The 144,179-nt window shown below is 37.9% G+C and overlaps 5 protein-coding genes across 14 annotated transcripts in view; 3 read left to right on the forward strand and 2 right to left on the reverse strand.

Moving 5' to 3' along the window:
- The first annotated feature begins 16,089 nt into the window (after window positions 1-16,089).
- Window positions 16,090-18,055, forward strand: LOC306886625 (DNA-binding protein inhibitor ID-3-like). The gene is made up of 3 exons (XM_079443901.1): window positions 16,090-16,529; window positions 16,642-16,720; window positions 17,376-18,055. Exons 1-2 carry the CDS (start codon window positions 16,239-16,241, stop codon window positions 16,693-16,695), a joined length of 345 nt encoding a protein of 114 aa, XP_079300027.1. The 5' UTR covers window positions 16,090-16,238; the 3' UTR covers window positions 16,696-16,720; window positions 17,376-18,055.
- A 5,525-nt stretch (window positions 18,056-23,580) lies between these two features.
- Window positions 23,581-44,657, forward strand: LOC306886620 (transcription factor E2F2-like). Its single transcript, XM_079443896.1, has 7 exons — window positions 23,581-24,433; window positions 37,142-37,244; window positions 37,496-37,715; window positions 38,727-38,888; window positions 39,303-39,417; window positions 41,981-42,161; window positions 42,425-44,657. The coding sequence occupies exons 1-7, from the start codon at window positions 24,167-24,169 to the stop codon at window positions 42,694-42,696; spliced, it is 1,320 nt and encodes a 439-aa protein (XP_079300022.1). The 5' UTR covers window positions 23,581-24,166; the 3' UTR covers window positions 42,697-44,657.
- Window positions 44,658-48,398: 3,741 nt separating this feature from the next.
- Window positions 48,399-78,773, forward strand: LOC306886615 (arf-GAP with SH3 domain, ANK repeat and PH domain-containing protein 2-like). The gene is made up of 26 exons (XM_079443877.1): window positions 48,399-48,783; window positions 53,531-53,603; window positions 60,242-60,387; window positions 62,309-62,383; window positions 62,882-62,931; window positions 63,065-63,188; window positions 64,223-64,308; window positions 64,618-64,693; window positions 66,365-66,451; window positions 66,632-66,741; window positions 67,557-67,626; window positions 68,254-68,341; window positions 68,866-68,914; window positions 69,166-69,332; window positions 69,780-69,913; window positions 70,209-70,300; window positions 70,382-70,559; window positions 71,242-71,327; window positions 71,457-71,572; window positions 71,839-71,906; window positions 72,509-72,613; window positions 72,965-73,169; window positions 73,392-73,647; window positions 73,953-74,163; window positions 76,959-77,087; window positions 77,236-78,773. Exons 1-26 carry the CDS (start codon window positions 48,658-48,660, stop codon window positions 77,308-77,310), a joined length of 2,982 nt encoding a protein of 993 aa, XP_079300003.1. The 5' UTR covers window positions 48,399-48,657; the 3' UTR covers window positions 77,311-78,773.
- Window positions 78,774-86,571: 7,798 nt separating this feature from the next.
- LOC306886732 (TMF-regulated nuclear protein 1-like) lies at window positions 86,572-87,123 on the reverse strand (the record flags this gene model as incomplete). The annotated part of the gene is made up of 1 exon (XM_079444055.1): window positions 86,572-87,123. One exon carries the CDS (start codon window positions 87,121-87,123, stop codon window positions 86,572-86,574), a length of 552 nt encoding a protein of 183 aa, XP_079300181.1.
- Window positions 87,124-95,402: 8,279 nt separating this feature from the next.
- LOC306886616 (ribosomal protein S6 kinase 2 alpha-like) overlaps window positions 95,403-144,179 on the reverse strand; it is a 60,798-nt gene continuing 12,021 nt past the window's right edge. The window contains exons 1-22 of one of the 10 annotated variants that reach the window (XM_079443881.1): window positions 117,604-117,749; window positions 115,763-115,819; window positions 112,572-112,688; window positions 110,571-110,652; window positions 109,813-109,893; window positions 107,150-107,229; window positions 106,964-107,070; window positions 106,746-106,783; window positions 106,514-106,656; window positions 106,355-106,425; window positions 105,804-105,892; window positions 105,549-105,613; window positions 105,359-105,461; window positions 102,448-102,578; window positions 100,171-100,296; window positions 99,708-99,797; window positions 99,418-99,576; window positions 98,380-98,541; window positions 98,068-98,144; window positions 97,839-97,956; window positions 97,612-97,749; window positions 95,403-97,531 (exon numbers count right to left, since the gene is read on the reverse strand). In XM_079443881.1, coding sequence (XP_079300007.1) covers window positions 97,409-97,531; window positions 97,612-97,749; window positions 97,839-97,956; window positions 98,068-98,144; window positions 98,380-98,541; window positions 99,418-99,576; window positions 99,708-99,797; window positions 100,171-100,296; window positions 102,448-102,578; window positions 105,359-105,461; window positions 105,549-105,613; window positions 105,804-105,892; window positions 106,355-106,425; window positions 106,514-106,656; window positions 106,746-106,783; window positions 106,964-107,070; window positions 107,150-107,229; window positions 109,813-109,893; window positions 110,571-110,652; window positions 112,572-112,688; window positions 115,763-115,819; window positions 117,604-117,684 — 2,238 coding nt within the window. In that variant the 5' untranslated portion in view covers window positions 117,685-117,749 and the 3' untranslated portion in view covers window positions 95,403-97,408. Of the gene's footprint in view, window positions 97,532-97,611; window positions 97,750-97,838; window positions 97,957-98,067; window positions 98,145-98,379; window positions 98,542-99,417; window positions 99,577-99,707; window positions 99,798-100,170; window positions 100,297-102,447; window positions 102,579-105,358; window positions 105,462-105,548; window positions 105,614-105,803; window positions 105,893-106,354; window positions 106,426-106,513; window positions 106,657-106,745; window positions 106,784-106,963; window positions 107,071-107,149; window positions 107,230-109,812; window positions 109,894-110,570; window positions 110,653-112,571; window positions 112,689-114,923; window positions 115,271-115,762; window positions 115,820-117,603; window positions 117,750-144,179 lie in introns of those variants that run through there. The other 9 variants (XM_079443882.1, XM_079443883.1, XM_079443884.1 and 6 more) reach the window with 9 other exon arrangements.

Consider the following 144,179-nt stretch of genomic DNA (forward strand, 5'->3'; position numbering starts at 1 on the left):
GGCTACCTTCAGCTGTTTGGTTACCCACATTCTTCAAAATATCTTCTTTTGTGTCCAACAGAAGAAAGAAACGTAGTGTAGTCTGTGCGACATTATTGAGATGATTGGGAATTTTAACAGATAGTTTTCTCCAGCTGGTTGGTTGGTTCCTCTTTAGGACAGGAAAGCCGTTATTTCATCACCAGAGAATTTGTTGAGTTGTGCGCATCTCTAAGGCATTTCCCAAGCGTACTAGGTGGGGATTTAAACGGTTTCTGGTTTGTAGATGCATGTTAGAAGCTATAAACAGCACGGACAGGGAAAGTGATTTGTTGACTGTTTTGAGTTGAATGTTGGCATGAAGTCACATAAGAACATCTATTTGTTCCCCTAACTGTACGAGTCTGTAGGAGTGCAAGAACCTTGACTGGGAAACTCAGCATCTGTTCAGTGTCCTTCACTTAGAATGCCTCCCGTTAAGAGCCTTGAGCTTTTTACGATACTCTGATTGTCTTTCATAGCTGTTTATTTTTGCTTTATCTTCATTATTATTATTTATTAACTGATTTTAATCATTAAATCTTCAAACGTAACACATATGATGCACCTTTGAATGCAAGAAATAATGTTCTACTGACATGTTTGTTGATACATCTGTTTGTGTTGATTTGTAATCTGTGTGTTTGATAGTTTGACATCACTGCAAGTGTGGGACTGCAGATGAAATCCACTAGTATCCTGTAGGGGGCACTTTGGATCTTGGAAAATTTCTTTGGAATGCTGCGGAGAGCAGAGAACATGATTTCTTGTGTGGTACGTGTAAACCAATCAGGATTAAGATATTCTGAAGGATTTGCTGAGTTTATTTAAACTGTTTGTGGAAGGTGAGAAGCCCATTTTACTAATATGTCTTGCAAGCGGGCAATCAGTTAAGCAGGAAAACCCAAGTGATGAATTATTTGTCATAAATAATTTGGCAAACACAGAGATCTCAAGGAGTGTTTCCAAGTGGAAGTGACTTTTCAGAGTTATGGCATATCAAATAGCTCTCAGTGTCAGGATGGTGCTGTCCTGTTGACTCTCTTCTGTACAGTTTATGTTTCACAGCTCAGAGGAGCAGCTACAAAAATCCATCAGGGGCAGGTCACACGGCAGGTTAAAGGTGAGATGTTGGGTTTGACCGGTAGGGTAAAGAGGTCACACATACATCACGACTGTGTCCTCAGGATATTCTGAAACCCTTTAGCATGTAAAATGAGCTTACGCAAAAACAGAACAACCAGTTAAAGATTAAGACCACTGTGTAAACTATAGGGAATCAGCAAAGCTTTCCAGTCAAGACACATTTGTATTAGCTTTCACAATGTCTCTCAAGTGGTAAACAGTGATTTAGCAATCAGCTTTTGTATCACTTTATCACTCTTTGCAATTTTATTCATCAATTATTAATTTTATGAAAGCATTTTATAATTTATACATAATATATATATATATATATATGCAGAAATATACAGGAGTCTTTTTTTTTGTTTTGTTTTGTTTTTTGAAGTTTTTTTTTTTTTCATTATTGCCAAAGAAAAAAAATAGTTAATTGAACACATTTTCCAATATAGGGTCATGTTGTCATAATGGGAAGTTGCCATATAGCCTATATAGACTAACATACATATATGTTAGACTTTTTAGCTAAACTTAAAGAGTGAGAGAATTATATAACACCATTTATGTAACAGCAAAACAATTGCTTTTTTCTCATTTTGTGACCCTGCAGGTCACATTTTGTCATCTGCATATGTCATTGCAGCTCCCTCATTTTTTAAAAAAAGTAACAACTACATTCCAAAGTATCAGAGAAATTACATTAATTTACACCTCACAGGGGACAGCAGTCAGTTTTCAGTCAGTAGTTGTTCTGATTTTCTTGATGATGTTAGGCTAGTGTGGTTTTATTACGTCCAACTGATCACCTACGACCCAAATATAAAAACGTGCTGCTAATGTTCCCATTAAGATATGAAAATAGATATGAATGATTTTTTCTCAGTGTTTTTTGAACGTTTTTTAAATGTTTTACAAATGTTTTTATTGATGAGAAAACATTAAGGGAATTTTCCATTTTATAATTTTTCAGTTATTATGGGAACGTTACATGTTCTTGGAAAGTTCTGAAACAAGTAGTTAGTAGCAACATTTAAAAAATGTTATACAAACATCAAACTAAATGTTTCAGAAAAAAAGTCCATGAATGATGTATAAATAACATTTTTGTGCTAACATTTCAAGAACATTATTAAAGACCAGAAGAACATAACTTTGAACAATGTTCTATTAACGTTACTGGCAGGTTTGTTTATAACATTGAGAGAATCTTGTTAGAACTTTCTGAGTTGTTTTGAACTGTTTAAAATCAACATAGAAATCTACTACCACTGGCGAAAACAAGCATTTGTGTAATTAGGCTTTGGACACAATCCTTATAATTATTAGCCCCAGACTGCTCTATGCGTAATACAATCTTCCATTTATGTTGTCTGTCATGGCAGTGGAGAAAGAACTGTGGGTTTATGTGTGTGGGCTTATTGCTAGGCTGTGACTTTTCTAAGTTACTGAAAATTAGATTTGTGAGCTTTACTTGCTGTCAAGTCTCTTAGTAGATTTACCAATTTTGAACAGAAACACTGATTAATTTGTTGTCTAAAAAAAGTGGTGTAGCATGTCAGACAAACAAGATAAGGTCTCATCTGACCTAAAGAATGACCTGATGGGAGGAGAGAGGCAGGGAGAGTTCCCGAACACAAGGACTGTTAAAGATAAATTGACATTTTAAGAGTTCAAATTCTAGCTTAGCTCAGTGCAGGACAACCCATCTGTGTGTCTGATATAACTTTTGAACATAAAGGTTTTCTGCTTTCTGAAACATTTTTAAACGTTCGTGACTTTGAAGACTTCACGCCAGAACTTTCTTACTACAAAATTGTTTCTTCAGAGAGAAGGAAATGTTGAAATTGAGATGGACTGAATTCCATCCTGAGATTTCGGACAAACACAAGTCTGTTTGAGTTCTCATGGCAGGGTCCGGTATCCCCTCCCACTCCTTCCTTATCAGTAATAAATGCAGAAATCCAACACCTCACAGCTCACCAACCATCGTTTGTGACTTACGTCCGATCATCCGTGCCCAAGGGCCAATTTCACGGTGGGCGATCACAACGACCAAATGTCTCCAGTCATTCTCTCTGCTCTCTTTGATGGAGATGAAGTGAGAGATGGAGGAAGGAAGGATTGTGGGATTACGGTGATTGTTGTGGTATTTTGATTGAGAGAAAGTTAGCATATGCGTGAGTCAATGATTTCTGGCCATTTGTTGAGTCATTGTCAAAGGAACAAACTAAACATGTCAAGCACACGTCAATGTATATAGCTTAAAGCACATACACTCAAACTCTAATTTTTACCTTATTTGGCTTATATAAAAACACATATGTGCTCACAAATGTTTTGAAGACCAGAAAAGGGTGACTACGATAAAGAGAGCTGAGGGCATGAGACATCCTATGGCTACAGTCTGTCTGCTGTTACATCTGGATGTCCCATCAGAAACAGAGAGCGGGAAATGTTCAGTGAATCAAACACTACAAATCTCGTTTTTCTCTCTCACTCACATATCTTGTGAAATACTACAGCAAATTCAGTTCATTAACACGAACAAGCACACAGGGGCAGCAGTGTTAGTTTTGGGCCTGGCAGTTCACAATTATTTAGTCATCTTTAAAGTGTTCAACACATTAGTCTAATGGTACAGCACTCATTTAGCAGCATGTAAAGGGGACCAGGGTTCAAATCCAGACCTAATATAAACAAAAAATATAACTGAACTTGGCAGCAAGTGATCACAATGCATTTTCCTTGAATAGAAAAGGGCAACCTTGATTATTTGATATTTGAATTTATTTCGGGTTCCATTAATTGTCAGTTCAAATAACAAACAGTATATAGCTGATGCTTTGGATTTGATTGACCAAGTTTAGACTTTAAAGAATGTTTATAGCTTCTAACATGGACCTACAAACCAGAAACCATCAACATTAAATAAAAATTCAGCCTGAATCAGTTTTCTTGATGCATGTTGTAGATCTTATTGTGAGCAATTAATATGTGAATATGTTTCATTAAAAAAATTGTAGATAAGTTTAATTTTAACAAATCATGTTTAATCAAAATATCATAATTGGATCTTCCAGGTGAAAATGAGAACGTATAGGACTTCTCCAATCGTTTAGTCCGCCTTTCCTTACACTTTTGAGTGCAACACACTCAAAATTAAATCGACAACTGGTGCATAAAAACCAAATCCTATATTTTTTATTTTTCGATAATCTGTTGCACTCAGATGTTCATCACATTCTGGAAGAAGAAGAAATCTGTAGTGGCAATATAGGATATTGATAGTAAAAAAAAGTGAAAAAGTAAAACATAACAAATATATTTTCACACTGAGTGGGCTGCTTCTGTCTTTACAATCTTTTATATAGTAACATTTTAGAGTTATTTTTTCTCGTGTGCATGATCACTCAAAACCTGAAGACAAATGCAGGTAAGAGTCAAAGAACTGTATACTAAGCCTGTATATGAACATATATGCTTGCATGTGTGCAAGTGTGTGGTGTGACTTTTGGGTAATGCAGTCGCCTGTAAAGCAAAGATGGAAAATCTTAGAGAGACAGAACTTGCAGCTGAAGTTAAAAGAAGTGTGTGAGTGTGTGCAGATGAGTGTGTTATTAATGCCCTGGGTGCTGCAGTGAGAGCAGATACTGGTTAGCTGCTGTGGTTGCGCTCTTGCAGTGGCAGGAAACAACCCAACCTGTGATCTTTGCAGACTCTAATGGAAAATTCACTCAAACAGAAAAAAAAATGTGTGTGTACGTTTGTCTGCATCTGTGACGGAGAGTGAGAACATATGCTGCTGTCACCTAAAAATAAAGGTGTTATTTATTTATATATTTGATTATAAAGGATGTGCCACTCAACCCCATAAATAACACTACAGAACTTGCAGTTTTAATTTTTTTTAAAGGGTCTTGTGATGTTTATATCTGCTTTTAGGGTTCATAGAACTTTGCATTTCATAATCATAGCAATTAACTGGCTGAAAGAGATCATATATTCATGAAAGTGCATTTACACACAACTACGTGCGCACACCTGTCCTGTGCCTTTGTCTTTTTTACTTATTTTTGTGTCTTTTTTTGTACTGATTTAAGTGATAATATTTGATGTTTTTCGGGCGTTGTCTTGCCAGGGAAGGGCAGAAAGGTACTCACGCGTGTGTGTGTGTGTGTGTGAAGTGTGTCTTTAATATGACATCTCCAACAGCTGTGTATAATCTCCCAACACACTCGCTCACACTCTTTTCCCATTCCATCTTCTGCACAATGGAACAAAAGAGCAGGAACTGCCACTCTCTCCCCATCGTCCAATCAAAGCCGTCATTATTTCTCGGCGGAACACTCCTTCAGGAAGTGCCATCTCCAAAACACACCAGCTGTGCTGCTGTGCTTATTATGGGCCATTATGAGAGATAGAGACACAATAACGCCACAACATACAAAATACCGTATCTGGGCTATTGTGCGTATATGCCGCATTAAAGTCCCCTGCTGCGCACGAGCGCTGCTCTATGGTTCCATTGATATCAACGCACCCGACTCTGAGACAACATCTTGCACCGCTCATGACTTCAGATCAAATTACGGCACAAAGCCTGGGCCAGGTGACGGATAACATCTTCCAGATGTTAGTTGGATGTCATTTTGAGGTTACGGTAATACAGAAGCTGCAGCGAGGCATAAAAATCACAAATCATATGGTGGCGTTTTATGGGGTGAAAGTGGGGGTCTTATTCTCTGTCTTTAACCTTAAACAATTTCTCTTCTACCACCCACCTTCCCAGAGACCACAGCTGAGATTATGGCAACCCTTACATCTATAACCAACAACTCCTGAAGCTGGGCAGGTGCTGCTGGAGGATAGCGTATGCAGTCGATGACCATCCTCACACATGCTGGTGCCAAACTCCATAAAAGTCTGAAATAGATGACTGTTCTCATGTGTTGTATTGTGAATAGTCCTTGAATACTTTGGTGCTTAGTTGTGTTTAACTATTTCAGTAACGTCTCTACAATATCCACCATCTTGTGGTGACATTTCTGCAAAATGATATAACATTGTTTCTTGCACGTTTAGAGACACTTTGAGTGAGTGGCACTTAAAGTCTTTTCAGTTTTATCTAAAATAGATAAACGTCACAACAGTTCATAAATGAAATCTGCAGTTAGTGGTGCTAAAAGGTTAATGCTCTATTGTGGTTTAAAAGAACATTTTGTTAGCTCTAACAAAAGCAAGCACAAAATAAAGCCTCATTGGCTAAAGCAACAATGCTTAGCTTGCTTCTACAAGAAGCTTGCTTCACTTTTATCAGGTGAGCTACCAAGCAAATTTCAGAAAAGAAAAGCCTTACATATGAAATTGGTTATGTGATTCAAATGTCAAAATGTATTAGTTTACAAATCATGAACTTTGATAAAAGTGCGTGTAGTGATGCCGCCACTCAGGGTTGGCCGCTTGTTTGTTGTCTTGGGATACAAGGAAACACAAACATCTGATCATATCCTTCATAATACGGTCGCTATTTACATCTCATTCAGTATGTAAACACTTATGTTACCAAGGCAACGACTAACAAACTCTGTTATCAGCCCCACGGTGGAAAATGAAACCATACTGGCTGGGATGCATGGGCACAGAATACAATGGTTAAACAATGAGAATAATTTGACCCGACCGTGGAAAATTTACTCTTACATAGACTAAATTTTATTAAAATTATTACATTTGATGCCTTAGATAACATTGTAAGGCATAATATGCTACCAACATTAAGGCTTTTCCTTTATTATGCTGCCTAAAATACGTAGTTATGACCATAATGCAATTCCAAATGCAATGCATCAAACTCAGTGAAAAATAAAATAATACTAGAGATGTTTTTATTATTATGGGGAGATATCAACCTCCTCAGCACTCCCACTGGAGTAAGCATAGCAGCCAACTTTAAAAGGGATATTTCACCCAAAAATGAATTAATTACTCACCCTCATGTCGTTCAAAACCTTTAAGACCTTCGTTCATCTTTGGAACACAAATTAGGATATGTTTGATGAAATCTGAGAGCTTTCTGACCCTGCATAGACAGCAATGCAACTGACACCTTCAAGGCCCAGAAAGGTACAATAGTCCATGTGACATCAGTGGTTCAACCCTAATGTTATGAAGCTATGAGAATACAGGCAAAAGAAAGTGCATATTTTACATAAAACAGTCTTCATAAACATATCTGAACATTTTGACAGAGAGGTTGACATGCAAATTTTTGCCCAACCTTACTTATTTGAACCAGAATATAATGAACTATAAAAGATGTTCTACGTTAGAATGCCGGCTCCTACGTCAGCAGCACCACACGCATGCATCGTGAACGCACGGCAAAGACTGACATGGAAGAGAAGAAATTAATGAATAAAGTCATATTTCTGTTTTCTCTGCACAAAAAAAATTCTCATAGCTTTATAAAATTATGGCTGAACCACTGATGTCACATTTTTTTAACGATGTCTATTTTAACGATGTGCTTACTACCTTTCTGGGCCTTGAATGTGTTAGTTGCATTGCCGTCTATGCAGAGTCAGAAAGCTCTCAGATTTCATCAAAGATATCTTCATTCGTGTTCCAAAGATGAGCAAAGGTCTAACGAGTTTGGAACAACGTGAGTTATTAATGACAGAATTTTCATTTTTGGGAGAATTACCCCTTTAATCATGTGTGCCTTAGTCACATAATACTCTTGACATCATTGAGTTGCTGCCAAAGTTGTACAACAGTCAATCAATGTTTGCGGAAACCATAGAAATGAATAAGAAATGCCATAAACTCATGTCCTTATTTCTGTTTTAAAGCCATTTTTGGTTCTACCTATGTAGATCCTTCTAAATAGTTTGCATATGACAGCTGACAGTAAGCAGGAGATATACAACTGATTAGTTTTTGTTACAGAGCTTGACACGTTTTTCTAAACTAATGGACAGATATTTTAGTCTCACATTTTAGCAATGGAAAATCTGCACAATCACAGTGTTTCCCTGCTTATCATCTGTCTGCCTCTCCATCACTGCTGATGATCAGACCTTGGTAGACGTCTGAAAGCTGATAATTAACTCAATCTGTTGACACAGGTGAGCATCTCTGTGGTAATTTAACACCCATTACAAACAACACGCACACAATCCTACAATTAAACTATTTATCACACAAACCAAATCCACACACCCAGACATATGATCACATTTACACTTTCCCGCATCTCAAAACACTCATAATCGCCAATCTAAAACTCATAGTGTAAATGATTGTTTATGTTTATTTGAAGTGTTTCACACTCAGACATTGCGGGACAGTTTGTTTACCGGAATCGTTTCTCACTGTGAATCTTATCTTAATTACTCTGTGCTTCTCACTATATGGCCTCTTCGCAAGTCAAAGGTCATCAGCTCTCTATCTTAATCACCCCCCCCCCCCCCCTCCCAGACAGGGAATGCTAAACTGATGTAAGCTTAGCTTTACCACAACCCCCATAATCTTGTTCGGTCACCCTGACATTAGCTAGAACACGACCATATCAAGGGCTGATGACCTCTTGAGCTTTACTGTTGGTTCTGCACTAGCTGCTCCATTGTCTTGCAATTATTAACTAATTAATGCAATGACCTTGAATAATTATATCATTTATCTTCTGTTGTTTTATGTAAAGAGTTTACTCATCATTCAGTTGATTCTAAATCATTGGTTTGAAGGTTAAAACTGAGCAGCTTTGTGGATTTAGTGTAAAAGAATTTGAGAGGTTCTGTGTACAGAACTAATACATTTTTAATGTGTAGATCTAAATATATTTATTTTAGACATTTTATGTTCAATATATTTATTATTTATAATGAACATATTGTTTATAAAATGTTCATTATTTTATGTTCTTGCTATCTTTGTTTATTTTTTGAGGGGTTGTTCTAAATAAAAAATAAAATTCTATCATCCTTGCACATTATTGATATACACTACCATTTAAAGGTTTGGGGTGATTAAGATTTTTATTTATTTTTTTGAAAAAGAACGAAAGAAAGAATATGTTTTATTCAACAATAATGCATTACATTGACCAGAAGTGTCAGTAAAGACGTTTACAAAGTTACAAAAAATGTCTATTTCAAATAAATGTTTTCCATTCATCAACAAATCATTACAAAATGTATTAAAAATTTTAGGCAGTACAGCTGCTTTCAACATCGATAATAATAAGAAATGTTTCTTGAGCACCAACTCAACATATTGGAAAGATTTCTGAAGGATAATGTGACATAAATTACATTTTAAAATATAATCCAATATTTTATTTGTAATAACTTTTATAATAACACATTTACTGACTTCTTTCATTAATATATATATATATATATATATATATATATATATATTAAATCCCTTACGCTTCACATGATGAGTCAGTTTTTTTTTTTCTTTAAATCCTATTCCTTTAAATTTGTTTTATATGTATTACTGTAAATGCTAAATCATCTTTTTCACAAAGCAAAGCCCCCTAGCAATGGTCTTGGCTTTCTTATAGACCGTAATGTAAAGTCGCATAGGAACCTAAAGTGTGTCATTGTGTCTATTTGAATCACAGACAATGCGTGTGTAGTGGGACAGGAAGCAAATGGTGACATCTCAGAAGATAAGAGGTTAGTTATGTCTGATTAGTTGACTGTTTATCCACGTTGGATCTTAAAATCAGGTCAGTTATTGTGTGAGTGTGTGTATGTAGCATCTTGAGGAAGGAGAGGAAGGGGCAGTGACCTGGATAGGAACAGCAAAAGGAGGGAGACCATGTGTCAAGAAATCAGCTGTTTGTTTCTCAATGGCTCTTTCACATCATCTGTTCATGGAAAGATCTCAAATGAACATGAGAATGTGTACATATATGTGTGCATAGAAATACTTTGAAGTCGAAAGACCAAAGAACTTTCGGTGATGTCAAAGCATCGTTGAACCAGAAAGAAATGTGTGCACATTGGCTCTAATTTACATGCAGACACTCAGTAAAACTGTCTGTAAGGACAAGAGGGCTTTTGGCCTGGGTTTATCTCCCTGAGCTCTGTCTCACTGTCTCTTACAATGGCTTGCCCTCTTTCATCCTTCTTTCATCCCTTCTCTTTTTCCCTTGTTCCTGTCATCTAAATCCAACTCCTGTCTCAGTCTGTTTTTATAGTCGGTGCATATGCTGTATGATACTCATGCGTTTGACCCCAGGATAAGTGTCTACTGTGCAGCCCTACTTCACCTTGGATCAGTGCAACCAATGCAAACATAACCAGTTATGTAATTTAAGCACAAATCTCTGGCACCGGATTTATGGCTCAAAAACTGTCCATGATCTTTTGTTTCTCTTCAAGAGATCTCCATCAAAACTTTTAGATGCAAACTGATCTGGTCTGGCTGCCCTGCAAGGCATATTAAATATGTTATTTTATTTGTATTCTTTTACAACTAATTAGATTGCTAAACATTGATATACATTGACACACTATATTTAAATAACAATACTGTTTTAGGCCAACCTTTTCAAATTGTTGTATCTCATATGGTCCTATCCTGACAAACCATACATCAATGGAAAGCTTATTTATTCAGCTTTCAGGTGATGTACAGTGGGGCAAATTTGATACACTGCCGATTTTTCAAGTTTTCCCACTTACAAAGAATGGAGAGATCTGTCATTTTCATCGTAGGTACACGTCAACTGTGAGAGACGGAATATAAAAAGAAAATCCAGAAAATCACATTGTATGATTTTTGAATAATTAATTCCCATTTTATTGCTTGAAATAAGTATTTGATCATCTACCAACCAGCAAGAATTCTGGCTCTCACAGACCTGTTAGTTTGTCTTTAAGAAGCCCTCCTATCCTCCACTCATTACCTGTTTTAGTTGCACGTTTGAACTCGTTACCTGTATAAAAGACACCTGTTCACACACTCAATCAATCAGACTCCAACCTCTCCACTATGGGCAAGACCAAAGAGCTGTCTAAGGACACTAGGGACAAAACTGTAGACCTGCACAAGGCTGGGATGGGCTACAGGAAAATAGGCAAACAGCTTGGTGAGAAGGCAACAACTGTTGGCGCAATTATTAGAAAATGGAAGAAATTCAAGATGACTGTCAATCTCCCTCGGACTGGTGCTCCTTGTGAGATCTCGCCTCGTGGAGTATCAATGATCCTGAGAAAGGTGAGGGATCAGCCTAGAACTACACGGGAGGACATGGTCAATGACCTGAAGAGAGCTGGGACCACAGTCTCAACGGTTACCATTAGTAACACACAACACCGTCATGAATTAAAGTCCTGCAGCGCGCCCAAGGTCCCTCTGCTCAAGCCAGCACATGTCCAGGCCCATCTGAAGTTTGCCAAAGACCATCTGGATGATCCAGCGGAGGCATGGGAGAAGGTCATGTGGTCAGATGAGACCAAAATATAATTTTTGGTATAAACTTCACTCGCCGTGTTTGGAGGAAGAAGAAGGATGAGTATAATCCCAAGAACACCATCCCAACCGTGAGGCATGGGGGTGGAAACATCATGCTTTGGGGGTGCTTTTCTGCAAAGGGGACAGGACGACTGCATCGTATTGAGGGGAGGATGGATGGGGCCATGTATCACAAGATTTTGGGCAACAACCTCCTTCCCTCAGTAAGAGCATTGAAGATGGGTCGTGGCTGGGTCTTCCAGCATGACAATGACCCCAAACACACAGCAAGGGCAACTAGGAGTGGCTCCGTAAGAAGCATTTCAAGGTCCTGGAGTGGCCTAGCCAGTCTCCAGACCTGAATCCAATAGAAAATCTATGGAGGGAGCAGAAGGTCCGTGTTGCCCAGCGACAGCCCCAAAACCAGAAAGATCTGGAGAAGACCTGTATGGAGGAGTGGGCCAAAATACCTGCTGCAGTGTGTGCAAACCTGGTCAAGAACTACAGGAAACGTCTGACCTCTGTAACTGTAAACAAAGGTTTCTGTACCAAATATTAAGTTCTACTTTTCTATTGTATCAAATACTTATTTCATGCAATAAAATGGAAATTAATTTAAAAGTCATACAATGTGATTTTCTGGATTTTTTAATATGTCTCTCACAGTTGAGGTGTACCTACGATGAAAATGACAGATCTCTCCATTCTTTGTAAGTGGGAAAACTTGAAAAATCGGCAGTGTATCAAATACTTATTTGCCCCACTGTATAGCATACATCTCAATTTTGTTTTAAAAAAATTAACCCTTGTGACTGGTTTTGTGGTCCAGGTCGCATATACTTAAACCTTTTTGACCATTGCTTTGCAAGTTTTTGCTAATGTCATACAAAATCTGTTCATTATTGTTTCGTTTTGTCACCCCTCTTGCTGTTTGTGACACTCGCTTTCTATCACTCAAAAGAAGTCGCCACTCCTTTCTCTGTGGAGAATATTCTCGCGGTTTTCTCGGCGATCCCTTATTGGACAAATAGAGAGGCTTTGTCGACGAAGACGGAAAACACGCCTTGAAAGATTTTCTTTGGGAGTTATGAGGGGATGGAGGGCCGCGCTAATTATGCACGGCGATTGTTGATGGCTTGATTGTGTGCGTCCAGCTGCACAGAGGCGCGGGGACGAGCAGAGGGCGGGGACGCGGAGCAGGCCAGACTCACTGACGCCAGTCGCCACATTCTCCCATGCGTTGGAAAACAGGCTCGATTGTGCCGGACCTGGTCCACAGACACCGCGGTCATACTGAACTAAACAGAAAGTGAAGAAAATACGCCTCACGTGTCCCCTGTGTTAAATCCAGCAGTAACAGGCAGCACTTAAAGTAGTTTTCATATTGTGATCAAACGGCACGTCAGGTCAGTTCACGAGGTGTGTGGTGCGTCACGTGATTAGGGAATAATAAGGACATATTCATTCTAGCTTAATGTGCTTTATTGGCATGACATAACTGCATGTTTGTATTGCCAATAGCATTGTAAAATGCGTAAATTGAAGTAAAATAAGCAATGCAAATGGAGTGAACAATTAGTATGAACAAATAAAATTGTGGTGTGAAATGAAATAAAATATTTGCATGAATAAAATTAGAATGTAACAACCAGCTAATTGAGACAGCAGTATCACACTCCTTATCATGCAAATACTGAATATCAGTACATCCATGAAACCAAATGTTTTCAAAGGTGCTACTACTTTATACATTATACATTTTAGATTTAAAAAATTTGCCAGTTGGTTCATGTAATGAGAAGAAGCCTTTGCAAAACATTGGTGTGGAACAGTGTATGCGAGTGAAGCAGAGATATAAATTACTAAAGTAACAATTAAACTAATTAGTGTGTTTAATTAGACAAACATGTCAGTAGGCTAATAGTTATAATAAGCCAAATTGCAGGTAGACATTGAAAGGGACACATAGGCCTACTCAAGTAACTGTCCTATTGGGCAATGACATATTGTTCTTATTATCGCTTTAGTATAACATAGGCCTAATGCCTGAGACAAAACAGTGGCTTCTCCCAACCAAACATTTAGGGGGTTGCTTGGTATCAGCAGAGATGATGAAACATTCCATGATCTGTTTTCAAACATGTTTAATTTTGTTTTGTTTTTTGGGTGACCCTTCTTGCTCTCACACCCACATCTTCTTCTTTTTTTCATTCTTTATTGCTATTTTCGACCCCAACATGGATACTTGCAGAGGCCTTCTTCCCATGCTGTTGGTCTTTGCAAGAAATTAAAAGGCTGAATTTCTTGCAGTCGTGCAACAAGGCATCCAAGTGGATGCTGCACACTGGTGGTGGTTGAGGAGAGACCCCCCCCACATGATTGTAAAGCGCTTTGGGTGTACGGCAATACACAATAAATGCGCTATATAAATGCATCATTCATTCATTCATTCATTCATTCATTCAAGGCAACATCAAATATAAGGGCAGTTTCTCTGCATCCTAAGTAATTACCACGGCCTGCAAAGAAGTGCATTCATCCGGTTGCATGCACATAAAATAAAAGGTGTGAGCAAGCCAGTCTCTAAAATTTACAATAGGCAGGTTAGACGCGGGTTATAATTTTTAACTAATGTAATGATGCTTTGAGGAACAGAATGACAGTTGTTTTAAAGTGCTGTAATATTATTGGAGTCAGTCATTCAAGTAGTGCACTTCTAACATGTTAGGCTACAACCTATTCAACCTAGAAACCTGTTTCTCACAGCCTCTTTTTTATTCATGTAAAATTAAATAAATTTGACTAAAGTGTACTCAATTTAACACCGGTTTGAACATGACAAAATATAGGCTAACCTACCATTCAAGCAAAACAGGAATGTGTTTTATTTGGGAACTATTATACTATTGCAGTCTGAGAAAACAGAGCTGCTTTTGTATTAGTTTAACTAATCTAGCCAAACTGAAGAGCTTTACACGCGGAAAAACTCTTCACTGAATGTAAGTCCAGGTGTGCGCAAATAAATTGTGCGGGCAAGTCTACATATCTTGTGCGAGAGGTTGGGCGGGTTCTTCATAGCTTGATTGACAGCTGTGCTGACCAATCAGAGCGGCGTCACGGCCGACACTAGTCTTTTGCAGATGGGGTGCGCGCTGGAGCGCGTGAATGGATGACGTCGGGAGCCCGGCGCCAGGCTGTCTGGGACTCGCGCGTTAGATCAACACAGCTGGAGCGGGACAGGACACACAGCTGGCCCGCCAGCGCATTCCTTCACAAAAACAGCACTGTGAGAAAAGAGGGGACACATTTTGATGTAAACTAAAAATGCGCTGGGTTAAAACTGGAACGAGAGTCAGGCTATAGTTTGATTGTAACTTGCGAAGCTTCCTCTTCATATAAAAAAAGACTCATGGGAGACAGCTATAGTTATGATCTATTTATAGATAACGAGTAACACTTTTAGAATGCAAGAAAACCGCGCGCAGCGGTTTGCTCAGAGATTCCTGAGTTGGTTATTAATATTTCTATGATCGTGAGAATATTAGGAGATGTTTTATTGAAAAAGATCTATATTTATCCCTCTTGGCATGAGACTCTAGGGGGGTATCAAAGTTTCAAGCTTGATTCATAAAAAAAAAAAAGTAGGCTACATTGAACTCGTTAGTGCATGTTGTGACTTAGGCACTTTGATTTTACTAATATTTTAGGGTTTTAATTTTAACTAGCAATTAATTATCTACATTTTAGAGGGTTGTTTTTTTTCTGTGTGGGCCTTAAAATGTGTTGTGTATAGATATTTAACCTCATGTAGACTATGTGTGTAGAATAGTCTCCTAAAGGAATTAATTCCCGACGCCAGTTTGTCTGCAGGTCACGGGAGTAGCAGATTTATGAAATTTCTCCATATCATGTCTTAATTATAAGCGAATGATAGCATTTTCCTTCCGCTTTTTCCTCTTCAAATGTTACAGATCAAGATTGTTCACTTTTAAAATAGATAAGGTTAGCGCAGCCTAAATCACAAATTTATAATGTTAATTAAAATAGAATTGTGAAAATAATTTCAAATTACTTGTTTGCATAGCCTACAATATTGCCAAAGAATAATAAAAATAATACATAATAATAGGCTAATAATAAAACGTATATTGGGGGGACGTGTGAACTTTAAGCAAAGTTTATATTTAATCTACTGCACAAGCTGGCCCAGCTCCGTTTAGGTTCACTGACCCCAAATCTTCACTCAAATCCACTACTGAATATATATATATATGGTATTCTGACAGCTCTTCCTCATTCCACCATTCTGTCTGACTGACATCTCTACGATTCCAATGACGAGTTATCTATTTGCATAGGGCGGGGCCTGTACTCTTAAACGCCTCTTACTATTGGCTAAGCAGCACATGAGGGTTTGTTTATTTTTGGAGAGGGTGGAGCTACACGAAGCAACGCTTGAAAAGCGGTCGCTGCCTGCTCGTGCTTCCATCGTTCAGTGAGCACGAGACGTGGAGAGAGTGAAACGTTGGATATCTATCAGGCGGGGGAGCTAGTTCCTCTCACTTCCCAGACTTCTTCAGACATCTCTACAGCTGGATTCTTCTAGCAAGTCAGACGCCAGATCCAGAATGAAGGCGATTAGTCCGGTTCGCTCTGTCAGAAGCTGCTATGAAGCGGTGTGCTGCATCTCAGAGCAGAGTCTCGCGATCAGCCGCTGCAAGAGTCCCGTTGAGGAGCTGTCCGATATGAATGACTGTTACTCAAAACTCAAAGAGCTGGTCCCCAGCATCCCTCAGAACAAGTCCGTCAGCCAAGTGGAGATTCTTCAGCATGTAATAGATTACATCTTCGATTTACAGATTGCATTGGAAAACGAGACGGACACACAAAACACGCCTGACATGTTCATGTCAATGAAGGTGAGCGCGACATTATTTATTGTCTCTTACTGACTGTCATTTATGCGGTATATTAATCAATATAAATTTCAGTTGAAGAAATTCTAACTTTACATGTATTTTCCTCCTGTAGAAATCAGAGATGAGCCGTAATTTCTCCAAAGAGGATGAAGCTATGTGCCATTAGGACAGAGGAATGACATCGTTCAATGGTACGTTACTGATTAACCAAGATTAGTCAAATTTTGTTAGGCATTAATCTACACTCCTTTATTAACCTTGAAAAATAAAAGTTCTTCAGTCCTTATAGGTTCAGCAAAGAACGCTCTTCTAATCAAGAACCATTTCTGATCTGAAGAACCTAGAATGAAACATCAAGAACAATTATATGATACTTTTGAGATTAAACGTGGTCTTTGTTTCATTATAGGTTCTTTAGACCAGCATATTGGTTTTGAGTACTTTAAAGCAGATTGTTTTTCACAAAACAAGAATAAAACGTTCTTTGTGGTATCTTAAAAAGCGTATCCTATATGATATTAGGCTGGAAAATGTTTTAAGTGGAATCTAAAGAGCAAGTAAAGCAGTTAGAGTTACTAATTGATTAGCCTAGTCATTATGCATGGGTTAAATCTCATGTTTTTGGTAAATGTTATACAGGATAAGATTACGTATTAAAGTCTGTCCAGTGTCCTAATTTTTTGGTCATCGTGCCAATCAGCAAACAAGCTTGGATTCCCCTATCAGCTCTAGCAAATGAAAGTTTTCCATTTGGCGCCAGACTGTCTGCAGTCCGCCTGAATCCACAGTGTGTGTGTAAGTGTGTGTGCTCTGAGTTAACTTTTCTCCCTCTCATCTATGCTGCAGGTGCGGGATAGAAACTTTTCTCCTCCACTTATGGAAGAAAAGAGAGTGAAGGGGTGAGCCGGGTGAAGGAGTGAGGCTCTATTCAGAGTGTGGGAAAGCAATCTGCACCCCTCTCGAGCTGTCTATTCTTTGGTCACTGGACACTTGAACAAACCAAAGCCGAGGAGTTTTTAAGATCACAAAAAAGAAAAGCCCTCTGATTTTTTCCTTAATCATTCCTTTTTTGTGGCAACAATCAAGCATTGTATATTTTGTACTTGCTACATTCCTGACTATTTGGACTAACTAATATCTCTTCACACACCCTTCCTTCCCAGCCATTCTTGGAGAATACCCCCCCCCCCCCCCCCCCTCCTCCTTTTTTTTTCTTGAAAACATTTCAGCATGGCTGCAGTTTGGTCTCAGTGAGCTTCTTGATCACTGGGATGATGTACATATTGTGCTTGAGGGGAGTTTTTGTGTTATAGGGTGGGAAGGGCCTTGGGCAGTGGGAATACAGACGTGGATTAGAATTTGAACTCTATAATATAGAGTGGATTGTATATGTTTGTGGGGATTGTCTATTTCTACAGACTGTCAGATCAACGAGTTTCATAAACTCCTTTATGAGTTTTTTGTTTTGTTTTTTGCTTTGTACTTACTCTTTTTACACAAGAAAATAAATCATACATGAAAGTGAGAAATATGTGGTTCAGTATCATTTCTTAAAGAACTCAATGCAGACTTTTTGCCGCCTTTAAATCATCAAATGTGTCTTATAGATATATACTGAAAATATAGTGTGCTTTCGGTTTAAAAGTGATTCCCTTTACTCCATCTCCTCCTATAGCTGTTTGTGATTAATATATTAATGATATGAAACATCATTCCCAACACAGTCACTTTCAAGATATTGGATTTTTTTTTTAAACATCTAGAGAGAAACTGTTTATGAAAGGCTATGTGTAAGTAAAACAAGTAAATACTGGTTAAAAGTAAAAGTACAGTGCATCTGCCAAAAATCTTTCCAGAGTAATCTTGGACTTTTTTGTGTTTAGCATATGATCTGTTACAGGCCTACACAACAATGTCTTAAGTGTGAGTCACTTTATTTAAATAGCACATCTGTCTGTAGTTCTCAATCAAAAAAGACCTTTGCCCACAGAACTAGTTTACTGCAAAAGTGGCCTGTGGTCAAACTTTGATAGCATTCATCTCATCTGGACTCTAAACGAGGGATTATGGTCTTAAGAGGCTGACCGTCTGCACACTTAAGGTTTGAGATTTGGGTGTTGAGTTATGCGAAGTGTCCTGAAGGACGCCTTCAAACATAATAGTTAATATAGTAACACCCCGTGTTCAAAATAATGATCACATACACGTTTCCGTTTAAACCGCAGACAATGAACTAGCACCATCTTGTGGCTCGTATATGTAAATTAAATGTAGGACAGCTTGTGGGTGAAATGTAGTGGCTAGCTGTTACACTTTGTATTTCAAAATAAATATATGATCGAATATTTCTACCTATTTTTGTTAATTTCAGTACAGACACATACAATAAAGTTGTTGCTACAAAAACCTGTCACTCCCCTTTAAAACAGTTCATTGAACACATGTTGACCTTTTGTGACAATAGCCCCAATCACAGAGGATGTCACAGTATTTAGGTTAAACTGCCTTATTAAATCTAAATTTGATGTTTATTATAATTACACACAAATCTGAATGTTTTTGAACATTTGAAAACAAAATACAATACCCAGCTAGAGAAACATGTTTGTGTAATTCATCTTTTGACTCGTTCGGCTACTGAGCTATATCCTTTGTCACAACTTCTCAGCCTTATTTTTATGTTTAGTAAAATATTCAAAGATGTTTTCCAATAAATGGATAAATTAAACATTACAAAGTTAAACTCTGCTTACTGTATTTTGGTAATGCAGTATTCTCTCATTCAATATTTTACTTTGTTTAAATAGCCTAAGTAAAATCTGACGATAGACAATAGTGCGCTTTGTTTATCATGATATTCTTCACAAATGAGGAATACTTGACTTTTATTAGGCATTAACCAAAAACCCAGTCAAAAAAGAAATGGCAGGAATCCCGTGCATATCTATGTCTCCCCAGAAGAGGGCGGACAAGAGTACACGACACTAAACTTCTCGAAACGTATACGTTGCTGTTTGTTTTGCTGTGCCATGGGTTTAATGCGAACGAATGCACGAATATATAAACACTACTTTACTCAGAAAGAGCTCACATTATAGACTTACTTTATAGTTTGCTAGGCTGAAACTTTAGTGGTACTACAACCTTGGTACCCACGTAACGTTAGCTATGCCTAATTAAGGGGAAACTTCATTTGTCACTTTAAGAATATATGCAGATTTTTCTTCCATTTTAACTAAATTTGCTCTTTGGAACTGAATTTTAGATGCCATTTCCACCCTTTTTTCTTGTACATCATAAAACAGTATGTCTCTGTCATTTGTCAAATAATTCAAATGAATGAATAAACTGAAATAAATGTTCATTTTAAAATCAATTACAAATGTAACAAATAAAAATACCATAACAAATATAAAATTTACTCAGACTGACAAGAACTCACATAATAAACTTATCTTACAGTTTGTTAGTCTAAAACTTTTTTGTTTGTTTGTTAATTTTCTCAAATAAACCTGCTTTATGTGTTAGATTAAGCTAAATCCACAACGCCTGCCATGAGGTGGATTTTAATGTGTGTATTGGGGGCATTCTGTGCTTTAGGAAATACTTTTTCATTAAAAGCACATATTTGACATTTACAGTGTTTGCAGAGGCACTAAACCCATAGCTAGCCCTGGATGAACCAGTTTAGGACCAGCACATGACCAGCTCAAACCAGCATCCATGCTTCAAAACCTACCTAACCAGCATATGCTGTTTTTTTCAACAGGGAGATCTATTATACATCAAAAGTAATTCACTAAAAGGGCATTTTCTGCCTTCATATAGCATGTGGTGCATATATCCACAAGATCTGAATCACCATCTTACTCTTGTGTATGTTGTCATATTGTTTGTACTTTTTTTTTTTAATGCTCCACTGCCATTGTTTAGTAGAGACACACTTCCAAATAAACTCTGTAAAGCCATCACTGGGCAAATGGTTGGGTGGGAGAGTTAACAATCATCTGAAGCATTGGGGGTTTGCTCTTTGTGCCAGATGATAAGATCCTTTCAAGTGTAAAGATTATTATCTGTGGGGTTGTTTAGGGCTTTAACCTGTTACCCTGCGCCCCTATTTTTGAGCATTTTGTAAAAAACGATATAACCAAATAAAAATGTCTGTAGCTCTTGAACCCTAAGGTCTATATTTAAAAATCTGGTGTTGTTTGAAACTAGACACTTGATCCTTTGTTACTCTAGAGTCATAATAACTCAAAATTAGTATAGCAATAGAGTAAAACAAGGTAAAATATACATGAAATTGACTCGCGATATGTTTTAATGAAGCTCACTAAGGGAAAAATGGATGAGACTTTCATGCCAAAGGCCTGAAAACACCATAAAGATAAAGCTGAACATCTGACCATGTTTTGATTCAAATTTGAGGATGATACTCCCAAAAATGTAGTTTCTGTAAGCTTTTATTTAAAAAAAATCTAGGCGTCCTTTCAAAAAAGCCATTTGGAGACCCCAAATAGACACTTTGTAAACAAATGTCCAAATGAGTCAAAACTACATAATACATATATGTATATCAATTCAGAACTGCTCTGCTCACCAAAACACACAATAAAAAACTATTTCTGAACAGCATTTGTAGTGCTGACTCATTTAGTCATTTGGTTAGTCTACAAATGGCATTTTTGAAAAAAAACGCCTAAATATTTCCTGAAATAAAATATGAAATAATAAATTTTTTATAGGTAAAGACTTACAGAAAGTACATCTTTATGGTATTTCATTTCAAGAAAAGCTTTGGAAAAGTCATTTGGATATTTTATTTCAAGAAAAGTCTAGGAATCCTTTCAAAAATGCTATTTAGAGACTCCATAAGACACTGCATACTACATATGTATATCAATTCAGAACTGCTCTACCAATGAAACCACAAAAAAACACAAAACTATTTCAGAATTTGAACATAACTAAACAGTCTTTATTCTGAACAATTCCAATAATGAAAACAGTGAACCAAAACAGATTTGATCATTTTTGAACTAGTGAAAACACAAAACATGCAAAATACATTGTTTTTACAACATTTGTATTTTTTATTTATTTTATATGGTGAATATTATGAATATTACTATTTTACTAATATAGTAATAGATTACTATTACTAATATTACTAAATAATAAAAAAAAAAAAACTATTTACAGTATTTACAGTGGAGGAAGACGCTCTAGCAGCCACTAAAATGGTTTTTTTTCTGACCATCTGGATTCACCAGACCTCTGAAAAGACAGGGAAGAGTGAGAGAAAAAGAGTGAGAAAGTGTGTAAGCAAAACAAATCAAACTTGCAACACTGTTTACATTTTGTACACACACACACACACACACACGCGCACACACACACACACACGCGCGCACGCACACACACACAATAACCGGGACATACCCACAAACAAACACACCCACCCACCCACACGAACAAAACTCATGTAATCCCCTCATATTATCCCTCTCCGTTGTCATTTTTAGAATCTAAAACAGCTAACATGAAACAAAAGCTGCAAATACATGATAAAGACACATAAACATTCAAGAGGAGGGTGGAGACACTTACGTGCTAATGCTATCCACGCTTCCCAGCGATCTCAGCGCGTATTCGGTTACTAAATTAGCCATTTTTCTCCCCACGTCCTCCAAAACACCACCAAACGCCACAGAAACACTTCTCAAGTCGAAGATCCACGATGGAGAGATTCAGATGTGAGCTTTGGACAACATCTGTTCGCTGATAGCCAGTCTGTGTAGCGCTGCGACGCCATTATGTGTACGCTTCATGCGTAACCCGAGAGCGCACGAAAACACACGGACAATACGCCGAGCTATTCTCTAAACAATCTTACGTAAACTATTCAAACTGTCAATCACTTTAAACGTCCTTGTGGTTGGCTAACACTTCCATCCATCAAAACTGTGCTGGCGAGGCATTGGCTGGGTTCAAACACCCCTATTGTGATGTGTCCGGATTGACACCTCGCTGACCCATTCACGGACGCGCTTACTGTCCCGGGTTATAACAGCTCCTGCGATTGAAGGAGAGAGACGAGGGAGGGCTATTCTTACTCGGAAGAGACGATTCTGCTGGAAATAGATGGCGTTTCAAAGCTGGAATACGAATTATAATCGATATTTATTGGAAAATGGACGCTATCGATAACTATAACTCGAATCGCTTATGTAAACAAAGGAGGATCTATCGTGTTTTCCCCTATTTTTTCGTTGTTTTGGATTAAAAAGTGGATGCATTTTGAAGAGTGGACCCTTCTCTTGAAATGTATGCTGGTGTGTCTTGGAATAGTCTGAGCTGACCAGCGCTATTGGCGATCAAACGTGAGTACTGCGGTTCGCTTTGTTCATTTTAAATGGCCGGTCTTTCAGCATTTCTGTTAACCCTTTCCTCTCTGGTGTATTGATTTCAAAAACAAGCTCACATCGTTAATCTTGAGTGTTTTAGCTTTCAAATGATATATAGTTAATGATAATTGATTGAATATTGTTCTAAAACAAAGGTAATAAAAAGTCCGACCACGCCCGACCACGCCCTTCCGGCCCGCCCGCGGGCCGATGCGGGTTAACAGGTTAAAGCTCCTGTTTTCTCCTTAAGTCTCTTTTCACAGAGTCAGGCCACACCAGAGTCAACTATTTTTTCCATTTTGCTGTTGAAAAACATTGACATTTAAGATTAATCTATGACCATGATTCATTTGGAAACCATGGAAACACAATAGGCATGATGTTATCTGTGTAAACGCTCTGATGATTGTTTTATATGAATTAATTTGTGTGAAAAACGTCTGTTTTATGTATACTATGAAATATATATTTGTGAAATACATCTGTATGCTAAATCTACATTAGGTTTCTACACGTTTGATAACGCTGTTGTTGTAAAGTCTGAAGAATTTCGCCCTTGTTCACAAAAGAGATTAAAAGGCGCTGTGTCTTTAAGAGGAAGAACGCAAGGCACCAACTGTTACGTGTAAATATATTCAGAATCCGAACGAGCGCGGCGTGCCAGCAGCCAATCACGAAGCGTGTCTAACCGCGGGAGATCCAAATTTCGCGGGACGTAATTTGGCGCTAAAATAGCACTCCTCTGTTGAGCTGATGTCAAAGCAAAGCTTTTCGGCCGGAGAGGGTTTACAGACACACAGGAGCGTTTCTCACAATCGCCGGAGAACATAAGAACTACAGGAGAAACAATTCCAAGCCTTGCTTACTTTTGAAAGGTACATTTATTAAACTGAATGACCGAGGGACATTTAATACATTTAATTTATTTGCAGTAAGTTATATTAAGACGTAATAGCCTCTCTCGTGCCACTACAACAAAGGACCCTAGGAGATATTTTTGTGAATTTCGGATGTTTACATGTTTGTAGTTTTCACGCATAATTTATCCACAATTATAACAATATTTATTATACTATAGTGCACATTGTCTATATCATTTCCAGTCTTTTAAGATATACATATTCATTTTGACGGTTGAGTCGTTCTGCAGTAAATTATAGACGCGATTTGCGTAATAAAAGAGTTTATTTTGCCTCACTTTCGCGTGGTTTCGTGCTTTTCGTACGCAAAATGATGCGGATACCCAGAGGGATTTCTCCTGCTTCTGGAAGAGGAGCAGTATCTGGACTCTCGAGCCCACAGAAGAAAATGTTCTCCGCGGTGAGGACGGATTTTTTCAACACGGGACTCTCAAGCCCACCGATGAATTCGGTACCGGCTGGATACTTCACTCAGATCGGGAACACGACAGCTGCAGAGCAGAGACCCAACTGTTTGTACGCGACCCCCCACGGGCCGGAGCCTAAGCCAGTGCGGACTTCTTCCGGGCGGCTGCCGGTAAGCCTCTTTCCTTCTACCGCTACTACATTATGTATGCACATGCTTGCTGTTTCATGCCTTAGTACGTAATATATGGCATTTATTAAAACACTGCTACAATCACACTGTAGAATCCACGTTCTAAAGCTTGAAAGCTTCACGTTTCTGGCTTTGCTAGAGGGTTTTATCATCATAGAGGGTGCCATCATCTCTGATGTCCTGAAAATCTGTCAGTTCCTCATGAATGAATAAAACAGGCCGGTAATTGGAGAGCCTGCTCACAACACTGCATGTATATTTCAGTCATGACATTAGGAAAGACAGGACCTTTAGGTAAAAGAGTGTGGCAAGCCATTTGTTTATTAAACTAGTCATCCTTCTAGGCTCAAGTATTCAAACATTCAAAATATTACTCAATGTTTTGCTAGTGCCAGGAATATAGACCATATTCAGGGTAGTGTCATTTAATTTTGGAATGGAATGAAAAGGAGACTTTGAGGGAAAGAATTACAGTGTGTTCAAAGGCTTGTGCTGTTGTGTAATAACATGACACTTTTTTCTGATGAAACCTCTTTCCACAGTAAACTTCAGAACTCCAATAAACTGTTTAAAGTTGTTTAAAAATGACTTGATTTAGGACTTTATACAGCTATTGTGTAGACTGTAAGTCTAAAGGCCAAAGTATACTTCGCCTTTTAAGCGTACGCGAGGGACAGCGTACAGTCGAATGTGTAGCCTTTCAAAGTATACTCTATTTGAAGTTGTAAGCGAACGCAGGTCGCACATGTGCACTAGAAAGCTTCATTCATGTTCAGTGTCTGCTCAATTTTTCCCCGTTAAGTCATGACTTAAAACAAATATTTTTGAACTCTTTTAAACCAAAGCTGAGCTGTCTCAACTAGGGCTGGGCAATAAAACGATAACGATATGTATCACGATAGACACGTGAACGATATCAATAAAAAATGTGTTCGATAAAACGTTCAATATTTTTTATTCTTCGTCGGAAGAAAACAAAGGTTGCGAAGCAAGTTTGGTTGCATTAACAAAGGCACTCGCTCTCTGGTAACCTAGCAACGTAGGGAGTGACACGCTAACAGCCAATCATGTAACAGTATCAAGTTTGGTTGCGCCGTATCGTTGTCTCGTGTCTAAGTGCGCACGCACGGCTGAGAGTGCACGTCTGCCGCCAGACCCTATTGGCTGGTCTGCTGGATTCCTCTTCATAAGCAGAAAATGAGTGCTGCAGTGAGCGAGAAAATTGTAAATAAAAGAGAAAGTCAGCTCGCCAGTATGGCAGTTTTTTGGATATTATAAGTCTGACCGTAGTCAGACCAAATGTCGTCTGCAAATTATGCAAGACCGTCGTCCCCGCCAAGACTGGTAATACCACGAACTTGATGTACCATCTTAAAAGCAATATCAATAATTATCGATATCGACCGATATGAAACACTGATATCGTGATACAGTTTTCAGCCATATCGCCCAGCCCTAGTCTCAACCCTCTTGCTCACAAGCACTCGTCAATTTTTTGTTGAGCGTTTGTTGTTGCAGTCTGCTATTTTGTCGTCTTTGTCCGTCTCTTTAGTTTATTTTTCTGCTGTGAAACAACGGCCCGGAACAGTGTTGCCACCATGTGGGAAAACCTGATTACTGCAAAATAACTTAAGTGCGCATGTGTGACCTGACAAAGTACGCGCGGTTACAAAAATTGGATGTGCACTGTACGCTGCCCCTCATGTACACGTAAAAAGCGAAGTATACTTTGGCCATAACACTCTCAGCCTAATTTTCAAATATGGAAAATTCAATGTGGCGTCAACCCTAAGGTTTATGCCATGGTTACTGTTAAAGGGTTACTCCACCCCAAAATGAATATTTTGTCCTTAATCACTTGCCCCCATGTTGTTCCATAGCCGTAGAAGCTTCGTTCGTCTTCGGAACAAAATTTAAGATGTTTTGGATGAAAACCAGAAGGTTTGTGACTGTCCCATTGACTGCCAAACAATTAACACTGTCAAGGCTCAGAAAAGTATGAAAGACTTCGTCAAAATAGGTCATCTGCCATCAGTGGTTCAACCGTAATTTTACAAAGCTACAAGAATACATTTTGTACGCAAAGAAAACAAAAATAACGAATTTATTCAACAATTCGTCTCTTCCGCGTCAGCGTAGCGCCATTTTGGAGAGTATCCACTGGACGCAAACTGTGTACGCTGTTCTGTGGCAGCCACACCACACAGATACGTCTTCTACGTTTATTTACACTTTGATTTGAACAAAAACCGCTCATCTGTGTGGTGAGGCTGACACAGAACAGTGTACGCAGTTTGCGTCCAGTGGATACTCTCCAAATATCCCAAATTTCTGCCACAATACCATGGTACAGGGAGTGTTACTACAGTAAATCCATGGTAAATTATGGCAATGTGTAGACTGAAAAGCCTTCGGACCGTCTCATTGCACACAGTGTTTCTCCTGTTTGGCTTTAAACTAGTTTACATCACAGAGCCTTTTGTGTTCATCGCTGAATTCAAGCGCTTCACACTGGATCTCACAGCGCTGCTTAATGCTCGCATGACTGAGTAAACACATCTGCTCTAGTGAGCTTGTGCAACGTGGCAGTTTGAACTTTGAGCCGGTATACGGATAAACGGTTTGTATGGCGCGATTCAATTGTGTCACGCTGTTTCGTTCCACTTTTGGTGCATAAATATTATATCGAACATTTATCGAACTCTTCGTATCATTTTAACCAGGAAAATTATATTGCTATAATTATCGTTATCGAATTATCGCCCAGCCCTAACTAATACCTAATTAATAGTAAAACTGAATAGTGGTTTGTTACCAGTGGAAACCTTGACTTTACTGGGAAAAGGACTAGGAGAAAACTACTGGGACCAGTATCTAATGAATAATTACTAGTGAAATGGAAAAAAAAATTGGTGTTTCCTATTGCATTGCTTACTTACTTGCTAATTTATAAAAATAAGTACTAATGACATCAAAATAAATAGTTGTACCTAGTTAGTTTTGAATGTTGATATGGCTTGCCATAAGTTATCTCAGGGGGGAGGTTGTAGAAGCTGATAGATGGGGGAAGGGTGCTTTACAGCTTCTGAACCGGACATTATATTATACGGGTCGGACCTAGTAGTAAAGTGGGGGAAGGGTCTTCAAAGGTAAATTCATCAAAATACAGGACCTTTTTATTTTTAGCAATCTATAAGCCATGCTATGAATGAATGCTTTGCCTCCCTTAAAGCAGCATGATTAAATGACCCAGGTTCATTAAACTGATCCTCAAACTGGTTATTCTTGTATTTGTATGTTTAAACTCAGCTGCAGTTGTAATTATCACTCCCCTTTTTTTCCTGTGCCGTTGTACACCTGTCTCACCATTCGTCCATGCACAAGCTCAACCTGTTGAAAAGGTCAGAAGGTCAAAGTATCTGCTCCACGAACTGCCTCTGTTGAACTCCTCTGTGTGTTGTTTGCTGCTTCCAGCTGATAAACAAAAGGAATGATTACAGACTTATGCTGCAGAATATGGGGCAGGGCTGATAACAGACTGGGCGTCTGCATGAGAGTTTGATGGACATGCCTCCAACTAAGATCAGATAAGACCTTGTCATATTGCTTTCCCTGATTCCAAAGTTTTTTTTATCATATGACATTTAGTCTGTTGTTTTAAAAAGTTTCAAGTAACTTTAATATTTTTTCTGGAAACAAAAAGTGTCTAGTGAAGCTCCACATGGCATTGTGAACAACTTCCAGTTTCCCTTGTTCAGTTTTTCACACCAAATGTGCTAGTCATATCTCCTGCTGTGAAAAGTTTCTCTCCGGTTCTCTGCCCCTTTTTCAGTTTTACATGAATGACACTACGTTTTCCTTCATAGACCTTTGAACCATTACTCCTAAAAACTAAACTTGTGAATTACATTTAATTAATTCTGTTGAAACTCATAGTTCATGTTTCTTCAAAATGTCAGTCAATATGATATTATTATTTACCTACATTTCCTTTCCAAATGCACATTTCTGTTCTCACAGTGAATGAGTTATCAATGTTGCATGTTATTTCAAACAACCAAAAAGAAAGGTTTATCTTCATAACCATTCATGTAAATGACATTCCTTTTATGGTGACATCATTTAACTTTCTTTATCCACCTTATTTTTCAGTGCAGAAGTACAATGGTTTACATGTGAAACACTTCCGTTTCATTGGTCATTATAGGCCTAGATGAAAAAAATAGAAGTATGAAGTGCAGTAAATGGTAAAATTGTTTGCCACAAACCAGCGTTTTTGTGGTTACAATGATAAAATAATATGATAACAAATAGGGGTGGGACAATAAATCGATATGGCGATATATCACGATCCTTCTCCATGCGATACGAGAATCGATATCTGGCGCCAAATATCGATATTTTCATTAATACAATAAGGCGCTCTAAATAGATTTCCTGCTTCCAGCGTCTAAAAATGCATGGAAATCGCGGCTGCACCATTTCCAGCTTCTTTCCAAAGCACTTTGAGCAACCATGCACCACGTTCTCTATGAAGATGGTGAAGCACGAGGAACCGAAGGATAAACAGATTTCCAGCCACTTTATTAGCTCTACTGCTATATTATATATGTTTATGGAGATGAGAACTAAAAAAACTGCCCCGGAAGTGCCAGAACAGCTATCAGCGTGGACCATAGGCACCGATCATGTTATTATTGCAGAGCACATATTCAGTCCATGAGTAGCCTCTCCACTGGAATCGCAGGTGGATTTCCCTCACTATATGTGTTAGAGAAAGCACTGCCAGCGCGTCCAGTTTTCCCTTCTCTCTCAGATATTCAAGTGCGTGCTATGCAGTGTGAGGGCAGTGCACACTGACCGGTAGAAACATAAATCTGCACCTATGGCATGGACGGCAAAACAAAACCTTGTCAGAGCCGTCATGTGGTGCAGAAGTTATGTGTGCTTTTCATGCATCTACATTTTAAATAACGAACCTGAGCGCGCAAAAGACGTGATGCGAACGGCTATTTTTTCCCTCCATGCCATATGTGCAGGGCACCGTTTTTATGATGAGAGGAGAGGAAAAGCTGAGAAAGCATTAAGTAAATTTTGAAATGTACCAGGTTTTTATATATATATATATATATATATTATATATACAACGCGTCTCCGCTTCCTTCCATTATAGAAAAGTGAAGCCAAAAACTCTCAGTATGGCCGCTGCCATCGTGAGTAAATGACGTCATTTGGAGCCCGAGTCTGCGCAGTAGAGATTCGTTTGGAGCCCGAGTCTGCGCAGTAGAGATTCGTTTGGAGCCCGAGTCTGCGCAGTAGAGATTCGTTTGGAGCCCGAGTCTGCGCAGTAGAGATTCGTTTGGAGCCCGAGTCTGCGCAGTAGAGATTCGTTTGGAGCCAGAGTCTGCGCAGTAGAGTCGTGAGGTGGAGCCGCTGGATCAAACTCCCGCAGACCCAATCAACCCTAACGAGATGCCCCGTTTTTATAGCATCAAATTACTAGCTAAAATCAAACTTAACACAAAAACGAACAATTGAACATATATCAGCGTGATAACAACTACCTTAAATGACCAAAATCATGTTTTGGAAAATTGTATTGGAAGTATAATTTTTTTGTTATGGCTCAAGTCCCATTCGTTTACACGGAGAGGGCGGGGTTTATGACCTGTACTGCAGCCAGCCACCAGGGGGCAATCAAAGAGCCCGCAGCTTCACATTCCAGTACGAGTGAGACACACCCGGTTTACACACAGAGAAAAGTGTAAGCTTTTAAGAAGTCCAAGAATAAAATGATTAATTTACTTAACTTGTTAAAATTGATTTACAGAACGTTTTTTGCTGTTTTCTAACAGTTTGGACTTGAATAAAGAAAGAAAACTTGCACTTAACCTTTTCACAGGCATTTTGTTTTCATAGTTAGACAGATATCGTGATGTATCATTATATGATTGTCTAGCAATATATCAATTATCGCAGAATCGCTGTATCGTGATATTATCTTTATCGTGAGCCATGTAAAGATGGCTCACGTTGGCTCCTTATCGTGAGAAAGATGATGCCAACCCCTCAGAGGACTTCGGAGGATGCCAATGCTCAGACAACATACAGAATTACCAAATTTTGCCATAAGTCAAACATATTAAGGTTCTGCAATATATAAATATATTGTGGAAACTTAAATTCCTGTAGAGCTACTTTGCAACGATTTGTATCGTAAAAAGCACTATACAAATAAACTTGAATTGAATTGAATTGAATCGTGATTATATCGTATCGTGAGGTACCCTGCGATTCCCACCCCTAATAACAAATACTAGTGTCAAGCAGCAGCATTTTTGTACAGCTAAAATGTCTGGAATATGCTGACACTGGATGCCTTTCACATTCAAGTTAAAAATGGCTGCACCTGCTATAATGTTCAAAATAACATGGATACAGTTTTTCCAGTTGAACATCCAACCTGAATTAGTAAAATTCATTCCAAATTAAACGCATATGTATGATTTTTTTTTATTCAAATATCCAAAAACCACTAGAACAGTGTTATATTTTGCTGACTTGTGTACTTGCATTATCCCAAATGTTTCGAAGAATGTTTAAATCCAGAGAAATACGCAATTTTAACTAGTGAAACGGACCGTGTCCATAGTGTCCTTCGAGCCAATGATGTCATACGCCCTCAATTTCCGGTTTTGTTTTGTAGAAAACATTGAAACACCAAAGACGCTTTAATATGTTATGCGTTTTATTAGACAGGTGACGACCGCACAGAGTAGCAATATAACAGAACTTTCAAATGACAGTATGATAAAACAGCGCTGTTGACCTCGCGTAAGCACAACCGAAAGGAGCGGAAGTGATCGACTGTGGCATAATAAAAGCTCCGCTGCTTTTTGCGCTGTGTCACGCTCGTCAAAATATTTGCGCTCGTTCAGCGGCCTCGTTTTCGTCTTCGACGGCTTTCTGCCTCACTCTGCTTCATACTACAATGTTAATAAATCTTTAATACATTAGCTCATCCATGAACATGATTTCTGCCCGAGTCCCGTCGGATTGCATCGGCTGCGGGGATGAAGACGACAACTCCCATGATTCCACACTCAGTCACGGCGTCATCAAACTACGCCTTTGTGTCTTTGTTTATTTTGAATGCGCGCCCTCTAGCGGCGAAAATTACACTCTGCCTTTAAAAGCTTTTAGCTAATAATGATACTGTAGTCAGTAACTTAAGTTTCATCTCTGACTAGTCTGTTTTCTGATTGTGATTAATCATTTGCTGAAGGAAAACAGAACTTTTGATTTGTAGCTTCAAAGGTAAAGACTGACAGTTGAGGAAATTTAATTCAGCTTAAGTTTTCCCAGATCATAATTTCTTATTGTAGGTTTGGTTGGTATGTTATCAAGTCCACGTTTATTTATTAAATGCATGAGCATAACAATAGTTGCAGACTACGTGCATGTCAGCATTGTTCTGGTGATCTCCAGTGAAGAAAAATAAAGCCTAGAGAGCTGTACAACAGAGCCAAACTTTGAGGATTGAAAAGGTCATGGAGATCACTAGGTCTTTGGTTCACTCCAAATCTCACGAGATCAATTGATCAACCAGTGGTTTTTGATCACTATAGCTGCTTTACCACTGAAATTACCTGAAACAATTTGTCCCAGGAACTTTTTTCACCCAGACCTGTTGCTGTCTGCTTTTCCATTGCAGTCTAAAGTACCGAAAAGAATAGGCAAATAGTCGATACAAAGTACGCAAATTTCGGACTTGCATCCTCGGTAGTTCGGACTTCGCAAGCTCGACTCGGGACGGGATGACAAAAGTCCGGTAATTCTGCAAAGAGCAGCGTACTTGATAACGTTAGTCAGCTCGCCTTGTCTATAGGCTTGCTGCGATAGACGGTGTTGGCGGTGATACCGGTGTTAAGCCGCAACACCGGTTACTTCACTTGCCCACCGCGGCACCGTCCCTCACCGTAATTTAGATTTTTTTTTTTATAGTAATAAAAATCATTTAGTTCAGTTAGAGAACAGACACTACAATTAAAACTGAACACGGCTGCTCAATGCAACACATCGAGCGAACGACAGTTGCGCATCACAGATCAGATTTCATTGAACACGTGAGGAGAGTGAGCCGATGTGACTGACAGAAGAGTGAGGTGAGACAGACAAGACGATGGCAGAAGAATTTCAAAACGAAATGTAAAAGCACCCGCTTAAAAAATTATTTTAGATTTTTAAAAGCCTGTTGAGCTGCCATTTATCTAAAGTGATATTGGAAGGGTTTTTTTAACATTCGTTTCTCATTTATTTGGTTCCACAGTATTTGCTAGTATTTAAACTGTGCGATGTTTTTTTTTTTTTCTCCAAGTGAAAGTAAAATGCGCACGGTGCTTTTACAAGCAAAGGAAAGTGGGAAAACTCAAAATAAAAACAAACAACTGTTTGATGCCGAATTGCCGCAAATTCGAGGAAAAGAGGGAAAACTCAAACGACCCCACCACCACCACGGTAATACCGGTATTACCGGTGTTGTCACACGTCGATTAACCTGTGGGAAAATTTCCTCACCGTCACAAACCTACTTGTCTACTGCAATTTAGAAATATAATATCAAACACCACTGCCTCTTTTCGGTTTCATTTAAACACATTAATAGCCGCAGAAATGTAGTTCAGGGAACGTATTGTCAGGATTGAAACAGTATTGCCTCTTTTAATTTTCATTTTAACATATTAATAAATTTATAGAAAAAACACCAAGGATTACCTGTTAGATTTACCCAAAACGAATTACATCTTATGTTTAACCACTACAGAGACAGAGCCAGCGACAAATGTCAGAAGGACTAGCTGAGGTGAGGTTGCTCTGGTTGTAGATGTTGTATAACTCATGATTTGGCTTTGTTTCTAGAGACCCTGATGATGCACTCCCTCCCTCCCCCATCCCAGAGTCCCTCAGGTCATTTCACCTCATTTCATTCTCTTAATTTACCTATTTCCCCCTGTGGAGCCACTAGTAACCAGGTGTTGCATCAACAAGGTGGGTGATGGGCCTCAAGCTGTTTAACTCTGATCGCTCTGCATGGACCCGTCTGGCCAAGTTTTGCATTTCAAAGTAATGTCCCCCTTACGCCCTTTTCATGTGGACTTTCCCCTTTCTCCTTTACCTGTGGCTCCTTTCATTTTGACACCTCAGAATATGTCACTGACACAGAATGGCCTTTCTCGCTCTTACACGTTGTGAGTAGGATGTGTTTTTTCATATTTGGGAGTGGCACAGTTTGGTCATTCTCTCACATGTGTCTGTAGGCGTATAGAAACCTGTTCCTTGTTCTTTTTGTAATTTAAAAAAAAAAAACACCTCAGATGACGATTACTTGGAAAGTTACACAATAACATGTATTAAGACCCTCATTCCCCACCTCCAACCAGTGAAAAACTAACTCACAGTTAGGCCATTTAGTGCGGGAGAAAATGAGGGAGATGTGCACAATACACTTCAAAGAATGAGCCTGTAAATATCTAAAAAGAAATGAAGTGTAAATTGGAAATGCCATACCATTTGGAAAGTGTCTCATTTAATAAGCAAAGCTTAGTAATTTGTCATCAGTTTAATTTATTCAGGAGACTTTTATAGAACACACTGTGTGAAAACCATATGAAACCAATGAATGAAAACATTTCTGTTCAGCTTTCACAAGCAGTGTTTTTCATTGAAATTGACTCAGGAGGATTTTTTTTTGAATAGGTGCATCTTGTGTGAAGACCCAACATTTTACTTCCGTCAAAGCTTTGTTTTCATTTGCACCAATTTACACTGCCGTAATTAATACTTTTATTCAAAATTAGTTTCTTGGCATGTATTGAAATGTTATTTGAGCACCAAATCAGCATATTAGAATGATTTCTGAAAAATCACATGATGCTAAAGACTGGAGTAATGGCTGCTGAAAGTTTAGCTTTGCCATCACAGAAATAAGTGAAATTTTAATACATATTAAAATAGAAATGTTATTCTACATTGTAATATTTAACAAATTACTGTTTTGCTGTATTTTTCATCAAATAAATACAGCATTGATGAGTGTAAAAGACTAATCAAAAGATTATTACCAACCCTCAATGTTTGAACAGGACACTGTAAATATGCTGTCTTTGAATAAATGTTAAGTAGGGGTTTTATGATGAAACATCCTCTAGAAGTTATTGGAAATGATCAGGTGTTGTGTAACTCTTGTTGAAATGGCTATGAGTGAAATATTGCCTGCTATATGAGCATTGAGCCATAGCAGTGTTGAGTATTTCATAGTGTTTCATCATGATCTCTAAAGTCACTTGATCCCAGACTCTTGAGTCTCTTTTTATTCTTGAGTGAGAAGGGAAATGGTGCACGTCTTAAATGTCTTTTTTGGTTATTTAATTCATATTTTAGTAGTAATGAGTGGTCTGACAGCAAAAGCTGATATGAGGAACCAGTGTCTTAATGTTTTGATTTTTATTCAAACTAAAACTAAGCATTGTGAATTTTGCAATCATCATAAAGTTATGTATCTTAACCTGTTGCAACGATCGCGCACGATGTGTACGCATAATGCTGCACGCTGCTACCATTTAATTTATTTAATCTTGACAAAGATTGACCTTTATGCATTTGCCATTTTTATCCAAACTATTCAAAGTTGCCTACACATACAAGGTAAAGGAATATGTGATTTATTAAATTGTGTATATGCATATACATACACACACATACGTACCTTTTGCCTAAACATGGGCTTTTTTGCTAAACTGTAAAGCCACTGCTGTGTGTTGTTAGCTTACACAATGGATTTGCATATTTTTAGGAAACTCCTGGGACTGGAGTACCAGTTTCTGATATAAATCTGTTTATTAGCAAACTGGTATAGATATTAGTAGTTCAAATTTGGATTTTAGTCTGTGAAGCTGCTCCAAGAAGTGTTTCGGCTTCCACCCCATACGCTCTGAGCCAGCATTTCTCAGTTCTCATTTCCCAATGACACAGGAAATGGGCAGAACCAACCACAAACTCTTACAGACATGAGATGCTGCTGTTCAGAGAAACCGAATACAAAAGCCCCCTTCTCGCACCCAGGTGGGTGTGTGTGTTCATCTTGATGATCTGCTGTGCTAAAGCATGGTAACAGCTGACGCTAACACAGATTTGATGACGATTCAAAGAGGGAGCCCACAAGCCTCTACTTTAAACATCTAGTGGTAGCTCCAAAACAGCTCTTAGTTGAAACGAATTGGTTTTTAAACCTTGTTGCCAAGGAAGCTTAATTGTTTTCCTGTGAGGGGTAACCTTTTGTAAAATATCATATAAATGTAGCTACACATTTTCACATATAAAGATTGTTATACTATATAAAAATGAAAAAAAGAGAAAAGAATTGTGAACCTAATAAACTTTTACATTGTTGATGCAAACATGCAGAAATTATAAAATATTTAGGGGAAAAAAATAAATTAAATTAATAATTAGTTTAAAAAGCAGAATTAAACTGTCATTGCTACATTCAGTAAATGTTGCCATTTTTTTCTAAATTGTTTGGCAGACCCCATATACTTTCATCAAAGTGTTTGCTTCTCTAATAAAGGTCTTGTATAATATAAAACAAAAAACGGAAAGATTATGCTCCTCCTCTCCCCCAGCCACCTGCTCAGTAACTTCAGATGTCAGTGACAGGTGTAGATGTCGTTCAGGTCAGGACAATGCAGGCATTTTTGCAGACGCTTGCACACACAGGATAAGCGAACTGTTCTCAGCACATGCTCAGTGTTTGTTACAGAAGTATCCTGTCTTGAGTGAACTGCACTCCTGAATGTCACTGGAAATCAAACAGGCAATGTGTGGGTGCAGATTTCTCGTCAGTTGGCTTTTTAAACCAGTTTTTTGTGGAGTTGGGTTGTTGAAACCAGCCCATCTGCCTGGTGTGTAATGCTAAAGATTTCAGAAATGTATAAACGTTCAGGTCATGCCCTCCTTAAGGGTTTTAATGGTAAAAGGGTTTGAATTAATACAGATAGTCATGTCAGGCTCAAAGATACTTTAAACCCCATAGCACTAACCAGAAGTATTTTAGTGTTTGTTAGACTTCTTTTGAATGTGATTTGAGATCCATTTTGTGGTTATTTAATCATAAATGCGCAGTGCTAAATATAGCTATAAATGGTCCAAAATGCCTTGTGACCTGATCAATCAAGTGTGTCCTAAGGTGTTCAAGACAGTGGGCTGCCTACTCACCTGTCAATTAAATTTTCCTCCTCCAATCATTTAGGTTGTTTAAACCTCACACCTATCTTATAGTCGACTAGTATTAGTAGCTGTTGAGGTGACTCTCTCAAGGAAAAAAGGCCAGAACTTGTTTTTCTTTTTAGGACTGAGACGGATTTAAAGTGGCAGTGTATACGGGCACTTGAGGAAAGAGGAGTAATTGTTCTTAAACAGTGCAGTTCAGAATACACTTTCAATCGAGTGTGTTTCACTGTCTGAGCTTTCCAACACACTCTTTCCTATCTGAGCAAATCTGAAAAACCATGCAACATTCATAGAAACAAAAGACAAAATCCTAAATTGGATCTATATAAATAGTCCAAAAGTTTACAGGCAATTGAAGGATAACATGATTAACATTCTCTTGTTGGCTTTATGTTCCAGGCCAAAAGAAGACTAGATCTAGAAGAGCCAATTTATCTGCCAGAATTCCGCACACCAAAAGGGAAAGGAAACTCTGCATATGCAAGGGCACCAAGCCCCAAAAGTGAGTACAACCAAATAATCTGCGACAAATGTTAACACAATAACTGTTAGAGAAAAGTGGACCTTTTGTTTGTTGTTTCCACATGTTGAGTGAGGGGTGGAAGTTCATGCCTGTTTTAAGGCATCTCATAATTGTATAAAAAGCAAACACACCTGTCCAAGCCTCTCTTCTGGTAGGAACTGCAGCTGGTAATACTCAAACTATTATTAAAAGAATGCCTCTTTTGTATCTCTTTCTTTGTATCTCTCTAGCTCCCAAGTCTCCAGGGGAGCGCACCCGTTACGATACTTCCCTTGGCCTGCTGACTAAGAAATTTGTGGGCTTGCTGAGTGAATCGGCTGACGGGGTTCTAGATCTGAACTGGGCCACAGAAGTTCTGGAGGTTCAGAAGAGACGAATATATGACATCACAAATGTTTTAGAGGGTGTACAACTCATCTGCAAGAAATCCAAAAACAACATCCAGTGGCTGTGAGTGTGTTAGTTTGGTTTACAGAACATCCAAAATGCTCAATTTTGAGTCTACTCTGAAACGCGTGACCTGAAGATGCTGTTCATTGTAAATACTCCCCTTTTTGTGTTTGACAACTTCATGTGAGTATTTACTTGTGGTTTTTCCACTCATAAATCCGAATGAATAGAACTTCTGTTTTACTAAAAGAACATTCTTCACTATGCCTCATGATATCAAAACTGGCATATTTTGGTCCTTGTAATTGGGAGAGAAAAAAACTTAGCAGCTATAATTTTTATTTTGTGAAATCAACTTACTTTTATTCAGCAATGATGCGTAAAATTGAACTAAATTATGCTATTGATGCAATTAATGATGTTCTTTTGAACTCCTGAATCCTAGGGGGAAAAAATTATCACCATCTCTACAAAAATATTAAAATAGCACAATTGTTTTCAGAATCGGAATCAGAAAGAGCTTTATTGCCATGTGTGTTTGCACACACAAGGAATTTGTCTTGGTGTTATGAGCTTCCAGTACAGAAAGTACAAACATAGTGCAGACAACATATAATTAAGGTGATAAAGAACACTAATGAAGAGAATATACAATAATTAAGAATAACAATAGTAATAAAAATAAAAATATACAGAAAAGAGACATGACCATAGACAGAACTGTGAATGTGCATGTGTCCTATGTACAGATGAGGGTTTGATGGTTATTTACAGATCTACAGTACCGGGGTGTGTTATGTGTTGTTCAGGTGGGATACGGCCTGGGGGAAAAAACTGTTCTTGTGTCTGGCTGTTCTGGTGCTCAGTGATCTGTAGCGCCGGCCAGAGGGCAACAGTACAAAGAGAAAATGTTTATCAGTATGTTCAATACTGATAAATGTTTGTTGAGCTCCAAATCAGCATATTAGGGCCGTGTGATGCAGTATTTATATGTACACATACATACACTATGTAATTAATTATAATGGTTTCATCTTAGTTTTAAACCGTATGTCATCTTGTGTGCTTTAGGGTCAGTGGTGTGTTTGACGGCTCATCCTGCAATTCAGAGAAGACCAGCGCTCTCAAGAAAGAGCTTTCTGAGCTGGACAGGCAGGAAAAAGCTCTGGACGACCTCATTCAGTCCAGCTCAACACGATTGCGTGAACTGACAGAGCACAAGGACAACCAAAGATATCCTTTTATTGTGTGAATGTTTGAGCTCTGAAGAACTGAGGAGTGGTTTGTCTCCTGTACTTTTGTGAGCTTGCTCAGACATGCTGTTTTAAAACACTCACATGGCATAGATATCCGTTTAGCAATTATCTTAATTCGGAGTCTTTCGTTTTAAATGCAGTAAAGTTACCCTGTATGTGAACTGTCAGTAATTTGAACTTTAAGTTTTATACTAGCTTCATGCAATCTTTTTTTCGTTTGTTTGTTTGAATCTGGGTAATTTTCATGTAAATTGCAACATTTTGAACAAAAGGCTGAGAAAATAGTGTTCTGGAACAGACTCCTACTGTGCACTAGTAAAAACACTAAAAAGGGGAAAGAATTAAATACTGTATTAGATGCCAAAGGTGTTTGTCCTTAACTGAAGCTCACATTAGGATATGTGACCTATCAGGACATTCGTACCATAAGCAGCTTGACAGATCAGACTGTGATTGCTGTGAAAGCACCATCTGAAACCAAACTGGAAGTTCCAGAAGCATCTGAGGTCAGTATTTGTCGTAGTCCAAACCTAACGTTGCTGAAAAGACCCGCATGAATAATCCAAAGGCGCTTTTCCACTGCAGTTTAGTACTGCTTTCGAGTGTGTGGGATTATACACATGTCGTTGTAGTTATACCGCCTCAACTGCCGGTGGTAGCCATGTGCGGCCAAGAGCTGAGCGACCTCCTGAAAACCTTTTTCCACGTCTCCCCATCAAGCTCTCGCTAGATCTGGTCCTCAGTCAACGAGAGGAACGTCTGTACTTCCTCAACAGACCACAAAAAAAGGTGCGCTCATTCAAAACAGTTGCGTTCGATTCTTCTCTGGCTTTGCTGATTAAATCTAGTGGGTCTGGTGTCTCATGGCACAAGTTCAATGATGCAAGTAGTGACAATTCTCTCCATCATTCAGTGATCAGCAGGGTTTACACGTCACATTTTGGTAACGGTATGGCTCACTTGGAACCTCAGCCAAGGTGGTACTGAAAAAAGTACCAGGTACTGTACATGGTGGAAAAGCCCCCCAAAAGTGAGCCATACCATGCGGTGGAAAAGCGCCACAATCTGATCGACTAGCATTGGTTTTCTAGTGGAGTTAGTTGACCAAGGAAATCTTGCTGGTCAAGCTAGTTAAGAATCCTGGTGGGACACAAGCAAGCAATACAACATATGCTCTTTTCAGCTTTTTATTTATCTAATATTAGTTCTAACCCAAACTGAGAAATTTAATGTTCAATTTACACCTTTCACAGAGATTCCAGAAAATACACAGGTAATGTGTTCCGGCAATTGTTCCCGGATCGTTAGATTTTGGTTCATTCACACTGCCAGTGATTTTCCGGAATCTGTGCGTGCGTTCACAAAGATCCTGTAAAGACATGTGACATTTCATGTGACGTGTATAATGCGCCGCGCACTATTTCACTAAACTGGCGAACGAAAAAAAAATAAACTGGCGAACGATTTCAGCTTCAGCGCGGATAGTGAGGAGCTCCGAAATTTGGGAATTAGGTTAAACTGAAAGGAGGAATGTGGTGTATAATTGTGTGAAATGTATAATGAAAATTGGCCAGCAATTTCGCCAAGCAAATATCAAGAAATAGGTTGCAGTAGTTTGTCTTTTGACTACACTTGCAAAGTCCACTATGGGACTGAGCTCGAATCAGTGTTGCCAACTTCTTTCGATGGAAAGTAGCTGATGACATCATGCGCTAATTAGCATATTCATTACGTCATCGCGTCATATTGCCTTTTACATTTGTTTCTCTCTGTGCTCATACTGTATTTTAATGCAGCCAAATTCTCAATAAAACTGTTTTCCTTTATATATTTTACTGTTTATATTGTCAGTCAACGGGATAAATATGAAATAGTGACTGAAACGCAGCCCTTTAAGAATACATAACCAGCTCTCCCTCCCAAGAAGTTAGTCTGCACAAAAATCCTAATTTATAATTGAGCCGTCGTCTGATGAAATCAAATATTACACAGAAGATAAGACAATTCCTGTGCTGTGATTTCGGCTATATTTGCATGTAAAATTAGAGAAGCAACATAATATCTATTTGAACTGAACGCGCTGCTCCTCTCAGCCGCTCACTGAACAGAGAAAGAGCTGCAGGCGCGCTCACCTCGCGCCGTTGCGTCAGTACCAGCGATCACAGAGACTCGCTAAGGTTTGTCAAAGAAGTCGCTAGATTTGTTGCTAGTCACTTTTGGGGAAAAAGGTCGCTAGGGTGGTCTGAAAAGTCACTAGGGTGGTCTGAAAAGTCGCTAAATTGGCAACACTGGCTCGAATAGCTTCAGCATCAGCGACTTCTTATAGGACACAATCACTGTAAATCAAAAGGAGATGCAGTCTTTCGACAAACCCTCCAATCATCACGCAGAAGCCCGGAGTCCAGCCCCGCCCACTCCTCCATTCACCCCCAGAGACGCTGAGCGTCCGGGGGCGGGACATAATCGCAGCATTTATCCAATGAGCGTCTAGTTTCGAAGCACTGAAAAAAACTGTTCAAAGCAGCCCCATTGAAGTCAATGGACGCTGGGCTTCAACAGGGAAATACACTGATGCTACGGGAATATATGAGAAGCAAATCGAGTCACCTGCTATATGTAGCTGATTCTGAACGAACTCGTCTTCGAGATGAACGTGTTCTAACGCATTTTTAATCAATAAAATGTTAACACAATAGTACATGTTTGACCATTAATTTTTTGACATTATAGGGGAAGCCGAGCTTCCCTTGCAGTCTTAAAGATCCCGGCAATTTTCCGGGACCAACGTGCAGTGTGAATGGGGCTTAAGTCTTACAATACGATTTAAAATGTTTGTTAATTTTTAACTGTTAAATTCATAATATGTGATTTAGTATATATTTTAGTTTGTCTTGTCTTTCATCATTCTATGTTTCTCTTGCTATCATGTAGATATTTAAAGCCACTTTTAAATGTTGTGTCTTTTATATGCGTAATGTAATACATTCATTTATGAATCACTTGATATTAGACAAAATATGCTTACCACTGTCTGCAGGTAAATTTCACATCTTTCTTACTTTTCATTAGGGCTCACTGCAGATTTACTTGAAAAGCAAGAATGGCCCAATTGAGGTGTACTTGTGTCCTGAAGAATGTTTGGAGGATGCTAGTCCCGTCAAGAACGCCACACCCAGAAAAGATAACCCACAAACCCCAAACGCCACCACACCCTCGGTCTTCCCACCTGCCAAACCCCAGCCAGACGAAGGTGAGACAATTGCCACGAGCTTACTACTACTTACCAACTTCAAAGCAAGCTGTTTTTTGAAGTCGCTAACAAAAGTTTACATTTTAAATGCTTCAATTGAATAAGTGCTAGTGGTAACATTGTGTACAAGAGAACAGAGAGCTGTGTGTCCAAGCAATTCATCTACAAAACTCTAAAACTACAAGCTTTTTCTTAGTTATGATTATCAAAGCCATCGATTTATTATCGAATGACAGACTAACAGTGTCTATTTCTTTGTACAGGTTTGCCTATTAAACCTCAGCCATCTATGACTGGCACCAGCGGCGGCATCTCCTTACACGATGTGGAGGGGATTCTGGATCTTCCTCCCAGCCTTCTCCAGATCACTGAAGACCAGCTGCCTGGGATGGCATTCACATCCGACACTTCTGGGCCCTTTGTTAACTTTTCTCCTCAGCTCAGCCACGACGACTACCTCTGGGGTCTGGAGGACGGAGAAGGTGTATCTGACTTCTTTGACACATACGATCTGGGAGACCTGCTTAAAACATGAGGCATCCAGTGTGACGGAAGTGTGATTTTTAATGTTGTGAAAGTTCAATTGTAATTAGTTTAATTCAGACATAGATCCTCTGAATTTTTAAAACACTCCTTCACATAATGACAGATTGTAGTTTGTATAAAATGCACTACTGAATTGTCTTAATCGGTTCTGTTCCTGATAAAGATAGTACATTTGGGATGGGACCATGTCTTAATATTTCAACTACTATAGTGATTAGAATTTGACAATATTTTGTCAACAAGCGCCCTCTAGAGGATATATCCATGTGTTAGGTTTAGGACACTATGAAGCCATACTTTTTTTTGTCAGCCATGTTACCAAAAGTAAGGTATTTTTGCTTAGTTTTGACAAAACAAAAACTGAATTTTCATGTGATTAATTATTTCAATTTTAAGTTATATGTTTGCCCATTGGCAATGTTTTTGGTCATTATTACTTGAATATCGGTGATAAAATCAGGCCTATGTATTTGCCTTTTCTAGATATGAGGTAGAAGTTACTGTTTATTAGTAAATCTTCAGAGATATATGGAACTCAGGTCATTTTAAAGCTTTTCTAGAGCTTTAATTATTGTAGTACTGCCAAACATTGCCAGTAGAGGGCTGTGTGACCATTTTAGCAGTCGGCAAACAAAGGTTCTTTTAAAGATATGTAGAGAAGTGAATTGTTGTAGAGTAAAGATTTGAAAGCGTGTGTGGGAGGCATCTTTTAACCTTTTATAGCTCAACTGAACCAGAGATCTGAACAGCTCTTTCAGTCTAGAAGAAGAAATAGGTGCTTATCTGTTCATTCTACCTCCATCTTTTAGTTTTAGGCACTGCGAAGTAATACCTTGATCTTGTAAAAGTGGTCTTTCCCATGGCACTGAGTAATGATCATGTAGTAATACATGGTTCAAAAAACAAAGTTTTATCATTGACGTGTCTGTTTATGAGAAACCTCAGGGAATGTTAAGATTTGGCAGCTTTTTATTTTTTTTACATTTCCAAATGATTAAATCAAAGTGATAAATTAGTGGTGGTGGGGGGGTTCTAGTCTGTTTGATGTCTGTAAAATAAATTTTTCCTGAAATTACAGTAATGGAGTTCTCAGGGTTCACTACTCCACTCAGAGTAGTTTAGAGACTTTTAATGGCATCTGGCAGAAACCTTTGATACTGTTTGAACGCTGAACTGCTGGGAATACAAAGTGAACTTTGTTTCCTGGGTTTTTTTTTCTTTTTTCCTTTCCCTATTTGGAGTTGGGATTCTTGTCCCACCTGAATGGTAGGTTTATAGCTGCAGAGACGACACAGAATTTAACTGTTTTGATCTGGTGTGTGTCGAAATAATCTTAAAACACCCGTCTCAAATGCAGAGCACATATGGGATGAGATCCAGTATGGAAAAGGTTGATTTTTACAACTAGTTTCCCACACCCAGTTCTGCAGTGAAAATAATTATTTTGAAGCAAGCATTTCTCAGTTGGACTGAACATCGATTTGTATTTAGCAGCATTTTGGAAACCTGATCAGGTTGATTCAGCATTTGTTAAGGGGTTGGGTGGGTTTAAGAGCAGTTGTTAATCCTTTTGAAATATGTTCAAATGTTTTACCTGGGGTTTGCTTCATGCAACTGTCCCACACGCAGACAACTGTCCTGTCCTAACAAACTTGAAAAATGTGCATCTGTATATGCATGAGTGTGCTGAATTGTGTACTAATTTTTGGCAGTTTTGTGCATTTGATTGTAGTTTATAGTGTTTTGTTTCTTGTTTGGGATGTTTTTAAATAAGCATTATGTTTTTATTTTATTGTACAGAATAATAATCTTGTATTTATAAGTTTTGTATTTGAAGGAAATTGGTAATTGTCTCAGGATGCCATTTTTATAGACCGTCTGTTTAACAGGCAGCACTTAATATTTGATATTGTGGTGTTTAAAAGAATAAAGCTGTAATGCTCAGTCATATTTTTGTGTACAAAGCATTTTTTGTTAAGTTCCAGTTTGTGCTTGTATTGTGTAAACAGACTCCCACATAGATTTATGCAGGTGCAGTAACAATATTTTAGTTTAACTGTATTTTCATGCATGATGTGCGATGAGGAAATACCATAAAGATGAGTCCGTGAAAATGACAGAAACATTGAGACGGACACAAAATTAATACTTTAAGTCGGCAAAAAGGCTTTAAATTCATCAAGAAACAGTAAATCACATTTAAAAAAGATTTATATTTTAAATGCATGCTGTTCTTTTGAACTTTTTTTTCAAAGAATCCTGAAAAAAAAAATATATAAATTCACGCAGCACATTTTCAACACTGAAAAGAAATGTTTCTTAAGCACCAAGTCAGCATATTAGAATGATTTCTGAAGGATCGTGAGACACTGGAGACTGATATAATGACTGCTGTAAATTCAGATTTGCCATTACAAGAAAGTTTGAATTTTAAAATATATTTACATAAAAACAGTCCTTTTAAATTATAACATTTTAAAATATTACTGTTGTATTTTTGATCAAATAAACGCTGCCTTTATGAGCAAGGAGCATAGAAGACTTTTTTCATATTAAAACTTAGTGACTCCAAACTTTTAAAAGCTACTGATGTATTATTTTGAAGTTTTTCTTTTTCTTTTTTATGTACATGCATCATTGTCTGTCGCTTAAGTCACAGTTAGTTGAATTAATTGAGTTATGAAGCATTGCCACTAAAATCTCCGGCAGTTTCATTCAGGCACGTTCTGACCTGCTCTCTGCTTTTCTAATTCACTTTAGAGGCATCATGGGAGACCACACACACACAGAAAGATTTTGAATTGAGACTATATTAACACAATTGATTTTTGTGCTTAAATTTTGACCTAATTTTGTGAAGCTTAAAAAAAAATCCCTAATATTTTAGCTTATCTAAAATAAGTGACTTTAACCATCCATAGCCAAAGAACAGTGTGTTGACAAGACAGATTTTATCACTGAAATAAAATGTTTAAATCTAATTTACAGTAAGAACAGCTACAAATTTTTTAACATGTCTAATCTCGTATTTGGCTCCACTTCTCATAGACATTGTAATATTGTGGTTCAAGATACAAGGAAGGACATTTTTCCTTAATTATTTAGCGCACGGTGAATATTTGGTTTATAGGGCAGATCTAAGTATAATTTTAATAAACTGTGAAGTCATGCACTACCTAAGTTAAAATAGAAAACTAGGTTTGCACATAAGCATCACGCAGATGAGTTTCCAGAAGAGGATTTTGAATTTCCCCAGACAGACCGTCACACCTCACAGAAAACACATTAATAATCATGAAGTAACAATAACTGTTTATACCAGTCTGTCATTAAAAACAAGAATTGCTTCTAAACTGGTTTATAAACACTGTGATGACTTAAAGGGAGGACCTATGTCTAATTGTATGACTAGGTTGGGTGGTAAGTCTTTGTAGGGAGTGTTATAGTTGTTTTCATATCTTCATCACATTTGTGTTGCACTGTTTAGTCCTACTCTAGTTGTGTATAGAATCCCTCAATCGTCCCTGTGAGATATATTTGCTGTATTCTCTCTTTTGCTGTGTTTTACAGTAAACGTGGCCTCCCTGGGCTGATAAGACAGGATAAATGATCCTTCTCCTGTTCTAGGGCAGTGTGGATGGGAGGGGTTGTCTGCTGGGAATCCTTCTGGTCTGAGCTGTAACCTTTCCTGGAACACGCCTCAATTTTTGTTCAGCAGCCACAGACTCCATCCCCCATCCAAATCCAGCCCCCAAATGCATGCTATTGGCTAATGTCGAAGAAACATAACAATAGGGGAAGGACAAAAGCCAGTAAGTAGGAACATGCAGCACACTGTGGCCACAGCAATCTTAAAGTACAGTACTGAGGTGGAGAAGATGAGAAAGAGAGGGATAAATGAAAGGGCAGACTAGACCTCGCCTGAAAACAAGAACTTGCTGTTTAAGTTTTCACAAATGGCTTTTTTAAACTTTGCCTCACACTTCCTTTCACTCTTTTTCACCCACTTTCCTTCAGCGTGACGTCCACCCAGTTTCAACATTTCTGCTCAGACCCTTTCAACAAAGCTGCCACACAAAGAGGGGCCACAGCCAGGGGGAGAAAGAAAGTATTGTTTGGCCACAAAACCACCATTACATCAACAATAACTCATGAAGCCAATACAGAATATGAAGAGAATACTGTGTTGGGGATGGGGTGTACTTTGGAGAAATTAAGGTCACCAAACCAAGTTAACTTCATTTATTTGGGTTTAGTTATCTTATGAATAATGTCATTGCATGTTTGAACCAAGTTTGACCCAGAGGTAATTTTACAGTATCCTAGTTTATCGTATAAATCTCTCCATTTTACATATGGAGACATAGAAACATGTATTTAACTAATTTGATGATAGAGATTTTTGATAGAGAAGTTTGACTCAGTCCTTAAGGAAAAATAAGACAGAACGCAGGAAACAAATACATAGTGCAGGAATGCTGTTTTCATGCACACAGAGTCTGATGTAACAAGCCTTATCTCTCTTTAAACAGTCTGAAGGGTTTTTTTCATGCTTTTATTTCCAGCTATGAGGAACAAAATGCTGTCCAAAACGGTCTAATTTATTTATTCAAGCTAATCAAATTATACACTATGAAATACTTGTGCATACTACCTAGAGGGATAAAGTCGGATCTGATACCTGTCCAGCACATTGCATCAATGTAACATTATACTGTATTGTGAAAGGATAAGGTAAGGTGTGCAGCTTTTGAAAGGACACGGGAAGAACCGGCATACTTCTATGATATCTGACTGCAGGGGAGGTGGATGAGATAATTCACAATATTTGACTTATAAAAATTCTGTTAAAAATTCTATGGAATATTAGCACAAAGCCCTATGAGTTTCCGTTGCTCTGAAGCAACAAAGCAGCACTATTCAATCTGCCTTTTGAAATATAAAGGCTGCACATGAAAAGGCGCCAATTGTGTCAGTGAAGCAAACTTTTATATTTTTAATCAGGGGTGGGTTTCATTTAAACTTTAGACTGATAAGCATGTTCATTCATGCACATGTACAGCATTTAAGGAAATGGATTATTACACTTGAATAAAGAGGGAACGTGCATGCACAATCCTTTTCAATTGGCGCTATGCTCCAATGCTCCATTGAAGGCCCGTGCATGTGCACAATGCACTGATTATTATTCTGTCTATACAAATCAATTTACAAATAGAAACTAAACAAGTTCAAACAAGAAATCACATTTATGTTGCTTTATATTTGTTTTCAGTTAGCTATACTTGTTCCTTTGGATTAAAAGATTTAAAGCTAGCTAGGCTTTGAACTTGACATTGATTTTATGGATATGTTGTTATTTCTAAACCAATTTCATTAATGGCAAATATTAGGAGTATTGTAAGACACACTGACTTTTAAACAAAACAGTCTTCATACTGGCCTATATGAAAACGAAAGACAATATCGGCCTATTCAATTGGCTTCAATAGAAGTGTTACAATAATAAAACATACTAATTTCAAAAGGCATAATATTTCACACTCAAAAAACAAATGGAATCATGTTTCATTCTAAAAGCCAAAAAATGAATCTGAAGACTTGCATCCTTTGTCCGCGCGCTCTATTCATTTCGTCAGTGAATACAAACATTCACACGTGATGATGGAAAGACTCCCTCCCCTCGCGCTCAATCTGGACGCGGCACAGAGAAAGAAAGTAGGGCGCAGAGAAACTTTATCGTCTCTCTCACACGGCGGAATACGGAGAAGACAGACACTTTCGCCTTTTGTCGCAGATATGAAACAAGTTTTAATTCCCCTGCTTTGGCAATCACGCTCACTTGTGGATTTAGAGCACCTCATGGAGATGCACTTTGCTTAATCTTGAGGTGGTTGTTTTCACTACGTTTGCTGGGATTTTAAATTCCTCTGTTTGTACAACTGGAAACATGCCGGAGAAAATAAGTATTTCGGATTTCGTTTCTTTGGCGAAAGAGGACCTATCGTCCCCAGGAAGCTCTGGATTCCAGTCTAAAATGAGCGACTGTCGCAGCACCGTGGCCGCTCTTGAAGAGGTAAGGGCGCGTGCAAGCGCATTGTTTACCTGTGCGCAGGTGGACAACACCTGAGTGAATCTCTGTGAAAATCTCTGGCACAAGAAACCTTTTCCTTTGCACTCATGTCAAAACAATGTTATTTTGAATTCAGCCTAACTTAATGAAGATTTGGTGGCATATATTAACCTGTTCTGCGTGTGCACTTCGTAGGGTAATAAAATGGTCCATCCTTTTAATTATTAAATTCTTATCAGTCAGGGTCACCTTTTGAATTTAATTTATCTGAAAATAAACTAAAAAAAATATTAAAGTTGCCAAGGTTAGTTGAGCATGTCCATAATGTAAACTACACCTGTTGGTTACTCAAGGAGGACACCTGTGTGAACAACAGAACTGACCTTTTGCCATTTAGTAAACTGTTGCCAATTAATCTTTTTATAAGCAATAGTGGTTTGAATTGCCAGTTGTACACTTTATGGGTTCATCATGTTATGAGGATGGCACAAGAGTCACAATAAGGAAGAGACTGTTTTCAAGTGGCCAAGTAAACTTGCTCGGGGCGCTTGTATGTTGAGTAATTGTTGTCTTCAGTCTTGAACAGCAAGACTGGAATGACGGTGGCACAAACACATTATCTTTTCACAGCTGCATCATTTCATTGAGGAATAGTGTTAATATAGTTAATTACAGAAAAGCAGGACTGATAAACAGTCTTATAAACCTAATGTGGGTCTTTAGCCGCCAGTTCATCTATAGGCATTTGTGTGGAAATTAAAGGAGAATAGAGAAACTCTGCCAGCAAGTGATAACGCATGGGCATGTCAGGACAGTGGTAGCCTTTCATTTGTTTCCGCCTTTTCGTGGGAAATGGTTTATGGGTTTTTCAGGAATTTCAGTGTTCTAGATCAGTTATTCTCACCCAGAGGGACAGGGCCCACTAGGGGGCCTCAACAAACTTTCAAGGGGGCCGCAGGATGACACAAAAAGTATTTAAATTAATACATTTATATTAATATACTAAAAGAAGTAAACTCTAAATTAAAAAGCTAAAATCCCCCCCTCAATGATTGTTGTTTTTATTGAAGAACATGGTTCTCCAAATTTCTGGAATGACAGAATGAATCGTAGTTAATAACAATACTCACAGTTTATATTAATAAAAAGTTTTCAAACAAGCAGCAGAAAACAGAAAATATCATACTGTATAATGGGGTGCTTTTGAATATTGTTCTGCACAACAAGGGTTGTTTAATTCAAAAATGTTGAGTATATCTGCTAGATAGATGCGTTGAAAGCCTTGCAAGAATGGTCTTACTTTTTCAAGGGCTATAGATTAATAGGTTAGTTCACCTAAAAATGTAATTTCTGCCATCATTTACTCACCTACCCCTGTTCCAATCTTGCTTGACTTTCTTACGTGGAACACAAAAGCAGATATTTAGCAGAATGTCCAAGCTGCTTTTTTCAAAGTAGATAGGGAACAGGGACAATCATGATCACCATTCATTGTGTGGGAGAAAAAGCTGCTTGGGCGTCCAGTTAGATGACTCCCATTGTGTTTTACACAATAAAGAAAGTCAAACATTTTTGGAATGACATCAGAATGAGTAAACTGTTAATTGGGGTGTAAATGAAAAAATGATTAAAAAACGCCTTAATGCAGCATTTGAGCAACACAAGGAGTTATGAAACTAATACATAGGTGTTTGTGGAAATATTCTTTAGAATTATCACAGAATGAGAAGATGGAAGTAACTTTAGTTTCCTTGAATGAGTCAGAGATGATTTTGTCATAGTATACTATTTTGTTCAGGATTATAAATTTGCTGCTCAGTTCCTAATGTTGTGGATATCCCGTGCATGTCCAGATTACTTGTGTAAATCTATCAATTTGTAAGTGTTACAGTCTTTCAAAGCTTCAAAGTTGAGGGTTAAGTGTGTTTGATGTCCAGGGGCAACGTGTGCTTATTACTGAGTGTGTTTTCATCAAGGTTAGTGTTTGAAGACTTGTTTGGGTTTGAGAGGCAGTTTGTTTTATTTCCATTCGCTGAGACTCTGGCTGATAGCTGGCAGCATGTTGAATGTTCTGCAGGAGGAGGCCACGGACATACAGAAACCCCCAGGACAGATTAGTTTGCAATGCAAACTTTTGATGATTATTGAATTATGCTTTATATGTTATGTTTGTATTTGTATGTGTGTGTGTGTGTGTGTGTGCTTGTTTGTCATCATACAGCACTTCACATCTGATGTAAGCACTTACCCACTGCAGTCATACCTCGGGTCAGCAGATTTGTTGTGACTAATGCATTTATTTTGGCCGTCCTCACTCCCTTTGAGCATAGTATAGCTGACTCCCCCAGCCGCTAACAGGACCACGTATCCTAGTGTCGTCAGTTCACTGAGGTTTTAGTGACCAGTGTTTGAGAGGTTAGGGGGCAGTGAACTTTACTTTTTAAACTTGAAAAATTAACTTTTTCATTTGGTGCTACACATGCTAAAGATTATGTATTTATTGTTCCACTGATGCAGACAGATAGAATATTTGTACTAACATTCATAATGCCATTATTCACTATAATTAATGTTAGAGATGTGGAGAAAATATGATGAAGCTACTCTTTTAAAAACATCTTCACAATGCAAGCTATTAAAGTAGATATGCTGAAGTTAAGTTATCTTTTTACATAATGATCAGATGATATCATTTATTTTATTTAGTAGTATTTATTAGGCATAAAACAATAAAGATCATCATTAGAGTTACAGCTTTCAACTTGACACAAATTTACATTAAATAATGAAAAATATATGGCTGCAAAAATAGTGTTTCACAGGGCCTTGAAGATATCAATGAGCCATTTTTGTTCAGACAGAACATCAAAGCTAATTATTTTAGTTTTATATGCTGTTGAAATATAATATGTAAATGTAAGGCCTCTACTTCACTTTGACATCCATCATGTGGGGTTTAAATCCCCCCAAACCCACTCTTTTGAAGTCTTAGATATAATGGCGATGAACCTTTTTGAGAGAACTTTTATCCTGAGACAACCACAAACACACTCAAAAGGGCACTTTCAAGCGTATTTATTATGTACTTGAAATCCATACCTTCTTTTTTCTGGCACTAGATGTTTGTACGTGGGAAGTGCCCATTGATTAAGTGGTTTGTCCTCCATCTGTTTCAATGTTGTTGAAAGAACACTTGATAAGAGATTTGGCAAAAACCCTAAGGTCGAAGCACTGCTCAGGTTTTTCCTCATACCAGGAAAAGCTGGAAAATGAAACTAAATGCCTTGTAAACTGGGAAAAATAATTCTGAGTTATACTTCACTGGATCCCATAAGTCTATGTGTCTGGGATGTTGCCCAAAAAGCTACAGACAGAAACAAAACAGAACAGAACCAAAGAAAGTTAGTCTTGGCACTGATTTATTAACATCGATCAGACTAAACAATCTCTGGCAGATAGCAGCAGGCGTACGTCAGTGTGTTGTAAGGTTGCACACTCAAGGTGGTTTAAAACCCTTCATTGTCATTCATATTCACATTCAGGTTTCATGTTTTTATTCTTTTTTTTTTTATTAACAGAAAAAATACAATTAAACAAAGGGTTGAACCTTATTAAGGTACAATAATCAAAACAAAAATATACTAAAATATAAATAAAAAGGCACAAATAATAAGATAAATAATAGAACAATAATGGAAATAAAACAATGAAAATAAAATCTATATGATTCTCAGTCTATCCTGAACCTCTGGACCTAGCTATTTGCCCCTCAACCCATACTATCTTATACAGTGTAAGTACACCAGTTATTCAGTAAAAAGGAATGCTCATTCAAATACAAATTTTCCCTTAAAAATAATCTCTTGTAAACTGGTTGGAAGATGTTCCATAACAAGCCCCCACATCTCTTCAAACATGGCACTGTCTCCCCTAACCACAGCAGTTAGTCTCTCCATAGGCAATATTCTGAAGATCTCTCGATACCAAAGGGAAAGTGATGGGGGTCTAGAGTGAATCCACTCAATAAGGATGCATTTTCTAGCGAGTAACAGGAGCTTATTGCAGAGTAGAAACCGGTTAGCAGTTAAAACAATGTCTTTTGCTGGCAAGCCAAGTAAAAAAAAACCCAGGGTCCTTGGTAAAGTTTATTTTAAAAATGTCCCCCATCTTCCGTACCACCCCATCCCAAAACTTTGTGATGACTGGACATTGCCAAAAACAATGCATCAAAGTTCCAATTTCACACTGACATTTATTACATAATGGAGAGTGATTGCTAATCATCTTATTCAGAGTTTGTGGGATGTTTTCATTCTTAATAGACACTTTCTGACCAAAGAAGTTAAACGAACTGATGTGATTCAATCCTAATAAACCAAAACATTATTTAAACCACTGATATTTGAACTCAGGTTAGATTCCCACGGAGGTGTGTCTCTTTCTGTCTTCTGCACTAATTCTTTACTGTAAATAGTGTCTGTTCTGAGTCATTAAGAGTTGTCGTTGTCTATCGTAAGGCTTGATTCACCAGTGCTTCACAACTTACCTGTTCTGACATCACGGCGGCCTGACGTGATAGACTGCTTTTCTATTCTGATGTTTGTTCGGTAAAAAGTCAAGTGTTGCCCCGCAACCAGTTAAACATTTTTGTGCCAATGATTACATGAAGTTGAAGAGAGTAGTTGATGCTGATGCTAGTAATGAATTTCTATTCTAATGTTTTTCTCATTTCTCTGCTGTCTTCCACCAGTCTCTAGAGCAGGACCAGATGTCTCTACAGAGGATGAAGAAAATTGTGAAAGCCATTCACAACTCTGGACTCAGTGAGTGCAGTCTTATTTTTTGGAACTTTGTGTTCCTCTTGTTTGCTGAATTATTTCATTTAGTACAGTGCTTCTCAACCTTTTTAACTCCCAAGAGTTTTCATTGTCCACAGCAATATGTGAAGGCTCAACACTCCTAGTTTCTATAAGTTAAATAGCAGGATTTCAGACCTTTTAAGAGCTGAACTTTCTTCAGGGATCCTACCTGTTTGAATGAAGATTATGAAGGATTTTACACAGTTTCTACCAAATTAAATATGTTAGAGCTTGGCAAAACTACAAAAAGATGTATATTTGATGTTAAAATATTTTGTCACACCTTATTTAAGGTCAAATTCTCACTATTAACAAACCACTAACTATGACTTGACTATGACTAGAACATAAGCAAAAATATGCATAGAATGAGGTGGCTTTTTAGAGATCTTTGGGAAGCCTGGTTCACTTAGTATCACTTATTCAAACCTCAGACTGTTACATAAGAGTCATCTTTTGATGCCATAAAAATGCTTAGTTAAATTACAGTAGTCGTTAAAATGAAAGTAAGATTTGTGAAAAAAGTCTTCTAAAAACACATTTCCTAAAAGAATTGCATTGAGGTTGTTCTTACTTTTGCTGTCTTACTCTCTCTGTCACACAAATGAAAGATGACAGAAATTGGGGCCCTGACTTGTACAGACATCACAACCACTAATCTCTCAAATACAGAGCAGATTGTGTGTTTTCCTGTTTTTGACACTGAGTCAGAGTGTAGAAAATAACAACCACTGAAACTTGCTTCACTGTTTTATTGAACCTCAGAGTTCTCCTAATGACCTTATGCTGTGTGAAACACATACAGATTCAGTGCCTTATTTTGTCCACCCTGCACAACGCACGTGGCCACCGGTTACACCTCTGTAAGCAGTTTGGCTGCATGTACACTGAAACTTTATCACACGATCAAACTTGTACTTTTAATTTTTTTTACTATCAGCGTCTTTACCCTACTGAACTGTCAGGGGGATATCAGTGTGCTCCTCCTCCCTGAAATGAGAAATTGCCCCACAGACCTGGCCAATACACTATTTATAATGTTATGTTATGCTTACAAAAGTCCAGACTGGAATGATCATGGTTTCTGGGAAACGTGTCTCAGATCTTCCTGCTTCTCATTTCTGAGGGCGCATGCCCCATTTCTCAATTCTGTGAGTCACAGTTCAGTTAACCGCAAAGGAGACCCTATGTTTTATCATCTCCCCCCTCGTCGTCACTCGCTCTCTCTTTCTTTTAACTGAAATCAGATGTCTCATTCCGGTAACACTAATGAGGGGCCTCAATTTCCTGCCCCTGTGTGTTTGTGGTGGAGCTAAGCTTGGCTTAGGAGTGAGACCAAACCTGAACCTGATAAAATCACCGCTCTTTCTGATTCACCCCATCCTTCTCACTGTGGTGGGATATAGTTGTTTGTGTGTGAGAAGTTGTGGATGCTGTTTTGTAGCTCATATCAATGACTCAGAGCTAGTGCATTTATCAGTTCAGTGCAGCGTCAAGCAGGTTTATTAGTCTTTAGAGCTTTTACTCTTTTTCTGTTTAATCATCCTGGTTAGAAACTAGTGTTTGAGTCCAGAGTCCATGATGATTTTGGGGTCAATATATATAGATAGAAATGTCTTTTTGTTGTTTTGTTAGTGGTTAGCTTTACTATTAGTATTTTTCATACTTTCTGATACAGATGTGAACAAATCTGAGTCACTTTGGAGTGAAATTCATTGTACACTGTTGGTGCTGTCAAAATCAATGATGCACCAAATCCATGTTTTATCATGTAGATTTTTTTTAACGCATTTTATTTTTTAATTTTATTTCTAGAACCCTATTTACGACCTGCCAAAGTTAATGAGCGAATCGGTATCATTTAAAAATGGCCTAGTCTAGTGTTATTGCTATCAAGTTGCATTTTCTCTCTTTATTCAGGTGGGTTGTTAATATACCATATATTGAAAACTAAAATTTATTTATGGAAGTTTATTTGTGGACTTTGTTTAATTAATGTTGGAGTTATGAAAATGAATGTTAATTTTAGTTTGTTTTTGTAAGTTATGTATGTATTTTCGTCTGTTGAGCAATAAAAACTCATGTTCAGTGAGGGTTGGAATATTTTTATGAATGAGTGCACTTCAGGTATGATAGGGGACTCTATGAAGGTTATTTAGGGAGCTGTATATTTAGTCTAAATGTGTGTCTGTCTGTAATCTAAACAGACAGATAATTGTTGTAATCTAAACAAATATGTCACAGTTAAAATGAAACCAAAAGCTATTGACCGTGGACTAAATGTTGCTGAAGACATGCAAACACGAACACAGATGTGGCAGATGCTTTAAAGTGTTGATATAGAGGTCAGTTTTCTAAAAACCCAGGAACAGGATCTGCTTCAAGGTTCATTTTAGCTTCACCTATCGTCTCTGGAACAGATCAGGGTATCAAACATGCCAAAAAATGAATTAACAATACAAATTCAAATTGTGTGTCTGAAAGTGCTCACAGATGCCTGTTGAGAAAATAAAACTGTTTCCAGATCAGGGAAGGTAGGTCCTTAGAGTGCTTGGCGCCTGCGAGTGAAATGCAGTATTGTTTGAGCTGGACTGACTCACTGGAAAAACACTGTTGATTGAAGTCCACAGAAGAGGAAGTGTCTAGTTAACTAACTCCAGAAAAAAAATCCCCCATATTTTTTTTGTGATAGTGATGCTAAATTAATTTAGTTGTTTGTCCTGTCTTGAAAAACGGAGCTCAACCCAAAACCAGATAATGCAAGTTTATTTATTAAGGAAGTGGTCTTACATTTCCAGAATGTTTCCATTTCCATTAGAGTCTAGACCGATATCCTGATAGATAATAATATGCTAACATGAGGATTTCTCCTGTTTATTTTTAATGTCCTTTTGACACTGCAAAGTAATTTATTCAGGTGAAATGGGATCAGGGCACAATGCATATGATGCACCCAAGTAGGATGTATTCCTTGATCAACGTCCTTTGTTTTTCCTGGAACTGTTTCCTGATCAACCAATCAAAGCCTAACACAACCCCTAGAAATGAGAGGGCAATGATCACTTGATAGGAATGTTGTTTATGCAGAGACAGAGAATTTCAATCCAGGAAAATGTGTACATCATGTTTAGCTATAGCACTGAATGCTGATTCCATGGACGCTCTCTTGGAAAGTCCAGCATGTGCTCCCACAAATACTTGTGATCATCATAAGTGAGGATGGTTTGCCTTTGCTCTGGCTCTCATCTAAGTGTACCTGTTTATTTTATAGCTGTGGAGCTGAGAGCTCTTTGATCTGTACTAGTGCAGTCTGAGCCTGTGGTGTTTGTGTTTTCTTTCCAGGAGCTCACTGTGCTTCAGCTGGTATCTTTTTCACTGTATCTCAAAATCCTGTTTTCCTCTATTCATTTGATCATGTGGTGAGGTCTGTAGGGTCACACGGTTTCAGAAGATAGATAAAGGTTATCACGTTTAAAAATCTATTTTCTTAATTAATACTCAAATTTTTCCATTGCTGTTCAAGCGTTTGGTGTAAGATTTAGTTTTTTTAAATAAATTAATATTCATCAAGGATATGGGATTAACTTTGTGCCAATTAAAATGAATGTAATTTTCCAAGAAACTTATGAAAATATAAACTGGAACTGATGTCGTGGCCTAATGGATAGAGATTCAGACTTGTAACCTGAAGTTCGTGGGTTCGAGTCTCAGGTCCGGCAGGGATTGTAGGTGGGGGAGTGAATAACTGCTCCGGGTGTATGTACACTACTGTGTGTGGATGGGTTAAATGTAGAGCACAATTCCGAGTATGGGACACCATACTTGGCCACACACCACTTCCCTTTCCTTCAGACGTCAAGAAAGTCTCACTCCAGCCAGGCAATCAAGCTCATTTCATTACATATTCCACACAAAAGAACGTTCTTGCTACCAATTGTTTTTATCACGCTGATAATTTTGTTTAGTTATTTTATTAAGTTAACATTATCATCTAACATTTAAAATTGGAAATACATTAACAATGATTAACTCTTTCAAGTCTGACTTTTATAAACCTGTTGAATGAATGTAAATGAAATATGAAATAATTAAAATAAATTTATATTCTTTATTGTCATTATAGCATGTACACAAGTATCAAAGTGAATCGTTCCAGATGTTTATGACTTTCTTTCATGACACAAACACAAAGACTTTTAAGAAAATAATCCATCTCTGAGAATCCAAATGACACAAGTGGATGCACGAATGACAGCTGAACAGAAGCGATTGTTAATAGTCAGAAGTTTAAATTATTAGTGTTTTTCTTATCTGTTGTTTTACTTCAAAAAATATTGATTTAACCACTGGTCAGATGGATTAGTGTCACGGTCATTGTGTGTGATTTTTAAAGCATCTTTAGGACTCACAAAGATGGATTATTTGCCTAAAAATCTTAATTTGTGTTTACCTGTCCAGTAGAAAGAAAGTAATATGCATTTGGGACAGCATGAGGGTGAGTAAAAGATGAGAGAAGTTTTATTTCTGGGTGAACTATCCCCTTAACAATCGTATGCTGTTGGTTTGCTAATTCAAGATCAGCATAGACTAATAAGAATAAAGTACAACCTCTTGTGAATTGTTTTTGTTTTAATCTAGAGCTCCAGAGAAATTAAAATATTTGCATAATATCAGTTGTCTGAAGATCAAGATCCCAGTCATTCAAAGGTGATGTGTCTGAACAAAATAAGATTCTTATCTGATGAGGGCAATGGATCTCTGGTACGACCACTGCATCCTCTGGGTCAGCATCAGAAGTTTGTTTATGGAAAAGTTGCTCCGCTCCCTGGAAATTGAGAAAGATGTATTATAGTCTAACAATACCAGCTGCTTTGAACTCCCATGACACATTTCAAACTTAGAATATTTCAAACAAATAAATACACAATATAATTATTTAATTTGATATATATTAGTAATTTTAACTTAGTAATAAATACATCAAAATGATGCACCATTTGTCATCTGTAATACCGTTGTGTAACCGTTAGATGGCTGTATAGCCCTATATATCCATGACTGTGTATACCCTAGTTGCTAGAAACGGATTTCAGTCATAATTATTTGTATTAGGTTGTGCATTTGGATACATATTTAGGCATTATTAAAGACTACTTTTTTGTCAAAGTTTGTTTGTTTCCTGCCCCCCCAGAATGTTCATCTGAAGTGACCATTTTTGCATTTTTATTATTAGTCAAATCTGGACACAGAAAAAGCATGGTTAAAAAGGCTTTACATTGCCAAAGTTGACAGAGCAATGATTGACAGTGCACTTGTAAAATAGCATCGGTCATTGTCAGATACAGTACATTTAGTACTGTACATTATGCTATGTGCTGGGGGGAAATATGAACTAATCGAAGCAAATATGATCTAATTGAAGGCTATAACTGTATGTGGATTACCAGGTCCAGAAATGATTGGGCTGAATCAAGACAACTTACCGTGAGTATCCTGATAACGACGATGATTGATGATAATGATGATATCATTCGCAGTGCTATTCCTAAGAAATCATCTCAACAATGTAGTGTAGCAGCAGAACAATACTGATAAAATAATAATAATTATATATTATTTTATATCATTAAAATGTAATAGGAAGCTGCTAAGAGACGCTCACATCCACACTGGGGGCGCAACACTGACGTCTTTACTTCCAGGTCAAGAAGCTGTCAATCAAAAACTCAATAGCCAATGAGAACACACCGCTGCTAGCCCCGCCCCCACAAGAGATTTGTGCCAGAATGGCGAACAAAAACTTTAGAATCGTAATTGAAAACTCTGGAAGCGTATTTTTAAATACAGATCAACGAACGAAAGAGGAGAAAACAGTCAAAACATGCCGTGTATTAAAAACAAAGTCAAATATTTTGCATGCAATTATTAATTTTTTCAGTTTCAGAGACATTTTATTCCATTTCAATTTATATTTTCATACGTTTCTTGAAAAATTACATTCATTTTAATTGGCACAAAGTTAATCCCATACAAGGATACATTAAATTGATAGTCATAGTAAAGACATTTTATAATGTTAGAAAAGATTTCTATTTCAAAGAAATCCTTTTGAATTTTGAAGTATCTTGAAAATCTGTTCAGTTTCCACAAAAATATGAACCAGCACAGCTGTTTTCAACACTGATAATAAGAAATGTTCCTGTAGCACCTAATCAGCATATTAGAATGATTTCTGAAGGATCATGTGACACTAAAGACTCATCACTGATGAAAATTTAGCTTTGCCATTACAGGAATAAACTACATTTCAAAATATATTAAAAATGTTTCACAATATTACTGAGCAAATGCAGTACATACTCTGACAGTGTTTCAGACTGAACTATAGAGGCTTTACACAATCCTGTCAATTCCTGATGGATGAAATCAAGTCCCACTCTACGTTTGTTTTCATTGAATATCCTGTTTCTCATGGAATTGTGTAACATTACAGAAGAAAAGTGGCCTCCAAACACAGTTTTGTATTAATTTCTAGTTTCTCTGGTTTTCTGCAGAGAGGTCACAGGATTGTCTTGTTTATGATTGTGATGTTGTGTTTCCAGATCATGTGGAAAGTAAGGAACAGTACACAGAGGTTCTAGAGAATCTGGGCAACAGTCACCTGACGCAGGATAATAACGAGATCTCCACAGGCTTCCTGAACCTGGCTGTGTTCACTCGAGAGATCACTGCACTCTTCAAAAACCTGGTGAGCATGACACCATTCTGAAACTACAAACTACAAATACTGAACGCAATAAAAGGGACATAAGCTGAATATTGTTTTTTTTAAATTCCAATTAAAGCCCATTTCTTTCAGCAGAGAAAACGGATATATTGTAGTCAAGTATTCATGTCAAGTTAGTTTCTCATATCAGTCCTAAATCTACTGACAGCTTTTTGAGGGAGTTTTAAGTCAATAGTGGAAATAAGAATTTGTGCAGACTTCATTTTTGCTATCATTAAATTATATATCAACATAACATCTTATATATCAACATTGGCCATTAAAAAGCACATATCGGTTTACCCCCAAATTTAGCTTCCAGGTGCAGCATAAAGTTCAGTGAAGCGCAAATGTTGATTACCTGTATAATTCAAGGCCAACATGAATATTTTTCCACATTTGAGAGGAAACTATTCAAGTAATGTCTGTCCAGTATATTATTCAAAAAGCACCTTTGGGTGTGTGCCTTGTCTTCTGGATATATTTCTGAATAAGAAACAGCAGACTTCCAGCTGTACAAAGTACACGGGGCACTGGGAGAGGTAGTTTTGTGTGTGTGTGTGTGTGTGTGTGTATGTGTGTGTGTGTGTGTGCATCTTTATGTGGTTTATGAGGACACAAATTTGTATAATGACATGGGTATGACAGAGGTATTACAATATGAAGGTGGTTTATGAGGACACTGCCTATGTCCCTGTAATTCAAAAGGCTTAAAAAACATACTAAATGGTGTTTTTTTGAAAATCTAAAAATGCACAAAGTCTCCTGTGAGGGCTAAGTTTAGGTGTAGGGTTGGTGTAGGGCAATAGCACACACAGTTTGTTCAGTATAAAAACCATTACGCCTATGGAGAGTCCCCATAAACCACAAAAACCAACGTGTGTGTGTGTGTGTGTCAGTCAACAGGGGTTCAACAGCTGCAGGCGAGGGCCCCTCAAACCACAGAGCCCAGAACCCTCCCACTGATAGTTTCTATGGTGATGGTAATTTATACCAGACCCGAGAGCACGAGTGGATAGCGTCTGACCACTGAGCTGTCAATCAAACAATCACCAGGGACAGGAACCTCAACTTAAAAAATACAACAGAAACTCTGCTAAGAAAATAAACTCCATTAGATTTAGTGTCCTTGTGTGGGGGCTAAACTTTCCATATTTATAACATCCATTTTGCAAGGTTAGAAATCCTTATCCAGCACCATTATGAGGTGACTCACATGATTATTTTTAATTTACACTCTTGTGTAGCACATTATCTATTTAATTTTTTGTGTGTAAGTGTTTACTTGGGTTTAAGTATCTTTTTTTTTTTTAAGTGGTCAAGCAAGTTTTTTTTTTTAATCATTCAGTACCAATACCTGTCTCTATACAGCACAGTGGCTGATATAATATATATAATATATAATAAACACACTAATAAAAAAAAATAACAATGTTGTCAGTACATTTAAAACTGACATTTAAAGGGGAAATTTGTCCGAAAGGCTGTCCATTGTTTGAAATGATTCGGTCTGATTCTTCTTTCGTCCTGCAGTGGGTTTTTCCTCGCACATTCTTTCCTAAGGAAGATTTATACTTGCTCTGCACTTTTATGAACTTGGCCAAGGAGAAATCCCAAACAGAATTTTACCTTTTGCAATTTTATAATGCAGATTTATGGTTTGCGAGCATTTGTACATCCAGACTAGGCTTTATAGGGAGGGTTATGCCTTGCAGGGTAAAAATGTGAGCACTCACTTTGAAAAGTGAGTTAGAGTTTACATTAACATTTGCACTATGTTCTGGCTGACTTTCATGTTTTTAGTTTCTCTCTGGTTTCTGTCTCTGTTAAATTATTTCTACATACCTGTTTGTTCTCAAGTGTGTGTCTGCCTGAATTTGTGTTGTTTCTGATGGTTCTTTAGGTGCAAAATCTGAACAACATAATTTCTTTCCCTCTGGAGAACGTGCTAAAGACTGAGCTGAGAGACAGCAGGCTGGTTAGTGAGAAACCTGTGTCACACTGTCATCATACTAGACTAAAACATCACCTTAAACCCCAATTTAATTGATAATTGAACTCCAATTAAAGATCTGAGAAAGCTAAGGAAATAAAATTCATCCCTTTAAAGAGTCAAAAGTGCGTCATGTTGTTTTGTAACAAGGTTTGAGAGATGTAGCTTGTTTAGGGTTGTGTTTTTGAATGTCAGAAACGCAATAGCTGCACCACACCTTTCTTTATGAGTTTAACCGGTATGATGAGTGAAGACATATTGCAGGGCTCTGAGATCAAGTTTTGATACACGCCCTGATATTATTACTTACACAATATTAATTGTCTACAATGAGGTGGCCTTTGTTATTGCATCACACTTTTAAGACAACACAGTGTGAACTTTTTTATGTGTGTGTGTCTGTGTATATATATATATATATATATATATATATATATATATGCACAAAATTCTTTATTCTTATATTGTATTTTTTTCTCTCAGGAGCTGAAAAAACAGATGGAGAAAAGCTGGAAGGATTATGATGCTAAAATGTGAGTTTCAGAGTCCAACTGTTCGCCTGGTACACAACTTCCTATAACATTTAATACAAGACCACCAGTTAAACTAGTTTCTCATTATGTTCTTTTGTCTTTTTATTCATTCGTTTTCACTTTGGCTTTTCAGAGGCAAGCTGGAGAAAGAAAGGAGAGAGAAACAGAAACAGCATGGGATGATCCGGTTGGAATCAACAGACACAGTGGAGGACATGGAAAGAGAGAGAAGGAACTTCCAGCTGCAGATGTGTGAGGTATAAGAGGCGGCCGGTTAACAGACTATGAAACGTGTGCAAAATGAACCTGACCAAGACCACATTGTGTGATCGTCTCAATGAGAATAAGTGCGGTTATTGCAGCTGTATGTGTGTGTCTTAGCAAGTCATTCCTGGGTCACCTCAGATTGTTAACCTCTCTGTGGTATTAAACATACTCTTTGTAAATTCAATAAGTGTGTGGCAGTTTGTGCAGTCACCTAAAACCAAAAAGATTTGGGGTGTTTTTGAGAGAGGCACTCTTGTTTGAGGCCACATTGTGTTTGTGTGTGGTTATTGATGACCTCACTCCACATGTCTGTGGCGATATGTCCAATTTCCATATACTGTGTGCGTGGCAGGTAGCAGGACTGGGGAAATTTGGGCTACGCCAGCTGTGGTAATTGAAAGAATAAGGAAAGGAGGAGTAAAGTGGGAGGAATAATGAAAGAGAGGGGGATTTTCAGTGTCCTACAGTGCTCCCTTTCCCAGCCACAGAGCTCCAGATGTCTCTACTTTGCTCTCTTTTTATAGTGGAGACATGCGTTATTTCTTCCAAACCTGACCGACCATGTGACCATCGTTAACTTTGGAAAGTTCCTGTATCCATACATGCATAGAGTAAATTTTAATTTTGAACAGATTGCTTAGAAACAGAATGTTCAGAATCTTATGCAGAACTAGATCATTTAGTTTCACCAGATAATTTAGTCTTTTTTCCGTTCATAAAGCTAGAATACACTGGGAGAAAAGCTAAATCATCAGAGTCTGTTTGAATCATACACTACACGATTATCTGTGAAATCTGACAGCCCAAAGTCTGCAGACTGGTTTTGGCAACTAGCATTGACTCCTCCAGAATGCAAATCATTGCAAAAAAGTTGTGTGGTGCATTTTACCCTTTAATTCATGTTTGTTCTGAATTCATCTGCTTTAGCTTTGTGCTGAGTCACAATGTTGGGACACAACAGTGGGATTGACCTTTGACTGTTGACGAATGACCGACTTTTTTTTCTCTCTCTCTGTTTTGACAGTATTTATTGAAGATTCAGGAGCTGAAAGTTCGTCAAGGTCCAGATCTTCTGCAGAGCCTAATCAAGTACTTTCAAGCCCAACTTAAGTAAGTCTAAACCAAATTTAGATCCTCTAGAAGCACCAGCTTCCTTTTCAGATGTAGATTTAACCTAAGTTGGTTTCAGTACAAAACTACACTTTTCACATTACACTTAAGTCTGGGTTAAGGCCCCTTACAAGACAGGGTTCAGCATAGGAATCTGAAAGGAATGTGAATAACTGTACAGTGAAATTTAATCCCGCTAATCATTTAACAACTATGTTTATAATGATTGAATTTCTGTGGCTTTGTGGGTGTGTGTATTGATGTCACAGATATTTGAGATGGCTAAACACAGCGATTGTGTGTTCCCAGTTTTTTCCAGGATGGACTGAAGGCTGCAGAGCATCTGGGTCCATTTGTGGAGAAGTTAGCAACCTCTGTACATACGGTAATAGACATGTCAATCCCAGTATCTTTGTAGACAGAATAACATACATAAAAATATATTTTAATATATTCATAAATTTCATGTATTTTTGCTGTAGATTGTAAAGGGCAACTCTAACTGGATGGATTGCTTTCTTAGATTTATTAGAGAAAAGATAAGCAGACATAATGACATCTTGTTTTTTTCTTCTTTTTTTGTAATGCAGAATGTCAGACTATGTGCGCAGACACATACACACCTTCAGTGTTTTGAAATTATCTCGCTTCTCATGTTAGTCATGAACTAAACAACTACATTACTAACATGATGAAATAAGACTTCAAATGCCGTTCGAGGAAGATTTATCATAAACACTTTACCATTGATTTTACATGTCTAGTCTGGCTGATACGGTTAGTTTGAAAGACTGTTACATTTCATACATTTATTTGTACTGAATATCATGTAAATCTTTTTTTTACACACATTAGCTTTGTTAAAAATCTAGTCAGCAGCCTTTAATACATCATAGATGGCTTCAAAAAGTATGTTGCCACCTTTTTCCTCTTTTAAAGTCTGATTGCATGTATCTTTTGAAGAGAAAGAAATCCCAAAATACATTTCAACAAGATTTGTGAAAGAATAAAATACTCAATATGAAGGATGCGTAATGAAAAATATGAATAAAACAGTTTAATATGTTACATATGTGTGCTAGGTAGCTAATTAAAGTGTATAGTTTAGCGACATGTTAACGACAAGCTATGTTGCTTGTATTATTCCTTTGCACTGACTGTATGATGTATGACACACAAATTTGCAAAAGTCAGTTTCATGATGGTTAGGATACTCCCTTAGAAAACTGCTTCCTATGTATGCAGCAGATGGCAAGGAAACCTAGAAAATTTTGGACCCAAGATTGATTTTTGATCAAGATTCATATTGATTGCGTCTAGATTCTTAGATTTCTCACCTCAGTCTCCCTAAAGAAAAAAACAAAAGCTGTTTTAAAACATTATATTCAGTATTTATCAGTTGATGTTTCCCAGCAGCATTATTATTCTTTCCTCAAGTCTTGTCTGGTCATGGATGTAGAGAGATTTGATATGGTCTAGAGTGAATATCACACAACAAAAATAGTGTTCACTAAATGATCTTTCTTGTATTAAAGTTTGTCATTTAGTTGATACTATGAGGAGCAGGCAGGATGGGGCATGTGGAATTGGTGTTGAGATGACCGTGTTTTATAACAGAACTGGTTCGGGTAATGTTTCTAAAGTGACATTTCTCGTGTTTCAACTTGCTCTCTTTTGATCATAACGCATCAGCATTTGGCACATAAATGGAAATGAAACTCAAAAATGAAACGACCACAATCCAGCTTTCCAAAAGGAATAATTTCCTTTTAAAAATACTATGGAAACCGGTTGAAGAAATTGCTGGAATTTTGTACTGGGGGCCAAAGCCATAATTTAAACAGGCTTTGAGTACTGCAGTATTTCTGGCTGTGTTGGTATGGTCCTGGGCTTGATTACAAAACGAAGGGATGTGTTCCAGTTTAAGCCTGTAAACTGCTCAGTTATAAAATGTATTTTTGTTTATGTGTATAACTTATGTTAACTAATCACAAGACCAGTCACATTGTGTTGCACAAAAACAAGCCCCATATCACTTTATTGTGATTGTTCACAGGTTCGTCATGAGCAGGATGAAGAAGTAAAGCAGCTCTCTCAATTGCGTGACTCACTCAGAACACAACTACAGGTTGATGGCAAAGAGGTAATACCCAAAATAAACACAACTCCCAGAATGCACAACTTCTAGCTCAAAGTAATGCATTTTCTTCAGAAGATGGATAGAAAAAGAGCTCATCTGTGGCATTAAAGACTATATTTCAGCAAGTACAGATATGAAGATTATGATAGCAATTATAATAAATGTTGTTCTGTGTCTTTACAGGATTTTCTAAACCGGAAGAACTCTGGCCATGGATATAGCATCCACCAGCCACAAGGCAATAAGAAATATGGCACAGAGAAATCTGGATTTCTTCTAAAGAAGAGCGATGGGCGAGTTAAACATTACTGTCTACTTCCCCAAGTTGAGAAGGTCACAAATCCCCTAAAAACAACAACAGACCTACTGTTTATTTTTATTACCTGGGCTTATTCAAGGTTTTCCAGACATGATGCAGTATTCAGCTCCTGTTTGCTTTTAGTCACATGGGATGAGTGTGTTTCTCAGGAAACACTCTCCACACTGCTCTCAGTGTATGTAATGATATATATGCCCCTCTTCTTAAACTGGAAGCAGAATAAATGAAGGCGTGAGTTATAATATCCTGAGAGTCGTGCAGCACAGATAGTTAGCAGCATAAAGCATCAGTCTGAGCTTTATGACTTCAGGCTCACAGCTGAGAGTGTATGTGTGTTTGTCACAGTGTTCCTCTCACACAGATGTTTTCTATTAAATGTGGTTTAGTCTCTTGCTGCACTAGAGTCTTGCTTGCACTCTCTTAAAACTTCTGAGCCCAACCTACAGCTCACAAAACACGCTCATCTTGACTACCTAGGTTTTGATCAGTGCATGAGAATAGACATGTGCCATTTTTGTTGTCAGCAAATTACTGATTGTAACTTCACTAGAGAGCTACTGAATCAGTACAGTTAGCAATTAGCTACTAGATATTTCTGCTTATCAAATCAACTATTTAAATGTTGATGCCAAATATGATCATTTTATCTCGGTGAAAAAAATAATAGAAGTAAAGGTATAGCATATTTTTCTTTTTCTTTACATGAACCCTTTAGTATGGAGCAATTGTGCTAATACTGATGAATACTGAATGTGGATTGTTAGTTTTTCCATGATCTTTGTGTTTTAGGATCAGAAAGGTATGGCAGAAGAGGAAGTGTGGGGTAAAATATGGCTGTCTCACCATTTCACACAGCACGGTGAGATCTGAGAGAGACAAACACCTTCCAGTTACACATACTTCATTATATTACAGCTTTTGAATCTTTTTTTACTGAAAGAAATTTAAGTACTTTATATTAACTTTTTTTTTACAAACCTTCTGCATAAAGTCCTATGACTGAATCACTATGCTGTAATCAGTACTCTTGCTTGTGTGATAATTGTTTAATTAGCACAAATTGGTAACATTGGTAATGACACACAAAGGCTGTTTCCTGTTCTTAGTCTAAAGTGATTACTTGAGCTTCAGAGGCCTGCAATCAAATTTTCCCATGCTGTAGGAGAAAAGACTCATCGCTCATGTATTAGCGATTTTCTTTCAGAACCACAAACTACAGGCCAAAACACATAAAAGTGTTTCATCTGGAATCATCCACATCGTCAAAAACCAAAACTTTCATTGGTTTTGCTTACATGTCTGTGTGCTTCCAGCTTCAGTGTTTTAGCAACCATTAATTTTATGTAAGCTTTTACTCACATCTTTAGCATTAATCCTGCACACAGCATAAATGCAAGTGAGATTTGTTTGCATTTGATTTAGTGAGTGACCACATATGTGATGAGAATGCACTTTAAGCATGTTATGACTCTTCTCTAACTCTCAGATCAACAGACCACCCGCAAAGCTCAACCTCCTGACATGTCAGGTGCGGCCCAACCCTGAGGAAAAGAGAACGTTTGATTTAGTTGCACGTACGTTGACCTCTGACCTTTTTCATCTCTGCAGCGGTATGAAGAAAAGGACTATGTTTGGAATGGGAAACTAGCATGCTAATGATTGAATAGTGTGCGGTACACACTGTATACTGCCTACTAATCTTTAGAAATAAGTGAAACCGAAGGCAATGTATGTTATAAGCAGTAGTATGCTACACTGCTATCACACAATTTTATATATAGACTTTATAATTCAGTACTGCTGGTGTAATTGATGGTATGTGATGCATTCAGGGAAATCTGATGTGAAATACAGAATGTGAATCAGGTGAGGTGTTCTATGCATGTAGGTGTTCAGAAGTATGTAAATACAGTTTGGAGGAATAAGTATGTAGGTGTATGTGGATCGTGAAATGCAGATAAGTTGAGTGGCTAGTCCTGACCTGTTTTTTTCTGTTGATTTCCTGTATGTTCGGATGTTTTTTCCATGTTTCCTTTGCATAGAGGCTCACCAAACGCACACACTATTTATCTCACTTTCTCTCTCTGTGCTCTTGCAGACAATCGCACATACCATTTCCAGGCTGAAGACGAGCAAGAATGCATGATGTAAGTGCTCACACACACCTGTATACATAGAAATCTTTATCATATATTGCTGAGCGGCATGTACAGACATGTAGTAGAGAGCAGGCTCAAAACCTGCTTCTCGAGAGGAGAGAGAATAAAAAGGAAAGAGTAAGATAAAGAATTACATTGAAATGTTAAAGATGCAACGGATGTATCTGAAAGGTCATCTATTGATATGAATGAACATCATCTTTTTTGTTGGTGTAATCCCTTCATTTGTCTTCTTGCAGATGGGTGTCCGTGCTGCAGAACAGTAAGGAGGAGGCCTTGAACACGGCTCTCGGAGGAGATCAGCTCCAGTTTCAGGACAGTGGTTTGCAGGAGCTTGTCCGAGCTGTGATCTCAGGCCTGAGAAACCTGCCAGGCAATGAGGCCTGCTGTGACTGCGGAGCTCCAGGTCTCGAAAAGAGGATCCTAATGCATTTAAATACTGTTAGAGGCATTCACAGAAAACGCATTTTTGCATTCCATGCATTTCCTTTTTTTAATGAAAATGTGTTAGACGGATGTGTTTGACCAGTCTTTTTATTTTTAAATGCAAAAATGCATTCTGTGTGAATGTCCTCAAATACAGAAATCCTATGTGTTATGTTATTCTAAATCAAATCAAAATGATGATCAGAGAGTGACATTTAATTTAAGCCTTAAATAGGTTTGAATGTGTATTTCTAACACAAACCTATTTAGATTAATGAAATATTTAAGCAATACATAACATTATGTCTGTTCCCAAGAATTACTGTATCATCTTTATGAAGAGATTCTAAAAAACACTTTATTGGTCAATGAAAGGTGTTAAAGAGTGGCAAAGAAATGTTTGAATGATGTGTGTTGTGCTCTTTAGAACCCACCTGGCTCTCCACTAACCTGGGCATTCTCACCTGTATCGAGTGTTCAGGAATCCATCGTGAGCTTGGAGTACATCACTCACGAATTCAGTCTCTCACTCTCGACGTGCTGAGCACATCTGAGCTCCTGGTAAACACACTCACATACGATGTCATAAAATTAAAAAAGATAATTCAGCTCCATTCATTATACAGTCCATTACCTTTATCTTGAACTTTTTACCCATAATCCACTGGGACCGAGTCAGCATTTACTCACATCTGTACATGTTTATATGAACTGTTTACCTCTGACAGTAAAGCAGTGCAAGTGCTCCTGCACACATGATTGTTATTTATTAGTTAGTTACCAAACATAAAGCTGGATGCATATGTTCAGTGTTTTACTGCAAACATCCGTTTATGAGTTGTGTTTTGGTTCACAGTTGGCAGTGAGCATTGGAAATGCAAAGTTTAATGACATCATGGAAATTAACCTGCCCAATGATGCAATCAAGCCCCTTCCAAAAAGTGACATGTGAGTCCTATTGTGCTGTCTTTTTTTGCTTTTAGCTCAGACCTTTTTGACTTAATTTTGTGTTTTATTTGCACATCTCAGGACAGCGAGGAAGGAGTACATTGTAGCGAAGTATGCAGAGCGACGCTATGTCCTCCCCAAAGAACACTCTGAAGCATATGTGTATGACACTGTGAGGAGCAAAGATCTCGCGTCACTGCTACAGCTCTATGCAGAGGGAGAGGACCTGTCTAAACCAGTGGCCACACCTGAAGGACAGGTGAGATCCTCAATCCAACCATATACACAAACACCACAACCACAATGATGATAACAAAAACATCAAGGCTTATAAACATGCTGTCACTCATGCTTTAGACATTTCTTGAGATGTTTAGTGCTTTCAAAGGTATCCATCCATCATATGAGACTTCCTGTGGTTTAGTCAAATAGATGTTTAATTTTTCTTGATCATTTTGAACTGTATAAGCAAAAATGAGACATCTGTGTGGTTATACGTCATTAATCACACATTCACACACTCTCTCTGTAATTCTGTATTTCCTCTCTTTTTTCCATCCCTAATCAGATTTCCCTCTTCTCAGCCCACTCAGGAAGTGAACACAAGCTGTGTAATGACTGCTGTACTTGTGTTTGAGTTTGTTTTGTGTATGTGTGTGTTATTTGGCCATAGTCTCTTTTCTAAGACAGAATTTGACTTGAATGATTCAGTGACTGAATCACCAACATTTATATTTTAACACGCATATACGCACAAGTAGAGAATTGTAGTATGCCAACTAATTAGTCACATACAGTCTAATTCTTTAGTCTTCTCTGTCACTCTTCATCCAGTCTGTTGTCTATTGGACTGGTGAATAACAGTACGTTTGTTTCACCAAAGACAGTGACTGGTTGGCAGCAGCCAGTAGCTTTAACTTGTTCTATTCTGTGTCTAACAGGACCTGAGGGAGACCGGTCTTCACTTAGCTGTGCACATGTCTGAGAAGACTTCTCTGGCTCTGGTGGATTTTCTAGCTCAGAACTGGTGAGAGAAATCTGCTATTGTCATGGATCTCAGTACATAGTAGGATGTCCATCAGCTGACCGCTTTGTGTGTGTGTGTCTCTGTGTGTGTGTGTTTCTCTCTGTGTGTGTGTGTGTGTGTGTTTCTCAGTGGCTGCCTGGAAAAGAAGACGGCAGAAGGAAACACTGCGCTTCATTACTGTGCATTATACAACAAATCAGAGTGCTTGAAACTGCTGCTCAAAGCAAAGGCGGTTTTACACACAGGTATACAATAATCACATACATGCAAATTCAACTATAATCATGGTGGATAGATATATGGATGAATAGATGTATAAACAGACTATGACCAACTGAGTTCAACAAAGAGAGAGAGAGAGACAGACAGACAGACAGACAGACAGACAGACAGACAGACAGACAGACAGACAGACAGATAGATAGATAGATAGATAGATAGATAAAAAAGATAAATAAATGGATCGATATGTCCTGTTTTTGACCATCTCATTGTTCTGATTGTCCTGTAGTGAACTCAGCTGGTGAAACGGCTCTAGACATTGCCAAGAGACTGCAGCACATGCAGTGTGTCGAACTGGTGAGTATCACATAATGCACAAAGCTTTTATTTACTTTGTGTGTGTGTATGTCAGAACATGTTTGTAGAGATATTATTCCTAGGTTGAGCTGAAGTTAATCCTGTTTAATATCCTGAAGTCTCATATGACAGTGTTTTCATAAGGAACTTTCCTTGTCCTTACCTTGCATATAATAATATCATATAAAGCAAACCTAGTAGCTGTTATAAATATGAATGTCTCCAAATAAACAATGAGGGATCATCAAACCTTTGACTCTATACAGCAGGGGCAGGCAACGTCGGTTCTGGAGTTCCGATGTCCTGCAGAGTTTAGCTCCAACCCTGAAAAGACCTTACCTGCCTGTAGCCCCAGTAATTCTGAAGACCTTGATTAGCTTGTTCAGGTGTGTTTGATTAGGGTTGGAGCTAAACTCTACAGGACAGTGGCACTCCAGGACCGACGTTGCCTACCCCTGCTATACAGTATGAAAACAACAACAAAAAAATAAATAAAAGAGCTGAATTTGAATCTCTATCTAACAGTGTGATATGTCAGTCTGGTCAAAAGTGAGTTAGTGAATTGACTGGATTTCTTATATTTCCTTTGTGTGCATGTTTAGCTGGAATTGGCCCACAGTGGGAAGTTCAATTCTCAGATCCATGTTGAATACACATGGGAGATGCCACAGGACATGTATGACAGTGAAGATGATCTGGACGAAAGGGTCTGTAACAAGATTAACTATTTCTTATGTACATCTATATGCATTTTCAACATAATATGTACAGTGGTTTCTGAGTCTGTGACCACTGGTGAAAATGTTTCTCTACTTTGCATTTTTCTAATTTAATAATAATAAAATCATTTATTTAATTTACGTTTCTTTGTTTTGGAATTTACAGAATCATAATGATAAATCAGAGCACAGGTTCAGCAATATGAAATTTGTTTTGTTTTTTTATAAAGAAGCATTATGAATATATGAGTTTACGAATCTATGGATGCTCATAAATAAAAGTATGTCTCCGTTTTGACTCAAAATGTGAAATATAATGTTCAATAACTATTTGTTTAGGTAAGTCCCCATCCGAAGGTCTCACGGTCTCCGCTGCCCCCTACTGGCAGCAATGGGCACTGCTCGGCTGCATGGAATTTAAATAAAAGCAGTCCGGCCAGGACCTATGAGAACATTGACTTCCTATACCGAAATCCACCCAACAACAGCGCCCCCACTAATGGCTCCATGCCTCCTCCCCTGCCAGCTAAAGCAATACAAAGAGGTGAGATACTGGTTGTTAGCTTTTAATTGACTCTTTAATCTGGAATTTTGTATACCCCAAAAAGCTTGCACAGTTTTGAGCTGATAAACAAAAGCTGACATTTAGTTGTTCTCTAAGAAGCTGAATTGAGCTCCTTTGCAAATGTGAAATGTGTAGAAACCCTGCAGGTTTATTCCAGACAAACCTCTACAGCAAGGTCAAAGATATTTTGTGTCCCTGCAGGCCGTTCAGATCCTCAGATCTCAGGTTCCATTCCAGAGACTCACGCCCCCTACCGCCAGAGTTCCCACGCCACCGCCTGCTTTCAGAGAATCAGCACTCCGTCCCCTGTGATGGAGTCCCCTGGGCCTTCACGCTCTCATAGCACTGGAGGATCAAAGGGACATAGACAGACAGTATCCTGGGAGGGACAACCTTTCTCAGGGGCCGAGGGCAAAAATCACTCCACCTCACCACAGAGTCAGAGAGGGCCTGTCAGGTTAGTTACTGTGGTCCTGTGCTGCATTTATCTTCCAAGGCCAGAGGTTTCCTCATTATTTTGCTTAATGATTGTCCTGTATTGTAATTCTTTTTTATGTTATTATATTTAAAAACATAACCACTAGTTAGGAGTAGCTGGAAAAATATATTATGTCACAAGACATTTTTATTATTTTTGAGCTATAGGTTAGTATTGTTAATAATAGTAATAGTAAAATATTAGCATTCATTAAAATCTGAATTTTGCACCACGTGTTTGGTATTGCGAGTTATCGTTGTAAAAAATATTACATGTGTCTGCAGTTCAGAGAAGACAACCTCATATCGTCGCACAAGCGGCGGCAGTCAAGGAAAGAGTTCGGCCCCGTCTCCAGGGTGTGCAAGCAGTCAGGAGGAACTGTACTGCAGTCCAGTGGGCGGGGCTCCCAGTCCTGCACCTCTGCCAGCGAATACAAACAACAGTGCCACAGTGCCAATCATGCTGCCGCCACCTCGCTCACGCAAAAATGCCATGGTAACATGCCGTACTATGATCTTTATTTTGAGAGATGTTTTTTCAAATGTCTTCCTGATGATTACATAGTATTTTTACTTATATTTTTTGCAGTTTGTTGTTCCTTGATTTGTGAACATGAATTTAAGAGCTGGAATACACTACACAACTTCTGCCCAGATTTTTCTCCAATTTGCAGTCTGGAGAAGTTGACATTAGTTGTCAAAAGCCATAGCCAGTCTGCACTTTTGGACAGTCAGATTTGATTGATTTCACAGAAGATGTAAGCATAGTGTGTGATGGGCACAGACTTTGATTCCTAGCTTTAGACTCTGATTCTATCCAGTCTTGTAGAATATCAAGCATATTTAATATTTTGAGCTGATTTTATAATGCATATTGTTTTCATTTGTCATGAGTCTCTTAGCAATGAGGCATTTCTGCATGAGTCCGTTGTGTTTAGAACCACTTAAAATCTTCAGTCTTTTAGTGTATGATGCCCAGTTTTTTTCTGTAAGCATTTTTGACATGTATGATGGTGTATTAATCAATTCACAACAGTTTTTATCAAGATACTTTAGGGATTCATGTTAAAAATGACAAACGTCCCGGCGGAGACTTGCGCAGGCCTGGACAACGCGATAAACTACCTTTCTTCTTTTAGCTTCTTGAAATAAACGTGTAACGTTAGGCTAACTAAAAATGACAAGGGTTTAGGTAAAAGTAATTAAAATAAGCTCAAATTAATTAATTTTCACTCACTTACCAATGTAACTGTCGTTCTCCTGAGCGCTGAGCTCAGTCAGCGCACCGTGAACCATTGAAGTTTAAACCGCGGCGCCCGCGCGCTTTTAAGTGGTCACTCTCGCGAGAGGTGCGTGACTGAAATGCGCCACTGTGCAGACGGGACAAAGCTGATCAGCGCATAGACACGTTCAAGCTGTTTGCCGTTTATGTCAAAGATCATTTTATGCATCTGTTTGGTCTGATGAGTTATAAGAAAAGCCTATTAGAATCTAAATGAAACACTGAAAGTCATATGAGCGTGTTGCTTGTCAATAAAAGAGCTGCACCTTACATGACATGATAACTAGAACTTGCAATCATGTTAGTATGCTGATTATATAGTAGACTAGCGTGTACCTAATAAATAGATAAAGTTAATAAATAGATCAAACTGTCCAGATTGCTATACACAGCTAGAACACATGCATTTCTACCAGATCAGTTTGTTGGTATAATAATAGGTTGATTCAGTGCAGATGTAAATTTTAAGTTTATTTTCTTTGGAATAAAGGTGTGTCGAAGTAAAATTGAAATAAAAGCACAAATATAATGTAGTATAATAATTTTAAATAGTCTAATGTGTACATACATAAAGCATAGTTTAGCCCAGAGAACCCTTTTGTGCCAAAAAGGGTTCTTTCTCCTTATATCCTCCTGAGAACTCCCCAAAAAAAGCTTTGTGAATTTAGTATTTTTTCATATCATTACATTGTTTAGAGCATAAGAAAAAAATGGAAAAATAACATTTTTGAAAAATTATTTTATTAATATTTTATTCTGTCCTCTGTAGAGGACACTAGGACTAAGTTTTTCTAAAAATAAAATGGCATGAATAGACATCAAAAAGGCAAAAACAATGGGATTTTTTTTTAAATCACCAGTCAATTTTTAGGTTTCAGGATTTTTTTATACTAAACTTTAAGGATGATTCTCAACTATGTTATAAAATATATAACAAAATTATTTACCATTTTGTTTTATGCAATATGTGTGTAAAAAATTCCATAATCTGGTTTTCCCATTAAACACAGTGTATCTTTACTGTATCTAATTTGCATATTAATGTGTTGCTGTTGGGACAGCATTTTGAAAAAAGAATTGTCATAATGAGAGTAATAATTGGCCAGATTTTCATAATAATATCTAATATTTCATAAAAATTTATGTATAATTAATTTTCCTATTCAATTGTTATGTCTCCCAAAATGCATAATAAACATGATTTTAGTCCTGGTGTCGTCTACAGTGGACATGTATGAAATTATGTCCTGTTTCATAACAGGAAGTCATATTTGAATTTGAAAACCCATAACATTTTCCTGAGATGTTGCTTTATGACAAACAATTTTAAAATTATTCCGATTTAAATTGAAATAATTACAAAATATAATCATATTTCCATAAGGATGTTAAATTTTTCACTAAATTAAATTTAGCCATATTTAAAGACCTAGGAGAGGGTGTGGTCATGGTGAAACTTCCAAACATTTGGTATCTCTAAAAAGCCCTGAATGCGCTCTGTACAGGACATCCAGGCTTAAAACAGTGACGTATGAGGTCTCAGAGAAATTCGCTAAAATAGAATGTCCACTACAGAGGCAAAAACTCCATAGCTGGGTCTCAGGAGAACCTTTTTGGCATAAACTGTTCTTTGGAGTTGAGTATAGAACCCAAAAGAACCTTTTTTTCTAAGAGTGTACCTAGTAGGGATGTAGCATCTCGATGCATAGCCAACAATATGATACATTAAATATACATATAAAGTAGCTACATATAAAATATTGAATAATAAATCGTTTTCTACTGATGCAAAAATGTTTGAAACAATGTATTGTGATACAAATTCCAACTTGTATCCGTTGCACACTTTTTTTTAAATCGATACATTGCAAACTTTTATGCTGATGCACTGATGCAAATTTGTGAATCTTACCATCCTTCATGGCTGTTTTAAAACCATGATTTCAGTAATCATGCAGTGTGTTCCAGCCTTAACTTGCTAAAGAGTTTATTTTTTGTATGTGTCTCAGATCTCATTAAGGGAGAGACCCAAAAAGGTCAGAGCGTTGGTTGACTGCAGAGTGGTTGGTGCCAATCAGCTGGCTTTCTTTAAGAATGAGGTCATCATAGTGACAGCAATTGATGACCCACACTGGTGGGTAAGTATACAAACTCTCTCACACCTCATACACACATATCCTGTGTTTACCAAGCGTGCTTTTAACAAGCTTTGGAGTATCTGTGAATACATTACCTGTAAACAGCTCAAACAGAATACTTAAACATCTTGCACTCTTTCCCTCCTAGGAGGGCCATATAGAGGGAGAACCATCTAGAAGTGGCTCTTTTCCAGTCAACTATGTACATAAATTAGCAGAATGAGATGAACCTCCATGAACACTCACATTACACCACATGGAAATAGTCTAGACTGTTGCTTTTATCTTCAGAGCCGCTAGACCTAGAAGCTGTGGAGGCCTGAAATGCACTTAGAAGATGAAAGACTGGAGACCAGACTATACCACAGCATTAGTGTGGATGCTGTAAGATGATCCACTGATCCATTTAAGTGCTGCTTGTTGTATATATCAGCTGTTTAACTGGACTGAAGGTTTGGCAGGTACATCATGAATGACTGGACTTTGAATGGGCAAACAACATCACTTGTTCTTATTGATATTGGCATTGATGCATTTGGACAAACTCTTGGAGTTTGAGATCTCTAAGAGATTGTTGCCCAGACTTTGAGGTACTGGGATCATTTACTGAATCTCATCCTGTGGTGGGTTCAGTTGCTCAGTGCTCTCTGGATTATTTTAATGACATGCCATTAGTTCTGGCTAGACATCAGGTCCTCTAGACAGAGAGTTAAAAGATGATGTATTTGGTTTCATCTGTCTCCTCTGCACCGACGTCTCCTATTGCTGCTGATTCCCGGATATCCAGTCCTGCACTGGGAGATAAAGCAACTTGCAACATTCAGAATGAATCCTCAGATGAAACACCATCTGATGTTATGTGACTGTTCAATTACAAAAAGGTTTGATTTCAGAATTTCCCAGAAAGTTTACAATTCAATATTTTAAGCTATAGGAAATATCAACTTACCCACAGTACTGACACCATCAGGCCTTATAGAGCACAATAAACACACTAAGCCACTCAAACAGTTATTTTCAAAGTTTAATATTTGTTTTTTGGAAGCCCAATATTCCATTTCTTTGCTTCTAAAATTCTGTAGTAGCACATCTCTTTCAACTGTCCATAATGTTTAAAAATCTCAGTTAGCTTTGTCTATGAAAAAAGTTCTTTCTGCATTCGCCACCCTCACTAAGTGTCTTTTCTGTGTCTGTATTGTTATCAGTCAGCATTAAGTTTTTATTTTAATGGGTTCTCCCTCCAAACTGAAGTGGTTTATGGTGCATTTGGTACGTGTCTTGAACCAGCAGACTCTGTATAAATGTTTGATAAACTGAAAGCACACAACAGATGTTTTCCTTTCTGCCATTTCATTGACTTCTGTGAAGAATTTTCAGGCAGAGATGATCGTAGTATGCATGTTGGCAGCAGAGTTCCAAAACGGTTCAGCTGACTTTGTGTTTTAGGAAAGCAAAAGGTAACGCTGCGTGTAAATTATGCTTGTAAAAATTAACTTTTTTGTATCACTGTAACTTCTTATATTATTGAGAAATGTCACATCTAGTTTGTTCAGAACATGTTTTTTTTTCTACAAGATATTATTTAGCATCTATTTCTAAGAATGTAAAATGACAATTAAATATTTGTAAACTATTAATTACATGTGTTGTCTCTGGAATAAACATACAGTAGATTGCAAAACCTTTGATCTGACTGTTGACTGTGATCATAGTCTAGCCATTCAAGTGCTTTAGTATTACAGAACATTGTTTAAAAAAAACTAAAACCTTTTCTGTGGAAATGGCATAAGTACCTTTTTCTAGAATATATAAACCCTCTGCAATCATCAAACATGCAGCATTTGTTCCCCCACAAATCGTGGACTAAAAATGGATCTTTTTGCAAAAGGATTATGCACACATATCGTGTGTGTGTGTAAATCCACATTAGTACCTTTTTTTTTGGACAGTCAGCCGTCCATCCAGGATGGGCCTAATGGATGGTTGCCAGCACTCAACTTCTTTACAGATTGGAAATCGTTAGCTCTTAGCCTCTGACTGAGCTGTTGCATAATTGGCAGGTGTTACGTCACTGCTGAGGCGGTCAGTGCAGAAAGTTTCAGGTCAGTCTGAAGCAGATTATCACTGTAACGGTCTGCAAATGAGAACCATTGGATTGCAACATGATATAAAAGATCTCCTTGGCTGAATGCCATGTTTAAGCCATCATCTATTTGTCCTACTGCCTCCAGGATTCAAAATACGTGGTGACACCAGAGAGAGTGAGAGTGAAGATCTCCGAGTGCGTGGTGGGGTGTAGATATGAAGAAGCTCAGTAAGGTATGGGGAAGCAAGATTGTGAAGTGCCTTGAATGTGAGAAGCAGAATATTGAAATCAATGCGGTACTTAACTGGAAGCCAGTGCAGTCGCTGGAGAACTGATGAAATGTGCATGATAGAAGGAGTTCTAGTAAGAACATGAGCCGCAGAGTTCTGAACCAACTGAAATGTATGAATAAGTTTAGAAGGGAGACCAGTAAGTAAAGCGTTACAATAATCAATATGTGAAGTGACCAGTGCATGGATGAGTGTTGCAGTGTTGTTCGTTGTGAGGGAAGGACGGAGACGATTAATGTTACGCAGATGAAAATATGGGCTTCAAACGAAAGCCTGCTATCTAGAATAACACCCAAACTCTTAACCTGTGGAGATGGACAAATGACGTTTATCAATATCCACAGAAAAACAATCAGATTTGGTTAAAGTGGATCTTGTGCCTACAAGTAAAACCTCAGTTTTATTGCTATCAAGTTTTAGAAAATTAGCTGAAAGCCAGTCTTTGATTTCAGCTAAGCAGCTGGTCAAAGAAGGTGGAGGAAAAGTGACAGAGGGTTTAGAAGACAGGTAGAGGGGGGTGTCATCAGCATAACAGTGAAACTGATTACCTTGTTTACTAAAAATATGACCAAGTGGGAGTAAGTAGAGAATAAATAAAAGCGGGCCCAAGACAGAACCCTGAGGAACACCTGTAATGACTGTGGATGATCTCGATCGCAAATGCTTAAATTGAACAGACTGAGTGCAACCAGAGAGATATGACATAAACCAGGATAGGGGTGTGCCAGTAATCCCAAAAGAAACTAGCCTCTCAAGGAGTATTTTATGTGAGATGGTATCAAAGGCCGCATTCGGGTCAAGAAGTAAACCAGCTGCCAACAACAAACCATTCATAATTTTAACAAGAACAGTCTCCGTACTGTGGTGGGGATGAAAACCAGATTGAAAATGCTCAAACAGTTTATTATTGGAAAGATGATCATGAACCTGTGCTGCAACACACCTTTCCAAAATTTTCGAGATGAATGGCAGATTTGAAATCCGACGGTAATTATCTAGGTTAGTTGGATCAGCCCCTGGTTTCTTAAGATTCTATAATTAGACGTTTATCGGCTCCTCTGAAATAAAGTCAAGTTTGAATTACATTATGAGAAATTAATAAAATATGTGAGATGCTGATGCTTAGATAATTAAAATGACTATTTCCACAAGATTTATTTTCTTACTGATTCAATCAGATTTATTCACCAGTGATCCTATTTAATTTGAGTACATGTACACCAACGCAAAGCGCATATGTGTGGTACATTCATTTGAAATAGAACGCACATTCAAGGAAATACGGTGGAAAACTTTGACGAATTACAGACTTCAATGTCCACCTTTTTCCCGAACGCAGAAGTCTCGCCCAACTGGAAGATGCTTTACATTTCCGGTCTCTGCTGTTTCTAGTCACGTAAACGTATTTTTTGAGCCGATAATATAACGTTAAATTTATTAAAATGATTTTTAAAAACTACATAGGGCCATTTCGTCACTTTACAGTGTCGCAAGGACCGTCTTTATGCTGTAACACCTGTCACCATATCCATGAGTGGATAGATGACATGAAGCGGCCCAAGGTAAATTGCATTGAAAACAGATGAGGGCACACGTATAGCTACAGTTCCAGATCGGGGCAAAGTTCGCAGGATTTTGCCCACAAAATGATAATTGTTGATCTTTTTTTCCCCCGTTTTAAACATGGATTTCTATGGAGACCGGAACACGACCACCTAAACAGAAGTTAGAGTCCATCATAGCGGCCCTCATCAGTTACTCATGAAAAAGGTGGATACTTAGACCCCCCCCCCCCCCCCCCCCCGCTCAACCTATTATGTGCATGGAGAATCACCAAGGTAAGCTTTTTACTCAACTAATTTACATTGGATCAGGGCTATTATAATGTCATAGCTTTTGTTATTAGGGGTTAATAACATTACGCAAGGCCTTATATTATGCTAACAACAACATGAGTGCTTTACTAATCTTTGTATAAACTGCAAATGAGGTAACAACTAATGGTTGCCCTTTTGCACTCTAGAGCTTTAATCTTACTTATTGATGTCGCAGGTTCTGGATCTCTTATGCAATTTTATTAAAACATGTTCAGTTTGGCCATGCTGTGTGTGTGGCATTTTTTTTTTAAATATATATTTTTACTTTAAAATAAGACAAAAAAATTGATAATGTAATAATAAATTGATAATAAATTATTATTTTTGCAGATAACTGAAGGGTTGGGGTTAGTCTCTGAATGTGGTGAGAGAGACAGACTCTGGGTTATTCTCTAATATAATAAGTTTTTCCAGGTTTTTTTCTGCTGTAAGACACTTAAATCAATCTTAATCCAAGTAAGCAATTGACCTTTGTGTATATAAATGTTTATGTCAGGTGGACTGACATTAGTGGTCTTTGTTTCCTCTAATGCTGATGTCTGTCAGATTGCCAGATGGCTTAGGGAAAGAAAGGAGGGTGTTGATTCTGATTTCAGCAGAAATCGTTCCAAGCTGTGCTGGATCAAGCATTTCTTCCGGTCCTGTTGGCCTATCAAATTCTGCTGAGTGACTTGCAGTTTAAAATAGATATAGGCATATCAGTTTCGCTCTTTGGCGTAAGATCAGCATTTCCATAGGCAAATGGGTTCATTAAAAAGGTCAGCAAAAGCAATTCTGATATTCAGTATATCATTGATAAATGTACATAAACATGTGAAACTGATTTGGTTTCCAACTGTCTTTTTGTTCAGCAAACCACACAAGTAATGTAGTGATTATTTCAGCATAAAGATGAAATAAAAATACATTGTTTTAGTGTTAGACAACAGACAAAGCTTTTGAATGTTGAATCTTGATTACAGAATAGGCCATTCTTAAAATTGTGAATAAAACTTTGAAAAGCACATTAAATACATGAATTCAAAGCATGATACATTCTTATTCAATTTCAATAGTGTTCAAAAGAATACAGTCAAAAGTTAAGTTTAAAGTGTTTGTGAACCCCATTAAATGTCTTTCTATCAGAAAAGCTTCTCATACTGTCACTAAAATGAAAAGATACTGTAAATAGTTGTTGAGCATTAAGATTACACTAGCTTTGAGAAAGTTATTTTACAGTTGAGAAAAGAAATAATGAATCAGCTAATCTAAAGTAGATGTGACAACAAAAGCAGGATATCCAATAAAATTGTTTACAAAGATTAGTGTTACCTGATTAAACCTATAGGATATGGCATCATAACTGTATACATGGACACAAGGACAGACTTTACATTCATCCTGCAAGTGGGCCCAGAGAGATCTTTGGGAAAGCTTTTCTTTTCATTTCTGTCATAGCAAAACACATAAAAAGTGCAGCGCAAAAACCAGTGCGTGAGAGAGACTCCATCTGAGGTGTCTTTAAACCACACAGCGTAAATGAATTACATATGTACAGTAAACGAGATAAGGCATTTGATGAATGTTTAACTCTACATAGCTTTTGAGAAAATGTAGCCTACAAATCACGAATGCAATGAGAAACCATCCAACCAGTCAACTGGTAGCATTGCTGGATTTCTACAACCAAGAATCCCTAAAAAACTTTACCATGGTACCTCACAGTATTTATTACCAGAGTGAAACCATGGAAATGCTAGTGCACAATAGTCAAGTTCCAGAAGTAAAAATCCCATTCATTTCTCTGTAGGAGATTCGTTTTGAAAGATAACTTATAGACCTTTAAAGACGGACCTACTGTGACCTACAAAGTTGTTAATCGATGGTTTATACTTTTGTGGAAGACGTCAGTCTGCATTATTTCAGCTTATTTTTTTAATAATCCTATTCAACAGTAAAATTTCTGAACTACATTGCAGAAGATTCTGCAAAGAAATCTTTACCAATCACAGAATTGCGAGAAGCAAATCACACCAAAAGAATGCCTGCCCATTCCCATGAAGCAGTACAAATAAAGCCAGTTTCTCTACATTCTTAAATGTGAATACAGCCTGATATGCATATTTTGCAATAAACAAAAAAGTAATGTTTCTCGATATAAAATCAACATCTTTAAATGAACCATTTATATTTCTCTATCAATTTTAATTCAATTATGTCATTCAATACTTTATGGGACTGTAGTTAAAACTTAAGGACACAGTTTTGTACATTTTTATTTCTAATTTAGTTTAGAATGATGTGATTCACCTTGCAGCTGATTGGTTTGGTTCATGGGTTATAACTCTTAAATGAGCACTTAAAAAACCTATGGGAAAAATGAATAGGAATACTTCTGGAACCAAAACCACTTAAAAAGTGGGTGGACACGATTGCACTGAATACCACAATTGACCAATCAGAATCAAGTACTCCAGAGATCTGTGAAATAAATATCATCTTTTGAAACCATACAACACTTGTTGTGGTTTTACAGTAGTAACATTAATTCTACACATCAAGATATTTAAACAGAAACTGTAGTTACCATGGTAAATGTTTGTAGGGGAACCCAGATGGATTCATCACTTCATACCAACAGTAATCGCTAAAAACACGTCCTCACACAATGCTTTCATCACAACAACATTTGGTTTGCAGTTTATGTCACTGAAGAACATTGCAGGCGTGTTCAATCATCTTTCATACTCTACAGCAGCCAATCAATCGCGTGTCCTAAATGTAGCATGATCTACAGCTGCCTAAATCAAATCCCCACTAAAATGAGAGAAATCAGCACAACCGTTAAAGGACACAGAGATGTTCTGTCATTAAAGTAGTGTAAGTAGCCCTTGAACTGAGATTCAGCCACTTCTATTGTGTTTGCTTTACGCCTAAATGAATAAAGACTGTGGTCTGCAGGCATCCTGCCCCCTCAAATGACGCAAATCTAACAGCGTCAGACGCAGATGCGTGGGTGTCACACAGAGCTGCAGAGACAAAAAGCACTATGCGTGCAGCAGTAGTATATAGAGTGGACTGCAAAGTGACCCTGTTAAAAGACAGTCTGTGTATGCAATGATTGTAATCACAGCGTATCAGTTAAATAATTAATGTTACATAAGAGTAAATAGACTCTTAAAATCTTATTAAAGACTTCTGATCAGAATCTAATACAGAACAAAGTTAATACAAATTTTATATATTAATAATAATATAATTTTAAAAGTATAATAATAATATATATTACAATGCAGTAATTCAATGTTTTTTCCCAATACGATGCAGCGAGTAGAGCGACTGTCTGCTTACACAATGAGGCAAGATGCCAGGTGCAGGCTACATTCTCAGTGGTGATGTACGGTCCTGCTGGCTCACCCTGCAGTACAGCATACATTTATCTGCCGAAGGAAAGGTTATTCTGCTCACTAAAAACCTACAAGGATAGCCAGCATCACATCATCTTTCTCTCACTACCTATCCCAGAATCTTCCAGAATTAACCGGTTCAAGCCAAGAATAGCAGTCTCCTGTGTTTTCCTGAAGTCCCCAAACGCACTCCTCTCAAACAAAGCTGAGCCACAGCCATTTGCTCACAGAGAGAGAGAGAGGGGAAATGCAGAAGAGACAGGACGTTTCCATGAGAGCAGTTGCACCAAATAACCAACCAAAAAGATTATGTGATACACTTAATAGCTTGTGTCTATTCAGTATCAAATGATTGATATTGGTTGTGCCTGAAACCTGAAAAAAGCAGCGTTCGCAGGTAGCATACGGATGTAAGAAGGCATTAGATGTTAGCATAACATCTTTTCTGTCAAACATGGCTTCATCTGGTTCGTTTTGAAGGTTTTTGATCCTGTGTTGCCTGTGATTTTCCATTATTCTATGCGTGTGGTTCAAGACTGAAAATGGCATCTGATGGAGTGGTAAATAATTTATGAATGTAAATTCGTAACGTATGATTTTCTGGCAAGAATTAAGCATTTGTAGTCATTAAATATTTTTTGGGTTATCTCTTACAAGAATTAGTTGTAGATCATTACACATGACAGTATCTTTCTTTAGAAGCCAGTCTGAAAGCCTGTGAGGTCATTAACTGATTTCGGACACACCTATATGCTTACGTATTTCAACTGCATATTTGAAGGCAATTTCAGTCGTGTACACTTAAACAAACCAGCAGTCTGAAGTGAATGAATTCACTCGTGAAGAATCTCAAAATGTCCTCCGCCTGTCATTCATGAGCTGTAGTTTTAGATCTGTGGATGTCAAATACATTCTGAAATACAAAAGTCAGGTCCAGGTTGCTAAGTGACAGGGGGACGAGAGGCCCCAGATGGAATGTTGACGGAGAGAGATAAATCGCCACTTCTCTTCTCCATCCCACACATGCTCAGTGGGCGCCCCAGATGTACTCAAGAGGACCAAAGCGCATGTGCGCACCTCCTCGCAAGCCCCCAGTATATGTGCGCAAATCGTACAATCACAATCGTGTACAATTCATCGGTCATTCACACCTTGGATGATAACTATAGCAGGAACAATAATTATAAAGTTCACTCTAGTCCACACTATAACTGTAACAATACTGAATATTGTTGGAATCACTTTCAGAACCAATTTTTCCAGCTGATGAATGATCAAATCTTTGATAGCCAATCAGAATCCACCTGACATCAAAGAATTGAGCATTCACAGTGGCAGACAACATAACTGCATCGCATGCTTATAACAACCAGAACATCATCCATTGGTGTCAACGCTAATATAGTTATTGTTATAATTAACGTTCTAGGCGTGAAAGGCCTAAATCTGTTTCTGCAGAAGAAAGCTTTTCATTTTGAACCAATCACAGGAAACCTGAGAGACTACTTCTGGAAGATTAGCACCCTGCTGTCTCCTGACATTCACACCATTCACGCACACAAAGAAACCTCAGGTACATGAAGTGTAACACATGCACAGAGCTCTAAACATCAGCAAAGTTCACACGTGTTATAGAAAATGCCCAGTGTCTTGTTCAAGCAGCAAAGATGAGGCCTGCACCATTTCAATGGGCTCATATGAAGCCCCTTCTAAGATCTCAGTTAACAATATATACCAACAAAGCAAAGGTTTCAGTATTTCTTGATTAATAGCGAGTAGAAAATAAGCCTCAGACATCCTTGGATGGTGGTGTGACAGCAGTGAAAGATTGTAGCTGATGTTTGGCTATTTGAGTTTAACAGGCCAAGGGAGGCACGTTCTCAGCCCCAACATGGAGGAGAAGACAATAGTGGGCCTGTGCCGTTTGAACCGCAATCCCTTTTTCAGCCGCTGTCCATTTTCCGCCACATATAGTTCGCCCTGCTGGGCGGCAGTAGTGATGCGGGCCACCAGCTCCCCATGTTCCACTGCCTCTTGTTCGGAGCGCACAAACACCTCCCTTAGCTCCTCCAGCCGTCTCTCCATCTCCCTGATGACACGCTGACGCTCCTCCACTTCCAGGAGGCGTCGACGAGCTGCTTCGAACTCCATACTGGAGCTGGGGGTGACCAGCTTGGACGAGGGTGCTGTGCCGGCTGCAGAGGGTGGCTCGGAGCCCGCCTGTCCAGCAGGGACTCTCCGAAAGTCTCCCATGGAGATGGATCTCCGCTGAGAAGAGGAGGGAAAGAGGATGTTGGAAGAGGAAGCAGAAGGACGGACATTCGTCGTAGAAGGAACAGAAGATTCTTGCTCTCCATCACTGTCAGAGTTCTCGTCCTCGTGTTGGTGCTTCTTCATGTTTGCGCACGGCTGCTGCAGTTGTTTTCTGTCACGGTGCGAAGCACTAGTAGTATTCTGTTTGTTCAGCCTTTTCCGTCGAGGGAGAGAGAGCTCAAGCACCGTTTTGCTGCCTGTGAGACGCTCCATTCATTAATAAGACAGCAGCCACCAGCGCTGTTAGCTCACACTGGAGGAGACTCGTCACACTCTATTGGACAGAAGGACGCTGACTTTGCTGCAGCTGATTGGATGCTCACCATCTGTTTTCCTGCCCACTCAGCATCCACTCTCTATCTCTCTTTTTCACTCTCTGCTGTGCTCACAGATATCTACGTCAGCTCACGCAATAAAAAAAGCCAAAAAGTGGTTATTTTTCACCATCCTTGCTTGATCATACCCTGTTCCCTCACTCTTTGTGTTGCCCATAACAACGCAGCTTTATACCAGATTTTGTAGGAAACCAGAATTGACCGCCCACCCCACACACTCATACACATTTCCCTCTCTTGTTCTCTTTGAAGTTATTCTATCTTTCTGCATTCCTCTCACTCTTTTCCTCCCCCGCTGAGGTCATAAATAGCCAGAGATGTAAGATAATTTGTAAATCTAACATTCCACGATCTCCTGTTGCCAAGCAACAGATTTTGGCATTCATAAAAGTTGTATGTATATTCTTGTATTCAAATAATACATAACAATAAATGTGCTATTTATTAGGGAAATAATTCATGTTCGAGCTAAAGCTAAAGCTGAAAAACACCAGCAAAACATGTAGGTGAAATATTTTTAAAGAATCGATATGGAATCAAAATGATGTAATATGGTATACCGTCAAACTGTAATATTTTTTACTGTCAAATTCCACCCTCTGATTTTAGGCTAATAATTAATTTCTATAATTAATTATTTCTATAACTAATGATTTCTAAATTTCAAGTGGCGGATGGAATATAATGAATGCTACAGCATTCATGTAAAATAAATTCTAGTAAGAAGGGGTTTAAAAATAGGTATGTTCAAATTGGATTAGTAGGCACTAAATAGATCATTCTAGATTGGGACATGGGAATTTATTTATTTATAATTATGTCTGTTGCCTTGTTGGATCTTTCCTTTATACAACACGAATTCCGGAAATGTTGGGAATGTTTTTTTATTTTTTTTATTTGAATAAAATGAAAAATAAAAAACTTTCAAATCACATGAGCTAATATTGTATTCACAATAGAACAAAGAGAACATAACAAATGTTCAAATGGAGAAATGTTACACTTTTATCCACTAAATGAGCTCATTTCAAATTTGATGCCTGCTACAGGTCTCAAAAAAGTTGGCACGGGGGCAACAAAGGGCTGAAAAAGCAAGAAATTTTGAAAAGATTCGATTTATGGTTCGATTTATTCATGCACGTTGAAAATATTTATTAAAAGCTTCTTTCTTTTCAGATTCTTATTTACAACATTATCTTAATAGGCTGTATATTAACTTATTGGGAGAAAGCCGGTAGTTCTATGTGAAATCAGACATTGAGCACCCCCATCTAGCCAAAATGGCATGATCATAAGACCTTGCGAATATTTACTGTGAGATTGGGAGTCGAATCGGGCTCCTGCTATCGAAGCATCGAATCGTCGAATATTCGGGGTCACCCCTAACGTGCACCCCTAGTTTTCTCTTCCTCTTATCTAAAGCAGCACAGCATGGCCCCTCCCCCTTTGCTGCATGTTCCCGGGGGCAGGGTTTATCTGGGTCTGTGACGTATCGGACCTGGGAAGTAACTCGTTGTAGTCCGTTACCAGTCATTTTTGTAGGCATTAAACTGCCAGAATTTTAAAAGACGATCTCTCCGTTGGCATTGAACTTTCAGCATCATAACTTTGCAGATATTGTTTACGCTCAAACAGCAACATTACACACTAACTAACGTTAAAAAAGTGAAATCGCAATCAACCACCCCTTTAAGAAAAATAGACAATTAGCTGAAATAATTTCAAATAAAGCAATATGGAATCAAGTTATGTGATACGGTATACCATCAAATTGTAATTGTTGAAACTGTTATCGTGATACGTAAACAAAATTTCAGCTTTAGAATTGTGTCAATTTCACCACGAAATCCAAACACTAAATGCCACATTGGTGCTTTTTGACGTAGTCTAACAAAGTCAAATCTTCATCTCTTCTGTTTTACTCCTAGTTATAGCACAAAATAATCAGAAATAAATATCAGAAATTATTCTGAAAGATATAAATAACTTGTATTAGCTAATAAAATAACTTGTAACGGAAATGTATTGGCTCTCATGCAATCACCCAATTTGTGTCTTAATCACATAAAGAAGGTAAAACATTTTTTATTAAAACTTATGTGCATTCTACCAGTAGCCAAAGTAGCAAAATAACTTGAGGGTTACACAAAAAAACCTTTATTACAATGGTAAATTAAATTTAATAATGGAAAGAAATCTTTACATTAGAGAAATTTAGTACCATCAACTTAAATGTCAAATGGCGTTATTTATTTATAGGGTATTGTTGAGAAAAATGACTTAAATGACTGTGGGCTGTAGTGGCCTAATGGAGAGAGAGTCGGACTTGTAACACAAAGGTCGTGGGTTTGAGTCTGAGGTCCAGCAGGAATTGTCGGTGGGGGGAGTGGACAACCAGCGCTCTCTCCACCTTCAATATCATGACTGAGGTGAGACCCTTGAGCAAGACACCGAACCCCCCACTGCTCTGGGTGTGTGTTCACTGCTGTGTGTGTGCACTTGGATGGGTTAAATGCAGAGCACAAATTCCGAGTATGGGTCATACTTGGCCACGTGTCACTTCACGTAATGAAATAAAAATTAAATAAATTTGATATGTTACAGGCCAAACATGTAGACTGCTTTTATTTTCTGTTTTAAATATTTTTTTATTTTTGAAAATTTCATGTAAATGAAAGCATGTCATTGGACTTCTCACAAAAGGTTTTGTTAAAGGATTTTTTTTGTCCTTCTACCCCTAAGCCACTGCTGTCACTAGAACCTAGTTCTCAGATCTCCCAAAAGCAAATAAAAGATTATCTACAAAGAACAAAGAGAATTTAAATAATAATGCCCAATTACATTTCTGTATTTTGGCATGTCAAAGATGCCTAATGCTACAGTAACCTGTACCTGACTATATCATGCATCACTGAAGCATGGCCGTAAGATGGAATAGAGCTGATTTGTGTGGACTCTATGAAAAACTCTCTCCATTTCCCCAGACCACCCTCAACCTGACACCACATCATTATAACCAAGCTTAATGTGAAACCAGCCCCTATCATTACAGTGATGCTGGGAAGAGACTACAGCAGAAGTTTGGTCACATCTCAAGAACACTACAGATAATGGGAAAATCCAACATCTCCGGCTCAATACTGCTTCAAAACCACTGTAAATGAATAATTCAGATATTTCATGGACATTGTGCATTTGAACTCCACTTTGATAGTTTGCATACTTTCATTTCAAAGCCAAGAGAAATTTGCTTAAAGAAATTAGTGTTATCTGAACAGGCAATAAAAAAGTGTACCAGCCTGGAAAAGATATATCAGCTGTGAAGAAGCAATAGTGATGTGATGAGCCCCATTTTTGTGGGTCGGCCAGTGAAAATAAGCTGGGACAGTACAAAGTGAGAATCACTCAGCCATGCTTTAAATAACTTTTTAAAAGCCCCATCCATCCGAGATTAGAGCAGTTATTGGTAGGAGGGAAGGGGGCTCTCAATGTTGGATTAATGATGGATTTATTTCAGGCATTCCATCAGTAATGTTCAGAGAGGTGCTGCAAAGATGATGCATAGGTCTGGAAAGAATAAGCTTGTCTTGTTGTAAGACATTTGTTTGGAACCTAAAAGATTGAGGTGAATGAGTTTAAAAGAAATATTTAACTTTATTAATATTTTATATCATATTCAAATAATTAGCCTATATATATGTTGTTTTTATTTCAATTTTTGCAAGTAAATCATATATAAAATTATACAATTTACACTACTAGTCAAGTTTTTGAACAGTAAGAGTTTTAATGTTTTTAAAGCATTCTCTTCTGCTCACCAGGCCTCATTTATTTGATCCAAAGTACAGCAAAAATGTAACATTTTTTTAATTTTTAGCGTCATTACTCCAGTCACATGATCCTTCAGAAATCATTCTAATATCCTGATTTGCTGCTAAAAAAACATTTATTGATCTGCTACTTAGCTTATTATTAGTGGTGCTTGCCAAAGGCAAGGCATCACTATTATTATCTCACATACTTATTATTATTATTATTATTATAGATTCCGTACAAACTTTGGCACGTAACTCGTCCCACACCGTTTGTCACAGACCCATGAAAGAGCAACATGCTAATCATGCTAGAAACATGCTAGCAACATGCTAGTCACTTGCTAATCATGCTAGCAACATGCTAGTCACTGGCTAATCATGCTAGCAAAATGCAACCTTTGGATTACGAGTCCGACTCTCTAACCATTAGGCCACGACTTCCCCTAGTAACATGCTAATCATGCTGGTAACATGCTAGCGACATGCTAATAGTGCATGAAATAGGTTAATCATGCTAAAAACATGTTAATCATGCTAGAAACCTCTATCTAATCTATCAAAATGTTCAAACTTCAGGCTTTTACAACTGCTTTAAACTTTCAGGCTAGGCTTTCCCAAGCCAACCTAAAGTTTGTCTTGACAAATTATTGTTATTGAAAACAGCGGAGTAGATTTTTTTCCAGGTTTCTTTTATGAATATAAAGTTCAGAAGAAACTTATACTGAAAAAGAAATTATACTGACTCATCTTTGGCTTATCTTTGGATCTTTCTATTCTTAAAAGAATCCTGAAAAAATGTACTCGACTGTTTTAAATATTGATAATAATAAAAAATGTTTGAGTTTTTTTCAACAGCAAAGCAGCATATTAGAATTATTTCTTTAGGGTCATCATGTGATATTAAAGATTAGAGTAATGATGATAAAAATTTAGCTTTGATCACAGGAATAAATTACATTTGAAAATATATTTAAATAGAAAGCAGTTATTTTAAATAGTTAAAATTTCACAATATTACTGCTTTTGCTGTATTTTGGATCAAATAAATGCAGGCTTGGTGCGCAGAAGAGAATTCTTTAAAAAAGACATAAATCTTACTGTTCAAAAACGTTTGACTGGTAGTGTATATAATAATAGTAATAACAATAGGTAACAGGGTTGCATATTTAAATAAAGGGGTCATATGATGCTTTAAGATAATTATTTTGTGTATTTGATGTAACAGAATATGTTGACATGCTTTAATGTTAAAAAACATTTTTTAAATACTGTACATTATTGTAGGTCCTCTATGCCCCGCCTCGTTTCCACAAAGTCCCGTCTTCCAACACGCGCAGTCTACTCTGATTGGCCAGCTGGCACAGTGCATTGTGATTGGACGAACACCACAAGCTCTTGTCGAAATATAATGTCCCTTACCATAATCGCTTCAGCTTTCAAAATAAGAGTAAAGACAGTTAATAATGTCCTTAGTTTTACCATCAGTTCAAGCCAGAGAGGGGAACGGACAGACACAGTGAGGATGCTAGTATGTATTTGCACACAAGCCGCGATTAAGATGTGCTGACGTGCTGTGATGTGACCCTCTCTCTCACACACACACACACACAGACACACATGCACGCGCGCGCATATAACGCGCAAAACTCCGCATGTGAACAGTCAAATGCTTAAATTAATAACAAAGCTTACTTACAGTCGCTGATTCAGAAGCGCCAGATTGTCATAGCAAATCAGAATTACCTCCTCTCCTAGGTTCATGAAACGGTCATCCATAAAATACGTTGTGATAACATCTGGGTTGTGCTGTTCTGTTGTAAGTAATCTTAATGATTCCTAGATGCATCTACTTTCTGAAGGGCAAATACAGTGCTTTTGCTTTCGCCTAGAAACACACAGCTCTTCCTGTCCCTGGCTGCATCAACACTACTGCGGTTACTGAAACCACACCTTCTTTTTTGCATGAACATTTGGGAAGCATTAAGCAAATATTTCCACATCGTGACGTAGACATGTGGGGGCGTGTTTGAATGAGCCGTTTTAGAGGGCCGTGGCAGAGTCTTAACTTTGATAAAGAATATCCCTTTGGTTTTGAGACTTACACACACACACACACACATATATATATATATATATATATACAGTGCCCTCCAAAAGTATTGGAACAGTGAGGCCAATTCCTTTATTTTTGCTGTAGACTGAAAACATTTGGGTTTGACATCAAAAGATGAATATGAGATGAGAGATTAACATTTCAGCTTTTATTTACATGTATTTTCATCTGGATCTGATACACAACTTAGAAGATAGCACCTTTTGTTTGAACCCACCCATTTTTCATGTTACCAAAAGTAATGGAACAGATAGAATTAACATAGATTAAAGTGAAAAAGACTTAATATTTAGTTGCAAATCCTTTGCTTTCAATAACTGCATCAAGCCTGTGACCCATTGACATCACCAAACTTTTGCATTCTTCTTTTGTGATGCTTTTCCAGGCTTTCACCACAGCCTCTTTCAGTTTTGGGTGGGTTACTCCCTTCAGTCTCTTCTTTAGCAGGTAAAATGCATACTGTACAGGGTTTAAGTGTGGAGATTGACTTGGCCAGTCTAAAACCTTCCACTTCTTCCCCCTGATTAACTCCTTTGTTGTTTTGGCAGTGTGTTTTGGGTTATCTTGCTGCATGATGAAGGATCTCCCAATCAGTTTGGTTGCATCTTTCTGTAAATTGTCAGACAAAATATTTCTGTAGACTTCTGAGTTAATTTTGCTGCTGCCATCATGTGTTACATCATTAATGAAGATTAATGAGCCTGTCCCAGAAGAAGCGATGAAAGCCCAAGCCATTACATTACTTGTGTAATGTGTACTATAATCTACACCTGTGTACACTGTGTTTCAGATGAGCTTGTATGTTTGGGATCATGAGCAGATCCTTTCTTTCTCCAAACTTTAGCCTTTCCATCACTTTGGTCCATAAAATCAGTCCATAATATCTTGTCCCAGAATTTTTGAGGCTCGTCTCCTATTCTTCTTGCTAATGAGTGGTTTGCATCTTCTGGTGTAGCCTCTGTACTTTTGTTCATGAAGTCTTCTGCGAACAGTAGATTGTGATGCCTTCACTCCTGCCCTCTGGAGGTTGTTGCTGATGTCACTAACAGTTGTTTTAGGGTCTTTCTTTACAGCTGTCACAATGTTTCTGTCATCAACTGCAGATGTTTTCCTTGAGCTACCCGTTTGAGGTGTGTTACTTAGTACACCAGTGGTTTCTTTCTTCCTCAGGAGATTCCAAATGGTTGTACTTGCTATTGCCAGTGTTTGTGCAATGGTTTGATTGATTTTTCATCTTCTCTCAGCTTCACAATTGCTCGTTTTTCACCCATAGACCCCTCTCTGGTTTTCATGTTGGTTACACGTCTAACTAACTATAAATGCAGTCTGCACGGATCTGAAACTGAGCGCAGACATTCAGTGCTATTTATTGTTTGAATAATCAATTAATTGGACACACCAGGGCCACAAAACACACCTCTCAGTCACATGTTCCAATACAAATGGGTGGGTTCAAACAAAAGGTGCTATCTTCTAAATTGTGTATCAGATCCAGATGAAAATACCTGTAAATATAACTGAAATGTTAATCTCTCATCTCATATTCATCTTTTGATGTCAAACCCAAATGTTTACAGTCTACAGCAAAAATAAAGGAATTGGCCTCACTGTTCCAATACTTTTGGAGGGCACTGTATATATTTACACACACACTTTCAAACCATGTTTGTGTTTGAGGGACAGTAGGTATAGTAGAATAATATGGGATATTTCTATGAGAAACAGGCAAAACAGATGGAGAGGAGAGAAATATGTTGGAGAGAGAGAACGAGAAAATGAAGACAGGATTAAAAACACAGACAGGTGAACAGACAGAGAATACTGTATATACAAGTGCTTTGTCATTCATTCACTATGGATTTAGACTCTCAAATAATCCCACCACATCATGGCCTAAATTCAGATGTACAAAGCTCTCATTTTGTCTGACTTTTAGTATATTAATCCAATGAGCAGATTAAAAATATAATATGCCCCAAGACTGCCAAATACATTGAGGTGGAGACCTCACATGGGCCAACTTACAATTCAGTGACTGAAAAAGAAAAGAAAGATTAAGCAAGAGATACAGGACAAATCATACTTTTTTTCTTTTCTTTTAATAGAAAGGCATCAAGATGAAGGTTCTTTCAGCTCCTTTACTATAAAAGCAAAGGGTGTTAATTTGCACCCTTTTACCACAAACAACCCAGCCCACCCACCCCAACATCAGGTAGGAGAAACAACACATTTACACAGTAATACGACTGAATGCAGTGACTCCCTGCAAATAAAGCTTTTTTTCTTCTTCAAGGAAAGACAAATAAATCACAATTGTTTTTTTTTAAAGATTAGGCAAGAATAACCCTAAATACCACACAAAGAGCAAATAAGGTTTGGGAGAAACAGAATGCACAATTAGAGAGACAGACTAGGCCTATTTTTTTTAACACTTGGACAGTTCCAGATTCTGTTCCAGTTACTGTTTTTAATGTGACTGAAAGATTTAAAGGAATAATGAGTTAATATTCTGTTCATTTCTTTTTCACCCTCATGTCATTCCAAACCTATATCACTTTATATTTATAGCAGAATGGCCATGATATTCTTTTCAGTTGAATGAAAGTGAAGTCCTGGTCCTTAAATATAGCTTGGACAATCCACTTAATATCTTCTTTTGTGGAATATAGAAAGTCATACAATACAGGTTTGGCAAGACATGAGGGTGAGTAAATTATTACAATTTTCATTTTGGAGTGAGTTATTACTAGTAAAACTATTTGTTTTAATAACCAAAACAATCAGAACTATAAGTGCTTTTCTAATTGTTCATGTCGGAGCAACGACATTTCCACCATTCTTGAATTATTAAGAATTATGAAAAAGAGAATGCAAAACAATACTGCAAGCACATCCTAAAACGTTGAAGACGTGTTTGACTGGTAAAGGGTGCAATACTTGATCAAGACAAGGCTTCATGAATTTGCACGGCATCGCCAAGAACAGCCTGAGAACAATACAGTTGATAGTTCCACCACACTAGGCATCTGAATGCGGGGAGAACAAGGAGTAGTGCTGACAGACAAGGTAAAATTATCCACAATCATTAAATCATTTCCTCAGCGGTCATATTTATACACTTTTGTGCTCTATGTGCCTTTATAAAATAACTTCTCTTTAAGCAAAACAACAACAACAAAATCAAAACACAGGAGACAGCAGTCAATATCCAGAAAAAGCACTGGTCTAACAAGAGAAACATTTTTTCCATGCCACAAGCTTCAGATGTCATCTCACATACACACTTTTTTCATTCTTTACTTTAATAAACACAAGAAGACATTTTCTGAACAGTCCTCACCAGTGCTGACAGGTTCACCAAGCAAAAGTGCCGGGTTGGGGAAAACAAGAAAGAAACAAGACAGCATTGTACAAATCCATGCAGAAAGCACTTCCATCTCCACTATGTTTAGGTTGATAGTTGTGTGAACATGCTCACCGGATCATTATGGAAGATATATTTAACCTTTACTCGTCCATGTGGGTGAAATATTATACCGGAACATCTCTGCTTCTCCTAAAGGCCACTTTGAGCTTTTAGGAAGAGACTGACTAAGAGAGATCTACTGGACAATTGGAAAGCTGAACAACTGAAAAGCTTCCAAGAAGAGACAGATCAAACATGAAAACCAGTTGAACAAACTATAGAGGTAAAAAAAAATAAACAAAAAGCAAAACTAACAAAAACTGAGAAATAAAAAAGAAACTCAGCAGTGTTGATATTTAGGTATTACAGTACCAAGACAAATGCATTGGGAATATCATCTATTTTATAACAGTATCCTTTAACCGTTTTTTTAAAATTCTCTCTCTCATACACACACAAACACACACCCCTACTTCTAAGGGAGAACAAAACCCTCACTGGCCACGCCCCTCAAACTTCATCAGCCAATCACCTCCCTTGCCTAGCGTGCTTGACAGCTCCACTGCAGTGCTGATGTCATGGGCAGGTTCAAGAGACCGTCTTTAGTCTGTAGAGCTTCAGTGTGGTTCTTTCATCCATCCATCCTTTCCACAACTGCATTCAGTCTGGAGTACTTCTCCATGTCTCCTTCCCTCGTTCTCTACAGAGATGTGGAAGGAAGCTTTTTCACCCGTCTCTGCGCCAGGAATGAGGATTCAATGGGCTTCAGCTCAGGGGGTGGTTGGGAACTCTTCAGTGCTGAGTATGTGGCGGCCATCGCCCCCTGTGAGGAGAGAGTTGGTGAAGTAATAGACCACCATTTACGGTCTATATAATAAATGTAAGAGCCTCATGATGTGATACCTTGACAAGCTTGGCATCTTGATGTTGTAGCTGGCTATTGGGAAGTTTGTCTCTCTGAATGATCCACGGATGCTTCAGTACCTGCTTGGCTGTGAGTCGCTGGTGAGGATCCACATGGAGCATCTTAGAAACCAGATCCTGTGTGGAAAATCACGTGTGAGAGAAAATAAAAATCCTGTCGGAGCAGTTTTAATGGCTGTGTGGATGGGGGTGGGGTCATGGCCTACTTTGGCAGCATCAGACACCGCGTCCCAGTTGCCTCCTGTCAGAGTAAAGCGTCCACTCCCTATCCGACTCAGAATCTCTTCTGGAGTGTCTTCTGGTCCGTTGGCAAATGGTGTAAAACTGTGACAATTAAAAACCAAAGGAAAAATTAGTTTGGATGTGTTTTCAAATTTTATGTATGGAGTGTGTGATATTTATTAATAATGGGAATGACTTTGTGTGCGTTCATACCCAGCAAGCATAGTGTATAGTAATACTCCAAGACTCCAAATGTCACAGCCCTCGTCATAGCCCTGTCTTTTCAGTACCTGCAACACAAAATGATTTTCAGCACAGTTAATGAGAATAATACTCAAAACTGTACTATACAGACATCACACTTAAGCCAGAAAGTTTAAAGCCACATAGTACAAACTGTCCTTTGCTACACTCCACACAAAGTCCCAGAAAATGTGTTTTTCACTATCAATGTAGTTCAAAACATTGGGCATTTAATATGTTTATTGTTCTACACAGAATTCCTCAGTCTGAAAAAACACTCACCTCGGGTGCTACAAAGTTGGCAGTATAGCAGGGCGTCATGAGGAGGCCATTGTCTGCCCGGAGCTGCTTGGCAAAACCGAAATCACAGATGCGCAGAGATTCTGGATTTCCAGACTCATCAACATACAGAATATTACTTGGTTTCAGGTCCCTGTGCACAACCTTGTAGAAAACGCACACACACACACACACACACACACACACACACGCACGCACACAAACACACAAGGGATTTTAAAATCATTTAAATTTTAAATGTTCCTGCATAATTCAGAGACAGCTACAAGTCTAGAAAGAAACAGACATTATATAAAGTTTCATGTTGAGTTTTAAAATTGCCCCCATAATAGGCAGTTGTAACATCTCAAATAAGATGATACCTTAAGTAATAATATTGTTTTAATATTATTAATAGTTTATATGGCACAAATTCTTTTAGCAACATGTTTAAATCAAAGGTCTATAATTCTATTAAATATTGTGATAAAATAAACGTAGTGTTACAATTGCCCTCAATCCGTCTTTACTATTATACTGGGGTAAGATTTAAATGAAGAGTGGTTTAATATAATTGATTTGAGTCCATTTTTTCCATTCTTCAAGTGTTACAATTGCCTCTAATCCCAGTTTACCATTATGTCAGGGTAAGATTTCAAGGAAGAGTGGTTTAATGGAATTGAGCCCATTTTTTCATTTTTAAAGCTCTGCTATAATATGTGGTATAAAAGGCTACAGGATATTATTAGGCCTCAGAAGCATATCTAATGTGGTTCTTCTGGGAAAGTTTTATGTTGACATCTATTTAATCAGTAATCACAATAACTGTTGAAAACAGAGGAGAGGGAACAGAGAGGAGTAGAACAGAAGAGGGCCAAGGGAAGAGCCCTGGGGAACACCCTTAGAGAGGAGGGGGAAAGAAAGGCTCTGTCACAAGCTGTGAATCATAATAACATATTTTGTTTATTTATAAACATATTTGTAACAGGTTTTTATGTACAAGACAAATGTAATTCTGTTTGTCGATGCATGTTTTCTCACCCCTTGACAGTGCAAGTATTCCACAGTCTTTGTGATAGTGTGCAGCACAGCACTAGCCTCTCTTTCTGAGAAAAACTTCTGCTTGAGGATTCTGTCCAGCAGTTCACCTCCTCGCATCAGCTCAGTGACCAGGTACACCTGCTTCCCATTATCATACACCTGCACCAAAATTATTTTTAATTAAATATGGAGTATTTAGTTCCCTGTATTGTGTGCATATATTAAATGTCAATAATGCAAATGATTTCTGCTGATCAGTTAATTGTGAAATGGTATGCTGATGTACTTACATCTTTTAGAGTGATGATGTTGGGGTGCTGGCCGTATCTCAGCAGGATCTCAATCTCTTCTGAAGGGTCAGTGCTTGTTTTATCAATTACCTATCCGAATTATACAATAAATCACGTACAGTATTAGTTACTTGAAGACCACATGTATCTAAAATTATTTTAGTGAACATAGCCTTTTTGTTGATGGTGTTCAGTTAAAAGGGCATTCAACAGCAAATATATATTTAAATAAAAAAAAGAAATATAGCTTTATACTGTCTGAAACACAAATTTTAGGATTCTTAACTAGAGATAGCCTATTTTCTAAAAAAAACCCCCAAAGGAACCAAATTGACTGTAAAATGCAGTTTTCAAAAACAGAGTCACAGATGCTTAGGTAACCTAACCAATAATGCTGATGCCAAAGAAAGAAAAGAAAACGTCAGAACAAAATTTAGAGAGGTTAACGGTGTGAGGCTCTAACCTTCACTGCATACTCGGTGTTGGTTGCTTTGTGTATGCATCGTTTGCAGACAGAGAAAGAGCCCATGCCGATGTCCTCCTTCAGTATGTAACCGTCACTGAACAAGATGTTCTTACCGTGAAGCTGCTGCTTGGAGACAGATACACAAGAGAGAGAGTATTAGAACGGCCACACACACACACACAGGCACCAATAGTAAAATCTAATAATTATAATGAACACTGTACACACTGATTACATTCTTTTAAACAAGGCACAAACACTACATACTATTATTACAGTTTGAACTCAACACAGCAAGTGCTGGATAGCACAGAATGATGATATCAATAATACTGAGTAAAGCAATTTACATTGTGCAGAACTAAATTTTCACTAATAGCATCCTTCATTAACATTTAACCACTGTATCATCATCTCCATTAAAGTGCATTACACTCACTCTTACATAAATCGAAGTGAAAAGATAGAAATACTGCTATCTAGTGGTCAGCCATTTCAAGCTCACTTAAATCATAAATCGCAGGATGACTCAAGTATGTTCAGGGTTCAAAACAAGTTATAGTCTAACCTCAAGCAATTTAATGGTTTCATAAGTGAACACCCCTTAAACAGTTGTTGCAGGTGTTAAGGTCAGATATCCTTATTACTTTCATCATTGCATAAAAATTATATAATTTATCAACTTTAAACAGCCATGACAAGAAAAACTGGACACTGTAACTAGGCACAAAAAAAACTAATTATGTTCTGTGCTCATTAACGGTATTCCCCTGGTTAACTTAAGTTTAACCTGAGCCTCGTAATACTGTTGTACACAGTCATAAAAGCTGACAAGGAATGTCACATTAGCTAAATACAGTTATTTTCAGATGTACAGTGGGGAATTTTTTTTTGATCCCTTACTGATTTTGAACGTTTGCCCACTGACAAAGAAATTATTTTAATGGTATGTTTATTTGAATAGTGAGAGACAGAATAACAACAAAAAAAATCCTGTATAATAGACACCTGTCCACAGAAGCAATCAATCAATCAGATTCCAAACTCTCCACCATGGCAAAGACCAAAGAGTTGATTGTAGACTTACACAAGGCTGGAATGGGCTACAAGACCATCGCCAAGCAGCCACCAAGCTTTTTAATAATGCTTGGTGAGAAGGTGACAACAGTTGGTGCGATTATTCGTAAATGGAAGAAAGACTAAATAATTGTCAATCCCCCTCTGTCTGGGGCTCCATGCAAGATCTCATCTCGTGGAGTTTCAATGATCATGAGAACGGTGAGGAATCAGCCCAGAACTACATGGGAGGATCTTGTCGATGATCTCAAGGCAGCTGGGACCATAGTCACCAAGAAAACACACTACGCCATGAAGGACTGAAATCCTGCAGTGCCTGCAAGGTCCCCCTGCTCAAGAAAGCACATGTACAGGCCCATCTGAAGTTTGCCGATGATTCAGAGGACAACTTGGTGAAAGTGTTGTGGTCCAAAATGAGACCAAAATCGAGCTCTTTGGCATCAACTCAACTCGCTGTGTTTGGAGGAGGATGAATGCTGCCTATGACCCCAAGAACACCATCCCCACTGTCAAAAATGGAGGTGGAAACATTATGCTTTGGGGGTGTTTTTCTGCTAAGGGGACAAGACAACTGCACCGCATCAAAGGGACGATGGACGGGGCCATGTACCATCAGGGCCAGGGCATTGAAGCCAGCTAGGGCATTGAAAATGGGTCGTGGATGGGTATTCCAGCATGACAATGACCCAAAACACAAGACCAAGGCAACAAAGGAGTGGCTCAAGAATAAGAGTGGCCTAGTCAGTCTCCAGACCTTAATCCCATAGAAAATCTGTGGAGGGATCTGAAGGTTCGAGTTGCCAAACGTCAGCCTTGAAACCTTAATGACTTGGAGAGGATCTGCAAAGAGGAGTAGGACAAAACCCCTCCTGAGATGTTTGCAAACCTGGTGGCCAACTACAAGAAACGTCTGACCTCTGTGATTGCCAACAAGGGTTTTGACACCAAGTACTAAATTATGTTTTGCGAAGGAGTCAAATACTTATTTCCCTCATTAAAATGCAAATCAATTTATAACTTTTATGAAATGCGTTTTTTTTATTTTTTGTTGTTGTTGTAGTTGTTATTCTGTCTCTCACTGTTAAAATATACCTACCATTAAAATAATTTCTTTGTCAGTGGGCAAATGTACAAAATCAGCATGGGATCAAATAATTTTTTTTCCCACTGTATTTTGACATATAATAGATCATTAACCTGTACCACAGGGTGTGGAGGGGGCTGAGAGGGCTCTTCTTTGCCCTCCGCCTCTAGCATTGCTGTGGCAACAAAGCTGAAGCCCCGGAAGAGTTGATGAGCCCCTGCGCTGGGGGGAACGCCTGGGGAATCTGAGAAAGGCCAAGAAGCAGAGCAACCATGAAGCACACACTCATATCCCACATTATCCATGCTAATGACATTTGAAAAAAACTACCAAAGCTCCAAATTTACTGTAGTGAGCTCAGCTTGAAGATCAAGATGAAACTACAGCCATCTGTTGTATGGCTACCCTATTCATGAAGAGACCTCAGAAACTCTGAATGAGAGAGTTCACCTAAAAAATTTATATTGTATATATTGTCATTCAGTTCTTTATTTTTTATTTTTTTGTGACATAGAAGGAGATGCTGAGCAGAATTTTCTCGTTGCTCTTTTCCATGAAATAAAATTGAATGGAGACCAGTGTTGGGGTTAACGCATTACAAGTAACGCAAGTTACATAATCAGATTACTTTTTTCAAGTAACTAGTAAAGTAACGCATTACTTTTGAATTTAGAAGGAAATATCTGAGGTACTTTTTCAAATAATTAACGCTAGTTACTTTGTTTCCCATGCATTTACTGACAGCTCTCCTTTCCTCATGTTGAGAGAAATTGTGAGTAATTGCAGAGGTGTTGTGTGCGCTGAGTGAACATGTTACTACAGTAACATGTTCACTCAGCGCACACAACACCTCTGCAATTACTCACAATTTCTCTCAAGTTCTAGACTAAATATGAACATTATTTACTCATCTCACTGCACAAAAACAGATTCAGTATTCCTCAAAATGAATAAAACAGTCAAATGCAAACTCAGAATATTATACAAACCGGCAATAAATAAATGTTAAATAAGACAAATATCATTTATGTATTTAATCCCATTTTATTAACCAATGTCTTTGCTACTGACCTTCGATGATCCAATTCAACCATACTAAGCAAATATGACACATTTGTGTTTCATTTTTGTTATTGCTGAATAGTGTTGAACATTCTTCTCCTGCGTTATATTCTTCATGTGATTTGTTTGAGCTGCGACCTCTACTCTACAGACATGAATTTACATTTCCTTCAGACTGAGGCGTATTCATTTCACTTTTGTTGTGAAAAGGGCTTTTACATTTGTAAAAGAGGACCTTTTTTATATTAAAAACAAACAAGCAAGCCCTTTCCAGATTTAAAGGGGTCCTATTATGCTCTTTTACAAAGTCTTGATTTTGTTTTGGGGTGTACTAGAACATGCTCTCATGCTTGGTGGTTCGAAAATCGCATTATTTTCGACATAATTTACATTATAACAACACCTTTCTCCCCAGCCTGACACAAATGACTCGATTTGTTCCGGGTTTGATGAAGGCCCGCCTTCCAAAAAACGAAATGTGTTGTGATTGGTTAGCTGTCCCAGCGCGTTGTGATTGGTGAACAGCTTAGACGGCGTTTCAGTATTGTCCCGCCCCTTGCCACAGCAGCAAGTTAGTCAATATTGCCATATCAATTCAGACCTCGAGAATATTGAACAAGAGGATCTTGCAGAACCTTTGCATGCACGGATATTGCAAGACATATTAAAGTGGTAACGTTATTGTTGATTTTTTTTTTTTTTTTGCTTAAAAATAACTGCATTTACTATGTACAGATAAGTGCAATGGTAATATGTATTATGTTAAATTGTTCTTTAATTCTAACATTATAACATGAATTGCAGTGAAACTGTTACACAATTGAATTTATTTATACTATAGTCCCACAGACATACACTATTTGTGGCAGCATATATAGGCTATATATATATATATATATATATATATATATATATATATATATATATATATATATATATATATATATATATATATATATATATATATATATATGCAAATTAATTATCTGCCAGCAGGAGGCGCTGTTGAAGCGGTAGAGAGCGAGGTTTCCCCGGTAATGCTGTACACAAAACAGAGCTCCACTCACAAACGCTGCTTTATCAGACATTACATGCAAGATGAAATTAAAATGACATCCAAAATTTTCTGAAAACAGTCGGTTTCCATCTGAAATACAGTGATATAAAAAACCCGCACCGGGTTTTGATTTTGAAACATGCAGTGCTCAACCAAGCGTTCTCCCCACCAGCCAACCATTAGAATTTCTGAGCCGTTTGTTGTAGTTCTTGAAAAGGGATTTTTTAAAAACAAAATATCTCCCTTTGGAGTGGACTTTGTAGATCTTTTTATGCCCAAAAATACACACTACACACAGACTAAAATTCAAAAAGTGAAAAGGCATAATAGGACCCCTTTAAAAAAAGTAACTCAAAAGTAACGTAACATTACTTTCCATAAAAAGTAACAAAGTAACATAATTAGTTAATTTTTTTAAGGGAATAATGCATTATTGTAATGCATTACTTTTAAAAGTAACTTTCCCCAACACTGATGGAGACCATCATTAGATGTAACAAATCTTGCAAGACTTGAATAATTTAAATTTGGTCTGCCCCTCAATCAGAGGTATCCTACAGTTTCAGAAGACTTGACATATAGCGTCTGGTGCTGTAATTATATATTTTTTTATCCTTTTTGGAGTTTGACAACCTCTGGTCTCCATCCACATTTATTATATGTATAAGAGCAACTTTCTGATAACATTCTGCTAAACAACTCTTTTTGTTTTTAACAGAACAAAGGCAATCGTTTAGGTTTCAAACAATGTGAGGGTGGGGAAATGACAGAATTTTCATTTTTACATGAGTCTCTTTAAATTCTCCAGTAGTTTGTTTTGAATGTCAACAACTCTTGCCATGATCAAAAAAAAAAAAAATCAAATTGAGTACAAGAACTAATGAGACTAGTCACAGATCCCTCACCTTTAGGGGTACGAGAAGTGAACTCTGAGTCAAAGTAAAAGGTGTCATCAGGTCTGGCCACAGCTGGCTTGAATGGAGGTTTTATTTCTCGTCTAAAGAGTTTCTGAAAATAAATATAAAATATGTTTTTTCGCACTGAAGCCTTTAATAGAAATATTCCAACAGATCTGAAGGAATCTGAAGAACTTACATTCCAATCAATCGTCATGAAGAATGCATAGCGTTTGATTTCCTCAGCTCCATCTGGTCCAGATCCTGGTAACAGTTAGCGTATGAATAAAACACTTCATTTGAAAATACAGCACATTAAATTAATTCTCCTGTTAACTACTAATATAATTTTAATATAATAAAATTGACTTCACTGGAAAAGGAAGCTTATTGCATGATTACATTTTAAAATACTAAAATTGTACATAAAACAATCTGATTATGCATTTATTACCCAGTCTGTTAGTAGGGTTCCTCTTGAACAGAGCTCTCAGTAAGCTTTGAGCTTCAGTGCTCAGGAACTGAGGCATCCCTAACCTCGCTCTGAAGAGCAAACCAAACAATAATCATGACTCAAAAACTGATCAATGTTCACAACATATATGCTACTGTACAAAAGTTTCGGTAAGATTTTTAAAAATGTTTTTGAAGAGAAATTCCAATAGAACAGTATTCATTCGAAACTGAATTATCATAACATTATAAATGACTTACTGTCATTTTAGATCAATTTAATGTCTCCTGTCTGAATAAAAGTATTAATTTAGTGTAGGCAAAGGCAATATTAATACATAATAGAGATCAATTGTTGTTTTTCTTCCAACAGCTTGCTAGTAACAAATTAGGCAAACCAATGAAATGGAAAATTATGCACTGAAGACTCATAAAAAAAAATTAGCCTAATCATAACATAAAACACTTTTATCCTAAATGCTTCATTTAAAAACAATTTTGAGAATATTATTTAAAGACTCTATAAAAAGAACAAAATAAATGGATCCTCACTTCAGAATGAGATTCATTGTTTCTTTTCTGTCTTTTCCCTGAAATGGCAGTGAACCTGTAAGCATCTCAAACTGTAAACAGAAACAGAAAACAATCATTAAAGCAAATAATATTAGACAAAATATAATTGACAGCAAAGCAGGTTTTCTCCGTTCATACCATCAGTACCCCAAATGACCACCAGTCAGCACTGTGCGTGTGTCCCTGCCGGTTAACCACCTCTGGAGCCATGTACTCCACTGTCCCACAGAAGGAGTAAGCCTTCTTCTCATGGTCGATAGCCTCCTTACACAGTCCAAAATCTGAGAGAAAAAACAAAAACAAATACAAAAATTAACATTATGACTAAAGTATGTCTAAATTCTTTGGTAAACCAGTGTTTTTATTGTACCTGTGAGTTTGATATGCCCCTCTTCGTCCAGGAGGATACTAGAAAATAGAACACAGAAAATGTATTTGTTAAGCGAGTCACATTAAAATACAAATCTATAGAATATCACACTCGCACTTGACAGTAGGTAGCTGAATTCATAGTGTGTACATGTGTTTACAATGTCAAGCATCTCCTCAGTGAGTTTATGTTGTGTGTGTGTGTGTGTATATAAGTACTTCTCAGGTTTGAGATCTCTGTAGATGATGCCGAGACCGTGCAGGTGATCTAGACCCAGTGCCAATTCAGCCAGATAAAACTTCACATCTTCTTCTGTGAACATCACCTGAACACCAAAGAGATGGAGTGAATACAATGTAGACAAAGAATAGAATATTGCGCTCATTGATATGAGTGTTATATACCTCTTTTGACAGCCTGGTGAATAGATCCCCTCCTCTGAGGAAGTCCAGAATCAGATAGAGTTTACCCTCAGTCTGAAAAGCTGAACACACACACCCACAAAAAAGTGCGCTTGAAGTTAATCTGATCTGTTAGTCATTAATGATAAGCTCCTACAGCTACCTCTATAATTTAAGGCCTCCGTCAAGCAGGTAAAATGCAAGATTACGATGTTCAATTACTCAAATGAACGTAATGACCCTGCAAACATGGACTCTGAACTCTGAACAAATCTTTTTACTCTTCACATTAATTTAAGGACCAGAATCATTCAGGAACACTGAATTGACATAATTTAATAATTCCTACTAAATAAAATCACCTACAGCATAGCAATTCAATAATAGTGCCTTTTGTGACATTAAAAGGAATAGTTAATTAAAAAATGAAAATCGTCATAATTTATTCACCATCATGTCATTGAAGCATCAAAAAGCAAGCAAATGCCAAAAGACCAAACTACTGTAAGTTGTTATTCATTTTATTATCTTCCTATCCAAGAGCTGTTAACTATTGGAACCAAATTGAGTCAGTGAGCTGAATCTGAGAATCAGATTTGTGACTGAATCATTGAATCAACTTAAAAATAATAATATTGAAAATAATACATACATACAAAATATAAATAAATATAATTAATAAAAATGAAAAAAAAATTAGGGTCCTAGAATTGCAGTCCTGAAACTGCAGCCTCCGGTATTGCAGGAATACCCTACTCACAACAACAGCCTTATTAAAAATGCACATTCATTCTCTGCCAGCAGGAGGCACTTTCGAACTTCAGACCTATAGCCGTTTCCCCGGTAACGGCAGAACACAAAGCAGAAATGTGCAGTGATCATGTTGCACGGGCCTCAAGTTTAGGCCCTAGCCCAACCCTGGCCCGAGACGCTCAGGCCCGGCCCGTGTCCGACAGCTTATCAGAATTACCAGCTCGAGCCAGTCTTTTTTTACCCTTCTCCCAAAGCGGCTTATAGCCTACTACTGTTTCAGCTATTAAAATAGTTCTGTTTTGTATGTAATGGCAACGTGATTATATTTTGTTTCATTTTTTTATTAAGTTAATTTAGAAAAACGTTTGGAGCTTTTTTTTGTTTGTTAATTATAAGTTTTTGTTTTTTAAAGTAACGATCAAGCGGCCAGCAGCAGACAGTGAGCCTATGTTTGACCAATTTAGCCTTCTCAAATCATGACTTGCCAAAAATAAAATCTATAGATATAAAACAGTTCAAACATATAACAATGTTTAAATGTTAAACCTATATAAATCTCCAATAGTTTGTGCGAAGAGTGGAAGCTAAAGCACGCTTTTCAGGACATCGGAGGCGTCAGCGTGATCACTTGCATTTTTTTTCAGTGGATACGCCATCATTTTTGCTCATAAAGGTAAGAGTAATACATCATTCGTAACTGTAAAGGGTCTAATTTTATTTGTGTGCACTCACAATAATCAATAAATTGATCCTTGAAAAAATAAAAGAAAACAAACATGCGCTTTCTGCCGTCTCGTCTTGAACAGGAGCGCTTCACAAAAAAGAACTGAAACTCAGCGAATACATGCCTCACAGACATGATATCATGTCTGTGAGGCATGTATTCGCTGAGTTTCAGTTCTTTTTTGTGAAGCGCTCCTGTTCAAGACGAGACGGCAGAAAGCGCATGTTTGTTTTCTTTTATTTTTTTTTTATATTTATTTATATTTATATATATATATAGAAAGCTTTAAATTACTACTTAACGAAATAAAATAAATCAAAAACAAAAACTCTTTCATTATAATCATAATCCGTAAAGATGCATTTCTCTCTAAAGGCGCATCTAATGAGGAGATGGCAAGTCAGGATCAGCAACTTCATCCCTGCGACACAGACTCAGAAAACACTAGTTTATTAGTAAATAATTCAAATATCTCCTTACTATTTCCTCCTGACACATTCATGGTAATTACGTTTGCCGGTGCTTTGCGGCAAGCTTTAGCCTATTGCATGCATTTGAACGCAGAACACTTTAGCTGCGCTGATGGCGCATATGCTGCTGCTGGACACTAAACACTGTCGAGCCGCTCTTGACAGTCGCGTAGCATGGTCTCGTGTCGTTTCCACCAGAACAGCAACTTTTTTTTTATCGCTAATTGAAGGATGTCTAAAATATAAAAATTAGGAGACGCCTAAAACAGGCCCGAGGCTTGGCCCGCGTCTGACGTGAAAATTGTCCTGAAGCCCGGCCCTAGGGGCGTAAAAAAGTCGGGGCCCATTGGGCCCGGGCTGAAACGCAGGGCTCTACATCATGTTTATTTAATAAAATCATAGCCTTTTGAAGTTTAATTGTCACATTAAGCTGCCTCGCAATTCTGGTCTGTACCCAAATTTAAGACCTTGAAATCATAATTTTGACTTTCTTGTACAATTTAAGACTTTTTATGACCTTAAATTTGATACAATTAAATTTAAAACTTTAAGGACCCGCGGGAACCCTGCTTTTGTATACCATGGAGTTTTATGGATTTGGAATCTCATGACAATGAAAAAATTATGTAATTTTCATTTTTGAGTAAACTATGAAAGGAAGGGGAAATGGCATGAGCACAAATTATTGGTAATGTATCATAGACATCACACTAACTCACCATAATGGAGTTTAACCACAAACGGATGGTTGACGTCTGCCAGGATGTCTCTCTCCATTTTAGTTCTCACACGATCCCTCACTGTGATGAGGACAATTTCACACATGTTTTGAGGAAATATCTGGCCACAGCTAACAAAGTTAACTTGAGCATGAAAACATTTTTTGCTGCAAGCGAATGAGGCACCAGCAGATTCAACTTAGCAGAAGTCTGAAGCAGAAGTTCATCAGATAGCATATGTTTGTAGGAAGTGTTGTTATCAGCTCTCATTAGATATGTGAAGGCTCTCTTTTTAGGAACGGAGAGAAAGAAGGAGGAGAGAAGAAGAGATAGCTACTGAGATTTTAGTGAATTGTCACCTGAACCTAAACCTCAGGTTTGTAAGCATAGTGGGAGTAAGTGTGTACCTGCAAAGGAGTAACCGTTAATCTGTGACCTCGCTGACACAAATTCAGATTCAGAGTTGAAGGAATATGCTAAAAAATGCCAAAATGTTGTGTATTGTGACGCTACAAGGTCTGACAATAGTATATGAAAATATGGTAAATTCAAATGGTAAATTCATGATTGGTGTAATCCTCAGGTTGGTATCTCTGGTTACACAAAGACTGGGAGTGACAAGAGTAATGAAAGAAAAACAGGCCAGGAGAACAATGCGAAATGAAAGCAGATGTTGTTGCAGCGCTGTTTATGTTAGTAAAGGAAGCTTGTGTGGTTTGTGGTGTGTGTGTTTGTGAGTGTTTACACTGATGCTGTACCTTTGAGTGTGGCCTTTCTCAGGACCTTCATGGCATAGAGCTCATTACTGTCAGGAGGGGTTACCTTTCGTACCAAAAACACCTGTGCGCGCACACACACACACAAGACATGCTTTCACTCTACAGTGTTATTAAACTGTAGTGCTGAATGTTCACTGAAAGTAATTCAGGTTAGGTCAGTTTTTAAAGTGATAATTCATCCAAAAATGAAAATTCTGTAATTAATTACCCACTCTCATGTCATTCCAATCCTGTAAGACCTTCATTCATCTTCAGAACACAAATTAGGATATTTTTGATGCAATCTCAGAGCTTTCTGACCCTGCACAGACAGCAACACAACTGACAAGTTCAAGGCCCAGAAAGGTAGTAAGGAGTCGGACATTGTTAAAATAGCGCATGTGACATCAGTGGTTCAACCATAATTTTATGAAGCTACAACAATACTTTATGCACAAATAAAACAAAAGTAACAACTTAATTTCTTCTCTTCCGTGTCAGTCTCCACTGCGCGTTCATGAGAGTACCACGACTATATGCATGTGGTGCTGCTGATGCAGGAGCCGGCGTTCTGAATTTCTTGCCGTACTTATTTGAACCAGAATATACAGAAAATGAACTAAGAGAGATGGATGTCAAGGAGTGGATCGCAGATCTACAATGGCCTTCATAATAATATAATTATAATATTTCTTGAAAAATTATTAATCAAAGTTACATTTATGCATGTTAGAGAATAAGTTGATTATGGCTTTAGTCTGCCTTTTTTACTCTCTAAGAAGCTGCTCTTGTTGTGTAACCATGCCCGATAAGGTTTAGGGCTGAGGCAAACGTGAAGTAAGATAAGTGTTTCTCTGCGTATGTGTGTTAGTATCTGTCTGTACAAGGAGAAGCTCAGACAGTCCCAGGACAAACGTTCTGCTGCCGATGTCAGCGTATCAGATATACGTCTTTGGAGAGAGGTATTGCGTCGGACCTCACTTGTCACTAAAATAGTCGTCAGAAGATATGCTTCAAGCTTGTATCTATATGTGGAAATTGTCCAAGTCCAATCAGAATTTTGATGACTTATGCATTGACGCAATTAGCAACCTCTGTTAGGGTATAACATATTGTAAAGCAGGTCGGCCTATGAACTCCATCGCGAGTGTTAAAGCTGGCTTCTGCGGATGAAACTGCAAACTATTTCTTCAGTAAATTTCTTTAATTAATCGCAATCTGACTCCTGGTCTTTGTTCATCATACCTGGTCCATGGGTTTTAACTGTTATTCCCCAACAGATGTTCTCTGTCAGAACACTGGTTTCTGCGTCAGCAGCACCACACGTATAAAGTCGTGGTACTCTCATAAATGCACATTGAAGACTGGCACGTAAGAGAAGAAATTGTTGTATGAAAATGTTATTTTTGTTTTATTTGTGCATAAAAATTATTCTCGTAGCTTCATAACATTACGGTTGAACCACTGACGTCACATGAACTATTTTAAAAATGTCCTTACTACCTTGAATGTTATAGTTGTGTTGCTGTCTATGTAGGGTCAAGAAAGCTCTTGGATTTCATCTAAAATAATTATCTTAATTTGTGTTCCGAAGATGAACGATGGTCTTAGGGGTTTGGACAACATGAGGGTGAGTAATTAATGACAGAATTTTCATTTTTGAGTAACCTATCCATTTAAAGGCACTGGGAGATTTACTGCTATTAAAAGAATGTAAAAACCCATAAATATTTTCTTTTATTCACAATAAAGGAACTGGTTCATATTTATTTTATGAAATAATTAAATTCCTACAGGAAGTTGTATTGAATTGAATGACAGGAAGAGAACTTGACTGAACTGTAATTCAAAGACATTCAATGCCAGTAAGTGTAAATATTCACAATGAACAAGTCTTATACAATATTAAAAAAAAATCAAAAATCTGCTGAAGCTGGTTGCCGTAAAATTTTAAGTTGGCTCAACTTTTCTTTCTTTTTCAGTGTATGAGAGTCTCTTTACCTTTCCAAAGGAGCCCTGCCCCAGCACTTTGAGCAGCTCGAACTGTGAGGGGTCTGCCTTCTCCGCCCCCTCCTTAACAACATGTGTGATGTTGATCTCCTTGATGTCACCATCTTCCTACATCAAAAGAGACAGAGATGGATATCAACCACAGCTTCTGTCAGGAAAGTTGTCATAAAACGTATATAGAGTACACAACCGACTGTTCAGGAAGACGAGCTTGATTATTAAAGCTCAAAGCTATCTTAAGTGGACATAATCTCCAATGCTGGAGGTCAATAAACGATAAGCCATTTTCTTTAATTATTTCACAGTAACTGCTTATCATGTATATGTCACTGACTGGTGTTCGCTATTTCAAGATTGAATCAATACCACTGACAAATATCTCCTGTGACCTAAACAACATTATAAGATCTGAATTAGGCTCAGAGGGGGATTTGGTTTTCAAAGCGCCACCTGTAGGAGATGAAGCTTATAAAAAATGCATATATAGCTATATAGTAATTATATCAGGGATTTTGTCAGGGTCCAGTTGCATGTGTGTACATTGAACTGAACCTGCAACTGCTGCGTTATCATCCATGCCAATGCGATACCACCACCACTAGTTATTCAACAGTTATTTTGCAAGTTTCAGCAGCAAGTATCCAGTTGAGATGAGTGAGAAGTTCATGCGATTTAAAGCTACATAGAAGAACACTTTAAACAGATCAAATTAGAGAGTGTGATGACTAGCAGTTTATCCATCATTAAAGCTGATAGAAAGCATGTATACTGAAAGTGCTATGTGTCACATTTCCCCTGTGACTCAAGAGAAAGACAGAAGGGGTAAACATGTTTAGGAGGAAATGGTTAATGGTAGAATCAAAATTAAACTCTGAATTCTGAGAACACGGTACAATAAAAGCACAAAAAACCCTTCTCACTAACATATCGAACCCAGTTAGACTAATATCAGATCTGCTTAGGCACAACCTACAATTCTGACTAACTGACCAACAAAATCATCACTGGAATGGAAACATTTCCAATACGTCAATAAATAAATAATTTAAAGGGATAGTTCAACCTAAAATTACAATTCTGTCATCATTTATATCCTGAAGTTGATCCAAACTTTTATGGCTTTATTCTGTGGAACACAAAGTCAATGGTCACCAAAACTTAGTTCCCAACATATTTCAAAACAAATTATGCTCTACAGAAGAAGTAATAAAGGTTTGAATGACATGTGGGTGAGGAAATAATGACAGAACTTTCATTTTTGGCTGATCTGTCACCTTGTGGCAGATGCTACAGTTATTGTGTCCAGTTTTTTAGTTTATGTACACAGCATCTCATTAAACCTTCAGGGAAATTAATATATGCGTGTGTACTGTGTATAAATAAATATATATATATATATATATATATATATATATATATATATATATATATATATATATATATATATATATATATATATATATATATATATATATATATATATATATATGCATGTATGTATGTATTTATGTATATGTATATATATCTGATCTGAAGATAATCAAGATAATCAAATAATCAAAAACAATTAAGCCTACCGCACATGCTAGTCTAGGTGGATGTTAGGAATTCAGTTTATGCTCACCAATTTTTTTGCAGATGAATCAATTAGGCCCTGAGCTCAGATTAATTAATTTCTTTGTGGTTAAACATGTTTACGAATTATGATTATGACACATTATTAATCTCATTACTTTGTAATATTATTATTCACTTCATCTCATTACTTTGTAATATTATTATTCACTTCATCTCATTACTTTGTAATATTACAATATTTACTATTATCAAAGTCTGAAATGCATTAATGTTTAGGTGGCAATTTGTTGCCGTTTTAATGCCAAACACAAGTCAGCTGAAGTTCAAAAAGGATTTCAGCATATGACAGGTTTTAGGGTGTTTCTAACACTTGTATCATAAAAAAGAGAAACAAACAGTGTCACAGAGCTCTGAAGCACATATCATAGCTGTTCTCCCACAAATGTACCACATGAAAACACATCTGATGCCTTGTTTTAAGGACGACAAAATTCAAGCAGCAAATATCTGACAAATCAAACTAAATCTGAGTGTTTGACTTGTAAAATGGCATTCTAAGCAATTCATTAAAGAAAAGTTTGTTAACATATACATACAACCAGTGTGGCCCTATTCAACTAAATAAACATAACAGTCTCAAAATACAACCATCCTAGCAACAAACAACAACTCCTCTACAAAACAATGCCGCTATACTGTGTGTGTGTGTGTGTGTGTGTGTGTGTGTGTGTGTGTGTGTGTGTGTGTGTGTTTGTGTGCACTGACCGTCCACGTCGTATGTTCATCGGTTAAAGCTGCACTAGACTGAGCCGAGTTTGTGGTGCTGTTAGTCTCCTCTCTGGACTGAGTGGCATTCGCTAAAGCCTTACTGTGCTGCCTCTTGAACAGGTAGAGACTCAATAACTGACTGACTTTAAACTTCCTCTTCTCTTTCTCCATCTCTTCATCCCTCCTCTAGCCAGGGCATTCCACTGTTACCCCCATCTGCCTGCTGTCGGGGCAGCCATGGACAACAAAACTCATCCCAGAGAAGGAGTGAGCAGAGTCTGGCAGTGTGTGTGGAGTCAGAGTGTGTGCTCTGCCCTACTTGACAACTACAGTGAGGCACACAGGAAGAGGAAGGAAGAGACCAAGACCTGAAAACAGAACTGGTGAGAGAGAAAAAAAAAACACAGCGAGAGAGAGAGAGAAAGGAAGGGAGGATGTGACATAGTAATGTGTGACAGATGGGCTAATAAAGATAGATAGAAGAAAGAAAAATAGTTTATATATAATTAAATTTTAATATATTAATATATAATTTTTTATATATATTAAGAGTATTTTTTAAAAGAAAGAAAGAAAGAAAGAAAGAAAGAAAGAAAGAAAGAAATACACAGATCCAGAAAAAGACAAAGAAAAAAAATTGCTGCCTAAGTAGCTCAATGTCTGTTTCCCTCGGGTGGACACTTAAATGCTGTCCCATAATGCCTTGCTGATTTCCCCTCTCATGTCCCAGTGCTCCTCTTCCTCTACTGTAAATCCTGTTGGAACCCAAGCTGACAGACAGTGTGACAGAGCTCAAAGGCGAAAGCAGGTGGGAGCAGAAAGCTCAGAAATCTTACCTTCACATTGATATCAGCAAACTCTTTCTCTACCCAGGTGATCTGTGACTTGTACTGCTAATGTGGGGTTGGGGAGGAAAAAGCGAACAAAGAGAGAATCAAACTAAGAACAAAATGAATGTTTTCTTTACACTATTACTCCTGTGCACTGATGAAGCACCTAAGAATTCAAGAAGTTTAAAGTCAATTCTAAAGTCAATAAAAGCTTTGTGTGAGAAACACAAGACTGAAATTTACAATGCTCTTCAATGGTAATCTTCCTCTTCAGTTCATTTTGGTCTGAACAAAGATTTAAAATGTTTTAATTCAACTGGACTAAGTCCACTTTGTTCAGACAATCTCAGACCGATTGTTTTAGTGCAGATTTTAGCATGAGTACTGAGCTCATATATTCCTAAACAAAAGGGAAAGGGAGGGAAGGGGTGTGTGGCCAAGTATGGTGACCCATACTCGTAATTTGTTCTCTGCATTTAACCCATCCAAGTGTACACACAGTAGTGAACATACACCCGGAGCAGTTATTCACTCCCCCACCTACAATCCATGCCGGACCCAAGACTCAAACCCACAACAATCGGGTTACAAGTCCAACTCTCTATCCACTAGGCCACGACTGGATAAGGGAGAAAAAACATGCCTCTGATTCTGAAATAATAGGCCTAAATGCTCCAAATGCGCAAGGTGTGAAAGCACCTTAAGCCAGTGAGTGGAACTTGAGAACCAGATCAGTCAGATTCGCAAACTAGATTGTGAAATTGGTTTATTTAAAAGATTCCAATACATTTACATTTAGTCATTTAGCAGACGCTTTTATCCAAAGCGACTTACAAATGAGGACAATAAAGAGAAAGATTAATTTACAATTAAACTTACATTCAAGATTAAATTTCAGACCATTGCTTCAGAAGACTTTTAATATAGTGAGTCGTATGGACCTTGTTTCACTATAAAACAGTGACCGGCACAACCTTGATGGTAAATAAATGATAGCATTTTCATTTTTCATGTGAACTATCCCTTTAATTGCTGTAGTAACAAACTTAATTTAGTTGTTCAGTGTTGAAACAAAAACACTGTATCAGTTGAAACTTCCTGTTACAGCTGAGGTTGAGAGAAAGAGAGAGAAACTTCTCTAATATTCCTTCTGCAGTCACTCTTGCATTCACAGATGACCTTTAACACAACACTATGTAATAGAACTGTGTAGCTCTATATGAACTACTTATTTTTAGTCACTTTACTTTCATTCTGCTTCAAAATGACCTATACCACTACACAAACGCCAAAAAGGAAAACAACTGCATAAATAGCACTTCCGCTGTCATTATTTTGTAATGAGCACATCTATCTCTGTAAGCTCTCCATTACGTACAGTTGAACTAAAAAACTCATGTTTGTGAAAGAAATTTGAATTGGACAATTAATAATTGATATAAAAACTGAAAGAGAAAACAAAGGATTTAACACCAAATAGATTTTTCGCAATGCTGAACAAGCCACAAAGCTACAGCCTGCAGCTTTCTGCATCATAAACCAGACGTTTCCTGTTTCAGAAATGTTCAAACCAGTTTGGCCACACAGAAAAGTCAAAGTGAAACAGCTTACAAATGAGGGACATACCCACAAAAAACTTGTTGTAAAAACCTCTAGTAGAATTTTAAACAAGAAAAACAAGAGAGAATAAACACAAGTCACAACATAGAGGATAACGCCCCATCTGGACCTCTCGTTCCTAACCACATCAGAATGAAGCGTGTTTCCTGTAGCTTTCATCTCATCCTAAACAAACCCCTCTACCCCTCTTCTCTTGATTCTCTCGAATAAAGGACAAGTACACTTACCTGTTGCAAGCGTGGCTTGATGTGGAAGATATGCCTCCACATCTCCACCCTGACCCATGTCACTAAGGACAGAGGCTTCATCAAGGGCTGTCCGTCACAGGTCTCTCTGTCTCTCTCTCTCTCTCTCTCTCACACACACAGACCTCTTGAGTCATTAGAAATGGGGAAATGTCGAAAAATGCAATGGACAAATGGGTGATGTGTATTTATATGAGGGACCTGGGCAGGAAATGGCGAAATTTTTGATAAAAACCACACGTCAACCTGAGTCACTCAGTTCCTTTCTTGGTATTGACACAAATGTGTTTTCACACTTTGATGGCTTTAGCTACAGAAGAACGAGCTCAAGCATATAGGTGTCATTTACAGTATGGATATGCGCCCACCGATTTTTTCTCACCACTTGCGTAATCTACTAGCATCTGCAATTGTTGAGATGCAATTGTAGTTTCATTTAGCGTTAAATGTTTATGTTTTTGAATTCTGTCTCTTATGCTCATCAAGGCTGCATTTATTTGTTCGCAATACAGTACAAACCGTAATATTGTGAAATACTATTAAACTGTAAAAAATATATTTATATAAGTGTATATATATATATATTAATACACTTTAAAATGGAATTTAGTCCTGTGACAGCAAAGCAAAATTTTCAGCCGCCTTCAGTATCATATAGTCCTTTAAAAATCATTCTAATATGCTGATTTGGTGCTCAAGAAACATACCCTGTATCACAGTTGAAAACAGCTGCTTAATATTTTTGCAGAAACTGATGCTTTTTCAGGATTCTTTGATGAAAATTCAAAAGAACAGTATTTAATAGAAATATTTTGTAGCATTAGAAACACATTTACCATTGAACATTTTAATGTGTCTTTGCTAAATAAAATAATTAATTTCCCAAGCTTTTGAATGACGTGTAGATTATGTAAAAAATGTTCAATGTTAGTTTGATACATAATGCAGTAATTCCTTACAATGATTTGAAACTTAAGTAAAAATTTTAATAAAAAGAAGAACTTTTTTAAAATATGTGCTCAATCTAATTAATATTTATGACCCTTTACCAGCACACTGAACGCTTGGTGACTTCCCAAGGACGTCTACACCTTCTCCGCTCACCCGCCAGATAAAAAACAAAATGATGCCCGTGGTCAAGCTGTCCCTACAGCATCAGCCCAACAACACACCCTGACACCTTCACTACTCAGCCTGCGTGTGTTGCTAAGTAGCGAGAGCTGCAGAGTCTCGTCGCGTCTCTTTGTGTGGCCACCTGTTGCACTGTATTTACAGAACTGCTCCTTCCGAACAAAGACGCGCGTGCAGCTGCTGTGTGAGCATCAGTCACGCCAATGTGCATCAGTCACGCCGATCAGCTGGCAATGGGCTCGAAGAGGCTTAAGAATTAATTGACAAACATGAAGTGGGGAAAAACAGTTCGAGTCTCTTTGATCAGTGAAAGGTGTTTATGAATATGTATGCCACCCTCATTAACTGAGCGAATAAACATGAGATTCTGATGAGCAGAGAATAGTCTGGCTGGGCTGGTGGTAAGTGGCTGAGCACTTCATAGTTTAAGAGTCTCTGAGAGGGACGCATTGTTTTGGAGTCTCTTAATTTGGAAGCAGTGAATGGGTGCCAATGCAGCGCAGTAACCGGCCACCAAAGGCAGCGTAGGTCTGTGTAGAGGAGTAAATATCAAAATGCTTTATGTAAAACAGGGTGATGAAAACACCTTAAAAAGAAAGAAGAAAAGAAAAGTTAAAGAAGCACCACACTTTCTTTCAGAATTTGCACTGCGACATCCAACAACAGCACAATTCAAACAGACACGTTTGTACAGTGGGGCTTGCCATAGACTTCTATTGTTTTTATACTGACATAGCCTAATATTCTCTATCCAATAAACCTAACCCTCGTCCCTCACAGAAACCTTTCAGCATTTATATTTTCAGATAAACATCATTTAGTATTATTAATCATTTATTTTCCTCGTAGGGCCTGCTGGCTGGTTTTACTATCCTTGTGGGGACATTTGGTTCCCACAATAAGGCAAATCTTGACCACACACAAATACTGTCCAGACACAAATAACATGTGTGCACTTATTTCAGAAAGCCTTAAAAGTAACATTGCCAAGTCTTTATTAGAGCAATTGATTTCCTATCAGGAATACACCAGTTTGATTCAGAAACGTTGTTTAAAGGGGAATGGTTATTATCTGATCTAAACCTCAGCCTTGAGCAAAGTCAGTCTGAACAAGCATCTGTAACCTGATGAGCAGCTCATTTAGAAAATCTTATTACTGTCAGAGACTATTGATCACTAGACTTTCCAGCAGAAATCAGGGTGTACCTTCAGAGCTTCAGATATACACAAGTGACGTTCTGCATATAAAATGTACACACACGCGCACACACACAAGATGAACATTATTTTTATTAAGATTTCATCTGGCCACTAAAAAACCTTCTTCCGCAAAAAGTGTAAAGTGCTGAGAATCAAACAAGCCGTATAGTTGCTCTAAACACACAATTCCGATTCCTATTTCCTGTTATTCTGTGATTCCGGTTGCTTTCCCACGCGGTACAAGGCTGTTGTATCACATTATTAAACTACATTAATCACAGTAACTGCATTTTTAACCTCTGAGTTATGGTATTTATGAATACTCCCCTGTCTGAATTTGATTCTCTTGACTTCTGTTTCTGCTGTGTTCATCGTAAAATCTCACTGGTTCAAATTCCCATCGCATGTAACAGTACATTAAACATCTTCTGCCTGGCTGTGATTATATGACACCATACCTTAGTTTAATTTTCAGTGTGGACAGAAATTGCTTGTTGCACTGCGCCTGGTTAGGACACAGCGTGACAATTCACCACAGAGTAGAAAAAAACTGGTCATTTCATCTGGGCTTGCAGATGAAACAGACTCAGAGTTAAACAAATTACCATTACAAAATGTTATTCAGAACAACAAAACTCAATATAACAACAAAAAATGTATGAATCACTTCATTTCGATTGAGTGATGTAAAAATTATAATTCATATTTCTTGATAGTTGCATGTCGTCTGTCTTACCAAAAAAAAAAAAACTGGCATAAACCCTTAAGACTAATTTCAAGTACATGTTAATACAGCCTTTCACAAGAGAAGAACAAAGAAAAAGAAAAGGGGCGGAAATGGAAAGCAGGCTTTTTTTCACTATTGCTTCAAGCTACAAAGTCAAGAATAATTTTTTTTCCACTTCGAGACATGATTTAATACATCAGAGAGGAAGTGCAGAGGGCTTCAATCAGTGTTTAATTAGTAAACCAGTAATTGCATCACTTCTGGCAATGACAGAAAGCCATCTGTAGAATCTAATGTCTGAGATTTGTGAATGAGTTATACCGGTCAGGTGTGAATGGGGGGGGGGGGGGGGGGGGCTGTCAGAAAATAATGGGAGTCATTGTAGCGATGAGGATGAGCAGAGTAACCATGGAAACTGCTGTCAGGATGGAGACATGCTTGAAGACAAGAGCCATGGGAGTGTCAGAAGGCGCTATATAACATATTATGCATGTATAGTAATTTACAAGAATTATACATGTACACATGCAGCACGTTTCAAACAGATAAAATATTGGATTAGGACAACATGGACTTAATTAAACTCATTTTGTTAGAATACACAGAGCTGGTGTCCGTTACACCTGTGCAAGACAAAAAACCAGATGACCTTAATACTTGCGTCACATGCTGACTCTGGACAGAAATATTCGAAGATGTGACGTTTGCTTGCGCGCATACGCAAACCCAGACAGAACTGATTAACGTGCGCACACACACTCGCTCTGAGATTAATGTTGTCACCCAGCACAAGGGCACAGCTCATTAATTCATAAAGCATGTTCTGTGGAGGCCTGTTCAACCCAGGACACCTTACACCACATGCACAGACCCCAAACACACCAGCACTCCCTCCCCAGGCTTTTCCATGGATACAAAAACTACCGCTACATGTTTTTCTTAAGGGCACCAAATAACTACCTGTTCCAGCTGGCATGGACAATTAAACAGTAAAACAAGACAAGGGTTGTGAATCATCCCCTGTGCATGCCTCTGAGAGAAGTTAGGGGGCTATGGCTCTCCTTTAAGTTAAAACCCAATCAGCTTCTGTTCACCACAATAGAAAAAGCAGAAATTCACTGGTTGATATTCAAATTTTAAGCTACTTTAAAGTGAATTAAAAATTAAACTCTAATAAAATCAGTAATTTTAAATGCTACAAGGAGCATTTAATTACAGGAGGAGCATTGAATCACAAGTCACTTCAAACATGCATAACTACCTTTCTTCAGTGTGGAACACAAAAGAATTTTGAAAGTTTTTTTTTTGTCATTCATACAATGAAAGTCAATGGGGTCCAATGTTGTTTGGGTCCCACTGAATTTCATTGTATGGTCAAAAAAAGTTAAATAATTTTTTTCTGGTTCCCACAACCCTAAAAATGTGGATACATTCTTGCTTGAAGGGTTAAATGTGGCTAAGAACTCTCCACATGCTCTGATTATGGTTGGGAGTACAGGGCGCACAGGGTGATCAGGCGTGGGGGAGTTGCATACAGAGTCTGTAAAGAGTTTTGGATCAATACCATCATTCTGCTAAAAGTCATTTATGTTTTGCGTCAAGTGAATGAGATTTGTGATAGAGTCGGTGACTCACTGCAATATTGACTTTAGCTGAATCAACACACAGCAAGTCATTGCTAACCAAAGCACAACCTTACAAAAACAACCAATAATTCAAACAATATCTGGTGTGATTATGTTTCCAGCAGGTCAAACACACCTAGACACAGACATCGGCAATAAAGGCTAATGATTAATCCACTTCGTCTTTGACCAGGGTGATGTGGGAGTAGAAAAAAGTGAGGAGTACAGATGTGAAGACGAATCAGACTTTGTAAAGCAGGGGTGCCGTGTCCGCAGAGAGGGCAGTAGTTTAAGAGCTCAGGTGGAGATAAATCGTGATACGCTCACACCTGAAATGAGTGTCTGAAGGTCAGCCAGGAGCAGCAGTACCCTGAGCAGTTAAACAATTTATGGATGTGAAGTAGAGACGGGCATCTTCAAGGCTGGCTGACTTTTCTCATTTCTACAGGCCTGTTGATAAATGGAACAGAGATGTGTGTAATTTAAAACACTGCCGCAGTACAGTGTGTATGTCACTTCAACATGACAAGAGTGAGTGAGAGGTAGAGCCTGAGAGGAAGCCTTAAAGGGGTGGTTGATTGCGATTTCACTTTTTTAACGTTAGTTAGTGTGTAATGTTGTTGTTTGAGCATAAACAATATCTGCAAAGTTATGATGCTGAAAGTTCAATGCAAACGGAGATACCGTCTTTTAAAATTCTGGCAGTTTAATGCCTACAAAAATGACTGGTAAGGGACTACAACGAGTTATTTCCCGGGTCGATACATCACGGACCCAGATAAACCCTGCTCCCGGGAACATGCAGCAAAGGGGGAGGGGCCATGCTGCGCTGCTTTAGAGAAGAGGAAGAGAAAAATAGGGGTGCACGTAAAAATCTATTCACATTTTAATCACGATTGTCTTCTAACGATTCAAATGGATTCACAAAGCAGCGGTTCTTAATACTGTTCCTCGCATCTCCCTGCTCTGCACACACTCTGCATCTCTCTCTCTTTCTCATTCAGATCGTCAGATCAGCTCGATAGTTATGAGAAGCGTTATACGTGCGGTTGCCATGCTGCATCTGAATAGGCTCATTTTACAACTCTACAAAAGTTAAACAGTCGAGTTTTACCGTTTTTGAATCCATTCAGCCTATCTCCGGGTCTGGCGGTTGCACTTTTAGCTTAGTTTAGCATAGATCATTGAATCGGATTAGACCATTAGCATTCGGTCATTTTTGATAATTTGATATAATTTTTGATAATTTTGATAGTTTCGATAATTTTTATTTAAAGCTTGACATTTCTGTAGTTACATCATGTACTAAGACCGACGGAAAATGAAAAGTTGCGATTTTCTAGGCCGATATGGCTAGGAACTATACTCTCATTCAAGCGTAATAATCAAGAAACTTTGCTGCCGTACCATGGGTGCAGCAGGCGCAATGATATTGCGCAGCGCCTGAAAATAGTCCTCAGCTAGGTAACTAGTTGTGATATAGCTGGGGACTACTTTCGAAACTCTTTGGTCATTTTTGATGACCAAATGCTAATGGTCTAATCCGATTCAATGATCTATGCTAAGCTAAGCTAAAAGTGCTACCGCCAGACCCGGAGATCGGCTGAATGGATTCACAAATGGTAAAATGAGCCTATTTCCAAAAATAGTGGAGTGTTTCTTTAAGGCTTTAACTAGGATAAAATCGTATATTAAAAACTAACATAAGCAGTAGCACTTACAAATAACAGAGTATCTAAAAGTATGATCCAACAACAACAACAACAAAAACACCATTAAAAGCCGTGCTTGCACAGGTGATCACTAATATACTCTGAGTCTCATTCGGGCTCAAATTGATAAGCAATATAGACGATGCCATTGGTTACAATACAACCGGAGCATATGCCGCTGAGCTGAGGGGCGGGACGTTCAGATGCGCAGTAGAGGCGGTTTAGTGAATCACAACACACTGGACCAGCTAACCAATCAGAGCCCATCATGTATTTCTGAGGGAGGGGCTTCATAAAACCAGGAAATAATCAGGGCGTTTATCAGAGTAGGGACAGAGAGGTGTGGAATAAAGGTAAATTATGCATTTAAAAAAAAAAAAAAAACGAATCATGAACATGTTTAGCTGCACCTCATAAACACAATCAAGCCTAGAAAAAAAAACAGTCAACCACCCCTTTAAAAGAACAGTTCACCTCAAAATTTCTCCCATCATTTACTCACCCTTATGACGTTTTGTGTTTTACAGGTTTAGAACAAGATGAGGGTGAGTAAATGTAAATGATGAAAGAACTTTCATTTTTGTGAGAACTATCCCTCTAAACTCCACACTGCACTAATTAAACTTAAACATCTAGTAGAGCTGCATGATTAATCGAATGCAATTGTCATGCGCATCTTGTCAGTAAAGCCGGTTCTGTGATCAGTAATGAATCTCCATCACGTGCTTTCAGATGGAGCAGAATTTACTACACAGAGCTGTAGTTCGCTGACAAGCTACGCAAAAACCATGTGCAAAATCGCAGATGATTTAATCACGCGATTATGAAATTGAAGAAATCGTTCTGCGATGGTGAAAGCTGTTTGCATAGCTTCTCCGTGAACTACGGCTCTGTGTAGTAAATGTTGATCCATCTGAAAGCACTTAAAAAATAATACATTTAATTAGGGATGCATGAAATTATCGGACCAATATCGGAATCGGCCAACAATGGCTTTAAATTTAAATATCGGCATGATATGAAAAATTATGCCGATATGTCTTGCCAATAAGAGGAATACGTTAACTCACATGTGCTCAGGATGTGCTAGCGGTTAGATCACATCAGCATTGTGGCTCATTCTTGAAGCAAAGTTTTGCCTGAATGGTGATTGGATTCACTCTTTTGGATCACTGCATTTAAACTGAGAATGCACGTACAGAATGACGCGTTCGGTGTATGATCGAGTAAACAGTAATAGCAGGTGCAGTGGCAGCAGCGGCAGCCTCCCCCGGGTCACTTGCTTAGTAAGGAGTTTTAATTCTGTAGGGGGCGCTGTTGGCCTACTTCTAATAAAATTAAAGCAAAATACACAAATAATATTTAGACTGTGTTTCTGATTAAATAAAGAAATAATTGATGCCATAAAATCATGAGTAGGTTTTGATTTAAAGGTCAGAAACTATAGCTTATATGAACAAAATAAATAAAGAAAAAAAAAAACAAAGAAAAATCACAAACATGACACAAATTAAATAATTTTATGTATACTGATTTATTCATTAATGTGTAATATTTAATATTTTTTAAACAACTTCAGCTTTTCAGAATTTTTACAACTCTTTGGCTTTAGACCAGGGTTCCTCAATTCTTTCCCTGGAGGGCCAATCTGCTGCAGAGTTCAGAGCACGAACCCTGATCAAACTCACCTACCTGTGATTTTCTAATGATCTTGAAGACTTTGATTAGCATGCTCAGGTGTGTTTGATTAGGGTTAGAGCTAAACTCTGCAGGAGTGGGCCAGATTTGAGGATCCCTGCTTTAGATCATTTAAAAATATAATTATAAAATAAAAATGTTACCAGTGCATCTTTCTGAAAAATAAAATGCAGTGATTAATGTATAGTTTATTTATAGTTATTTTCAAATCTTCAATGTACTGTCATTATAAAATAACATTATTGTTGTTTATTTAATTCTAAGAAATAAGTTCTTGTTAAAAACTAACCAAAATTTTAAATAATTATATATTGATATCGGCAACAGCTATCGGCCAAAATGGGCTGAAAATTATCGGCATATCGGATATTTGCAAAACCAATATCGTGCATCCCTACATTTAATAACATGTTTTTACTCCAAACTCACTTCATAATATCAGTCCAGTGTTTGAAATAAACCCTTCTGTGAGATGATGTGGCTTCTTACAAAGAATAAGCCACACAACATATTTATTATAATGAATATTATAATAAGACAAACTCAGATAAACTCAGATAACCCATTTATTGTCGTAGTCGTGTGTTTATTAGTCATGTTGAATCAATGAAAGCAGTTAAATCATCTGTTTATTCAGCTATAGGTATTTCCTGTGTTTCTTCTGTGTGGGGGGGGTTTATTTGGAGTTTCCACACAAGAGCGCCGCCTGGCCTTCGGATGGAGATTTACTACTGATCACAGAGCCATGTTTCACTGAAAGATACGCATGACAATTGCAGCTTTTAACAAATCGGGATTGCGATTTCATTTCAATTTATCATGCAGCCTTAAAAACTGTACACAATTTGGGAGCTCAAATTTGTAAAGGCATTTTCTATAGATGCTGGAAAGTGTCAGTGCAATAATACCTCCTAGACTAGTCAATCAAAAGCATGCTGCATCTCTAAATTAGATTATTTTAAATACACTTTAAAAATGCTAGTAATTTTTGCAGGAAAATTAAAATTAAAAATATCACATCACTCCATAGCACAAGCTTCTTTGCATCTGCAGCTTACAGAATATTTTGGTAAAATATAATAGCTAAATTGGTAAAATATCTAGCTGATTGGTCTCTTTTGCATCTGCAGCTAAAATGAAATTTTTTAAATAGTCTGGTTCAGTGTATTCTGTAAACAGGTTTTGCAGCTCACAATCAGAAACCCAATGGAATGGAATGGAATGGAAGGGAAGGGCAAGGGCAAGGGCAAGGGCAAGGGCAAGTAAAGGAAAGGAAGTGTGGCCAAGTATGGTGACCCATACTCTGCATTCATTTAACCCATCCAAGTGCAGACACAGCAGTGAGTAGTGAACAAACACACACACACCCAGAGTAGTGAGCAGCCATTTATGCTGCAGCACCCAGGGAGCAGTTTGCACCCTTGCTCAAGTCATGTCATGATATTGACTTGGAGAGAGGTGAGAAATTGAAGGTGGAGAGAGCGCTGGACATTCACTCCCCCACCTACAATCCCTGCCGGACCTGAGACTCGAACCCGCGACCTTTGGGTTACAAGTTCGACTCTATCGATTAGGCCACGACTGCCCACTAATTGAAAAAAATTGACTGCCCCTTGATTGTAAAATCAGTAATACTAGCATATTAAGGCAAAATGCCTTAATGAAATATATGGTTGAAAGTTGTAAAACATACAAGCATCACATAATAACGGAGACACGGTCAGTTTTTTTTTTTTTTTTTACTGTAAATCTAATGGGATTTTTTATTTACAGTGTATTGTATTTAGTGTTAAATAATTGATAGCTAATAAAACTAACAAAATCAATCAATTAAAAGGCATTTATTTATCTATAAAACAGGCTACCCAAGCTACATGCTGTTTTACTGGTTATGACCAAGATCACTCCTGATTGGTCAGTGACATGGGGCAACCTTGAAATGAACATATGTTGTTATCTCGCTAGCAGTTATGAATGAAAACACCAGGATTTTTCTGCACGAGCTTGGCAAACAGTGTTGCTTTCAGTACCGTCTCCGTTCTGCCTCTACCCTCTCTCCCATTGAAAATAAACTGGAAACTCGCAGAAACCATGAACAGTGAAAAACAGCCCTAACAAGTCTCAAAAAACAGCATCTCTGAAATAAACATTTCCTCACAGTATCATGTAGACTGAAATGAACCTCTGCAAGGCCAAGATGCACAGCAGGAAACCTTGAGCCTCTGAGCAGAGATCTGTTTGCCGTTTTTGTCCGACAGTGACAGCAGGGTCACGAGGAGGTTAACGCTTCGGGCCAGACAGCTGTGGAAAAAAAATCTAGCTTCAACACCTACAGACGTCTGAATCTATTTCTGCCTCCACACACCATCTGTCCTGCATGAATCTGCTCACATGGAGCTCTGCAGCCAAAAACAAATGTTAACAGTCATTTAACATCTAACAGCAAAACCTAATGAACAAAACAAACCTCTTGCATTAAAAATGTGCATGTATTATTGGAACAAAATAGATGAAAACAAAACAATAACAGTTGCTAACAAAGCCATGCAATGAGCCAATTGAGATTATAACAAAAAAACAATCAGCAGCAAGATTCACAAAAATCTTGTAATCAATAATATATATAAATCAAAACAATAAATACATTAAGCATCTCACCTTTGGCGATATTTAAGACAAGTTGGAGGTTAAGTTCAAAGAAAAATCTGCTTCAGACAGAAATTATCACTTTTTAAAGGGATAGTTCACTTGAAATTGAAAATTGTCACCATTTATTCGCCCTCAGGTCATCTTTCTTTCATAGAATTGAAAATGTTGTTTAGCTGAATCACCAGACTGGTCTTTTCCCATTATTGGAAATCAATGGGAACTTAGGCTGCTGAGCTCCAAAAGAAAAAACAAAAGCCAAACTAAAAAAATACCAGGTCCACAGTCAATTTTCTGAAGCCATATGAAATTTCATAAGAGGAACAGGCTGATATTATTTGTCAAAAATCTTCTTTACCACCTGAGCTCTCAGATCTCATTCAACCTTGCATGGAAAAGAGTAACATGGCCATTCTGCCTAACATCTCCTTTTGTGTTTTACAAAGACAGAAAAAAAAAAAAAAAAAAAAAAACTTCAGGAGACTTTAAGAAATGATGACAATTTAAATTTTGGCTGAACCTGCAAAAACTACTCCTCTAAGGGGAGTCATTGATCATAACCTGATGGATTCAATCACTGGCCTGCAAATTTGACCAGACCATCAGCAGTTATGGCAGATCATACAGATTAAGTGGATAATCAACATGAAATCTATTTAAGGTCTGTTAGTGTAAAACCACTACTGGCTGAGCCATCATTAGTTGATGGGGCTGCAAGTGTTTTTTTTCCCTGCGGCAGTCCAGTCAAAGCCAAATTTATACAAGAAATCTCAGCATAAACATATTAATGTTTTATTAAGACGCAACCCTAGCCGTGACAGTGAGTCATGTAATAAACTAATATCACAAAATAACTCTGAAAGAGAATATTTAAACAGTGCAAGAGGCTGTATGAAAAAAAGAAGAGATATAGGCTACTAGAGAGAGCGAGAGAGGATGTGATCAAGGAAGAGAGTGTTTCCTTTGCTTTGTGGACATCGATAGGTGGATGATTCTCTTTATTGACTCCACAGTGTCTGTGTGAATCACAACGAATGGTGAAGAACAGTATGTGCAAACAGGATGTGAACAAACACAAACATAGCCTACACACACTTTTAATCACTGTTCTCTTCATCACACATTTGGAAGGGATGGAATTGCCTGACTTTAATCAATGTGGAAAATAATATAGTGTGAAATGCAAGTAAATGAATCATTGAACAGTAGAGGTTTCCTATTAGTAATCTCATGAGTAATGCATGTGATGTTGAGCTTTTAAAGAATGAGTACACAAAGCATTATTAGCAGACACTTCCAAGTTTAGGTTACATTTATTTACTTGACAGCCATTTTAATATAAAAGTTTTATCAACAGTGATTTATAATAATGTTCAAAAGTTTGGGGTCAGCAAGATTTTTTTAAAATATTTTTTTCAGCAAGGATGTATTAAATTGACCAAATGTTACAGTAAATATTTTCACACTGTTACAATATTTCTATTTCAAATAAATTATGTTATGAAAAATCTATATTAGGTAGCACACCTGTTTTTACACTGATAATAATAAATGTTTCTTGAGCAGCAAATCAGCATATAGAATGATTTCTGAAGGATCATATGACACTAAAGGCTGGAATTATGACTGATGAAAATTTAAGTACATTTTAAAATACATTAAATTAGAAATTTTCAACTGTACTACTTCACGATATTTATGTTTTACTGAATTTCTAGTCAAATAAATGCAACCCGGTTGAGTATAAGAAATTTCTTTCAAAACCATCAAAAAAAATCTTTTGAACAGTAGTGTAGATTGCATGTAAAGTATATATTGTATCACTTTGTATGTTCTCTGGGAATCAAACCCATCATGCTGGAGAGCTACAGGAGCTACCAATTAGATTTACGAAATCAATAAACACAACATAAATTAATAATGATGTTCCTCAAATATCTACATTGCATCAGGAGCCAAATAAACAAAATCAGATGGCTAAATAGTAATATTCAACTCGAACTTGCTCACATTACAAGCAAATATCAACATTTATGTGAATACACAGTCAACACACTCATACACAGCTAACACAAAACCATAACAAACCAACATATTACGCTGCTGACTGCACTAACCTTTTTTCCCCTTCTATTCATTTGCCTCCAACTCCTTCCCTGTCTAAATCAACTTAAACCCCATGAATAAAACATGCTAAAATGAGAAAAGTGATAGTAGGAGTGAGAAAGGTGTTTGAACGGGAATCGTATTAGTTCACTCAAGTATTCTGCACTGCAGTCAGACAGATTAACCGAAGCGCGCACAGCACACACTGCCGTGATGTCACACAAGATGATGTCATCCTGCTGAGAGAGAGGGAGAAATCCTTGCTCCACGCTGATGATATGGGTAAAATGTGCCAGCAATTTTGCCGCAGTGCATATGAGGGGAAAAGACGCCAGTCTATTAAAAGAACCCACTCCAAAGAGTGAGGCACAACACAACCGGTTCAAATAACCTGACAGATAGAGAGGAAAAAACATTTCTACATCATATTTTTCCTGTGCTCGCAGTGCTGAGTAAGAGTACAGAAGTCCCTCATGCCAAAACAAATGTAAAATGACTCACTTTGAGAGAAGAGCATGTGCAGGTGTCAGCACATCACTGCTGGTGTCCTGGATCAGCAACAATATGAATGGATACTGAGCCAAGCCACCCAACACAAGAAAACATGTCAACGCAAGCTAGTGCAAACATATAGATTTCTTCAACTGTAGGCTCTTTTAGCCTCTGCACTTGAAGTGTGTTTTAAGAGAGTTTATTTTCCACCTTTCACACTAGTTCACTTTGTACATCTAAAATGTATATACACAGCATGAGTGCTGTCCACTTTTTCAGATTTTTGGCAGTGAAACCTCATGCCAGACCAATGATTTTTGCCACTGATACTGTAATAATGAATATGAATGTTGATAAACACAATGCAATTTTTAAAAAAAAAAGTTTTGTCTCTAGGGAAAAGGCACATTTGGGAGAGTGCAGAATTCAGTATGATTCATTTTCAACATTTCTGTATCACCGGGAACTAATGAAAATGCCTCCAATTGGCCATTGCATTCACATGCTCAACAGAAATGAGTGAGATTGGTTATAATACTCACTGAATTTTTAATGCAGTGAGAAGATCTAAACTGCAATGGACACTTTTAATTTATCGCAGGAGTCATACAGCATTGGATTAAATAGTTCTGGGGTATTTTTGCAACCGTATCTTTAATTTGGGGGGTATTTTTGCTCTTAGTCGCCAATAATTTCTGACCCTGATCTGCACTGATCTCATACATGGCCTCTCTGCAATCCAACTGACAGAAATACGTTGTAGCAACGAAGAATTTTAATACTTGAGAAACGCAATCGCTGTGGGCTTATTCGATTTCTGCATACAAACTTGAGGCATCTTATGATTGTGTAAAGCCTCAATCAAATAGAGGGCAATACACACAACAAGCACTGGTGGGTTGAAGATGCTCTAAAATTCATTTAACACATCACTCTCAGCATGCATGTGTGTGAGAGCCTGGGAAATGTATAGATGAAGGAGCATAATTCAGAGTGAGAGTGAAAGACCCATGAGAGACATAAAAAGAACAGCATTCGAGTGTTGCAGTCAGATCATCCACAGATGAAATGCACTGAACTCAACACGTCTGTGACGATAAAAGATCTCCCACAACACCTCAACAAATAAGAAACAGTAATAAGAAATTAATTCATTTCATATTTTGGATTAAATCAGGTTGACTGTGGAGTTGGAAGATTATGGAACATTTTCTACCACTAACAAAAATAATGAACTTAATGATCACCAGCTTATGTGTATATATATTATGCTGTATCTGTAAAACAAGTCTCAAGCTGACTTTACACAGCAGAGTTAAAGCTGCTCTTATTAGGCTCTGTGAAGTGATGGTCATCATTTCAATTGATATTTTAATTTTTTTAATTAAATAAATGCAGCCTTGGTGAGCATAAGAAAGTTATTACAAAAACATTTAAAAATCTTAATGGCCACATATTTTGAAAGGTAGTGTATGCTTTACAATTTTTTTTTTTTTTATCATTTTCTTTCATAATTTCTGGTTCTATATTGATAATTGCATATTCGTTTTGCAGCTGTCTATAGATCAAAAAGTAGAAATAAAACATGATTTTTGTAAAGAATTCTTGAATTGAATGTCTATACTCTCACGGAGTTGTATAACCCTTCTTCCTCCACTTGTTATGATGGTTACAACCCTTCCCTGAAGTCTGGAAATATGTACCTGATGACATCTGTCTAATGTTAAAATCCTCTCTTTTCTTCCTTTAATAACATTAAAGAACAATCCCTCTTTCTGTTCATGTCTCAGGTTGTCTTTCAGAGCAGAACCTGTGTGTTTGCACTCCTTGGAGGCATCTAATGATGCTGGAATGTAAAATATCTCCTCCCAAAGGCAAGTCCGAGCAGATTCTGTTAAACAGAGCATGATCACATACACACACAGACTGTCCTAGAGTCAGGGGCGTAGATTACGCAGGGGACGCGGGGGACGTGTCCCCCCCACTTTTTATAAAAAGTAAATTCGTCCCCCGCACTTTTTCATTGGACAGTTGTGTTCTCGATATGTTGAGGTTTTAATGGAGCAATGTATATAAATGCCGAATGATTTAAAATTCAAAGAGACAAGATATACATGACGTTTACGTTTCCATGGCAATCAGTCACTCAGTTTGTGACGTCACGACATGCCCAGGCTCGCGCCCGCGGTCCCGCGCTGTATCCATCATTCATGAATCATTAGAGGTCGAGATGAGTTCAAAGCGGCAAGAAACTGTTCACTCCTTTTTTACGAAGAAGTCAAGCAGCGTAAGTTGTCATGTGGGATCCGAATAGTGTTGCACAATGTTGAGTGACTCTGCCTATTGCTCTTGTTGAATAATTAGCAAGTTTGATGTTCATTATATGGAGAAAACAAAAAACTGCCAGGACAAACATGCACTTATTTATTTTCAGTGTATTTTTCCGTAACTCTTTTGCAACGTCTTTTATTTTAACACGTATGTATGTTATCAGAACCCTTCAAATAAGAATAAAGATAATGTTGAACTGAGATTTTACAGCGTTTGCAGCACTCAATTCTACATGATGTATTTCAATCAAGTGTGCAAGCACTGATCTGATACAGGATCGATCTTCATTTAGGGGTGCTCTGTCATTATTGCACTTATTTGACGTTTTTATGTGTTGTCAAGAATGAACAAGAAACAGTCAGCCTAGGTTTGTTAGGACAGAATCAGGACGACACACAAGAAAAACAAACTTCACAGATGAGAAGAACTGACAGAGTGGCTTTTAACACCTGGCTGTTTTAACATTGTATAAAATCTATTAATACACAAGCGTGTGTAGGATTATATATGGACCAATCATAGAAAACACATAATTAGTCAAATATAGAAAAATAAAAAATAACATTAGTATGATGAACAACTTATCAGCTATCATTTTAATAGGTAATTATTAGCTTGCATATTGGTTGTTTATTAGTACTTAAGCACATATTAATTCTGTATTCTTCATGATCATATTCTGCATCCCATAATCCTACATTTAACAACTACAACGACTACCTTACAAGCTATTAATAAGCAGTAAATGAAGAGTTTATTGAGGCAAAAGTCATAGTTAATAGTGAATATGTGTTCCCCATAAGTGTTAAAAAAATTTAGTATACAAATTATTGGTTATTGTCCAGCAGTGTACTTAATGTGCTATTTTCTTCTGTATGTCACTATTCCCTGTATGTACATGTTTCAAACACTACTTTATTTGCTATAGACAGAGGCAGAAGTAAATTCACAGCTGAGAGTGAATGAGGCAGAAAGTTTCAGTGAGGCTTCAGAGGTAAAGATTATTTACAGCATTGTCTATGATAAGATATTTCTTTTAACAGAGTAATCAGACTAATGTATAATAGAACAGAACAGAATAAAGTAGTATGTGAATGTGCAAGTATCCATTACTGTGTGCCATGTACTCTACATACAACACTCACAAAATACAATCTGAAATATGTAAACAATAGTACCCTTATAAGGACATCTTTGTAACTTATACTCAAAAAGGTGCACATATAGAGTACCAATATGTACCGTAATGTACAACTATAAAACTTTTTGGGGTAGATAAGGTACAACGATGTCCTTTTAATGGTACTGTCCCAGTGACAAGCTGTTGTATTTAATTCTTTTTTCTCTCTTTCTTTCCTTCTGTTTTATAATCATATATAATAATACAATCATAAAGCATATTAAGCAAAAAGGTATGATTAAAAATAAAACCTGTCAATTAGACAAGGGTTAACTGGAAAAAAAAAACAGGTATAACTCTAGACATTCCGTCCCCCCCACTTTTGAAATGATGGCTACGCCCCTGCCTAGAGTAACAGCCTGGATATGAACACAGACCGCTTGGAGGTCCTTTCAAAGTGGATCATAATTGCAACAGGAACACACACACAAACATATACACACACACACAATGTGTGAGGAAGGCAGGCGATTTATCATTTTCAAGGGAGCGATTACTCAGGCTGAGTGAGCGAGTGTGACCTGTCCTCACAGTGAACGTACAAACACACACACAGAGCATTAACTTACTCTACTCAACCACGGCTTGCCTGCAGTGTCACCATGGTTACACATCACCATGGTTACACAACATATACATACACTGTTATAGATCCAAACCACAAATACATAAAATGCTCTGCCCACTTTTTGACTCCAATATGCAAGGTCTATTGTTCTGCTATATACAGAAACGTGTTCCTGTAGTGCTTCTTGAGAGTTTGAGAAAAGACAATTATTTCACGATGACTGTAGCCTATCAGATGGTAATACCATGAAAATACACTATGCTACATGATATTTACATGATACTCCAAGGTATCACCATGCAGGGGCATTTTCTCCAAGGAGGCAAGGGAGGCAGTACCTGCTCAAAATACTGGAAAAGAAAAAATAGAAAAAAAATTAAACAACGCGTTGGCACTGATGGCCCAATAAGCAGTGTGCCAAGATATAATGTTGTTGCATTGTGGGCGTCCCGAGTTCGAATCCCGGTTAGAAGACCTTTTCTACATCCCCTCTCCCCGTCTACTCTACATTATCCTACCTTAATAAAGGCAAAATGCCAGAATAAATAAATAAGCATCGCTAATATTACAAAATAGAACATTAAAAAGTGTATAAATCACTCATTTATCTAAAGTAATACTGTCGGACAGTGACACCAGCAGGTAAAGTTACAGCAGGAGCCCACATCTCTCTCGCCTCCCCTGAGCCAATTGAGTTTTAAAGGGGTCATATGATGCAATTTCAAGTTATCCTTTCTCTTTGGAGTGTTACAAGCTGATTGTGCATAGATAAGATCCCTGAAGGTGCAAAGACTAAAGTCTCAAAACCAAAGAGATATTCTTTATCAAAGTTAAGACTCTGCCACGGCTCATTCAAACACGCCCCCACATTGGTATGTCACGATGTGGAAATATTTGCATAATGCTTCCCAAATGTTCATGCAAAGAAAGAAGGTGTGGTTTCAGTAACCGCAGTAGTGTTGATGCAGCCAGGGACAGGGAGAGCTGTGTGTTTCTAGGCGAAAAAAAAAGCACTGTATTTGCCCTTCAGAAAGTAGATGCATTTAGGAATCATTAAGATTACTTACAACAGAACAGCACAACTTCAACTTCTTCTTCTTCAACTTCCTTCAACCCAGATGTTATCACAACGCATTTTATGGACAACCCTTTCATGAACCTAGGAGAGGAGGTAATTCTGACTTGCTATGACAATCTGGCGCTTCTGAATCAGAGACTGTAAGTAAGCTTTCTTATTAGTTTAAGTATTTGCTATTGACTGTTCACATGCGGAGTTTTGCGCATTGTGTGTGTGTGTGCACGTGCATGTGTGTGTGTGTGTGAGAGAGAGGGTCACATCACAGCACGTCAGCACATCTTAATCGCGGCTTGTGTGCAAATACATACGAGCATCATCACTGTGTCTGTCACGCGACTATTAACTGTCTTTACTTTTATTTTGAAAGCTGAAGCTCACGATTATGGAAAGGGGCGTTACATTTCCAACAAGAGCTTGTGGTGTTCGGCCAATCACAATGCACCAGTTGGCCATTCAGAACAGACTGCGCTTGTTTGAAGGACGGACTTTGTAGGAAACGAAGCATTTGTGAGAGGTGGGGCATAGAGGACCTACAATAATGTACAGTATTTGAAAAATAATGTGTTTTTTGAACATTAAAGCATGTCAACATATTCTGTTACATCAAATACACAAAATACCCAAAGGCTAAGTCTAAGTCTAATAAGGGGTGTGATAAAAGTAAACAGCAGTTTAGGCTTTTGTGTTGTTTGCTTGGGGGGCGAAGCAAGCTCAGTCAGCTCTTGAGGGAGGACGCTCTTTGAAGAGGGAATACTCGCTAGCATTCCTCGCGGCTATGGTCCCACGTCTGCCGAGCGTGGCGATTGCGGTCGTGGGGTTTGCAGGTGGATCTCGTGGAGGGAATGGAGATGGGCGAGTTCCTTTCTCCTTCCTCTGCTGCGGGATCCAGCGTCAACTCCCAGGGCTCGGAAGCATGCTCTGAAAGAGCGTTTCTTCCGCCCACGGAGAGCGCCTCGGCATTCAGATTGTCGTCCTCTGAGGAGGGTGACGGTGAGAGCGCCGATGAACCACCTCAGTCTGCACAGTATGAGGAGCTTGTGGAGGTTATAACTCGCGCTGAGGCTGAACCCTCAAAGACAAAGTTAGATGAGCATTTTTTGAGGTCTAAGCCGCTCCCTCCACGCCAGGGCTTGCCGTTTTTCCCCAATCTCCATTCTGAGGTTTCGAGATCGTGGGGAAGACCGTATTCGGCCCACCTCTTTAGTCCCTCCCTCATTGATTATAGTAACGTCTCGGGACTAAATGAGCGCGGTTATAGAGCGATGCCCTGGGTTGAACAGACGCTCGCGAGCTATCTGTCTCCCGGTGTGACATCGTCTCTTAAAGCCTCGGCGCTGCCCACCAAGCCGCTTCGTACTACATCAGCGCTGGTGGGCAAAGGGTACATGGCAGCAGGTCAGGCTGGTGCTTACTTACATACGATGGCAGTGTTACAAGCTTACCAAGCAGACCTGCTGAAAGAGCTGGATGAGGGCGAGGAAATAAAATCTGACGATATTTAAGAACTCAGAAGAACCGCTGATTTGTCTCTTCGCGCCACAAAGGAGACCGCCAAAGCAATCCTAGTGGCTGCGGAGAGGCATCTCTGGCTGACCCTGTCAGATATAAAAGAGAAAGACAGGGTCTTCCTCCTCGACGCCCCGCTTGACCCTTCTGGCCTGTTCGGCAACGCAGTCAACTCCGTTGTCGACAGGTTTCAGGAGGCTCGTAAACAAGCGCCGGCATTTCAGCGTTTTTTTTCTCATGCCCCCCCTTCTGCCAAATATCTCAAAATGGGTCCTGCAGACTGTAGAAAGAGGTTACTGAATTCAGGTTGGTTCTCCTCAGCCTCGTTTCAATGGCATCGTTTCCACTGTGGTGGGTCCCGAGCAGGCTCCGTTGTTAGAACAAGAAGTAAATACCCTGCTGAGGAAGGAGGCCATCAAGGTGGTCCCTCCTCTCGAATGAGAATCCGGGTTCTACAGCCGGTACTTCATTGTTCCGAAGAAGGATGGGGGGGGGGGGGGGGGGGGGGGTTGCGTCCAATTTTAGATGTGCATCAGCTGAACAGCTCAAGTTCAAGATGCTCTCGATCAAACAGGTCGTTTGTCAGATCAGGTCCGAGGACTGGTTTGACACAATAGATCTAAAAGATGCATATTTCCATGTCTCTATCCTTCCTCAGTATAGGAAGTTAGTATAGGAAGTTCCTGAGGTTTGCTTTCGGGGGCGAAGGTTACCAATATCGGGTTCTTCCGTTCGGCCTTGCACTCTCACCCTGAACTTTCACAAAATGTGTGGATGCTTCTCTGGCTCCACTGCGACTCTGGGGACATACTAAATTATATCGACGATTGGTTGATTCTAGCTCAATTAGAGCAGACGGTGGTTCTCCATTACAGAGGACGACTTATCTGGGCATGGTGTGGGATTCGACCACGATGCAGGGACAGTTGTCTCCTGCTCGGATCGAGTTGATCCTCACTGCAGTTGCGAGAGTCAAAGAAGGCTTTGACGTGTCACCCCGTCCGTGACCATCGTGACATTCACTGGTTTGATTACACACGTTTCAGAGCATGGTCTCGCTGAAGGCGTTCCCAAAGCGTTCGATGCAGCGTCTCTTTCCCACTGAGGACTAGGGTTACATACGTAACCTTGAGACATTTTTACCTTGTCAAAAACAGCTCTGTTCACAGTGACCTGTTTTGGTGCATGTCTCTTTAAATGATAATGAGAAACTGCTCACCCCACCGCTCTCTTCCGTTTTTTTGTGTATATACGATACAATACAGGACAGTCCATCAGTAGTTGTGGGTGGGGCCCACCAAATCAAAACAGCATAAAACTTACTAAAAAGTACTGTGGCATAGCCATGTTGTTTAGACATGTACCAGGATAAAATAGGATAATATAGTGTTTTCTGAAGCAATCATTAAATACCATGACTACAGATAATTCTAAATCTTTAACACTAGAATTAGAATCACAGGGTGCGGACTACAAATCTCAAAGGACAATTTCCAGAATACTGGACTATATTTCAATATTAATGAGAGGTATCCCATGATGTCCACTTAAGCCTGGCTGTGATTTCTGAGTCGTTGCAGCAACAACCCAAACCGAAGCTTTAATTACCCGGATCATGAGAAACACACTCTCATGCACAGACCAGGGTTCAAACACACTACAGGCTAAGGGCATCAGATAACATCAGTGCCAGGGAGCGCCACAAAGCGGCCAGGACTGCTGAAAAATTGATGAGCAAGCACAAGAGTTCCTCTTCAGGGAGGATGACCTCAAAGAGATTTCACTCAGATGCTGAAAGTGATATCAAATACTCTCTTTAAAAACACACACCCACTTCTCAAACGCAGATGCATACTCACTCATGCTATGGTGTGTAAGGCACCCCAGCTGTGCCGATCGAACCTAAAAGGCCATTATCTAACACAAGAGCGCATACTAATCAAATTCACACCAATGGAAAAGACATTATTGCTCACCCCACACACACAGCCCCACCCCCTTTCATTGGGAACACACACACACACACACACAGACACAGTTTCACTCTGAAATATTTTCCCCCATTTCACACAGCAGTGTCTTATTTAAAAGGTCCTAAGTTGAATACCACCTACATCATGAATTTCACTGGGGGACAGTTCACCCAAAAATGAACATTCTGTCATCATTTACTCAGCCTCTTGTTGCTTCAAACCCGCATAACTTTCTTCTACTGAACACAAAATGAGATGTCTAGTAGAAATGTACAAGTTGCTTACATCACATTTAGATCACATTTCAGCTGTCAAAAAATGTTATTATTTTTTATATTATATACAAATTTTTACATGTTAAATGGTAAAACCATGTACAAAGAAAACAAATCATGGATTCCAAGCTCAAAAACGTAAATTATTCCATACAAAAGTATTTATTGACTGCAAAAAATCTTTACCTTTTATTAAATAGTGTTTGCTCAAAAGTTTGGGATCAGTAATTGTTTTTAAAAAGAAATTAATTATTTTATTCAGCGATGTTGCATTAAATTAATTAAAGGTAATTGAAGATAAATATATAAATGTTACAAAATTTTCTATTTTAAATAAATGCTGTTCTTTTTATTAATAAAAGATTAACATTAATCCTGAAAAACAGGTTTCCACAAATATATAAAGCAACACAGCTGTTTTTCAACATGTAGAAATGTTGAAAAACAGCATATTATAATGATTTCTGAAGGATCATGTGACACTGAAGACCATAAAAATTCTACTTTTCCCATCACAGTAATAAATTATGAATTAAAAAGAAAAATGTTATTAAAATATAAGAATATTTAAAAATATGATTTTATTTATTTTTTACAGAATTTATCACATAAATGCAGTCTTGGTGAGCAAAATAGTTCTTTCAAAAATACAGAAAAATCTTTCCAAACCCAATCTTTTGAACAGAAGTGTATACACACATAAATATGGACAAATAAAAAACTGATTTATTGACACTGACATTGAAGACCCGCATACAGTATGTGTGTGAGGATTGGTTGAAGGAGCGTAGTTAGTCGTGTGTAATTAAGAGCCCAATGTCTCTTCTGCTGTATAAACATAAGCGCTTCTATCAAATATTAAAGAGTCTTCATAGAGGCACACAGTGTTTAAACTCCGATCAGGCAAGGTTTGGCACAAAACAAAAACCAGACATCTAGAGGGACCACATATAGTTTCAACAAACACAAACAAGCCTGTGTCCACAGATATATTTTGGTAGACAAACAATTTCACTTCATGGAGGTTTCTTTGATTTACAGTACATTGTATTTTTTGTCTTTAGCTGGCAAACATTGGCCTATTGTAGGAGTTTGAAAATTATTATACTGTAAATGGTTGTTATCATTGTGCACATTGAGCATGTTTATATCTTCTATATCCATCAACCTCTCTAACGTTAACACAAACACCTCTCTCTCTCTATTTTGATGGCAAGACTCCATTCGCTCTCATTAGTGTCAGTATTTATGAACATGCGTTCATTAAAAACCTTTTACTCCAACTCTGACAACTGACAATGAGCCACAATGTTTCGACGAACACGCTTGCTTCTCTATCTCTCTCTTTTTAATGCATCGATATCTCATGCTGTTGCCATGCCGATTATGAAACACCATGACAACAAGGTCAATATAGTCAGCAAAGCGGCACACAGCAAACACACAACAGGGGCAACATTCATCAATTTAACATTTTCTAACAAACAGGACAACACATCATGTGAACATCAATTATGGAGGAAGCAAACACAACCACATGACTATGTCAAGGGACTCTAAAATCCAGTGAAATAGCAGAAGTAGGACTATATGTGAAGGCATTCAAGAAAGACTTAATATACAGTAGATTCAAGAGCCTTAAAAGACTTTTACTATGTGTATTTACAATGCTGATTTCATTGGCCCATCTATTCATTTATTAAAAAAAAAAAAAAATGCAATTCACATACAATTACAGGTTTGTAATTTATTTTTGAACTAAATTTACTTTAATATTTTTTGGGATAAAAATGGAAAGTTAAAAATGTCTGGTTGCTAGCTTGCTAACTGGCAAACTTGTTTTCCAATAACTGCCCAATACGCTCAGCTCAATTTGATGTTTTCTGCATATTTTCTCCCAAAATAAAGAATATGGGGGGGGGGGGGGGTCTCTAGACAATAAGCAGCATTTCTGACAGCACTTTAGACAAAACGAATGATTGAAAACTCCCAGAAGGGCGTTCCTGCTCTTAGAAACTGAGAAACAGAACAGAAGACAGAACAGCTTGGACTTTTTAAAACTAACTTCAGCAAATACACTCAAAGGCCAGACGAGAAGCTTAATACATCCATCAGATGGAACTGACTCTTACTTTAGTACTTCTGCTGCTCTCTAGAGATGAACTGTCTCATACAGGACCAATTTCTCGCTTTCAATTTTCACATGAGCCTTTGGTTTTGTTCTAATCTCTACAGCAGCTTTGGAAATGACTCCTTAAATTGGCAAAAGTCACTAGCAGAAATGTTCAAAACCTGATTGATAACTGAGGAGAAGTCTGTCTTTCATCACTGGAGCGGTGAAGATGAAAACAGAAGAATTAGGTACACTGCGCCTCGTAAAACGAAAAGCCTTCTGATAAGATGATGTTTACCAGAAAAAGCAAAAAAAACAATGTTGTCAGGTTTTGGAGGGCATGCTAGATATTTCGTGCTATCAGAGTGATTCTTTTGGCCGGGAAAAGAGAAAAAACAGGGGAGAGCATGATGAGCTTAGTCCAGGCATGAGGAACCACCCTTAAACAAAATGATCACGGGAGCTGGAGCATGTTTTGACTAGAAAGCACAAGCCATGGAAAATATTTACTCATTACAAGAAATGAGTCCAAGATTCTTCAGATTGGCTGACTGTAAAAACCTATATACAAATGTTCTGCTCAAATATGAACACTTGCATAAAGTACACCATATAATGGTCACAGTCATTGCCCACTATCAAGCTAATGGGAGAGGATCATTGTTTTCCACTTTATATCAGAATGACTAGATTTAATGGAGCCAATATGTACAGCGTGTGCTTGAGAAAATTATGAAGCAAAAACCTTAATTTATTGAAATGACTCATCCTTATTTTACATGCACATTTTTTTCTGTCAGTCTGAATCAATTAAACTTGATCTTTCATACAGTTATTTATTTATTTTCAAACTATATTCTTAAATCAGGTATATTTTTCTTTAGGTGAAGTCTTTTCATTCTGTTAGAAAAATTATAATGGGAATCAAATTGCTTTTAAAACAACTTTTGTATAATAGAATTGCTTTCACAGAACTAAAAATTAACCATGGAAACTCATAAAACTATTGCAATGCATGTTCAGCAAGCCTAAGAAAAGCATGAAACTGCCTAACTTACACAAAAACCCTTGAGGCAGATGAGGCTCACCTTATGTGAAGATGGGATCTGACAGTCACCACAGCCAATTTGTGCCAAAGCTCACACTGGAAAGTGATGCAAGGTTTCGAGCTCTATGTGCATTTGGTTCAGAGGACACTGGAAAGGCATTTTGGCTTTCATATCTTATGTTTCACTAAAATGGCAAACCAGGGTCAGAAATTAACTAGGGCCAACTAATAAAAAAATTTAAATAATTAAAATTAAAATAAATAAACACAAGATAACATTGTAAAGTCTCTGCTGTGAATAACAAAAGACAAATGGTTAAAAAATAAATAAATAAAATTGCGGAGGGAAAATGATGCCACAAATAAATTCTAGAGAGCAAAGTTACAGGTCCACTCAAGTAAAGTTTCCCTCATTAAAAAAAAGTTTTTAATATAAGGAATAGAATAGTACATAATGGAACAGTATAATGTAATACAATAAGAAAAAATGAGTGCATCTTTAATTTTTAATACAAAATTGGGACAGTTAAAGACAGAGGAAGCCAGAGCTGATGAGAATCTAAGAAAGCAAGGAAGTAAGATGAAAGTGACAAGTTGAAAATTCACATGAAATAGATAATAAGGTCTCATTAAATTCTCTGTTCTTATCACCCCAGACTGTCGCTTGTGGCTCTGACATGTCATGCTTGAGTCCGCTCAACTAAAGACCCAGGCTGACAGAGATTCCTGGACAAGCAGTTATTTATTCCTGCTTGCTCTCGCTGGGGAGGATGGAGAACGGAGATATTATTAGCAACGTTCATCCACAATATCGATCCTGAAGCTTGGGTCCTACAGCTGAAGACTTGTAAAAAAGGGCTTCAGATCTATGTCAAGATTGGCATCTTCAAAAACTCAATCCGAACATATTTTTTGTTACTCATTACAATGATTAAACCACTTTTCAACTGAGAACTGAATGTAGCTTTAATGCTGCAACACTACTATCCATGAATAATTATGTTTTTAAACAGGTTTCCATAAACACTCCAGATAGTCCTGCCCCCAAACACATTCCATTGGTTGAGCCGCTGTTGCTGTGCCAGGCTGGTCGAGATGTTCAGAGCAAACGTGTTTATACTTTTCATTGTCTGATATACTGTTCATCTA

The sequence above is a fragment of the Barbus barbus genome (genome assembly GCF_936440315.1).
Source record: "Barbus barbus genome assembly, chromosome: 20".
Taxonomy (NCBI): domain Eukaryota; kingdom Metazoa; phylum Chordata; class Actinopteri; order Cypriniformes; family Cyprinidae; genus Barbus; species Barbus barbus.

Excerpts from the sequence above, each read along its gene's own strand:
- LOC306886615 (XM_079443877.1), top strand. The coding sequence starts at position 48,658 with ATGCCGGAGAAAATAAGTATTTCGGATTTCGTTTCTTTGGCGAAAGAG. Across the intron at positions 70,301-70,381 it reads CCCCTTCCAAAAAGTGACAT|GACAGCGAGGAAGGAGTACA; the intron begins GTGAGTCCTATT and ends TGCACATCTCAG. Across the intron at positions 71,907-72,508 it reads ACATGCAGTGTGTCGAACTG|CTGGAATTGGCCCACAGTGG; the intron begins GTGAGTATCACA and ends GTGCATGTTTAG.
- LOC306886620 (XM_079443896.1), top strand. The coding sequence starts at position 24,167 with ATGATGCGGATACCCAGAGGGATTTCTCCTGCTTCTGGAAGAGGAGCA. Across the intron at positions 37,245-37,495 it reads AAGGGCACCAAGCCCCAAAA|CTCCCAAGTCTCCAGGGGAG; the intron begins GTGAGTACAACC and ends GTATCTCTCTAG. Across the intron at positions 39,418-41,980 it reads AAGTTCCAGAAGCATCTGAG|GGCTCACTGCAGATTTACTT; the intron begins GTCAGTATTTGT and ends ACTTTTCATTAG.
- LOC306886625 (XM_079443901.1), top strand. The coding sequence starts at position 16,239 with ATGAAGGCGATTAGTCCGGTTCGCTCTGTCAGAAGCTGCTATGAAGCG. Across the intron at positions 16,530-16,641 it reads ACATGTTCATGTCAATGAAG|AAATCAGAGATGAGCCGTAA; the intron begins GTGAGCGCGACA and ends TTCCTCCTGTAG.